General features: G+C 54.9%; 2 protein-coding genes across 11 annotated transcripts; both read right to left on the bottom strand.

The window, feature by feature from the left end:
• Window positions 1–4626: 4626 nt before the first annotated feature.
• AHDC1 (AT-hook DNA binding motif containing 1) lies at window positions 4627–69622 on the bottom strand. Of its 5 annotated transcripts, none has more exons than XM_027519162.1 (7): window positions 69585–69622; window positions 68792–68889; window positions 25877–26054; window positions 20507–20618; window positions 20338–20375; window positions 15027–19937; window positions 4627–5284 (listed from the first exon to the last, which is right to left on the bottom strand). In XM_027519162.1, exon 6 carries the CDS (start codon window positions 19861–19863, stop codon window positions 15070–15072), a length of 4794 nt encoding a protein of 1597 aa, XP_027374963.1. In that variant the 5' UTR covers window positions 19864–19937; window positions 20338–20375; window positions 20507–20618; window positions 25877–26054; window positions 68792–68889; window positions 69585–69622; the 3' UTR covers window positions 4627–5284; window positions 15027–15069. The 5 variants fall into 5 exon arrangements, with proteins under 5 accessions (XP_027374963.1, XP_027374981.1, XP_027374970.1 ...); XM_027519180.1 differs by lacking the exon at window positions 69585–69622 and adding an exon at window positions 69134–69516 and having other exon boundaries at window positions 20507–20737; XM_027519169.1 differs by lacking the exon at window positions 69585–69622 and adding an exon at window positions 69134–69516 and having other exon boundaries at window positions 20507–20723.
• A 7186-nt stretch (window positions 69623–76808) lies between these two features.
• Window positions 76809–96826, bottom strand: FGR (FGR proto-oncogene, Src family tyrosine kinase). Of its 6 annotated transcripts, XM_027519136.1 has the most exons (14): window positions 96616–96826; window positions 93345–93506; window positions 88915–88977; window positions 87715–87944; window positions 87139–87241; window positions 86272–86370; window positions 82627–82730; window positions 82020–82169; window positions 81184–81339; window positions 80889–81068; window positions 80040–80116; window positions 79651–79804; window positions 78682–78813; window positions 76809–78573 (listed from the first exon to the last, which is right to left on the bottom strand). In XM_027519136.1, exons 4-14 carry the CDS (start codon window positions 87932–87934, stop codon window positions 78365–78367), a joined length of 1584 nt encoding a protein of 527 aa, XP_027374937.1. In that variant the 5' UTR covers window positions 87935–87944; window positions 88915–88977; window positions 93345–93506; window positions 96616–96826; the 3' UTR covers window positions 76809–78364. The 6 variants fall into 6 exon arrangements, with proteins under 6 accessions (XP_027374937.1, XP_027374904.1, XP_027374930.1 ...); XM_027519103.1 differs by lacking the exon at window positions 93345–93506 and having other exon boundaries at window positions 87715–87947; XM_027519129.1 differs by lacking the exon at window positions 93345–93506.
• Window positions 96827–118249: the final 21423 nt, after the last annotated feature.

Genomic DNA, 118249 nt, shown 5'->3' with positions numbered 1-118249 from the left:
TATGCCTGTGACTCTATATCCGGGTGTGCCTAGATGAGTATTTGTCATTGTGTACGTGTGATTTCTTTGCACGTGGCCCTCGGTGTTTGGCATCCTTGTGTGTGGTGGGGCGCAGCTGTGTGTTGAATTGTGTACCTGTGTATATGTCCTCCAGAACCTACTTCTCCATGTATGTTGTCGTGTGTTCCTGTAAGCACCCTGAGTTTGTGTCCTGGAGTGTGGCTGTGTCCAGGAGCTCCTGGCTCTGTGCCCTCCTCAACTTCACTCCCTGCTGCCTGAGTGAGCCGACACCTGCTCCCTGAGCACTGGACCCCCTCCTCCCACCTGGCAAGGACAAGGAAGGACACGGAGACAGAGGCAGACATAGAGGCAGAGACAGAGAGACTTGGAAGAGGACGCAGAGAGCCAAGCAGGCTGCAGAGGTGGTGACCCAGAGTCATGTGATCAGCCTCAGAGCCCAAAACCCAGAAGAGAGAAACAGAGATCCAAGATTCAGACATTAGAGAGACCCAGAGTCACACAGAGACCCAGAGCACCAAGTCCGGAACTGCTGAAACAGACCAGAGATCAAGGATGTGGCTCCCCAGCCTCCCTCCCTCTCTCCCTCCCTTCCTCCCACTCTAGAGTTTCCAGCCCCAGCTGTGCCTCCTCCACACACCCAAAGCAGAATTCTCTTGGCCCTGGGAGTTTGTGCCCTAGGACTGGAACCCAGCCTCCTCCTCGCAGCAGCTGGCTGTGTGTGTGTGCGTACATGTGTGCGTGTGCACATGCACGCAAGTGCTCCAGTGTGCATGTGCTACCATCTGTGTGCTATTCTTGGCCAGTGCCTACAATGGCACTCAGCCCTCCCAGGGCCATGGGCATACCACTGACATAAACACACACACACACACACACACCTCTTAAGGAACATACAGGAGCACAGGCACAGAGAGGGCAGATACAACCACACGCTGAAACCCAGATACACAAAGGCACAGGCACACACACACCTCCCCCCTCATGCACACACACTGTTGTCCGCATTTTCACTGGCCCAGATCATGTACACCTTTATACACATGTCACACAGTCAGCCACACTCATTCACACCCGGAAACATGCCCTCAGTCTCCCTCTCTCTACACATCTATACACAGGGCCAGGTGATCCACCATGCATACAGCAAGTGTCACCTTCTTAAGTTCCCCCAGGCTGCCATTCACCCTTCAGCAACCCCTGAGGGGTTCCCAACCCCTGTCACCCACAGGGAAAGACATAAGAACAAATCTGTCAATTCCATCAGACCATACACACACAGACAGGAACCCCATCTGTCTTGTTCACTGTTGTATCCCCAGGTGCCTGGGACAGTGCCTGGAATCTTGTAGATGCTTAAGAAATATTGGTTGAATGAATGGGTTCACATAGTGTCTCTAACAGTCACTGAGAGAACCCATGGTAATTTACAACCAGTCATTCAGTGAAAAACACTGACGGGTACCCTAGTGTACACACAAAGCATTTTATGCACACCTAGGACAACACGTTAAATACAGGTGTGTGCACACAAGTGGCTGCTTGTGTGCAAACATTCAGCACAACAGCTAGATTTAAGGTTCTCAACTTTGGCTGCACATTAGAACCACCTGGGGAGCTTTTAAAAATCCCCATGCCCAGGCCCCACCCAGGCCAACAGATAAAATCTCTCTGGGGTGAGAACCACTGATCTAGATGAATGGACTCGAAAATGTTGACGTAAGGGTTATTACCAAGAATGGGGGTAGTGTGGGTTTTCACTTTGAACAGTATAGTCAAACAGACTCCTGAAGGAGATTGCTTGGGTTTCAACCCTGGTGTCCTCATTGAGATGTCTTTATAAATGACCTCTCTGTACCTGAGTTTCCTGTCTGTAAAATGGGGATGATCTACAATAAAGCCTCATGGGATTGTCATGGGGACAAAATGAGTTTATAGATCTAGTTTAGAACAGTAACTAGTACATAATGTTATGTAATTATTTCTTGATCTTACTTCTATCATTTAAAATTTTAATCATAGAATGGATGAATTTGGGGATTAATTTTATAAGCAAGACTTTTTTCCCTTTGTTATGAAAAAGCAATGGTTCAGAGTCAGACTCTGGGTCAACCTACTTCTGCCACCTCCTGTGGGATCTTGGGACAGGTTACTTTGTTTCTCTGAACCTGTCTTCCCATCTGTAAATGAGCTGAGTATTTTTTTCTACCTCAAAGATTGTCCTGAGGAGTAAAAAACCTCAGGGAGGGGCTTAATAAACAGTGGCAAAATCCAAATACCTAGGAGCCAAGTTGCCTTAATGTATTGTGGGATCAGGTGTGGGACGGTGGCTGTGAAGGGCCAAACTTCTGAGCAGGGTCTCTGCTCCCCTTCCTTCAGAAGCCCGAGGGCCCAAGGGCCAAGAGAACCTTCCATCCCAAGAGCTGTGCCCTTGGCCCTGGCAGCTCCCCGAGTCTGCTCTCCAAATACACCTCCGGCCCCGCCCTCCTCAGCCCGGACTAAGCCACAGACCCTAGACTGAGACCCCTCCCCTTCCTGGGCTCCAGGAGCCTCCTTTTCACCTTTCAAGGAGCCCCTGTCCTCCTCACCCAGCCTCCCGCCCATCCCGGAAACCACAAGGCCTTCTCTGGGTTCCATCCCTCTCTGGGCGCCCCTCTCTTTTCAGTGAAACCTCACCCTTCCTACAAAGCCCTCTTCGAGTTACAGAGCCCCCTTGCTGGGCTATAATTACCTCCCTCAACTCCCATTTCCTTCCTGGGTCACCCCTCCCCACCCCCACCCCAATTCCTGGGCACACCACGGTTCTGTGTCCTTCTTCCTCTATCCCTGAGCCCTAACAATGCCTTCCACAGAATAATTCTGTTACCCCCTTCCCCCATGGCACCCCCATCGACCCCCGTCACCGGGGCCCCACCCTCTACCCAGCCTGCCCCACCTGGACAGCCTCCCTAGGTCTCCTCTGCTTCCTCAGCAGCCGATGAACGTACTCATTTTCTCCCTGCAGGAGACTCTTGGGGCTGAAAACAAACATCTCAAGGCCTCCCCCGCTGGTCGCTTTGAGGCCACCCACCCCTTCCAACCAGCCTGCCCCCGCCCCCCGGCCCCCAGCCCTGGGGTGACTTCATGAAAGCCTTCTTTCCTCCCCAAACAGACAAGTGTCTACTCCACCTGGATCTAGCCACACGTGGCTTCCATCCCCTGGCTCTCTCTCCTTTGGGAACTCCCTGGGTTCTTCTGCCTCGCACCTGGTCTTGGCCTCCAGGAAACCCTCGCCAGGTCTCACCACCCCTGCCAGTCCCACCCCACTGCAGCCTGATGCCTGGGCCCTCACTGCAGGAGGGGGAGTCTTGGGACTGCAAAGGAGGGAGGCTTCGTGGGAGAAATGAACCTTCACATCCACCACAGAGACTGAGGTTTTAGGGGCTGTTACTTGCCCCTGTCTGAACCCTCCGGCGTCTTCTTTCAGATAGGGATGCCCAGAAGTTGGGGGGTTTATCTTCTCTCAGATCGAGGGTTCCTCTGACTCTCCCAGTGCCTGGGCCATGCTGCTTGGGTGAGGAGCGGGGGCAGGTAGTACGGAGCTGTTCCTTGGGGGTCACCTTGAGCCTCAGCAGGGAGGGCCACAGACATAAACTGGGCTATGGGAAAAGTTGCCTGCTCAGGACCAGGCAGCCCAATGTGGGCATTATTTGGTCAAGGGCAGCCAAGAGCTCGTCAAGGTCAGGGAGTGGGACCCAGCTCGCCCTGCCAGGTCCACCAGAAATAGGCTCAGGATTAGGAGTTTTCTTTTTCCAAAGTTTACAGAAGCTGGGAGGAAATTCAAACCTGGCATTTGGGGTTCAGGATGGAAAGACAGGGGAAGGCAGAAATATTGGGGTCACTGGCCTAGTCAAACCCTGCAGTTTGCATAGGCAGGTGAAGGTGTGTTGGGGCAAAAAAGTGGGGAAGAGGGGTGCTGGAGACAAAGAAGACCCAGGCCCTGGGTGAGCAGGAAACACATGAACAGATACTCCAGTCCTTGTGGGAAAAGGGGGTGAACCACAAGGGTGCTTGCCCTTAGGATGGACTGAGTATCTCAAAGACAAGTATCCTGAACCGGAATATAACTGGGGGGCCCAAAGGCTGGGGGGACACAGGACAAATGAAGGGGCTAGAGTCAGAGACCCAGGGCTGAGGATGGAGTGAGGGGGTCGAGAAGCACAGGGGGACCCAAGACCTGATTTATAATGGGGGTTCCTCAGGGAGAGGAAACCTAGGACTTGGGGGAGAAAAGGGGTCTCAAATCAGGGGAGACCCAGGACCTAAATCAAAATGAAGCTCTAAAAGGCAGACTCCCTGGCCCTGGGACAGAATGCATCAGGGCCTAGGAAACTTTGGGGCTAAGACTGAGGAGCCCAGAGGCAGGGGAGACCCAAGGCCTGGTGTGCAAAGAGAGGGGCCCAGAGGCAAGTGACACTCATCTCAGGCAGAAGGAAGAACTCTGAGGGAGGGAAAGTGGCGGAGATATTTTAAGTTCTCTGGGGACCCGGTGGATGGTGATGATCCCCAGCTGTCACCCCTTCCATTCTGTCCACCCTTATTCATCCCCTTTCACAAGACACGAGGTTGTTTTTTTGTGTTTTTTTTTTTTTTTTTTTGCTTTTTTTCATTTCTTTTTAATACAAACTTGGATCTTTGGGTGTGTCCTGCCAACAGAAAACAACAACAACAACAGAAGAGAAAACCCAAAAGAGTGAAAAATAAGAAAGAAAGAAAAAAAAAAAAGCTCCCGCAAGAGGTTCTTCTCCCTCCCCCCCACCATGCGAATTTGCACACCACGGGACCACAGCAGGTTTACAGAATGCAATATACAATCCACGATTTATAATAAAACAGTATATACAATAAATAGGATATTGTTCATTTTTGTCAAACAACCTGTAGATAAATTTCTCAGTGCATACTTGCAGGGGCTCTGGACACCGTGAGGCCCCGCTCGCAACCTCTTGCACACTCGCGCGCGCTCTCTCTCTCTCTTTTTTTTTGTCTTTTTCTAAAACTGTGTTTTGTTTTTTTAAGTTTTGTACATTTTTAAAAAGTATTTACAATTGCTGGTTTTGTGCAGAAAGGGCTCACCTTCGGCTTCTGCGTGGAGGAGATGGGCGGGGAGGGGCGGGAGCAGGGGGCAGGGCTGCAGGGGGTGTGGGGGGGCGGCGGGAGGCAGAGGGGCAGGCAGAGGAGGACGATGTGGACACTGGGAGGGGTCTTGGCGTTGGTTTTCTGAAAGCTGCAAAGAAACACAAGAGAAGAGGCAGAAGTCAGTGGCAGGGACAGGCCCTGAGCTCTAGGAACAGGGAGTCTAAGAGCAGGACCCCCCCCACCCAGTTCACCCAGAAGTGAACTGCCTTGTTCCTCCTCCCAGAAAATTCCAAACGGCTCCGCTCATGAAACTCTGGCCTGCTTCGAGCTCAATTTCCCCACTGGTAAAATAGGTGTGTCCCCAAGGCCCACGCCACTGAGGGATAAAGGATGGGCTGGATAAGAAGGTGGAGTTTCAGGCAGAGCAACCTGTTAAGAACTTGAGCTCCTGAGTCAGACACAGCTGAGCTCAAATGCTAGCACCTCCATTTCACAGCTCTATGACCTTGGGCAAGTCAGTGGATCTCTGCGGGCCTCAGTTTACTCATCTGTAAAAAGGGGATAACAGAACTATCCTGTGTATTTGCTGGGAAGATTCAGTGGTTTGAGGCAGATTACAGCTGGTCCATAAATGCATCATAAGTGATGCTAATTAGCACGAGTCATTATCCTCTTGGGGCTTGGGCCAGCTAGGCTCTCCACGTCTCAATTTCCTAATGTAACAGTAAGTTTAGTAATTCCTCCTACTGAAGCTGTTCTGAGGAATGACATAATGGGAAGACAAGGCCCTAGCACAGCACAGGTGTGAACTGCGGCTTTTTTTCCAAATCCAACCTTCTCCCCATTCCCTACCATTGCCATTCTGTTCCTTACAGAGGTGAGGTGATGAGGAAGTCTGTCAGAATAAAGGAAAAAAGAAGACAACACAATAGCATCTGTGCTGTCTGCAGCCCCTGCCTTCCGGAAGCTCAGAAACTCCCCCAGTCCCTACAATCATCAGACACTAGAGATATGAAGTCACCCACTCCCCTAGATGGTCCTAATTATGTTTGCAGGGCTCTGGGGACCTGATTTCCTATCCAGACCCCCAGCTTTGCTGGGGTGAGCAGGAAGATGTCCAGTGGGAAAGAGGTGATATTCTCAAGACCTCTAGTTACTATCCTGGCTCTTTTGGGGCTCCATCTTCTCAGAGCCCTAAAATTCACGTCTCCTATACTTGGTGAGTGACCATGCCACTGAAAATGGGCAGGCATGGGAGGTGCTAGTACCACCTTCTGAGACTCCTCAGGGAGCCATCCACCCTCCTCCCCCCAACCCCCCCGAAGAACCAGCGGCCACTGAAAGCCTTTCCTCTCTTGTCCTCTTTCTTGGCTTCCCTTTCCAATGGGCCCACATTTAAATTCTGCTCAGCCCCGACTGCTGTCTGCTGGGCAGTCAGCCCCAGGGAAGACTTTTGTCCTGAGGCTGGACTTGCCAGGACTCCCCTCAAGGGCCAGGGGAGCCAGGTGGACCCCTGAGAGGTGGAACAGAATCCCATCCTGGTGCAGCAGCCCAGGTGGCTTGCAGAGGCGTGAGTGGGAGGGCAGGAGCTGTATCTTTGTTAGGCTGTCAGGTCTCCTGCTGGTGGGAGGAGGATGGAAAATTAGCCGTAGGGGTAAGAGGTGTGCTTGTTAGGGTGACAGCTGTATCACAACTGGGGTGGTGGGGACCTGGGGTGCAGTTGGGGTGGGTGCCAGTTCTCCAGTTAGGGGAGTGATAAACGGGTGGGGGGGCACAGGTTCTGTTGGAGGGCTGGGGGCATCTATCTGTAAGACAGCTTTACTGCAGTTGAAGAACAGCTGCCAAGCTAAGGAATGGCCGTTGGGGTGATAGATATCGTGTATTGGGGTGACAAGTGAGGGGGAGATTCAGGACGAGCAGCTCCAAACCACTTAACAAGCAAATTGTACCGAACCCCAGCCTCCCCTGCTTCCCCTGCGGGCCCCAGGGCAGGCTGGGAGCCTCTGCACAAATCCCTGTCGCCCCCGCCCCCCTCCAGCCCTTAGCCACTGCCAGTGACCCTCTCCAAGCCAGGTCTCCATGGTGATCTCAGCCCAGCAGGCAGCTCCTGCCAGAACCATTCCCGTGGTGCCGGCGGCCAGGCAGCGGGGAGGCTTTCTCACCCTCTGCTAAGCCACCGCTGTCTCACCTTCCTCCTCCCGCCACCCTCCCCAGCTTTCATGACTTGGCCAGAATCTGGGGGATGGTGGGGGGTGGGGGATGGGGAGAGAATCAAAACCAGAGGCTCCTGAGCCAGGAAGACAGAGTGCTGTGGCCATGTAGAACCCTGACCTTACTAGGTGCAACTCGCCCCAGCCCAGAACCAATGCTGCTGGGCCAAGCGGCCCAGTGCTGGGCACTGGGGACAAAGCAGAGAGGAAGACAGATCTGGTTCCTGCTCAGGAGGGGCTCACAGAGCAGAGAAGGAAGCAAAGCAGACCCCCAAACCAGGGGATGACAAGGCAGGGAGATGGGGGTATGGCAAGAAAAGCCCTGGGGGGCTCAGGGAACACACTTTACCCAGCTTTGGTGGGAAAGACTGACTCTTCCAACTCACTGCTGAGCAGGGCGCCCGGCACATGCTGGGCCAGTGGTACACAGGGACTGAATGACATAGCTGTGACCAGTCTACGTCCGATGGGGGACTCAGGGTCCAGCTCAGGTCTTGCATACCTCCAGACGCCTCCTCAGACCACCCTGTTACCATAGCTACTGGGGCACTTGTCATTCCCTTCCGAGCTCCTCCTGGGCATCCCGGATGCCAGCACGTGGCTAGCGCCCCAGGACACGGGCCATTGTTCACGAGACTTAACCTTTTAGTACCTCCATAATGAAGGGCTGCAGAGCTATATTCCACAGAGCCTAGTGCTCCAGCAGCTTTACCCGGTCTGTGGGGCCAGGTCTCTCAGTGGCCTCTGCCTGTCAGTGGGGGCTGGCACTGGGGACACCAAGGGAGAGCTGAGTTGAGCAGGAATTTAAAATGCTGAAGACCACGGATAAACCAGGTTGTCCAAAGAGAGCTGCTCTCCCCAGCAAAAGGAGCACAAGTTTGTGCATTCACTTAAGCAAACCAGCGGAGGGATAGTCTAAAGTATAGCCCCACCTTCAAGTCTCTACCCTCCAGAAAGGGGGGTCTCAACATCCAATACGACAGTGGAACAGAAGGCGAAGACTGCATGAGAATTTGAGAGACCGATTTGCTGTGTGACCTAGGTCAAGTCCTTGCCCTCTCTGGGCTTCAGTTTCTATGCAAAATAAGGGGGTTGAACAGGGAATGGGGGAAGATCTTTAGACACTGAGATAATGTGCCAAAGACAAGGGGTCAGAAACAAACCACAGCTGCCCAAAGGTGATCCATCCCTTGAGGTTTTTCAGGCAGTCAGGCCTGCGAGTCCCTTAGATGTGGAGAGTAGACTGCTAACCTGAGACCCAGAACATACCTGGCAGATGGGGATACTCTCAGGTAGGCGGGACCCAGACAGACATCTATGAGGGATAAAGCTTCCAACTGGGGGTGGGTAGGCTGTGGCGTGGGTGGGTGTGGCTCTCCCTGCCCCAGAGTTTTTCAAAATCCACCCACCAGTGACCAGAGGCATTCCTTAAACTCCAGTTCTGCCAGTCATTCCCTCTTTAGGGACCCTCCCTTGCTTACCCCACTACTGGGCACACGGAGGGATGCCAGTGAGACCAAGCGGGGTTTACACCCATGGCCGCCCACCCAACTTGTGGGACCTTGTGTGTATCTCTCACCTCTTGGAGCCTCACACTCCTTACCTCCTTACTTCTGGGAGGAGGCTATACATGTCCCCCTAACACCCATCTCTCTCTTCCCAATGGGAGATGCCTGTGTCAGGACAGGTGTCACCCACAGGTAATGTGTTGGGCATGCAACTGAATGGAAGCTGAGAAGTGGCAAGAACACGGACCTGGGTGATCCCGGCTCTTTGTTTCTGTGATTTCCTGCCTGGGTGGCTGGGTGAGTCCCTCTTCCTCTCTATAAACTTGGAAGGGGCTGCACTGGGAGAACTCCAGGAGCCATGAGAGTTGGAACTGGTTTCATTTACACACCCCACCCTTGCTCCATCCTTGGGAGCACGATGCCTAACCCGTTCTCTCACAGTTCTCCCTGGTCTACATGCCCTTCTTTGACTCAAGGAGGGGGGGAACCCTGACCCCTGAAATGTCCCAGGCACGATGAGACACTGAGGGGACAGTGCACAGAAATGAGTAACCCGCCTAAAGGAGCTGATGGCGCAGTGAGGAAGTCATTCCCAGGAAGAGCTGTCACAGCTGCATAAAGGGCTGCAGATTAATTGCGCCTGGGAAGGATCCTGGAACGCTTCTTGGAGGCGGCAGTGTCTGAGTGAAAGATAGGACCTGACAGGTGGGAGATGGATGGTGGCTAGGAAAGGGCGGCCCAGGCCAGGGAACGGCCAACGCAAAGGCACAGGCACGCTGGGGAGGGGCCTGGAAAGCTCTCTCCAGACCCCACAGTCTAGGGCTGAGAAGGGAGGCTGTGCGAGCAGGAAGTCGGGGCTGAAGAAGCGGCCTCGAATGCCTAGAACACCAGGATAGGAGGCTGAAGGGCTGAGGATGCAATCAGAAGGTGTTACGCAATGAAGCCACAAGAGCAGATATGTGTGAATCAATTCATCCAGTAAATATTCGGGAGTGGGGAGCTATCCAGACACAGCATCCCACAAAGCTGAAGGATATTTGGCAGCCACAACAGGGGTATGGGCCCCGGGGGAGGGGAGTGGGAGGACAGATATTGGGGAAGAGACCTGCCAGGTGCTGGCTGGGCTGACCCAAGTGGCTGAGCCAAGGTTATAGCTTCCGAAGCCTTGAGTTTGTTCAAGACCCATTTTGCTGCCCTGCCCCCCACCGGAAGCTCTTCCTGCCAGTCCTGCCCCTGGTTCAAGAGGGTGGTCTCTGGTACATCTGGTGGGAGTGTCTCAGTCCCTTCCTTGGTGAGTGATGCCCACATGGATGCTTGTAATGAACACCCGCTTAAAGGCTGCAAACTCCATTAGGGCAGGACACTGCTCATCTTGTTCAGTGGCTCCTTTAATGGCTGGCTCAGGCTAGGTGGTTCATTTGTGTGGGCTGAACCCAGAATTAACCTACTTTCTCCTGCCCTCCGGCACCAACGGAGGGCACATGGTAGCCAAAGTTAGATGACAAAGTGACAAAGAAATCTTTTTTTTCAGATGATCTGGACTGAGACAGAGAACTGGTGTGGGTAACTATGTGCAGAGTTTCCAGCCGACCTGGATCACGCAGCAGTCTGGGGCCTGTTGCCCATCAGGCTTTAGGTCCACTGGGGTGGTCCACTGGGTTGGGACCTGTGACTCACCTTGACTCTGGACACCCCCCAGGGAGGACTCAGCCCCACTGTTAAGGCATGTAACCAGGTGGCATTTCACAGTTTCCCAAACCCAAAGGCCCCAAACCTACACTAGAATACAAGCTCCTTCCAAGAGGGAAGCGGGGAAAGCAGGTGAAAGAGGGCTGGCTACAAGAGTCCTGAGCTTGGAGAAAAGGGTCAGAGGTGTGTGACTCATGCAGACTGCGAGGAGGTATGTTATTCACTCATCTACCAACCACTGATTACGTGCTTCCTGCGTGCCAGGGACTGGGCTAAGTGCTTCACGGGTAATCTCATTTAATTCTCACAAGAGAAGCAGTGAGGTGACATGATTCACCAGGTCACATGGCTGGGAAGGGATGGAATCGGGCTCTGCACAGAGGCCTGTCTGCACCCACAGGCCTGTTCCCAGCCACCACCCTCCAGCCTCCCTGGGTTCTTCCGGGTCCACAGAGATGCGGGGAGATGGGAAAGGAGGGGCCTGAGAGGGGATGCTCACGGAGAGATTACACTTCCAGGAAATAAGGGCTCAGAACAAGAAGGCCTGGCCTGAAAATGGCTGCAGGAGAGGCGAGAGACAGGCCGGGAGAGAGGACAGCACCAGACAGTGGGGAGAGGAGCCCGGGCAAGCCTGCCTGACCCCTGAGGTGTGGGCCTCTTGCTCAGGGCCAGAGGCAACATCAGGTGACCTCTTGAGGTTTCAAGACAGGGAGAGACAAAGCCCAGAGCGGCCAGGGCCTGGCCCAGGTCCGGACATGCCTGCTGACCCTGGCTGGCTGGTGGCCTTGGAAGCTGCTTCCTGCCCCAGCTGGTATAACCTTGGAGGACCTGTGACATTTCTCTTGGCCTCAGGTCCAGACCCAAGAGGGAATGGGGAGGAGAGGGGGACTCGAGATCCCTGAACACCTTGGAGGGGCCCTTCCCACCCTTGCAGACTGTCCCCAGAGTCTAGAAGGGGGTGATCTTCAGCTGTGAGGGCCCAAGGCGGAGCCAGTCTGTCTGGCTCTGCGTTCCATCTAAGGGACTAGAGATGTTTGCCGGCCGGGGCGCCCCCCGCCCCCCTCCCTCTCTGTCAGCTCAGCTCCCAGACAGTCAGGGCCCACATTCCCTGCTCTGGTTCCTCCCAGCTTTCTTCTTCTAACTCACATCGAGATGTGACCTGCCCCTGCCCGCAGTTTCCTCTGCCTGGAACTGCCCTTCCCCCAGTCTCCTGCGTGTCTACATCTTGCCTATCCTTCAAGGTTGAGCTCAGATGCAGCTTCTTTCACAGAACCTCAAAATCCATTTAAAATGTCAGACCCAGACAGAGCTGTGGGGACCATCCAACCACTCCGTCATCTTGCGGGTGGGGGAACAGAGGCGCAGGGGACCAGCAAGGCACAGTATCCAGGATCCATGAGGGTGGGGTGCTGGGTTCAAATTCCGACTCTGATGTTTCCTACCCGTGGATTCCCTGGGCAACCTTCGGAGCTGCACCTGCATTCCAAGAGATTTGAATCGCTGATGGAAGAGGCAAGTACCCCGACCCCTCAGGCTGCTGTGAAGGGCCAGCGAGGCTGTGTTGTACAAACGGCCCAGCATGAATACATGTCCCTTTTCTTACCAAAGGGACAGAGAGGTGACTTCGGGGCCGTGGCCCACCTTCCTGGTGCACAAGGTTTGCTTTTCCCTACCATCTCATGCCCAGACGCTTGAGGCTCTTTGTGGGCTTGGGTTAGCTTCCATGGGCCCTCGAGGACAGGGGCCGTGCCTGGCATCGGGACAGGCATCAGAGGGTAGGTGGGGGTGATGCTCAAGATGCGAGGTTGAGCTCAGTGACTGCTCCTGCACCCGGCCCTGGGTCAAAAGGGCTCGCTGCCCTGCTGGTGAATGAGTGTGTCACTGTCCTTGTTTAAGCCCTCTGTTGACAATGACACTCCCTGTTAACGAGCGCCACTCCCTCTGTTAACTCTTCTTCCTCACCACTCTCCTTCCCTGCATCCCCAACACTTCCTTACTCCCCACAATGCTTTTAATCAGTCCTTGGCACTGGGAGCGGGGGCTGCCTGAGATGAGAGAGTATATGCCATCCTGGATGAAGAAGGGGGGACAGCCTTCCCGCCGTCACGGTCCAAGCCAGCACCACTGCTCGCCTGAGCTACTGCAGCTGGTCTCCCTCCTTGAAGACCTGCCTGCTCCGCCACCGCCCGCGGTACCCCAGCTCAGAACCCTTCAATGGTTTCCCATTTGTCTTGGAACAAACTTCAAACTCCTTCCAATGGCTGCATGATCTGGCCCTGCCTCCTCACCCCGTCATTAGTGTTACTGTCTTCCCATCAGGTCGTCAAAGCTGAGCTGCTTTTGGCCTCCAGGCTTTACCCACTGCTGTTCCCTCTGCCCCGCTCCCTATCTAGCTGACGCCCCCTCATCTTTCAGACATCAGCCTCAGCACCTGGCCAGCCGGCTGCAGACCTTTACGGCCTCCTACCTTTTCTTCTCTTGCATGGTCCTTCCTATGGCCACAATTACCAAATGCTTTGTGTTCTTGTTTCCCGTCTTTCCCTCTAAACTGGAAGCCCCCTGAGGACCAGGGGCTCACTGTGGTGTTCACTGCTGTGTCCCCAATGCCTGGCAGGCAGTGGGTGTTGGATGGATGTCTCTGGAACGACTGAGTGCCTCGGTCTGAGGACTAGTGCTGTCAACTCCCAGCTCTGAGTGGGGAGCGGGCCAGAATGTGGGGCTGGATGGTGTCCCAGTTCCTCCTGCGTTCAGGCCTCGCTGGGTGGTTCCATTATGTATCTCACTGAGCCATGACCTGCCCAAACACCCAGCCCCCACATTGGTTTATTTTCCCACCCAGAGCCCGCGAGGAAAGGTTTTCAGATTATTTCACATTTTCTGGATTATCCACGAGACATCTTCCCTCCAGTGAGAAGGATCAAGAGTTTGACATTTTAAACCCTAAGCAGCTTCTCCCTGGCCTGCTTCAGATCTGTGGCTCTGCTGCTTGCAATGAGGTGCATGGGGAATGGAAGGCCGTTTTAATCTTGGTTTGGCTTTATTACGAGGAAAAATATGCTGCCCCCAAGAAAGTCTGGTCCTTTCTCTATGCCATGCAGAGTTTCAAGAACCCAAGAGAACACCAAAGTCAATTTCCTTGAACAGATGGGGAAACAGAGGTTGGGGGGCATGGGGAGGAGGAGGGGCAAAAGCTTGGTCAAGGGCACATAGCAAGTCGGCCAATTGAGGAATGGTCTTTCCCCAGGCCTCCTGACTCCCACGTGCTGCCCTTTGCCATCTCCATGCACCAAGGGAGCTGAGGTCAGGCGGAGAGGGGGTAATAAGTTTCCACTGACATGACTTCAGGACCCTGAGTCACCTTGGCCTCGAATGGCCTTCCGCGAGCAGGGATGGGGCTTTCCAGAAGCCCTGTCATTCCTTCTCCAGGAAAAGACATTCCCAGGAGGCTGCAGCAGTCACAGAGGTGTGGGGTGGGGTGAGAGGCTCAGACAGACCCCCAGCCCACTCCATCACTATGCATACACCATGTCCAGGTCAATGAAGGGCCACTAATGGCTACATTTCTGGAGCAGGCTGTTCATCAAGAAAATGATTCCTTCAACTCTGTCCCCTTAGACCATTTTGGGGGCATTTTCCCCCCTCTTTTATTTTCCTTTTCTTGAACACAAAATCTTAAAGAATACTGAAGGAGGTGACAGCACCTGATAAAACAATATCAAAATACCTAATAATACTTAACTGAATTCTTAAGGAATGAATTTGGTTTCAGGAAAGGGCCTGGGATTTTTTAGGTAGGCGACATCCTACGTGGGGACAGACCCACTGGCTGGAGGTTCCCAGACAGTGAAATCCCAATACCCCTGTGGAATAATAGCCTTTGGGGTACCCTGTGAGGCCAGAAAAGGACATCCTAGCCACACCCTCAGCCTGGCTTTTGTCAGACTGCATCTTGAATTAAATGAAGTTCCCAGGGAGACAAGGAAGCTGGCAGGATCAGTATCCTGGATGGGCCTTTGTGGGTAATTATCCAACCTGCTTCTTCCTTCATCTGTCTCATGCAGAGTGATGCAAACACCCTCCCTTACAAGAGGTCAAGTGATGAGTGTGTGCTGGGACTCAGGTGGTCCCTGCTCAGGACCGAGCATGGCTAAGGGGAACAGACACCTGATGAACCAAACCAGATGGCCCCACCCAGTCTACAGTCCTCCAGCCATTTAAAAAATGGGTCCCCGGAATGTCTAAGCCCCGTACTGGGTTCCCCACCCAAGCACTCACCTCCTCCCCAAGACTGTTGCCAACAGCTAACGCCAGACTCCCTGAATCCCAACTCCCTGTTCGGTTGTTGGGTCCCCAGTCTTGCCCTCAAGTCCTTCTGGCTCGCGGCCATCCTTCTGCCCCCTGCCCAAGCTCTAATGTCTTCACGCCTCCCCAGTCCCAGCCCCCAGGCTTCTTCTGCCCACTGCACCCACATCCTCAGACTCACCCAGGAACAAAACCTCGAGGTCCAGTCGGCACTTCAGTTGGCACTACAGGGAGGTGACGGTGAATGTGTCCTCAGGGTGAGGTTCCGCCATAGGCCCCAGGAAGCCGCTCTTGGGGCCCCCACCCAGGCCGGGATGCGCCTGCGGCATAAAGCCTGGATACCTGTAGGCAGTATCCTGCAGGGGCAGCAGCGAGTCCCTCGGCACAGGGGACAGGGTCAAGTCACTAAGAAGTGGGCAGCCATAGCCAGCAGCGGCTGCAGCGGGGCCACGGGGTGGGCCGGGCGGCCGGGCCATCTCCAGCGGCTCCTTGTCGGCCTTGGGTGTGGCCGGTGGGCTAGCCAGGTGTGGGGCACTGAGGCACGCGGCCTCCGTCCTGCCCAGGAAGTCAGCCAGCAGCCCCGAACCCACCTTGCCTTCGTAGGGTGGGCTGCGGGCAGCTGAGCCTGGTGGGTACCAATACGCAGTACCCTTGCAGCTGGGGGAGTCGTAGTGAGGCTGGCCCAGTGGCAGGTCCCGGCAGCTCAGGTGGGCCTGAGCTGCAGCCGCATGGCCCAGGCTGGCCCCCTGGAGCCCATGCTTGAGGGGCTCACAGGCAGCCAGCTTTGTGGGTGGCGGCCGCAGCTCTTCCTTGAAGCCCAGGGTGGGTGAGCAGGTAGGCGAGTACGCCTTCTGCAGGCCTGCGTCAAACACCGTGGGCGGGTGGGCCAGCGGTGGGAAATGCTTGCCATCCAGCTCAGGGGCCCCCAGGCTAGGCGAGTCGCAGTGGAAGCCTTGGCCGAAGGTGCCGTCGGATGGCGTGGATGGGTTCATGGAGTAGGGTCCCATGAAGTCACAGGGGTCTCGCTCACCCACGCTGAAGGCCCTCGATTGGGAGGGCAGCGGGGACATGCTGCTGTCCCCGCTGTAGTAGTCCAGGCCAAGGTCTGGGCTGTCCTGGAACAGGGGGTTGACGGGCTGCGGCTTGGGGATGAACTTGGCTTTGGCCGCCGCCCCGCCCCGCTCCTTCTTGGCCGAGCAGGCTCCACCGCCCCGGCCACCCCGAGGTTGCCGGGGCCCGGTGCTCCGTTTGGACGGGTAGCCCGAGGCAGCGCCCGAGGCGGACGACGGGAAGCCCAGATGCGAGGCCTCGAACAGGTCCACTTTCTTCCGCCGTCCACGGCCCGGCTTGGAGCTGCTCTGGAAGAGGACGCTCTGGTTCCAGTTGTAACCGGGGGCGGACGAGGCCTCGTTCCAGTCCATCATCAGTTTCTCCAGGCTGGACAGGCTCGACTGGCCCTCGCTGCTCGAGGCCTCGCTGTTGGCACGCCGGAAACCGCCGCCGACCGGCTGATTGAACTGGGTGCTGTCGGAGGAGGATTCGGAGAAGGTCTCGGACACGGCTGTCTGTTGCTTCACCTTCTGCGGGGTGTAGTTGGAGATGTCCAGGATCACGTTGGGCTCGCTGACGTGGCAGTCGAAGCCGGGATTGTAGAGCTGACTGAAGGCCTCCGAGGCCCAGTCCAGGCCTCCATAGCCCTGCCGGAAAGGCCACTGAGAAGCCCCCGCAAACTGCCGACAGTTCTCAGGCGAGGGCTGGAAGGACGAGGACGACGAGGAGGCGGCGGAGGTGGCAGAGGCCGTGGTGCCCTTGGGCACCATGTAGCCACCGGGCGAGACTGTGCTGGCCCGGCTGTCACAGCGCAGAGGTGTGGGGGCTGAACCAGAGAAGGGGGCCCCCTCGGAGCTGTTGAAGAAGGAGGCCTTGCTTGGTGGCAGGCATGGGCCACCGGTGGGCGGTGGGGCGTAGCCGGCACTGTGGGCGCTGCTGGGTGAGGCAGGTAGGCTGTTGCCGCTGCCATAGGCAAAGCTGCAGTCTTTGCTGTTAGCACAGTCCTGGCCCGTGAAGGGCTTAGCCGGGGCAAATACGCTTTGTCCGGCCCCATAGCCACCGTACTGTGGAGGGTAGGTGTTGGTGGGCGGGTGGGTGGTAGGTGAGCGGGCCACAGCGGAAGGTGGGGGCGCCAGCTTGGGGAAGGTCTCTGCAGCCCGGCATTCTGAAGTAGCCGGGGTGAGCCCATAGCTCGCTGCCCGGCTGGGTGGGAAAGTCTGGCGAGCGGGCAGCACCGGCTGGAAGGAGGGCTCAGCCCCAGCCCCACTGCTGCCCACGGCCACTGGGCTGGCCTTGGCTCCCCGGCTGGGGAAGGTGGCCAGGCCCCGCTGGGCAGGCAGGGCGCTGGTGGGGGGCCCTGCGTAGGTGCCTGATGCCTTCCGGGACTCGGGCCGAGAGGCCGAGAGGGCAAAGTCCAAGAGGTCGGAGGAGTCGTCGGAATCAAGCAGGGAGCGGAAATAGCCGGTGAAGAGGTTTTGGCGCTCCTGGCTGAGCTCGGCCTGGCCCGCGGGCGCAGCCGCGCTGTAGTAGCTGCCACGGCCTGAAGCCCCGCTCTCTAGCCCAGTGGAGGCAAAGGCCCGGGCCTCGGTCCCCTGGAACCCACAGTTTCGGCCAGCCTGCCCGCCTGGGTGCCCGTGGTGAGGGGCCCAGCCGCCACCCTTGTCCCCGACCCACTCAGTGCCCGCCTCCCCAAAGCCAGGGCCGCTGGGCACCTGCTCCGGGAACAGAGTCCCATTCTTCCGGGACCGTCTCTTGCGTTTGGGCTTCCCAGTCACAGCGTCCACCTCCCCCCGGCCTCGCTTGCGCGGATGCCCCAGCTCAGTGAGGCCGGGGCCCCCGACCCCCGCGGCTGCCACAGCCACCACCTTCTTCTTCTTGCCGATGCCCTCAAAGAAGTCACTGAAGGAGCACCGAGCGGCCTTGGCTGCATGGCCCCCTCCCCGGCCACCGAAGCCGCCCGCTTTGCCACCTCGCCGGCGAAAGCCCTGCACGCGATGCAGGAAGTGGGAGATGCTCTGGGTGTCAGGCGCCTGGTGCACGGACTCAGGTTCACTGGGCGTCCAGCAGCGGGGTGGGGAGCATCGCCCAGCGCACTGGCTCTGGCGGTTCAGGAAGGCGAGCTTGGCGAGGACGTCTGAGTACTCGGCCTTGCTGTCGTTGGCGTCCGCCGCGTAGGACGGCTGGGGGGACGCCAGCTTCTGCTTCCGCCGCCGGCGCTTCTTCACCTCTGGCATGGCCATGCTGGCTGTTGCCACGGTGGCCGCCTCGGCCGCCACCACCACCGGCTCCTTGGGCTTGCCGGGGCCCAGCAGCAGGTTCTTGGGAGGGCGGCCGCGCTTCCGCTTGAGAATGATGGGCATCTCGCCTGGTGGGAAGACCACCACCACGTTGCGGCCGTTGTTCTTCATCTTCAGCAGCGGGGTGGGCTCTGCGGACACGCGCAGGCCCAGCTCCTTGCCCTCCACGCTCAGGCTGCTGCTCAGAGACGACACCTTGTATGTGGTCTTGTTCCGCCGTCCCAGGGACACGGGGATCTTGGCCATCTTCACCACCATGCGCCGGATACCCCGGCACTTGCCTTTGCGGGGAGGGACCACCGGGGTCTGGGAGGCTTCGGGCTCCAGCTCCGGGACGGGGACTGGCCCGGGCAGGGCAGGAGGTGGCGGCGGCGGCGGTGGGGGTGGCTCCACCAGGGCAGCAGCCAGCCCGGTGGGCATAGGCAGGGGCAGCAGGCGGCCCTCGGGGCCAGCGTCTGCCTTGCGTCCCCGTCCGGCTTTCCGTCGGCGACACAGGATCTTTGGCCTATCAGTGCGCCGCAAGGCGTATTTGGGGTGACCCTCAGGCCCCGGAGGGCCATGGGGTGAGCATAAGTCCAGGCGCAAGGGCTCAGCCAGTGGGCAGGGTCCCAGGGGCTGCTGGGGCTCCAGGCGGCGGCCGGGGACGTCAAGCAACTTGGGCAGGGGGTCAAGTGCCTGGGGGTCAAGCAGCTGCGACTCCAGGGAGTCGGGCAGGGTGTCCAGAGCCTGTAGCGCCAGGCTTGGCAACCCCAGAGGATCAGCCAGGGGCTGCAGGGGCGGCAGCTCCAAAGCTTCCCCGAGCGGCTCTAGAGCCTGCGGGTCCAAGAAGCGGGGTTGGGGGTCCAAGAGCTGAGGCTCGGGCTCAGGCGACGGTGGCTCGAGGGCCTGGGCCTCCAGCAGCTGGGCCTCAGGGCAAGTGAGGGAGGCCAGCTCACTAAGGATGTCGGCGTCAGCGAGTTCTGAGTAATCGGGCCCGTCGGGTTCAGGCTCCGGTGGCAGACCGGTGGCCGCGGCCGTGGCTCCAGGACTGTGGCCTTGGCCGGGCTGGGGGCTGTCCTGAGGCTCAGGCTCAGGCTCGTACAGAGGGTGGCTGGGCCTCTCGGACTTGGCGTGGGGGGTGGCCCGCTCCTCCGGGCTGCGGATGCTGTTGGCCAGGCTGGGCGAGGAGAAGAAGCTGTACTGCAGGTCCCCAGGGGGTGGGGCGGGGGGGCGGCTGAGCCGGAGACCACCACAGTCCAGGTGCACGCCGCTGTGCTGCAGGTCCTGGGAGAGCCGGGTCAGGTCCTTCATGATGTCGATCAGCTGGACCACTGGACGCAGGGTCGCCCTCCCGTTGTCCCAGTGCCTTCGGGAGCTGCTGCTGTTGTCTCCCGCGGGTGTGGGGCAGCGGGCCTGGGAGACAGGACGGGCCGCCCTCGGGGGCAGCGGGTCGTCCCCCTTGGCAAGGACTGGTGGGCGCCGGGTGCTGGGGTCCCGGCGTGGGGGTGGGCGCGGGTTCTCGGAGAAGGTGTGGGCGAAGGCCTTGTCGGGTGGGCTGGCAGGGGGCCGGGCGGGAAGCAAGGGCCGGGGGGTGGGGGGGCCGCCGGGGTAGTACTTGGGCTCCCGGAGGTAGTCAGGAGAGCTGCACACGGCACTGGAAGTCACCACCAGGCCCTGGGGCTTCACACGCATCCTGACCTTGTCCTCCGAGGGCCGCCGGGCGGGGCCGGGACTGACATGAGGGTGCGAGAAGCCGGGACCAGGACCTGCTGGGCGGAACAGGCAGCAGGTCCCTCCTTGAACACCCAAGCCCCCATCAGTTTCCCATATCCCCTGTGGCCCCCTGCACCCCTCTCCTGAGACCCCTCCCAAAGCCCAATACCTCTGGTGGCCTTTAGCATTTCCTAAGCCACCAGGAGCACCGTGAACCCCCATGGGCCCCAGTTCCACTTCCTAATAGTGCACCCACTTTTGTCTAGACCCAGGCTAAGGACTGGGGGAGAATAATTCACCTGCTTTTGAGAGGGACGCTCATGAATGGGGTGGAGCAACCACTCCAGATCAATTTAAGGAGGGGGCCAGGCCCGTCTGAGGGCCTGGAGGTCCTGTCAAGGACACGGCCTCTTCCTTCTTGCCCCACCCCTGAGGCGAACCCTGGTCACTCACCCTCGGCTCTGCCGCCTGGGCTGTCACACTGGAGATGTCTGTGGGTAACAAGACAGACAAGAAGCCATCTCAGTGGTCTGGGAGTCATAGCCCAACCGCTGCCCACCTGCCCACAGGGCCCCGTCTCCACCCCCACCCCAAGCCCAGCTCCCCAGGAACTCTGGCTGACCTGGAAGAGAGAGGGCCCCCGTGCCTGGGGGCTCTGCCAGTCGCTGGCTGTCAGCTGGGGGTGTTGTGAAGCAACTTTGGCCCGAGCCCAGGCCTCGGGGCGTGGACAGCGCCTGGAAAGGACCATCGCAGCTCAGGTTTAGTGAGCACCTACTGGGCGCCAGGCACTGGGCTGGAAGCTGTCCAGGCATCGTTTCATTTAATTCTTCATATCAATCCTGTGAGGTAGGGGCTATTAATAACCCCATTTTGCAGATGAGGAAACGGAGGCTCAGAGACGAAGTAACATATTCATTCATTCATATACTCAGTATTTGTGAAGTGTCTACTGTGCACAAACACTGGGTAGACAAACACTGATGAGACAATCATAAGTGACGTAATTAGTGGAATAACAGCAGCAGAGAAAAACTGAAGAGCGCCTGAGGTCCGAGGTCCAACAGTCATACCAAGAGTCAACAGCAATAAAAGTTCATGCCCTGGGTGCATTACACGGATCATCTTATCTAACCCCCCTGCAAAGCTGAAATCAATACGATCATCACCCCCACTTTTACAGTCAAGGAAGCCATCCATTGGAAGGTGGTAAGCACCATGAAGGCAAGGATTTCCGCCCTGCTGTCAAGTATATCCCCCACCACGGCCCATAAATGTGCTTCAGAAAATATCTACTGAACAAATAAATGAATGAGACACACAAAACAATCAGCCTTTCTCCACGAGGCTCTCTCTCATTCTTCTCCAGACCCCAAAGTGGGACCCAGGTAGGATGTGGAAGGAGGGAGGGAGATTAAGAATGTGAAAAGGGACATTCTCTGCTCCCCTGCCACCTCTGGCCTCAGCTTGGCCCTGCCACGTACTTTCAGAGCCCCCCTTTATTTCACCTTCACAGTAGTTATCAGGACTGCAGTCAATTACTTGTGTGACTGGCTGTTCAGTGTGTCTTCTCCCGGAGTGTGGGCTCTCAGGGGCAAGGACCAAGTCTGTCTTGTCTACCGTTGTATCCCCTGGCCCCAGGGCCTGGGCTATGGATGCTACGTAAACATTTACTGAGCAACTCCCTGAGCTGGTCAGGCTGAGTTGGGATTTAGATCCAGGCAGGTCTGACTCCCAAAGGAGCCAGGGGACTCAGGGCCCTGGTTGATCCCCAGGAGCTGGTTTGGGGGAGCAGGAAGCTGAATGAGCCCTGATCACTGGGAGGATCACTTCGTACTCCACAGGAAGACAGCAGAGCTGACCTGGGGACAGGGAGGTATGGGCAGGGCCACTTGTCCACTCCCCTCTGGTGGGCAGCAACATGCCACCTACAAAGCACCTCCACCTATATGACCCACTGCATCTTCAGTGAACCGGGAGACGTGGATTATTACCTCCATGTTACAGAGGAAGCAGGTTCAGAGCAGTTGTATAACTTGCCTGAAGTCACATAGCTGCTAAGTGGCAAGATTTCTAATTCTGCCAAGTCCAAAGCCTCCTTCCACTCCTAGCTCTTGCAATGCTCCTCTGGACACTCCTGAAAGTGCTTCTTCTAGAGCTGTGGTCTAAATTAAGGCTGGGAGGAACCTTAAAATCACCTAACCCTTGGGCTTCTAAACCCTGGGCCTGGGGAGCTGTGCAACCTTCCAGATATGCAGACCCTAGTCCAGGGAGTCTGACTCATAAATCTGAAGGGACATCTGGGAATCTGGTGGTTTTTTTTTTTTTTGGAGGCACTGTGCAGCCTGTGGGATCTTGGCTCCCCAACTAGGGATCGAACCTGTGCCCTGTGTGGTGGAAGCACGGAGTCTTAACCACTGGACCACCCTAGAGAAGGGGAAGGCTACCCACTCCAGTATTCTGGCCTGGAGAACTCCATGGACTACATCCATAGGGCTGCAAAGAGAGACACAACTGAGCAACTTTCACTTCACTTCACTTTACTAGGGAAGGCCCTGGGAATCTGCATTTTTAATCAGCTTCCCCCCAGTGGGTACACTGTTCCAGTGTCACCTCGTGCCCCTCCCATTTTTCAGACAAGGAAACTAAGACCGGAAGAGGGAAACAGACTGTGCCCAAGACCACAAGATAGCATGGGGAGGGGTGGCCCCCAGTGTGTTGTTCATCCAAGCAGAACACCCCCGTGTCTCTTCAGGTCCCAGGCCGCAGCTGCTCCTCACCGTCCCATTTACTAGATCGCTTCGGGTTCTGTTCTCTCTCATGCCCGCCTGCAGACTGTGGTCGGGCCCCTTCTAGGCCAGGCCCTCTCTGCTTGAAGAATCTCACAGCCGCTCTTGCGGGAAGAACTGTGAGTAAGACACTCACGAAGGAGGGAAGGGGCTCAGACTCTGGAATCTCCAGGTCCTATTTCCTGTTGCACGGCTGACCCGTGGATCCGCTGCCCTCTTCGAGATGCCTACCACAAGCCACCGCCCCTCTCTCGCTAAGGGTGGGGCTCACCAACCCTCCCTACTCTGGAGACCTCCCACTGGGGGCCTGAGGGTGTGACCTTGGCAGAAGAGACAAACCGCCTCTCCAGCGGCTGCTTCTGTTCCACCCACCCGTGAAGACCTCTGGGCGCGTCGTCCTGCCAGACCTCCTGACTGTCCGCGGCCTCCAGGATCTGAGGGAAGCAACTGGCTCCCCTCCCCACCACACCCAGGCAGACGTTTTCTTGGACCCCCTCCCAAGGGTACCACCTATCCCCACGTCTGTGAACAAAGTGGCAAAGGGTCCTCTGTCCGTCGTCTGTCTGCTTCTGGGTCAGTGTGTCTTGAGCCTGCCTGTGGGGACACCCGCCGGCTGGGAGGGGGGCTGGGGGCCCCAACCTGCTGCACACAGTGCCGGGAAGGGCCAGCCCACATCCTTGAGTCCCCAGCCCCACCCTCCCCCGCTGCGGCTCTGACCACCCCACCCCTTCCCCAGCCAGCCTCCCCCTCCCCCACCCGCAGCCTCCCCAGGGGAGCCAGGCTGCCAGCCCCAGCTCTCACTTCCGGCCTCATGACCCTCTCTCCAGCCTCCTCCCCACCCCCACCCCCCACCCCACACACACCATTTCCCTCCCAGCCCGGACTGAAGGCCCAGAGATGTCCTCAAATGGAAAACTCGGCCTCAAAGGGGGCTATCACTGCTGCGCTGAAACCTTCCCTCAATCACCTCCCTTGGGAGGGACCTTTATTTCCCAGGATCTGCACCCCCTCAGGAACTATGCATCACCCTCCCCTCTCAATTTCCTTCTCTTCAGCCCCCTCCCACCCACCCCTGAAGATCTCCTTCCAACCTGACTCTGGACCAGAATTGTTACCAAAAAAATAACGATGATGAAAATAATAACGGGCAGCTGTCACTTATTTGGCATGTAAATGGAGGCTCAGAGAGGTTAAGAAAAGCCCTTAAGGACAAACAGCCATGACAGGGAAGAGTGTCTGCACTTGGGTTTGCTGAGCTCCTCTGAACCAAACTTCTCCACTGTCCACAGAGAGTCAGCCCCCTCCCCTGCGGCTTCCTTGAACTGTCCTGGTCCCAACAACCAGGTCTAATTTTTGACTTCTAAATCTACCCCCTCCTCTCAGTTTCTTCACCCCTCCCACCTAGGTCATTCAATGCACTACCCTCCCTCGCCACTAGGTGTCCCCTTAGAGCCACTGATGCCCCCAAGGGGAGCAAGCCCCGCCCCGCCCCCTGGAATCATCAGGGCCAACCCCCCCAATAGCACAGCACACCCCACCCCACCCTACCCCCAGCCACACAGAGCTCCTTTGTGCAGCCCTTGTCCACCCCCTTCCTGCCCGGAGCAGGGCACCTGGCAAGCAGGTCTACCCTAGACCCGCCCCCTGCCAGCCCCCTGCCCTGGGTGCCAGGTGTGTGGGCACCACCCCCAGCTCTGGCTGAACCCGAGGGTCACCCTGCCGGGCGGCCCTCCCTTCCTCTCTCCGAGGTCACCCAGGGACTGTGCTTCCCGCCTGCTCCGCCCCCATCCCCTCCTGCCCTTGGCCCTTCCAGACTCCTGTCCTTGTCTTTCCTTCTGTCTCCCGGAGGACACCCCTCCTCCAGCCCCACCAGGCCCTCCCCACAGCCTCACCACCGCCCACCTCCTTCCCCTGAGAGCTCCTTGTTCCGCCCCCCCACCCCTCCCCACCCAGGTCTGAAAAACTCCTCCTCCTGGAAAGTTGCTGCTGGAAAGGAAGTGACTTCAGCAGTTTGGCCACAAGACTGGGCACTGCTGAGCCCAGCTCAGCTGAAGCCTTGCCCAGCCCACCTCCAAAGCACAAATGGAGCCACGTGCACACACATCCCCCAGTGTGTGCAGCCACTGAACACAAGCTTCCCTGGTGACACACAGAAGAACTTCTGTGTACATGATCCACCCCACCCAGTGTGTACTCGTGTATCACCCGGGTGTATTCAGAATCTTGTCTGCACACCTCTCCAGTGTACACTAGCACCCTGCCCAGGAATGCCACCCAGCATGGCACACACAACACTCTAGCCTCCCCACACCTGCACAGGACACACCCTGAGTCCTACACACTCACTCCCATGTACCATGTATGCAGCCAGTGAATGTCTCCCAGCCCAGTCCACCTAGACTTTTATGTACAGCACCCTGCACACCTCAGGACAGAGTCCTACACACGCCTGCTTGCACACAAGCTGGAGTACTTGCACACTAGATGCCCTGTACATTTACAACTGGGTACACCCAGCTCTGACATCCCCACCCTGACAATCCCGGGAGACTCCACCCCCCCAGACCTCAGGCCCCAGGAATGCTCTTTTGGAAGCTGGGTGGGGTCCCCATGCAGGCTGGGCTCTAGGGAGCTTCCTGGAGCCTGAGGCTTCATGTGTCAGTTCGGGGAGTTGCCTCTGCAGGGCAGGGCCGCTCCACCTGGCCTCTGCTGCTCTCTAGCCTGCCTGGGTGGGCTCATCTGGGCCTAGGCTAGGGAGATGGTTCCTGCCCCCGCCCCTGCCCCATCTCATCCCAGGAGGGCAGCCCAGCGTACCTCAACTCCCCAGGTCCTCTCAGCTTCCACAGACTCTAGGAGACAGGGGTCCTGGGGGGTCAGCATCACACAGCAGGCATTCTGGTTTCTACCTCTGCCCTGGGTTCTGATCACTGGGACAACCCCTTTCACTGCCCAGTTCTCTCAGGTCATCCAGGTGCAGGTCCCCCGACTAGGAGGCAGGACTTGGGGGAACTGGCTGTATATCCATGGACCTTGCCTTTCTGGATAACGGGGAGTCTGAGTAAGTGTAGTTACAGTATTTTGATACTAAAGGGCCTCTTTTGGCCTAAGCTGAGAGGGGAGGGATCCCTGATAGGATTGAGAAGAAGTACCCCTGATCCCCACTTCCTGGGGTGGCCGGCAGACCCAGCTTCTCTGTACACTGTTACCTGAGCAAGCTGTGCAGATAGGCCCAGCTCAGCAGCCAAGGCCTGTCTTCGCCAGTGATTCCAGGGTGGTCTCTTCGGCAGCCTGAGAATCGCCCCAAACCCGGGGCCCTCTGCACGCACTTAGCTGGGCAGGCTCTGGTGTCCAGGCCAATGGGTAGACAGGTAGGCAAGCTCCCATCTGTGAAAACAAAAACAGCACCCCAGACATAAGCATGGATACAGGATGAACCAGACAGAGGGACCAGGAGGCCATCCTAGGTGAGTCTAGACGTACACAGAAAGTGGCTCCAACCTCATTTCACTGGGGACTACGAACTGTGTCTTGAATCCCCAGGCAGTATCTCTGCATGGGCAGATATGTATGCATGAACAAGAACACATACGCTATGGCGAAAAGAACCTGGTCTTGGGTGTCAGAATGGTCCTTGGCTCAACTTTCATCACCTGTGGGATCTCAGGCGAGTCAGTTAACCTCTCTGGCTCTCAGTTTCCTAATGTATAAAATAGGGAGAGTTTATGAACGGGGAGAAGTGCTCTAGGGAAACTATAAATGCTAAGAGCACTTACAATGCAGGTGTGAGAGTTACTGTTCAAAGTGATGGTGACTGCAGATCTTCACAAGGGGTGTATACGCAGCTAGCATTTACCCTTCTCCATCCAAGACTGGTTCTCTCTCTTATTTTCTTTAATAACTAGGGCCCTCCTCACCCCCTCTGCTTCCTGCCCATTTGTCTACCACCCTGAGGTTTGTACTTGAGCCCCGAGGGGTCTGGGAACCAGGCCTCATGGACTGCTTATAGGTTTTGGTTGCCTGGGAATGTGTGTGTGTACATGCGTGTTAAAGAGATCCTGCACGTCTGTGAGCATTCAGCTGTCTGGGCAAACACACCTGTGTGTGGCTTCCTGGGTCTACTTAGCCTTCTGTATGTTTCTCTGTGTATTTTTGTATGTCTATGCAAGTATATGTGTGTTTAAGAGTGCCCATGTATAGGACTGTCTCTGTGTGTGTGAGAGAGCTGCTATTTACTAGAGTTGGTGTCTTCATGTGTGTATCTGGGTCTGTTCAGTTCTCTGTGTGTGTCCAGCTGAGCCTATGTTCGCACACCTATGGGGACACACAGGTATATGTGCCTAATGTGTGACCAGTGTACCCAGCTGTGATTGAGGCATGTGTGCCCGTGTGTACACACTCTGCATCTGGCCGTGTCAGGAGCCGAACTGACTTCTGCCCATCTCTGGATGTGTGTGCATTGGGGTGGGGAGGGGAGTGGACCCTCTACTGTCCTCACAGGTTTCCAGTCTCGAGGCCAGTGACTGGGGGCACTGGTGTCACTGGATCAGTGCCATCTCCCTCCTTCCCTCTGCCTTTCTCTGGGTTTTCAGGCTCATGGTGCGACTGGTCACAGTGTCCCTGTGGGTCTGTTTCACCGCGGGTCAGTGTGTGCTTGACTGTGACCCTGCACGTGCGTCTTGTAAGACCTCATCACTGTGCACCTGTGTATGTCAGTGGGCCCTTGTGCCATGTCATCGTATGTCTGTGTCAGTGCAACATGTGAGTGTGTGCCATGGTGTGCCTGTCAGCACAGTGGTGCTTCAGTGCTCATGTGATACCTTTGTGTAACTTGTCGTGCGTGCGCGCGTGTATGTGAGACTCTGTGATAGTGTGTGTCTGTGTCACTGTGTCTGTATGCCTGCTTCCCTCCTCCCTCCCTATCTCCTGCTCTCTCTCTCTCTCTCTCTCTGTAGGAGCCAGACAACTCCCCAAGCCTGGATTAGGGACAATTTATCCACAGGCAGAGAAGGAGAATTTCAACCTGCCAGAGCCTCCCTCCTCTGATCCATCCCCCCTCCCCCCATGGTTGGGTGGGCACAGAAATGCAGCCCGGCAGCTCCCAAGCCCTCGGGGAGCCCCCACCTCTGCGGTTCCCCAGAGGCCCAGAAGGGTGGAAAAGATGGAAATCTGGGTGGCCCCAGAGCCCTCCAGTGGGGGTGGCTTGGCGGCCCCCCATTCAGGCCCCTGGAGCTCAGCTCATCTTGGCCCTGTTCTCCTACATATGGTGCTGGTGGTTGGGGGGGAGTCTGCATGAGGTCTGCCTGGCCCTGGGGGCTGGGGCGACCTGAGGAGTGAAGCTGCTCCCAGCCCCTCCCCAACCTGATATTCCCCAACTGATAATGGCCAGCTCGCCCGCCCCTTTAGATGGTAATGACTGAGGAACTTGTGACTGTGCCCACACGGGCTGGAAGGCAGGGGACAGGGTGGTGGGGGGAATGCGGCAAGGAGGGGGGGTGGGAGCAGGGGCTGAGCTGGGACTAAGGCTCCCTTCACGGTGCTCCAGGCGCAAGGCAGCATCACATGTTTCCCATTAGCTGCTCTGGCCTCCTTGTTCAGGGGGTGTTGGCTGGGGGAGATTTGTTCTGGTTGCAGACACCAGCCGAGACCACACAAGAGAGAGAGAGGAAAAGACAGAGAGAGAGAGAGAGGGAGAGGAAAAGACACAGGGAGAGAAAGACTCAACAGAGTCGCACAGGGAGAGAGACAGGAGAAGCAGAGACAAGGACACACAAACCCCAAAGCAGAGACAGGACTGGGTGATGCTGGGGGAGGCTTAGAGTGGGGGACAGGGCCGGCAACTGCTAAGGAGACCAGGGTGGAGAGAGGCTGGTCAGGGGCTGAGGAGCGTGTCAGCGAGGAGGCACAGGGTGCTAGTCAGGCCTGGAAGGACTGAGAGGGAGAGGGCGGGGTGGGGGGCGCTGGGGCTGCAAGCCTGATGGAGGGGAGACTCAGGGGGAACCTGATGCAGGGTCAGGGAGGGCAGAGGCGATGGGTGGGCAGGGGGAGTGGCCGCCCTGGAGCAGCCGGGCGGGGGCGGCCAGCGAGCCCTGGAGCCTCCCGCCTCCTGACCCTGGAGCCTGGGAGAGATAACAGGCCCGAATAGTGCTGACTTGCGGTTCAGAAATCCAATATCCTCCGCGGCGCACTAATCGACTACCTGAGCTCCTGGCCCGCGCCAAGCTGCCCCGATTAATCCTGCGGCTCCACAGCCTTAATTAGTTTAACAGTTTCAGGGGCAGGAGAGGCGAGGCACAGGGCCCCCAGACTCGTGGGGACACAAGCCCCTCCATGCCACCCCTGCCTGGTGCCCTGCCTACTAGGTCGCACCTGCCCCAGCCCACATCATCTGAAAAACAGCAAATTCCTTCCTCCCAGGGAACAGTCCCAAGGGCTGGCACCTGGGTCACAAGTTAGGTCTTGGGGAGCCCAGACCCTCCTGCCCTGCACCCCTGCCCCGATCCCAGCTTGTCCCTGTGCCCATGGTCTGCGTCCTGGCTCTGGCCTGCTTTTTGAGGCCCTGCCAACTGACAGCCCCATGCCACTGGGCAACATGTCGTCTCCTTAGAGTCAAGAGACAAGCTCCCAAGTTCCTGAGAGCCCCCCACCAGCACGAGATAGTCACACGTCACTCCCTACACTGGCATGAGATGGGCACATGGTGACATCGCACACACACACCCAACAGTCAGAGAGATAGGCGGATGAGTGGGTGACTACCCTCCTAACAGGAGGGGCTAAGCATAGAACCTGTCACTTCCTCCAAAGCCTGAGATGGGCACACCTGATAACTCCAGACAGTCTGAGACAGAAACACAGTTGTCACCCTCCAGAGGGTGGGACCGACACACAAATAGGACCCCAACAGGGTGCAAAATGCAGAGAACCTCTCTCTCACACACACACACACCTCACTTTCCAGGTGTGACAAAGGTACAGCCCCCTCCCCACAACACATCGAGTATAAGCCGGGGACACAACCTTCCCCGTGAGTCCTCCCCCTCCAGATTGCCGGGTGGGTAAAGGACATGTCACCCCGGGCTGCTCGGGACAGGTGACAGCCCACCGGCCCCTCCCCCATCACTGCCAGCCTGGTGGTGCCGTCCTCTGCCTGCAGAGGCGTCACAGCTCACAGGGCATGAATGTCACCCCAGCACTGCCAGCGCCGGGCACAGCCACACGTTGCCCCAGTGACAAACACCGCTGGCCCCAGGAGGTGGAGGCGCACAGGGCTCTGGGCGTGACCTTGGTCCCTGGACACCAGGAGGGGCGGCGCCATGGCCTTTCTCCTGGGTAGTCCGGGGCCAGGAGGATGAGTACCGGGAAGAAGGCAGGCCGCCTGGGCATGGACAACCTGAAAATGCCACCTTCCCAAGCAGCGCTCCCCCCCATTTCTAATAGAACGTAGTTGCTTTGGGGGGAATAGAATGCAGAGGCCAACGAGGTTGTCCTGGCCCTAAGGCCTGAGGAGCAGGTCCTAACAGGACTTCTCGGAGGCTGTGGAGTCAGGTGGGGTAGGGGTGGCTGTCACCACACGCTCGGGGGCCCAGGATAGACAGGGTGGGATGATCGCTTCAGACACCCACTGCGGCCAGAGGAGCCCCTCTTTCTTACCAAGGCCCCCTCTCCAATTCAGGCCACAGAGCCTGACAAGGAGGCCAAAGTCCAGGGGCATGACTCACCCAGGGAACAGGCCCAGCCTGCTGGCCAGAAAGTGAGGAGGACAGGAGCCAAGAGGCCTGGGTTCAAGTCTGAGCTCCTCCCAGGGCAAGCGGAGTGACCTTGGAGCAGAGGCTCAGTCTCTTTGGCTCTGGGGAGGGGGAAGAGGCAGTAACCCGGGAGGTGCTGAGGAGGAAGGACATGGCGGCTCACACCCTGGCCCACTGCTTGCTTCCTCACCAGGAACCTCTGCTTTCTGGAGCTCAGTTGCCTCAACTGGAGAGCAGAGAGGCTTCCCTGACCAGGGGTCGAACGCACGCCCCCTGCGTTAGAAGTGCAGTCTTAGCCACTGGCTCTCCAGGGAAGTCCCGAAATGGGAGCTTCTTATTGAAGAGGGGAAGATAAGACTAGGAAAGGGCAGGAGGCTTGCCCAAACCACAGGGCAAGTTAGTATCAGCTGAATCCAGCCTCTGCCTCCAGGCTTCCCGCCTGAAGCTGTTTCTGTAGGACTGCTTGGAGGGAGAGAGAGAGTGAGTGAGTGAGTGAGTGTGTGTGTGTGTGTGTGTGTACTGTTGCTTACAGAGCTGCTCTCCTGTCCAATGAAGATCAAGAAAATGGACAGGAGTTTGTCATATAGCTTGACCTTTACCCACGTGGTCCACCTTCAGACTTCAGACCAGAAGGCTAGGGAGGCAGCCTGCACCCCAGCCCCCGTGAGTGGCGCCAGCACCTGGTGCTTGCAAGGACTGGGGGGGGTCTTGGGATGTCAGCATCCGGGGCCCTGTTGTTGTACAGGAGCCCAGAGAGGGACAGGCCTAGACTGAGGTCACACAGCACGACAGCAGCAGTGTCCAGCATCCTGGCCAGGGACAGCCTCAGAGCAGAGTTCTCTAGCCCCTGGGGTGGCTGGAGCTGGGGGGCCCTGAGGGACTGAGCAAAACGTGGCGACAGATGGCCTGCCGAGGCAGCGGCGATCTGGGCGGCTGGCAGGCATGCTCGCTCCCGCGCAGGGAAGCGGCTAATTTTAGCTGAGGCCTCGATGCCAGCTTTGTTCCCCCCACCCACCCGCCGAGGGGGCCCGGCATGCCTTGCGTGCAAACCCGCCTCCCCCAGGCACCCCTACTCCCCCGCCTGGCCCCTTGGTGAGTAGTGCCCAGACCCAGGAGTCCTAGAACTGTCTGCCTGCCCAGGTCTCATCACACCCAGAGGCAAGGGCTAGGCCCTGGAGGCCTGGCACCGCCATCCCAGGGTCTGTTTCCCATGACTCCAAGCTCATTCCAAAGAGGGGGTGTGAGGAGGAGGGCCTGACAGCAAGGGCTGCCAGTCGTGGGTCGGGGGGGAGAGGGGGCACTGTCCTCCACCAGACACTTAAGGAGACAGGACCCTTATTCCACCCCAGCCCTGAGCCAAACCAATTCTTCTGTGCTGAAGTCCCCCTCCAGCACAGAAGTATTGGTGAGCAAGGGCGGCGGAAGTCACTCCACCCTTTCCCTGTTCTTTATAACCCTGATTTTGCTCCAGGAACTCAAAGCACTCAAGAGGAGTCAGAGATAGAGCAAGGGGACTATACCCTCTGTACCAGAGGGGAAACTGAGGCACAGTCTGAGGCAGCCATCATTGTATGAGGGGGAGAAACAAATCCCAGGAATCAGGGAAGGAGGCCTAAACATGCTTTTCGTGGAGTTCCTAGAGCCAGGGGGCTTCTTGGGCCAGTTCAGCCCCTAACAACTACCGTCTGCCCTTACCTAGGCTGGGTGAAGGTAAACTAGATGATGGAGCCCGTCCTCTGAAGGGAAGAGAGGCCTGGTAATCTTGGTTCGTTGTGCCCCACGCCCTGCTGACTCTTTGCCCTTAGAACCTCCCCATCTCATCTCAGGTTCAACTACATGTGCCGAATGAACACCAGGATTATCTTGAAAGAGGACTCCTTTGGGGTGACTCCGGAGAGACCCCCACCATCCCAGGGGCCATGAGGGGAATGACCCCTCATGACTAGGAAACAGAGAAAGAAGACTGGAAAGAAATCTATGAATTTAGAAGGAGAGAGTCGGAAGAGAGACAAAGGAGAAACCAAGGCAGAGAATCGGATTCAGGGAGAGAGAGGCGGAAACAGGAAGCATGTCGGGGGGCAAGAGAAACAGGGCAGAATGAGGTTAAGAAGACAGAGATGGGGAGACAAAAAGACAGAGAAAAGCTCGAGGAAGGAAAAGAGCCAGAAAGAGACAGGAAGTCTTCCCTTCAGGGAGAGAAGGATAGAGGAGGAAGAAAAAGACAAAGAGACAGAGAGACAAGCAGAACGAGGCAGAGACAAAGACAGAGAGAGAGAGCAAGACACCTGCAGAGGGGAAGGAGATGGAGAAGGGGCTGCCACAGACGGGGCAAGGCACAGGGGACTGAAGACACCACAGGAAGCTGGAGACAGAGGGACTGACTGACACACCCAAAGACCACTGGAGACAGAGGGAGAGGGGGAGAGGCACTCAGAGACTGGGAAGGCAGGAAGGGGGAGACACTAAGTGATAAAGTGTGTGTGTGGGGTGGGATGGGGGCAGCAGGAGTAGACAGAGGCAAGGAGGGAGGGGGTGTGAAGAGGAGGAGGGGGAGATGTCGTCGCCAGAGCTGGGGGGGACAGCGGACAGAAATGGAATGTGAGTCTGGGCATGAGGCTCACAGATGCGTCGGCTCCGGTTTCAGCTGGGGCAGTTGGTTGCTGGGGTGGGGGGGATGGTGGGGGGGAGGAGGAGAGCTCACAAGGGGGGGGGCTGTTGCCATGGCTGCAGGCACTGCAGGGGCACAGTCTGCTGGCACTTGGAGGTCTGGGCATGGTAGGGGGCTGACTTGGGGGAAAAACAGGGGGAGGGTGATGAAGAAGGCTGGCCCCTGCCCTGGGGGCTCTACTAGGAAGAAAGTTTCCAGACAGAGGATGGGAGATGTTGGGAACGGAGAAAAGCTCTGGGCCCTGCTCCACTCCATGGGGGCACACCATGCTCTGGGTTGCCTGTGGGCATCCCTGGTTCCCCACCTGTGCCTCAGGCTGGCCCTTGGGGATCCTCTTTCTTGTCCCCTCCAGTCTAGCTGAAGATCCCACATGCTGCCGCTGCTGCTTCTGCTTGCAGGGGAGCAGCAAGATTGTGAATTCAGGATCTGTAATCCTAACGCAGAGCCCAGGCCTACCGGGCTCCAGTTGCCAAGGCGACGGAGGGTCAGAGGGCAGCGCGGGGCGCCCGCTCCTCCAAGTCAGAATCCCAATTGTTAAAGCCCAAGAATAAACAGCTGAAGCGGCCGTGGGGGGGCCGGGAGGGGGGCTGAGGTCTGCATCGGCTCAGTGTGGTGTTGTCAAGCGAGATGTCACTAATTGTCTGAAGGAACGGGCTGAGGCAGCTCTTAACTGCTTCTGTACCACCGGAGACACCTTGGCTGCCTGGCCCCATCCCCTGGGCCTCCCAGCATTCCACCAGGCCAGCCTGGTGGTGGTGGGGGGGTGGTGCTTGCCCAGCACAAACCCTGCCTCCCTTGCACTGAATCCCTACATACCTTGGCTCCCAACCCTCCTCGCGGCTCAACTTGGAACCTCCCACCTGCAAACTAAATGCCTTATGTCCCCAGAACCAGTACCCCCAATTACTGGAACCACACTACTCCTTACAGCCCAGAGGTAACACTTTGGCCTACAAAAGCCCTCCCAGCTCCTCCATCACTGTTTCTTCCTCATCCTCTCAAGAGCCAGAGATTCTGGTTCAAGGTGTGTGAATTGCAGAGGAAAACAGATTTCGGGTTCCTCTGATCTTTGGTGGGGGGGTGGGGGGAGAAGCCCTCCTACGGGGAGAGAGGAGGATTATGCCATCCTTCTTTGCAATTCCCTACTCTTAGTCACACACCAGAACTAAAGGCCTGAATGGAGCCTGGATACCTCATTTCTAGCTTTGATTCTTCTACCTATTTGCTGTGGGACTTCTGCCAGGATATTTTCCCTCCATGAGCCTGTCTCTTCATTTATTATCCATCCTAAACATTCAGTAGTGCCTATTCTGAGCCATGCCATGTCTGGAACCACTTCCCAGAGGAACTTCCAATCCAGTGGGTGCGAAAGGCTCATAATACAAGGTGGAAAGCAATCAGAGATCTATCAGGTAAGATATTCCATGAAAGACCCGTAAAGGCCTGGTACACAGTAAATGGTTCAGTGGACAGCTGCTGGTGTTAGTAGCAGTCAGTACTGGTATGACTGAGGATCGCTAAAAGGGTGTAGGTAATAAGAAAAAAGATTGGTGGGGGGTGGGGGAGAGGTCGGTTCTGGAAGGCTTCCTGCAGAAAGTGGTACCTGGTAGGATTTGGACAGGTGGGCAAGAAGGTTGAGTGCTCCAGGAAGAAAGGAGGTCTTGTGAGGTTCTTCAAAGAGAGCAGCTCGGTTCGCTCTCAGGGTCGTGTGCTCAGCCCCGCCCAAGGCAGGAAGGGCGAAGCCTTTCAATGGTCTCCCCGCCCCGTGGGCCGGCCCTGCCGCCTCCTCCACCCACGGCGCCTCCAGATCTCAGAGCGCGGAGCCTGGAAGGGGCGGGCCGCCCGTGGGCACGGCTCCCAGAGATTGGTAGCACCTGGGTGACGTCACGTGGGCGGGGCCAGGACTCCAAGCACGCCCCCTGCCCCAGACCACTCCCCGCCCCCCGCACCCCCAGCTCCAGGCCCGAAGCGTGGATCCCCCGGGAGGGGGCGCTCAGGCAGCCTCGCAGCCCCCTTAGGTGGCCGGCGCGGCTGGGGCGCTGTCCCGTGGGCTGAGAGCCGGGCGCAGAAACAGGGGATCCCCCAGAGAGGGCCCAACCCGCCCCGGGGTTGGGCTTGTACAAAAGGCAACTTGTTCTTTCTTGGGATGCCTGCGCCTTCTCAAACATACCTACAGCCACACTCCGGGGACAGGCTACACCCACACATGGCTGCACAAACCCGCCGGGGTAGGCAGCAGAGGGGGCTGTCGCCAGCCTCAGAGGTCGGCTGTTAAGAAGAACCTTGCCCCAACCACCCTTTGCTACAGACTAAACATCATTTACCTCACCCCATCCAACCCCAAGTGACCTGGATACTCCCACAGCCTCACGCAGAGCCCTGGGGACACTGACCCCGTCACAGTCTCGTAACTCTCCTCTTCCTGAGACCAGCTGTAGCTCACCAACTCCTCTGGAGCCTTGGGACACAATGAGGCCCATTAAGGGTTACTTTTTACTGAGTACTTGCTCTCTCCCAACCCTCACGATTGCCCTTTATGATGAAGACGATCAGTCCCATTTTGTAGTTGGGGAAACTGAGGCTTAGGTTAAAAAGTTTGTCTGAGACAGAGACAAGGATTTGAACCCAGGTCAGGCTTGACTTCAGAGTCCATGTTCTTCTGTGTATTATCTCTGTAACGACCCCATCACACACAGCAAAGCCATTTCAGAGTCAGGGTAATTCACCACCCCAAACGCATCGTAATGTCACTGTCTAGTAGCTGGCAGTTTCTCTCACTAATCAGTGTGTGTGTTGAGGGCGGGTAGTCTCCTAACTTTAAGCTTCCTCAATCCTCAGTGTTGGCCATCAGAGTCATAAATGGAACACAGAATGGGAGCAGGGCCACAACACGCTACCTCTAACCTTTCCAGCAAGCTCACCTCCACCTCCCCTGACCTTAGGATGACAAAGCACTGCCATACTGGCTGGGGCTCCAGGCCTGGAGCTCTCCCTGACCCCTTGGGCCAGGACCCTCCCCTACCCCTCATTGCCTGCTGAGAACAAGTCGAAACAAACTCTTCCTGGGGATGTCAAAGTACCTTTCCTGGGGGAGGCAGCTCTGTGATCCCCTGAGCAGGACTAGGGAGAAGGATCGGGTTACTCCTTCCCCAGCTGTGCCTGGACTCCTTGGGGCTGACCTTTCACCTCATCCAGGCCAGGACCCAAAGGGGACTGGAGTCCAGCCCTCACCTCCTGTTAACCCTCTGCATTCTTCATCTTAAAATTCCAGAGCCCCCATGGGGTGGGGGTGGGGGGGTCCTCAGGAAGTCCAGCCGGGCATGCCAACCTTTCCCCACCATCCCATCCTGGGGTCTGGTTTCCCAGAGAGCTTTACAGAATGCTCCTCCCTGCCCCCTGCCCAAGCTGCCCTGCCCTGGCGGGATCAGATACCTCCGCCCAAGCAGCTGAAAATGACCTGGGCTATTTTCGCTCTGGGATCACATTGCAAACTCCCCCTGGAGCTGGCAGCTTCCCACAGTCCCTCCAGACCACTGCCCCTCACTTCCTCATCCCTCACCCAGAACCACTGACCAACAGGACAGGAGGGCTGTTAGAGACCACTGGCCTAAGCCCCTCACATGGGGAGACTGAGCCCACGGGGAGTCAGGCACAAGGTTGGGCAGAGAACCAGGCTGTCTGTGTCCCCGCCCAGGTCTCTTTCTACTGTCAAGCACAGCCTGCTCTGTACCCTAGATCTTAGAGCCTCCGACCCAGCCAAAAATCCAGCCGACCTCCTCCAAGCACCAGAAAGTCACAGTGGAGACTACCCACAAATCTCTGCGCCATCCTGCATGTGGGAAACTGCTTCCGCAACACACTTTTCTTTGTTTAGAGTTGGGACTGCATCTGTACCTGTGTCACAGTGACAGGGACCACGGGAATGTTCTGGGGGTGCAAACTAGGAGGAAAGACAGGGAGACAGTTCCAGAGGGACAGGAGGCTGATACAGGCTTCCAGAGGTTTACATTGCACAATCCTTCGAAGTTCCCAGCAGCCCCGTGCCCCACCTTCTCGGTACCCCAACTCCCCAAATCCTACACACCCAGCCCCCTCCAGGTCCCTACCTCTCCACCTCAAGCCTCATCCTCCTGGGCAGGAATGTGACTGGTCAGGTCTGAGTTGACCACATGAGTGGCTATAAGGCGACAGACCCCCCCCTCTTCCTCCCATCTCCCCAGCCTGGAGGGGAGCTTACATACCAAGGTGGGGGGGAAGAACTGCTTTAACCCTTTGCAGCCAGGCTTTCAGGGTGAAAAAGAAGGGTCCTCCTCTATTTCCAGTGGCCCCTCCCCTACAAGTGCTGCCAGCCTGGGCGGTGCAGGCAGAACCTACTTCACCCAGGAGGTAGAATGGGGGTATTTGCCCTGCTAGTCCCTGTTAAGGAAACTTATCCTTTGCTACCCCAAGTGTTTAGTCTCATCTCCCATGACATTTAGAAAAACAGTCATGAACTGGAGCTGAGGGAAGAGAAGGAAAGGAGGTACCATGAACCCCAACCTCAGGAGCTCCTAGTCTGATGGGAGAAATACAACCTCGCCCTGGGGAGTCTGAGGGGGGAGACCAGGCACAGAGGCTGGGACAAAGAGCTGAGAGCAGAGAAGAGCACGGAGCTGCGCAGAAGTGGGAGGAAGCCAGGGCAGGAGCAGAACAAGCCAGGTGGGGTCAGATCGGGCAGGCTTCCCGGAGGCCCCTCGGCCCACACCCCTCCCCCTAGGCTCTGGAATCTCGGGGGTCAGGGCTGAGGGACAACCCCGCCCCCTGCTCCCCTCGGGCTCAGGAATTCCACCAGCCAAGGGTGGGGGGGGGCCTGCTTCGGCCTGAGTCCAAGTTGGCTCTCACTGGACCGGGAACTACAGCTCCTCCTTGGCCCCCCACCCCCACCCAAGCCCCTGGGCTGGCCCCCGGCCCCCTCCCTCCCCCTCCCTGGCTGGCACGGTGTGTGCCAGGCACTGGCAGAAAACAAACCCGCCGGGGTGGGTTTGCAGGGAGCGGGGTAACCTTGACACAGTTGCGGCAGTCGCTAATGGCAGACACACACTCCGCCTGTTCTGGGGGGACTGTTGCCGTTGCTAGGAAACCAGCAGCCGCGTGAATGGAAATGGGTCAGTAAACCTGGGGAGAGATAGTGTGACACTCGAACCACTGCAGCTGCTCCAGCCCACACTGAAATCCCTCTTCAATATTTATCACTCCCGCCTGGGCCCTCAGCTCCTGCCAGGCCCTGCACCAGCCTGGACCTCAGCATCCACCCCGTGCCCCCCCCACCCCTGCCAAGGCTCTACAGAGGAGGGGGAGAAAAGAGATGGTGGGGGCTGCTTATCCACTCCTTGGGGGTCCCCCCCAGGAGGGATGGAACTGGCTCTGGAGGAGATTGAACAGGAAACAGAGTCTAATCCCCTGGCGGGGAAGGGGTTAAAAGGTCAATTCACGCCTGGTCCTGATTTAGGCACCGTGGTAAAATTACTGCGAGTGTGAGCGGGTTGTGACTGCCTGCTAGCCTACCTGCGGAGGGACTGATGAAGACAGACCGCTCTCCCAGTGTGTAAGAGATGGAGGAGGAAGAGGCACCTAAAGCATGGCCAGGATGCTCCCACAGCCTAAGAACACCCTCCCTAGCAGCCTGGCAATGTCCCCAAGATGGCTCAAGGCTTCCTAGCAGCCAGAACCAACGCCCCTCGTACAATCTGATAGCACCCCAAATGGACAAAAGCTGCCTAACTGCCTTATAATGCCATCCTGTACAGATACTCTCCGAAAACAGCCAGACTCTTGCTGATGACTAAACCTTGACAACACCCTTACACAGATACCCCCACATGAGAATGTGACAACAGCAATTCCGAACAGTGCGGTTCAGCACAGGACCTATAAACAAGCTGACAATCCTGGGCACAGGCAAAACTGTGTCAGACTGTTGAATATTCCAACACTTCCCCGTGAGGCTGGTGCCTCCCCAACAGCCTGCCCTAACCTAAAGCCTGACTCTGTGGTTCATCTGGTTTTTTTTTTCCTCCCTCCCATTGTCAGCCTCCTTGTCTTGCATACACCAGTAAACTGGCCCTGTGACCACTCTTCTGGACCGTCCCACAAGCTAACTGCCTCATGCACCGCGCCCCCCATTCCCTGGAGGCTGACTGGTCACTGACACACACATTCCCTTCCCCTAGAAGCAAGGAGTCTCACAGCCCCGCCTGACACCAGCTCTTGTTCTTAGGCACAGGCCTCTCTATTGACAGGGAATCAGTAGCACCACTTGGGTGATATGCCCCCCTCCACCCACCACAATCTCAGCCAGTATCCTTGGAGGGTGTGTCTTAGGGAGGGAGGCACTCCAGCTTTCTGGGGTGGGGGGGCCGGGTGGAATATACCTCAACAAGAATCTCCCAGCTGACTCGGTTCTGTGTGCTCCTATCTCCTAGGATACATCAGTCAACACAGGCTCCGAGCCTGTCAGAGCTGGAAGGTGCCTTAGGGAGTCACTAATCCAGCCTCCTCCTCTATGCAGGAGGAAACCGAGGCCCAGAGAGGGGAAGCAGCCTGCCCAAAGCCACACAGCCCTTCTTTTCTAGTCTCTGAGAGTCCTCTGTGATAATGGGGGTTGGGGGTAGAGGACACTCAGCCCAGAGTGAGATGGAACTGGATTAGCTGGGAGAGGGAGGGTCTGTAGTCCTGGAGAGCTTATGAGAACTGCCCTGCGGTGTCTTCAGATACATGGGACCCCGGCAGCCTCAGAATCTGGGGTCCACATGGATTTGCTCAAATTTGTACTTTGCCAAAATGATCTGGTACACATTCACCTCCAACCCACTTTCTATTCCAGGGCTCCAGAGAGCTCCCTCCCCAAATCAAAGGTGAAAGGAGGCTGCTCTGTTCCCTATACCTCGCCTAGAACGTCTAGGGAATCCCTGCCTTTTTTATTATTATTACTACTTTTTGGCAGTGGCACATGAGAGCTTAGTTCCCAGACCAGGATCGAACTTTCTCCCCCTGCAGTGGAAGGGCACCATCCAGAGCACTGGACCACCAGGGAAGTCCCTGCTTTTTGTTATTTAAATAGATCTCTGCCACGGAGCCTTTGGGATGCTGCGAAAGAGATTTTCTGCAAGGTAATTTTTATTTCAACTCCACTTTGCAGAAAAGCAAAATGAGGTTCACAGAGGTGGTGTAGTTTGCTCAAGTTCACACAGACAACAAATGGAGCCTTGAGTTCCTTCCAGTACACAGGGAAGGCCCATCCAACAGGAAACAGGGAGAACTGGGGGGAGGAGGGGTAGGAGGAGAGGGAAGGGTGGGAGTTGACACAGGCCCAGGCCCAACATCCTGGGCTGAGGGGGAGCCAACAAGCATTTGAATTTGAATCTGGGTATCTGGGTTCCACCCCCACCCACTCTAGCTGAGGTGGAGTGAAAGGTCAGCAAGAAGATGAGAGGGAGAGGAAAGCAGAATTCCATCAGCTTCCCAGCCAGCCTGGACCATACTCCAGGGAGCTGGGCCAGGGGCTGCCCCAACTTCTCAGGCCCAGAGCTCTCTGCCAGCCCCTGCCCCCACCCCCATCCCAACAGTAGAAGGAGTGAGAAGACCCCACCCCTTCCCTGGACCTCAGTTTCTCCATCTGTACTAAGAGCTAGCCTCTGGTGGTTTTGTCGCTAAGCCGTGTCCGATTCTTGCAATACCATGGACTATAGCCCACCAGACTCCTCTTTCCATGGGATTTTCCAGGCAAGAATCCTGGAGTGGGTTGCCATTTCCTTCTCCAGGGGATCTTCCCCACCCAGGGATTGAACCCAAGTCTCCTGCATTGCAGGCAGATTCTTTACCAATTGAGCTACCAGGGAATTCCCAGGTTAAAAAAAAAGAAAGCCTAGCAGGAAGGATTTCTAAGGGCCCTTCCAGCTTTAACAATGTGGTGACCACCCTGATTCTCAGTCTCCAGAGCAAATGTGTAAGTCTCTCCCCCAGACTGGAGCTGAGAATAACGGTAAGTGTGTGTTCAGTAAATAAATGAACACTCAACAGAACCAAGCTCCTTCCATCTTTCCCAGCCCAATTGAGAGGCACTACTTACCTTGCAAGGCCAAATTTCTCAGGGCTTTTGGAGAAGAGATTCAAACACTTTTGAAGGCTCTGAGTGGGGCTGGCTGTCTCATACACAGGTGCCCTTTATTTCCTGTCCTGACTGTATGCAGACACTATGGGAATTGCTTTAAATATTGTGCAACTTTAAGCCCCACCACAAGGCCGCGGACTACCTTCTAATTCGTTTTTGTTTTGTTTATCTTTGTTGTGGCCTACCTTCTACCATCCATTTCAAATGAGCAAAGGGACTAAGGAGTGAGGGGGCTTGCTCAAGGTCACTCAGCCAGGGAGCGACAGAGAAGATATCACAACTGTACCTTCGATCCCCTCGGCTTCTTTCACGCAGTGAGGGTTTGCTGGGTTGGGGCAGGACATGAAGTGGAACAGGGACCACTGGCAAGTGCGGGGGGGCGGGGGTGGGGTCCAACCCAGGACGGGGAGGTGCCTGCTGAGTTGCCAAACGGTTCCACGGTTTGCAGAGCACCAAACGGTACTGGAACTAGCGAAGTGGTGGGAAAGCATCCCTTCCCCTCCCCCACAAAGGGTAAGGTAGACCTCTTTCCCTCCCGCAAGCCAGCGTGCCAAGAGTGAGCCCTAAGGGGTCACTTACCTACTCCCCTGGATCTCAGGGCTCCTTGTAAAAGGAAGCCCTCCCGGGAGCCCTTTTCTGGATTCCCAGACCTGCAAGGTGCAGAGCCGGCCCCCCAAAGAAAGCTGCCGCAGCCGTCGAGAAAACTATCCAGGATTTTTCTGGCCCATCCGACCCCCACCGGGTCCGCAATTGCGAGGAATGGGGGTGGGGGTTCTTGTGAGCTGGCTGCCTCACCTCCCTCCTAGAAGCCCTCGGGGGGCCATGAGCTTGAGCAGGAGGCTCTGGTCTGCAGCCCCAGCGGTTCTCGGGCCGAACGGTCCGCGGCTTTTCCCGCCGCCGCCTCTCCGGCTACCTGGCAGGCCTGAGCGGCCCTCAAGCCTTGCCACCCCCCGCCCCCCCATCCCTCCCAGATGAGGCCTGAGCTACTGACTCCTGGAGGAGGTGACGGGCCGAGAGGGAAACCAGGCGGCTGGGGGAGGGGCGCCGCCTGCACCTGGTCCCTCTAGGCCGCCCCGGCCGGGAGGGGGCGGGACTGGACCCCAGCCAGACCCCCCGAAAAAGCACGGCGGGACACGGAGGCGGTGTGTGCAGCTCGTCTCGCCTGGTGCGCCGTGCGGAGGCGGGGCGGGAGATCTCTTACCCTCCCCACCCCACCCGCTATTACCCTCGCCGCGGGGGCGCCCCCTAGGGTCGAGCTGCAAGGCGCCCCTTCCCGAGCCGCGCGCTCAGCCCGCTCCCCCGGCCGGCCGCGCTCTCCAGCTGCAGGAAATTCCAGAAGCTCTCCATCATCCCGGCGCAGCGCGCAGCCCGGGCTGCCAAGGCTCCCCGAAGGAGAGCCACATGCCGGCCGGCCGCGCGGCCCGCCCTCGGCTCCCCCCGCCACCCCCGCCCCACGCCGCCTCCAACCCGGCCGGGCAGCCACGTCGGGCCGGGCGGGGGGCCCGGCCGGCCGCCCCTTCCCGCGCCCCGGGCCCAGCGGAATGCGTGGCAGCCCCGGCCGGGGGCTATTTTCAGCGGGAAGGGGAGCGGCCCGGCCTCGGTGTTTTTTGGCTTTTTCCTGGCCCCCGGCCCGCCAGCCCGGGCCCTCGGCTGCCCGCGCAGTGGAGAGGGGGTCACGTGGCGGGGGGAGGCTGGTGGAAAGGGAGGGCCGCCGCGATCCGGCTTGGGGCTCGGGCCCCGGCCCAGGCCCGGGAGGCGCCCGGCGGCGGTGCGGACCTGCGCTTCTCGGCCGAGGCAGAGCGGCGGGATTATTAATAGAGCGCCTGGCTCCGGCTGCGGCTCCACGGCGCCCGCTACCTGCACGCCCCTCCTCCGGTGAACACGGGCGGCCAGGGCACTCCCTCCCCAGCGACGGACTCAGGCCTTACTGGATGGCGCGGCTATGCACCAGTGGCCAATCACCGGCCTCGATTTCCTTACCTGTAACTTGGGGATGAGCCTTACCTGGCTTTACAAGAGGGGTTACGGAAATAAAGGTTTTGCTCGCCGTATGCCTCTCCTTGGCCAAAACGCCTTCTCTTTTGGGAGCCTCAGTTTTCTCGTTCATAAAATGAGGGAGTCCGAAAGAACTCTTAACAGAGGAAGAATCCCTTATATTTGAATAACGCATTTTCACTACAACCTACTTGAGCTCATGGACTACCCAGGGACAAGAACCAATACTGGGCACTTGCCCTGTATAATTTGCATGCAGTAAACGCATTTAATTAAAAAGTTCCCATAAAGGAGGTAATGTTCCTTTTTTGCTGATGAGGAAACTGAGGCTCTAAGTTAAGTGACTCGCCAAAAGTCACACAGTGGCAGGGGCCAGAATCAGATAAGCTCTGGCTCCAGAGTCTGAGTAACCACTGAACTAGAATGCCCTGAGACAAGCAGGACAAACACTGTCCCCTTTTCATCGAAGGGTAAACTGAGGCTCAAAGCGATCTGTCCCAAGTTGCCTTTGCCCAGTTAGTGGCAGAGCTGAGCATCTAACACAGATTTCCAACTCCTAGTCTAATGCCCTGTGCAGCACTCTGAAGCTGTTCAACACTCTGAAGCTGTTCAGTTCCTGCCCTGGCCCTAAGATGGGATCTAGAAATGGGCACAGAACTGTGTCCAGGGCCCTGAGGGATCACACTCTGCTCCCAAGGGTCAGGCCCAGACTCCCAGGCCCCCAGGATTTACTAATCCACCAAATTCTAGACTTAGCCCAGCCTTCCCATGAGAATGAAGACACGTGAGGGTGAGGAGAGACGACATGCAGGGGTAACAGCCTGGGAGAGGGCCTGGAGTTGCTTCCTGTCCCCCTCCACTACCCCTTAGCAAGGAAGCACAAAGGTTGGCAGGCCCCCTACTCCGCCCCGGAAACCTGGCAGTTTATTTCTGTCTCTGGGCCCCCTGTTTCCACAGAGTCAGTCCAGGAAGGCTGGCAGCAGCTGGCTTGGAGGGGTGGAGCTCCTGCTCCCTCAAGGGTCCAGCTGCTACCCTGCCCCACCCCCACCTGCCAGACCAGACGGGACTCAGAGGTGACGCTGGGAGGAAGGAGGGAGAGCTGGAGGCCAGTTGGTCAGGACTCCAAGGGAGGGACACCACCAGCACCACCACCTCCTCCTCCCAATCCGGAGCCTAGATGCTCTCCCAGGATAAGCCAGTCTATACCCAGTTCAGGTCTGCTAAGAATATAACTTCCGGTGTGACCAGCTCTATTTACTCCAGGTCATTCTGGCTCATCACTCCTCTGGACCCTGGTCCCAAAGAAAAGCCTGCTTCCAAACTGCCCGACGTTGGAAGAATATGCACCCAATGTGGTATAAATTAACTACTGGGCACTGGGAGTGTGGCTAGTTGGAACTGGGATGTGCTGTAAGTATAAAATATACACTAGCTTTTGAAGTCTAAATATGAAAAAAAGAATATAAAATAGACAATGATTTTTTACAATGGTTTTATGTTGAAATGATTACATTTTTGATATATTGGGTTATATAAGATATATGATTAACATTAATTCACTTCTTTCTTTTTACCTTATTTAATGTGGCTACTAGAAAATGCAGATTCATATGTGTCCCCTATTACATTTCTATTGGACAGGTCCTGTCCTAGATCATATGGTGTTCTGGCTTTGGACCAAGACTTTGCTTGCTGTAGATCAATATCTGTGTGGCTTTAGCTCATCCACTTCCCCATGTTCAGACCACAGCCTTATGTGTGGGTCTAAATCTTACCACCCCACACCAGCCCTTCCCAGCTTTCTGTGAATCTGGCTCAGCCAGAGATTATGCCTTAGTCTGTTTGAAAGCACGGTCTAGTACATTTCTTGATCACCAGTTCTCAATATCTAGATCCAGCAAGAGAGTGGCTCTAGATCACCCAGTCTTGTTGCTTAGATTACTGTCTAGTCATGTTTGAGATCTAGCCATCTACAGGAAGAATAAGGTTCTAGACCAGGGGTTGGCAACTATGGCCCAAGGGCCAAATCTAGCTTGCTGTTTGTTTTTAGGATTCAAATTTGATTGGTTCAGAGCCATGCTCATTCCTTTTACGCACTATGAATGTTTTCAAAGTACCGTGGCAGAACTGAGTAGTAATGACAGAGACCCAGTGGTCTATAAAGCCCAAAACTTTTACTATCGAACTATTTACAGAAAGTTTCCAATCCCTATTCTAGATGACCAGCAAGTCCCACCCACCATAAATCTAGATTCCAGCCTGAGATGATGGCCTGGTCTAATCCAGAAAACCTCCCCCTAGATGGTACTGCTGATCCGGTTCTAAACCAGAACCTAACACGCACCCATGCTGATTGGGTTCCAGATTCCACTCTGATCTCAGGAGAGGGGCCTCAGTACTCTTTTCTGGGTTGGAAAGGGTATTCCCTCTTCCGAACTTTCCTAGAGAGATCAAGGCTCATTGGCCCTTGTCAATGGCCTTGGGAAGGGGGAGGGAGGGTAGATTCCAGAGACAGCACTGGAGGCTGAGTCAAGAGTCAGGGGTAAGCTCTTCCTGCCAAGGGGGCAGGACATAATCAAGCCAAGAAAACAGAACAACCCCTCCCCTTCCCAACAGGCTCCAGAGCAGGTCACTTAGCTGGGGGTTGTGTGGGACAGCTACCAACACCCTGGAAGCTAGACAAGGCACCTCCAAATGGAATCTTTCCCTACAGCCACCTGTGCCCATCATCTCAGGACTCCATGGTTTTACTCTTGCGCTGCTTCTCCACGGCTTTCTTTGAAAATCCCCCCGCATCTACTCTCCTCTTGCCATTTCTCCTTACTCCATCCAAAAATCCTAGCCCTTAACCTAAGGAGCTAAGATCTCAAGCTCTAGAGCTGACACAGCCAAGCTTCAATTCCAGCTCTGACTTTGGGCAAGTCACTGCACCTCTCTAGGCCTCCTCAGCTTCCTTATCGGTTAACAATAAAACAATGGTACCTGCCTCATTGGGTTGTTGAGCAGACTTAACAGGATTATGATGTATATAATAGCACTTTGCCCAGCACCTGGCCCATAATAAGCATGTAATGCTAGGGACTTCCCTGGCAGTCCAGTGGTTAGGATTTCATGCTTCCACTGCAGGGAGCCTGGGTTCAATTCCTGGTCAGGGAACTAAGATCTCACATGCCGTGGCATGCCCCGCCCCCCCGAAAAAAGCATGTAATGCTAGTTGCTATTTTTTCTATTATTGATGATCTAGCTTGTTTCCATGAATGGTCTTTGACAAGTTTGTAAACCTCAAGCAAATTTTAACCAAAATTTGCTTTAGTATTTTTTCTGAAGAGGTCCATCATCTTCTCAAAATGGATTCTTAGCCCACAGGGTTAAAAAAAAGGAGGGGGGTGGTGGGCGGCTTTAGTTCAATCCAAATAAGGAAACAGGTACAGAGGGAAAAGGACTAGCCCTGGGTCCCTCAGAAAATGAGAGGCAAGGAGTACTCCGGTGGACTCGGTGTTTTCACTGCTGAGGGTCTGGGTTTGATCCCTGGTAGGGAAACTAAGATTCCTCAAGCAGCACACGGCAAGTCCAAGAAAAAAAAGTAAATGTGAGGCAGACCCAAGGCTAGCACCTAGAAGCAGGGTCTCCCAGGCCCCACTCTGTCCATTAGTCCAAGCGGTCTTTCTGGTCTGACTTCCTCATCACTTCTTGCCCAGTCAGCTATGGCAGTCCCCCAGAGGGGTCCTCACTTCCAAACACCTCCCCTGAATCTGCTCCACCTAGTGCTAGATTCTTCTTCCCCAAATCTCATTCTCATGACACCCGTGTCCCTGCTCCAGAAACTTTTAAGAGCTCCCCACCGCTGAGGACGACATCAAGGCCGAGGTCTCCATCCTGCTATTCAAGAGCTGGATGGCTAGCTCCGGCCCTGCAACCTCCTCACTGTTCTCTCTGGTCTGGTCAGCCCTCCCCCCTCCCCCATACTCTCCATACCACCCCCACACTCACTCAGTTCTGGACAGCTTCTGCCCCTCTGTTCAATCATGCAGTGTCTCAGGGCCAGCCTGCTGCTGCCCCCGCTCTGCCCTCAGGGTTGCCCCTGGGTCCGGCCACTTCGAACTCACTCTGATCAGGCCATGCCGAGGTATGCTGACCACAGCTCTGGCCCTGGAAGGAGGCCCCTGCTCCTCCTCCCCAGCTCCGCCCCACCCCGAGATGCTAACCCACCTTGGCCCCTGTCTATATCCACCCCCTGTCCCCCTGCCACCCCAATTAACCTCTCCTCTAGACTTTTAGGAACACTCTTCTTGTCACAGGGAGTCATTAGGAGTCAGGCACTGCAGCCTGTCCTCAGAGTCATGATTCCAAGGTCAGATTCTTTTCTTTGAGCCTCAACGTTCTCATCTATAAAATGGGAACTGCAATACCTACACCTCGAGTGATTCTAATGAAGGATAAATGCCTCATAAACTGCAAGGCACTTTTTTCTGCTACAACCTGTTCTGCAAATAATGTTATAATATAGCCATACAATAATTCTACACAATAGCCTCTATTTATAAGTTTACTTCAAACTACAACCAACCCGTAACCCTGGCAGTCCCCAAGCCCTTTCCATGTTTTGTTTTTCTCCTTGGCACATATCGCCATCCAGCAAGCCATGTATTCCAGCAAGCCATGTATTTCACTGGTTTTCGCGTCGTTACCCTCTGAATATAAGCTCTTTGAGGCCAGCGATTTTTATCTACTTTGTTTTCTGCTGTGTGCCTAAGGGTGCACTTGGTAGCTGAGGAATAAATGAATGAATCAAGCACTTTCTATGTGCCCAGCACTGCACGAAGCCCCCCTCACAGATGGTCTTGTCTTAGGAGAGAGGTACCTCATTTTGAGAAGGAGATATCAAGCGACTTGCTCTGACCACACGGTAGGAAGTAGCCTGACTAGAATGTCCAGGACCTGCCCTCTTGATCACTGTGCTCTATTTCCTGTCCAGATGGGAGGTTATTTCTATTTCTACATTAGCTAGGCCTCTAGAATCTGTCACCCTCCCTATCTCCCTGGGGCTGTCACTCTCCCTGTGCCCCTGAGGCCTCCAGCCCTCCCAATCCTCTTTCTGACCTCCCTTAGCCATCTCCGGCAGCTTCTCAGCCCTATGCCATGCTGCGTGCTGACCTCAGGGCCTTTGCTGATGTTGTGCGCTTTGCCAGGAAGGCACTGGCTTGTCATCTCTTTCAACTCGGCCTGTTTCTTAAGACCCACCTCTTCTGAGAAGCCTGGCAGCTAATCTTCCCTCACTGTCTTCCCTCAGTTGTTTACTGCTGGGAAAACCCACCAGAGAGGCAGATGCTGACTTGGTCCATTCCTCACTATCTGCCCAACCTGGAGGCTCTGCCCATGTCTGTCCCTTTCCTGGCCAGGTCTCTCCCTCCTTCCTCTCCTGGATCACGGCCCCCACCCCATGCCATCTCTCAATCAAGTTTAAAGCTTTGTAAATCAAGAGCCTGGCCTTTGAGTCTCTCAAACCCCAGCTCCACCTCCACTAGCTGTGTTTCTTTGAGCAGGTCACTGCACGTCTCTGGACCTGTTTGCTACCTGCAAAAGGGGGATGACATGATCCCCTGTCTCATGAGCTGACCTGCCCAGCACATAGTAAGCACTCATCACCTATCAGCTTGTGATCAGGATGTCGTGCCTCCCCATTTAGGCAAAGATCCTGAAAACCCTCAGCCCCCTTTTTCTCCTCCCTGAACAGTCCCCTGCCTTCTTAAAATGACTGATGAAGATAATAAGATCACTAACGTGTATTGACTGTTTATTATTTGCGGTGAATAGAGATATGTCTGGCACCCAGCAGGTGCTCAATATTGCTTATTATTTGTTTATTTATTTATCTGGCCACGCCGGGTCTTAGTTGCAGCACACCGGATCTTCGATCTTTGTTGCGGCACGCGGGATCTCTAGCTGCAGCATGTGCGATCTAGTTCGCTGATAAGGTATCAAACCCAAGGCCCCCGCATTGGGAGTGAGGAGTCTTAGCCACTGGACCACCAGGGAAGTCCCCTCAATATTGCTTATTGAATAAATGAGTTAACTAGTTTAATCCTCAGAATACCCTTTGGGGGGGGGGGGCACTATTATTATACCCATTTTACAGACAAGGAAATCGAGGCCCAGAGAGGGTAAGTGACTCGTCATGGTTGGGATTTACACCTAAGCAGTCTGACTCCAGAGCCAAGACCCTCACTGGCCTCCTCATCTTCACTATTCCCATCCTGATCTGCTCCAAAGCCAGCCCCAGGGGCAGGTCCCTTTCTTTCTCTGGGTGTTGAGCCTTTCTCGGGTGCTCACTGGGCTCCAGATTCAGAGCTCAAACCCTTCATATTTTGTCTCATTTGAGCCTCACAAAACGCTATGGAGTCAGTGCCATCATTATTTCCCCATGACAGGTGAGGAGACTGAGAGTGGAGGTCAAATAACTAAGGCCACACAGGATTCCAAGCCCAAACTCTTTCAATTGCATCGGATTTTATGCTGTTTCTCTCCCACTTTCTTACACAACTGTTGCTAACTGGTCACACATGCCTGCCTTGTTTTTCTAGTCAGTCAGACGGCAAGCTCTCTGAGGGCTCAGTTTGAGGCCAACACTTTCGTCAATGTCTCCGTGTCCCCCACCCGCTACCGTGGCCAGCACTGTGGCTGCAGGCCCACGCTCTACAGAGGCTTCCTAACTACTGACCTGCGCCTCCCAGCCAGGCCCACTTGGACACTCTGCCAGCTTCCCCCACAAAGCAGCTGTTGATTTGTGGGCTCTTTCTGCCCTATGAGATTTGGGCTTGGCGAGTAAGGGGCTAGATCTCCCTTCAACTGAGACTAGAGGCTCCCCGAAGATGCCACATCTCCTGGGAATTCAGGGCTCCCATGTAGAGCATCAAGGGGAGTGGGATGGTTAGGGTGGCTCAAAACAAGGACTAATGGATCCCACTGTTGCAAGTTCCAAGGCTGCTCCACCAGGTACTGGCTGTGTGACCTTGGACAAGTTACTTAACCTTTCTGAGCCTTACTTTTCTGATACGTGAAATAAAGATAATAATAATGCAGCTACCATGATGACTACATGAATATCTATTTATAAAGTTAGAAGAGTATCTGGGACACAGTAAGTGCTATGTGTTTGTTAAATAAGTAAAAGTAGACTTCCACCTAGCCACGGAAGGGTCACCCTGGTGAAGTACAGTACAAGTGACAAAGCGAGCCCCAGCTCCAAACAGATAACCGAAGACACCGAGGGAAATGGAAACAGGTGGCAGAGACCTCACGCCTCGGGAAGCCCCTTGTGCCAGGGACCCACTCTCCTCCTCTCCCCACACCCTCAAGAGCCAGAGGACCCCATTTCCTGGCCTCTTCAGTCTTCGGGACCTAATCCCCCTACCCTAAGCCCCAAGCCACTTCCCCTCCCTTCCCTCTACCTATTAACTCTTTCTATATAGCCAGATTGATTATAGACAGAGTCCAGGCCCTGCTTTCCTTCGTTGCTGTGTGACCTTGGACAAGTCACCTAGCCTCTCTGAATCTCACTTCCTCCTCTCTATAGGGGATAATCCTCCCTTGGAATTCTGTCCTAGAGATTAACTAATAACTGACATCACACCCGTGGATGTGTTCACAGGTATCTGAACATGTGAGTGTCTCACAGGCCTGACCACATGGGATGGGCGAGCTGTTTGGCACCAAGGTGGTGAAGGGAGCTGCCATTTAAAACTGACCCACACTTTATACGAGTTTCCCCAACGGCCCGTAAGCACCACTTAGGTTGCAAGCCAAGTGCCCTGTCCTTTAGTCCACGACCTATGACATAAAAATACAATTCTTGGGGGACAGGCAGGGGCTTCATGTTGGCCTCTCTTCATGAAGTTACAGCATCTGAGGTCCTGAGGCAGGCCTTAGGGGAGAGGAGGAAGAAGTAGGAGAGGCTACCAGTGAGGGGGAAGACGAGAGCCCCGCTTTGGAGAACTGGGGAGAACAGAGAAGACCCCTGGAGTGAGGGACAGAGGGGCAGAGGGGCAGGCCCCCAAGGCTGTCCAGGGCCCCCACTGCCAACTCGGCAGCTGCCTGGCCCGGCCTTCCACCCTTCCGAAAAGGAAGAGGAGCCAGCGGCAGGCAGCAAGTTACGATAGACCATTACCCGCCGTTAATTAATTAAAATAAACAGCAAATTAAATACAGCAAAATTAAAATAGCACAGGAAATTAATTCTCTGCCAGCCCCACCTCACAGGTGAGATGCTTAAAGAGCCCCTTGCAGCCAGGATTCCGGGTGGCTGGGGGGTCACCAGGACTCGCCTTAGATCACAGTTCCAGGCAACACCAAGTACCCATGAACCCAGCCACCCGGGGGTGTTCACTGGCTCTGCCACCCTGAGATTGGCCTCCTGGCTCCTGAATCTCAGGGGACTCTAAGCCCTGGGCCACATTCCTGAACCCAAGCTCTGCTCCTCTGTCAGTGGGCAAGAAGGGTCCTGATGCCCTCTGGGCCAGGGACTGGGCACTGTGCCCTCCTGGGCACATGGCCCACATCTGCCGCCATACGGGTCAAGGCAGGAGGGAAGAGGGACCTTGGCCTTCTCTTCCGGGCTCCCTCTGGGGCTGGAGTTGGGTCCTGGTGCATACCTCTCCCTTCTGTGCGGGGCTCCTGGCCCCTCATTTGGAGTGCCCAGAACCTCCTCCGGGGAACCCCTCATTTTGCTCCTTTCTTTGGCAGAGAATGCTCAGGAAGGAAGCACTGCTGAGGCCCAGAATCCCATGTCTAGCAAAGCTGGCTGGACCAATCCCAGGACATGATACTGGAACTCCCTCCTAAACAAGACTAAACACTTCATCACACAGATGGGGAAACCGAGGTCAAAGAGGGCAAGGCATCTGTTCTCCGTCACCCATGGCTTCCTGGCAGAGCCTGGAGCTGAGTCTCTAATGGACATATTCCATGTCACCTCCAAAACATGGCATTTCTAGAGTGCAGCTCAGTCCTGTGCTGACCTCCCTCTTAGCCTGGCCACCACGGTCTTGCCTCCATAATCCCATCCCACGACCCCCCTTTCCTGTGTCCCACACAACAGCCGGATTAGACTCCTTGCCCTTGGGCTGTTGTTCACATGGCTCCTCCTTGCTGAAGCTCCTTCTTACACTTCTGCCTGCTTAAGTTCAACCCCGCCTCTTTAGGGTCCGGGTCAGTGCCAGCTCTTCTGGGAGCCCCCAGAGCCCTCCTTCTCTTTTAACCTTCCAAGGTGCTCCACCCCCACCCCACTCCCCACTCTCTGCTGTCCACGTGAGCTGTGGCTGTGGCATGTGAGCTTCTTGAAGCCGCAGACCACCTCGCCTCTGGGCCCCAGCACTTGGCACGGTACTCAGCACTCAGTAGGTGTGCAGTCTCCTCTTCATCTGATGCTCTGCCATGTCCTACTGCTAACTATCGTTTATTGAGCATCTACTACAAGTCCAGCCCCTGTCCTGTCCCATCCTCCCATGATGGACCCAGGGCACAGAGGTTGTGTGACTTCTCCGAGGTCACAGCTCTGAAGCTGGACCCCTACCACGGGCCTTGCTCCCAGATGAGTCTCCTTTCCTTCCCACTCACCTCTTCTAGGTCAGACCACCGTCATCTCCGCACCCTGTCCTGTCACTGAAGACTTCCCATGACTCCGTGGGGCCACTGGACAAAATCCAAACCCTTGAGCATGGCCTCTGAGCTCTGTGACATCTGGCTTCTGCCCTCTTGGCAGCGGTTCCTCCAGTCTCTGAACATCACCTTGGTTTCCAGCCTACCATACCCTGATTCACTGGTAGGTCTGGCATATGCTGTTCCCTCTGCCTAGAACACCTGCCGCCTGCTTCTCCTCCTGTGAATCCCTACTCATGTCTCAACATCGAAGATCAAGGGTTACCTTAACAATCGAGTCGGACGAGACAAGCAGCCAACAAACTGGCCACAAAACCGGGAGCTCAACGAGGGAAGGACCTCTGTCACCACAGTGTGTGCGTGTGTGTGCTCATGCTGCTAAGTCGTGTCTGACTCTTTGCGACCTTATGGACTGCAACCCGCCAGGCTCCTCAATCCATGGATTCTCCAGGCAAGAATACTGGAGTGGGTTGCCACGCCCTCCTCCAAGGGGATCTTCCCGACCCAGGGATCGAACCCGCATCTCCTGCACTGCCAGCAGATTCTTGATCGCTGAGCCACCAGGGAAGCCCATCTCCACAGTAGTCCCAAAGCTTAACCCATGATCAGCGCTCCATCAACATATGCTGAATGAAGTAAATGGACCCTCCGTGTATTATTGTTGACTAAACAGAGAAATGACGGAAGAGCACAAGGCCCCAGGATGCGGGTCTGGAGGTGGAAGGGAAGAGCCTGAGGCCAGGGAGGACGTGATGGAGAACAGTGACAAACACTTCGGGGGCTGCTCTGCAGCAGAGCCACCCTCTTGGCAGAGGGAGTGTTTGTGAGAGACAGAGGAAGGCAAGTGATGGTGTGAGGGAGGCTCTGAAAGTGTGTGTGTGTGTGCACGCATGCATGTGAGAAAGTGGTGGGGATGTATGCGGGGGAGTGTGTGTGTGTGAGTGCACTGCATTTGTGAATCAGCCTGTGAGCAGTGGCGAGGAAGGTTGTGCAGGGGCGCACGGACGTGGCTCGTGGGTCTGGGAAGGAGAGCCCGTGCGTTATCCTTGTGCACAGGGGTCTGTGTGAGGGGCGGGGGTGTGGGCCATGACGCCGTGGTGCTGGGGGTTGTGCATGCCTGTGGGGGCGGGGGCAGTGACTGGGGAAGACAACCAGGAGGGGGACACCTGAGGGGTGTGAGTGAAAAACTGTCAGCGTGTGGGCGTGGAGGGCGTCGTGAGCGTGTGCAGAGGAGACGGTGTGCCCGAGAGCGTGCACAATGAGGTAAGGGACGTCAGGCTCTGCTGAGGGTGTGGCTGCCACGGCCTCGGCCACGGGCCCAGCGCCAGAGGTGGGGGCTGGCCCTGGGCCCAGGGTGGGTGGGTGGGGGGGCTTTGACTGAGCAGAAGATTCCTCAGAGTTCTCCCCCGAGCCGCAGGCGCCAGCTGACCACGTCCCCAGGCAGGCAGGTCGAGCAGGAGGCCCAGCTGTGTGTGTGTGCCTCACATGTGTCCACAGCGAAACCTCTGGGCATGTATTTGTCTTTGTCTGTGTCCGGGTGTGCACGCCTGTGCTTGTGCGCGCGCTGCCGGCTGTGTGTCGCTGCCTGTCTTTGTCTCTGTCTGTATCTGGGCCTTTGTCTCGGTGTGTGTGGCTGTTGGTCTAGGCCTGCCCACAGGACTGTCTCTGGGGCGGTGTGTGCATCTAGGTGTATCTGTGTCCGTGGAGCGCTGTGTGTCCTTGAGCTGTGCATGTCTCAGGAGGGCTGCCAGCATGCCCTGGCCCGCCTGTTTGCGTCTCTGATGGGTGGCCTTGGTGTGAGTGAGAGAACTGTTGTGCTTTTGAGGCTGTGGGTCTAGACCGTGGGGTACCCCAGTTTGAGTGTGTGCTTGTGTTTCTGTTTGTGAGACTCTTGCCACGCGTGGTAGTGTGGAAATGCTCCTGTGTGCCTGTGGGATGTGTGTTTGTGAGACCAAGGATCTGTGTGTGTGCCTCTGTGTGTGGATGCGTGTGTTGGATGTGAGGGTGTGAGGGGTTTGTCACAGACTGGTGAGCAAGTTAATCTCAGACTCCGTGACACGTGGAATAAAATCACGCTCCCATAATGGGATCATTCGTCTTCCTGTCCAAGGAGAGAACCAACTCTTCACCCTCCGCCCTGGGGGAGCCCGTGGGGCCAGGGCCAGGCTTAGGCCTCCGTCCAGACCCCCTTGTGGCTTCAGCGCCCCACCCCCACCTCTCCTCTGCCACGCCAGGCCCATTCTGCCTCCAGAGTGCCCTGGTGCCCACTGCGGGCTGGGCTAGGCTCCAGGACATGTGATGGAGCCTTAGAGGCCTGTCCTGGGCCCCCCCAGCCCCACCCACTACTTAGGAGGGCCCTGCCCCAGATGGGAGGGGGGGTGCAGGAAGGAATCTCTGGGCCCCTCCTCCTCCCGGAGGGGAGGGATGAGCTGCAGGCCCGGCCGGGATTTTCCATCTCTCAGCAACAAGATTCCTGGTGAGCAGGCTGCGGGGCTTGGCAGGGCGCCTCCTGGAGACCCGCCCTCACCCGCCAGGACGCCTGGGTCCCTAGGGCCAGGCAGCACCGGGTTCCCTGGGGAGCTTGGAGGGCCCCAGAACTCGAGGCTACAGCTGTCCAGACCTATGGGAAAGCCAGACCCTTCCGGGCTCCAACCCCAACCATCAACAACGGCTCCCCGGCCCCCCAGGCACAGCACCACCCTTCTCCTGGCGTCTCCCCAGCTGCAGCCTTTGCTTCAGAGGGCCCTTGCGGACCAGCCACCCAGCACCATCCACTCCCTGCCTGAGCCTCTGCACACGCCCAGCCTCGGTTCAAGACCTCACCCCCGGGGTCTGAGGGCTCCAAAGGCCAGGGCTGTGCTGCTGACCTCATTGGGACTCCTGAGGACAGGGCTATGTGTCCCGCAGCTGTGACATCCCACTTAATCTTAGCATTCCTTCCTGACTGAGCAGTCAAGCACCAGGCAAGGATTTCAAACCCAAGGCTGGGGAAACTGAGGCAGTGGAGCCTTCTGCCCTGCCTGTCATCATGAAGAAGAGGCCACAGCCAGGAGTTTAAGACACACAAGTTCTTAATTCTGCCCAACAACATTGCTGGCAACACATTCTTCCCCATAGGGAGTGCATTTGCATGATGGGGGAGGCATCTGTTGGAGGGAGAAGGGAATGAATGAGCCAGGTGGACTCCCTCAACCCCCAGCCTTAGAGGACGAGCAGCCGGAGAGCAGGTTTGGTAAGAGATTAAGGTCGAGGAGAAGAGAACCGAGAAGCTCCAAGATTTATGAGCCTAATTCTTCTCCCTTAAATTCCCCTCCAAGCCCCCCAGCCCTAGCCTGGTCCCTCCAGGGTCATGCTGTGGCCCCAGGCCAATGTCAAGGCCCTAACCCATCCATCAGCTATTGCCAGGGAGTTTCCACCCCAACGGGTCCCAAAAGGAGGGGGCTCAACTGACACGCAGGGCCCAGATTGATGGGGATGGGACAAGGCCCTAAAGAAGCAGCCGAGAGCCCCCTGCACCCTCCCAGGAGGTAAGGGCTCACAATTTCCAGGAAAGAAGCTAGGCTAGAGGGTGGGGCCCAGGAGGAGGTGACCTCCCAGCCCTGGCACCACACCCAGCCCCGCCCTTCCAACAAGCCAAGAGACCTGGGATCCAGGGGGGGCCCTATAGTTCACAGGGTGTGTGGCCTTGGGCAGTTGCTGGTCCTCTCCAGACCTCAGCCTCCCCACCACATGACGCAGGAAGTGGTTCGGATCCCAGGTGTCTCCCCTTTAGCTCCGCTCCTCAGGGCTAAGACTTGACCTCTCTCCAGTCCAGGGCTGTCACCGACCATCTGGGCCAGATGGGGTGAGGCCTCGTGGTTACCTGGAGGAGTCCCTGAAGGCACCCAACTCAGAGCTGAAGAGCCTGGTGATTCCCCCCACTCAACGATGCATCTGTTTTCCAGAAGAGTGAAACTGAGGCCCTGAGAGAGGCTTGGGGTCTGTACCAAGACCTGAGCTTTACTGGTGGGATGGTTAAGAGCATGTGCTCCAGGGTCAGAAAGACCTAGATTAAAGTGCCAGCTGCAACAGACACTTGCTGTGTGAAGTCCCTTGCCTTCTCAGCCTCAGATTCCTCATCTGTAAAATGGGCAATAGTGCCTTGCTCCTATGGGCTGTTGCGTTGAAATGAGAAAAAACGCACGTAATGGGCTCGGCCAGTGTAGCAAACGCTTCGACAGTGGTAGCTATCCTGACTGTGGGTAGTATTAACACAAAGCCAAGTGGCCAGGGGGGGAAGACAAGGAGGGGTCCTGACCTGGCTCATCCTCCGGCCCAGGAGGGCCAGCCAAATTCCTGGAATCCCCCCAGCCGTCTCCCCTGTTCGTTAAAGGCCTCTCATTAGTGAGCCTGGGCACCTGCCCCTCTACACGTAATAAGCCTCATTAGTATCTTAGCCCCAAGCTCTGAGCCCAGAGTCTGTGCATGTGCACACGCATGCGGGTGGGGGGCTGCAACAGGCCACCAGCCAGGAGGCAGCATCCCCGCCAACCACACCCCCTGCCTGTCATCAGCAGGGCCCGTCACCACCCAGCTTGTCACCTGCCTGCCTCGCACCAGCACCACCTGTCACCCACCCAGCTCGTCACCCACCCAGCCCATCACCTGCACCACCTGTCACCCACCCCGCCTGTCACCGGAGCTGCCTGACAGGCATCTGGGTTGGGGGACAGGAGCTGGGGAGGAGAAGACCACAGGGGTGTGGAGCTGGGGGCCCCAGAGACCCTGTAGGACCCCCACTTCAGCTCGGCATCCTGCAGCATTGCCATGGCAACCTCTCAGCCGCAACCACTTTCCCAAACATCCCCCACCCCACACACCCCCCCCCCCAGGCCCTGCTCTTAGCTGAGCTGAGGCTGAGAAGAGTCTTGAGTGACAGCAGAACGGGGCAGGAAGGAGGCGCTCATCAGCTGGCTGGCCTTGGCCATCCTGCCCTCCCTGGACTCGGCTACTCCATCTGCAAAATGGAGGGGCTGGGGACGGGGGAGGTTCCTGTATGGCCAGTCACTCCTTCCCAGCCTGGATGTGCTGAGCCAGTGGCCAGTTAACCTGTGAAGCCTCAGGGGGAGGTGGGCGGCGTACAAGAGGACAGGGGATTCTAGGTTCTTCCACACACCTTTGCCCCTGGTCCAGTCCAGAGAGGCTGGACCTCTGGCCCAAGCTCACACAGCCAAAGAAGAGGAGCAAGCTGCAAGGGAGAGGACCGCCAGCTGGAGCCGATGCCCCCAGGGGGTGACTCAAGGTGACTGGGGGGTGCTGAGTTGGCCCCCACCTCCAAGCTGCTTTATTTATAAAACCCAGCGCTCCAGGCCCAGCAACAGCTGCAGTGCTGCCCCTCCAGGGGGCACAGGCCGCAGCGGAAGGGAAGGGTGGTGCCTCCCCCAGGAGAGGGGCGCCCTGGGGTCCCAGGCTCCCTCCACCACTGGCCGGGGCAGGGGCTGAGGTGGGAAGGGGGCATCCGCCCGTTCTTTCCTTCCCTGCCCCCCTCCTCTCCTCCAGGCAGGCGGCGATAGGATTACTTCTGCATGACTGCCTGCTCCACAGGGTTCCTGAGACCCTCCTGCCTGCAGCAATCTTTAAAATTCCTCCAGCCCGGCCTCGCTCCCTTTCTCCCCAAGGTAAATGCTCCAGCTCCTACCACCGTGTGCCCGCGGCCGCCACCGCTGAGCCTGCTGGAGGCCCAGGTCCCTGGACCCATCCTCGGGGTGTAGCCTGGTGTCCCCTAGGAGCCTCTGAAACCCAGGCCCTGGCCCATCTCCTCTGGCCCCTGGTGCCCCTCCAGCCCCGTAGGGCGAGGCTCAAGCTGGGGTCAGGCCTGCCAGTGGCGCCAAGGCAGCTGGGGCACATATGCACAAACACACCTGGGGGGTTTTGACGTGCCTGCTCTCGTCCTCTGCTGCCAAAAACCCCGATGTCCCCACCTCTGTTCTAACTGCCCCCTCCCTACCTCACCAATTCCTTGCTACCCCTGGGGTGGGCAGACAGCTGGGCCAGGCCAGTGCCTGTGTCTCCCCAGGGCTTAAGAAGGCAGGCAGGAGATCGATCCACTGAATTTTTTAAGGCTCTAATGGAGCCTGCATCCCAAGACTTGGGGCCTGGGACGCGGGCGATGTCTCAGGGACCCCTCCCGCGGCACTGCAGCTGCTTCCTCTTTCAGGTCTACTGGGTCAGAGCACCTTGCTAGGAGCCTTCCCCCAGCAAGAGAAGAGGCACAAGGGGCCCCTGGGGAAGAGGTGGGGTTGGGGGGCTGTGAGCAATACCCAGAACCCCCCCCACCCCAATCTCCTCAGCCCTAATGCAGGCAGAAGCAGCTCAGCCTCTAAATCACTTCCCTCACGCTGCCCTCTGAGGCGGATTCTGTGCATCTGTAATTAGGGGGTGGAACAGATGGTGGAGATTCCGTTTAAAATCATGCATCTAGTAAAGTAACCTTCACTGTCGGAACTGACTCCCAGGGAGACCAAGCCCCAAGCCCGGACCTGGTTGGGGGGGGGCGGTGTTTGGGGAGGGGGTATCAGGTCAAGCCAGCACTTCCCCATGTTTTTCCCTGAAGTCCCAGGCCTGATGTCCCCCTTCAGGTGAGCCAAGGAGGAGGGGGATTTGGCAAGCACCTGACAAAGTGCAGGCGGGGGGTAAATCCCCCTGCCCAGCACCATGCCCCCACCCCACCCCTACCACCATACTTGCCAGAGTCAGGGCAGGGCTGGGTACGAAGAGTTCTTGGCTGAGAAACCAGGATGACCAGGTGCCAAGAGCCCCCAAAGAGGCCTCAAACCCCCAAAGCCCAGGCCAGGGTGCCCAGAGCACAGGGTCTTGGGTGGGGCAGCTTTGAACCAGATGTACAGCCTCACTGTCCAGGAATGAAAGGCCTGGGGCAATGAGGCGGGGTGGAGATGCCTCCCCAGGCAGAGGAGGCACTGGGGAAGTGGGGGAGGACTGGGCAGCAGAGTAGACAGCACAGAAGAGCGGGCGTGTGTGTGTGTGTGTGTGTGTGTGTGTGTGTGTGTGTGCGCGCGCGCGCACGCGTGAGCAAGGCTGAGGCTATCCAGAGGGGGTTTGGTGGGGGGGGCGGGGGTTGGGAAGAACAAGGAAAGCTGTGCTGGAATGTGCGCCAGTGGGAGTAAGGGCTGCAGGCTGAGGTGGGGGTGCAGGGGGTACAGGGCAGAGCTGCTCTGAGGGGTGAATGGGTGCAGGGTTGTGATGGAGCTGGGGCTATGCGTGTGTGTGTATGAGTGCGGGACTGGTCTTTGGAGAAGGCTGGAGGCTGTCCCTGGGCCCTTGGATGGCAGAGCAAGGTGCTGGAGCTGGAGCTTGTTGGGATGTAGAGGACCGCTTGTTTGAGATGTTGTGGGATCTGGGGTGTGTGTATGTGTGTGTGTGTTGCACACGCATGCCTGGGAAGGTATGAGAAGCTGGGGGGACACTGCCTGTTTAAAGATACAGTAGAACTGAAGCCATATTTGTGTGTCTGGGGTGAATGGCGTGGCCACAGGAGGCGTTGCCATTTGAGTGGTTGTTGCGGCAGCCTGCGTGAGGCAGTGTGCATGTCTGTGTCTGTGTGAGGGGTGGGAGCTGTGAGTTTGGAAAGGTGTAGGGAGCCGTACTAGGGTGTCTACGGACATGCTGGGCTCCAGCTGGGGGAAACATCGGGGCTGTAGGGAGAGTCCATGGGTATCTTGTTAGGTGTTGGGGCTCTGAGAGTCTGGGTGTGTGGGAGGTATTAGAGCTGGAGTAGGGTCCTGGGTGTATCTGGGGAGATGCTGGGGTTAGAGAAGGGAGTTGATACATTTGAGGATGTGGTAGAAGCCATGTGTGTGTGTTGGGGTGTTTGGGGATATACTGGGGGTCATAAAAATCTGGGTTTTCAGTACTAGAGCTGTGACTATGTGTGTGGGGGGGTAGGCATGTGGTGGTGGTGTGTTGCGGCTGAGTGCACGGAGCAGCAGATATGAGGAAGGTGTTGGAATGTGGAGAGGTTGTGTGTTTGTGGAGAAGCTGGGGCTGTGTGTTTTGGGGTGTTGCCACCGTGAGTGGGGAAGTAGCTGTATACTCAGGAGGCATGAGGGGGCTGCAGTTGGGTCCCCCCGGCTGTCCCGACAGGTGGGGGGCTGCAGGGTGAGGTGGGGTACCCCTCTAAGGAGGTGAAGGGCAGAGTTCTGGCCTTTGCTCAGGGACCCACCTGGGGGCTGCCTGCTGCTGGAACCCCTCTGCTGGGGCAGGGGGGCGGTGCCTGCCCGCCCTCAGACCCCTGTGTGGGGGCGTCGAGACCGGCTGTCCATCTGTCTCAGCCTGTGCCCAGCCAGGCCGGAGAAGCAGAGTCGCCTCCTCGATCCCCAGGGTGGGGGGGTGGCAGCAGATCCCAGCCCACCCATCTGCCTTCAGACGGTCGAGGCAGGAGCCTCCACAAAGCTGCCTGGAGGGCATCACTGTGTTTGAAGAGACAGGCTGGGGGCTGGGGGCTCTGCAGAGAAAACAGCTCTCACGGAGGCTCCTCTGAAAACCACCGACGCAGGGAGGGAGGGCAGGGGAGGGTCTGTCTGTCCTTTGGGCGCCTGTGTGGGTCAGCGCCCGACTGTGCGCCTTGGAGCCCCTTCTTCGCATGTGTTCATGGCGGCGGCCTTGCCTTGGAAAACAGCCCTCCCTCCAAGCCAGGCTCCACACTCACAGGCTCACACAGGCAGCTACCCCTCACACATGCACCCTGCCTACACTCCCGCACACACGGCCCCCACACCTCCACATCTGCAGAACAGTGCACCCTGGCACACGTGTACCTGCGCCCCAGGGTCCCAGTCCTTACACACGCATGCCCATCACACCCCACCCCACGCTGCAAAGCCAGGTACGACCACACACACCTGTCACGTATACATGCCTACACACATATATACCTGACAAGTAGCGATCACACCCACACCCACACGCCACACACCTCAGATCTCCCTGTCACACCCATACCCCATCTCACATGCATTCAGTCTCTCACACACACCGTAACAGACACTCGCCATCCCTTACACCTGCATGTATGTGCCCTGGTTTATACATGTGCACACATGCATGCACACACACTCTCACCAACTCTCAGCTCTTTCACACCAGCCAGCTGATCAGTGTTCAGGACAGGCCTTGTCACTTCCCAGGAGGGCTCCCACCAGCTCAGAGGGCCTCCACTCCACCCAGCCAAGTCAGAGTGGGGGGTAAACCCCCTCCCCTGCCCCCACAACACCATGGCTCCCTGGGAACCCTGATCTTCCCCTCCAGAAAGGGTCCTCTCTCTGCTGTGGGGTGACTGCTGCTGTTGTTTGAGTGTGACTGTATATGGGGGTAGGAACAGGTCCTGAGAACCCATGATGAGTCCTGGTGTCACTGCCCACGTGGGTAAAAGGCCCAGGGACAAGTTCACTGGGTTCTGTCTGTGAGATTCAAGAGGAGTGCGAGAGCCACAAAACGTGTGTTTGTGAGTGTGTGTGATGCCAGGCCTGTGTGGACAGGTATGAGTATGGGGCGGGGGGTGCACTTGTATGAAAAGACACACACCCAGTGAGTGGGGAGGATTCTGGAATATTTCCTGAGACAAGAGGTATGTACATCTGTGAATAGGGGTCAGGGCCAGGAGAGGTGCCCTCTGAGACTCCCTGCCCCCACAAAGAGATCAACAGGGAGGGTCTCTGGGATCTGGCGAGTGTGTGTGTGTGTGTGTGTGCGTGCGCGTGTGTTTCTTTCTCTCTTCCTCTCTCTCCCTTCCTGACCTCTTTAGCAGCTGGAAACTGAGCTGGGGGTGGAAGGAATGGAGACTTGGCTGGCCTGGGGGTTTGGGGAGGGAAGCAGGAGAAAACACCTTCCAGATTCTCATCAAATCCTTGTTTGTGGTTTGCAGCCTCCAGCCTCTCTTTCTCTCCGTCTGGGTTTCCCCCTCTCTCTTTATCTCTTCCTGCCTCTCACTCTCTCCCCGTATCTCTCCTTCTCCCATCTCAGTCACCTTGTCTCCTTCCTTGGATCTCCCTGTCTCCAAGTCTCTTGTCTGTTTCTCTCTCCCCAGACCCTTCCATGTTTCTGACTCCTCTCTCTGCCAGCACCTCTGTCTGTCCGTCTCTCCCTGTCCTGGTCCATCTGTCCGTCTCTCTCCGCCTGCCTGTGCGTGGGTGTCTGTGTCCATCTGCTCCGCCACCCATCTGTCTGGTTGTCTGTGCGAGTCCTTCGGAGGGTACCCGCTCGCTCACCAAGCCACCCTCCCCCAGGTCAGCAAAGGCCTCTCCTGGCTCAGAAGGTGGGGAGCGGGGTGCAGAGCTGCAGCTTCTGGAAGCTTCAGTAGCAGCTGGGCTGAGCTGGGAGTTCGGGGCCAGCCAGCTGCAGAAGCGGTCCCTCCCCTGGGCTCCCAAGCCAAGGACCCCAGAGCAGAAAGGAGAGAAAGCAGGGCCTCTTGCAGCTGAGTCTGTGTGTGTGTGTGTGTGTGTGTGTGTGTGTGTGTGTAAAGAGGAGGCAGGGGGCCTCACTTTGCCCTCATTTCACCATTTCCCCCCCAAAGCCAGGCCCTGGAGGAGAGGAAGCTTCTATGTCCACCTTCCTCATCCCCTCACCCATGCAAGAGGCACTGGGGGATCCAGGAGGGAAGGGTTGGAGGATGCCAGGCCTTGGGTAAAGGAGGGGCTGGAGCTGCAGCTTCCTGTCAGCTTGGTGGAAGGGGGGCTCCTCCCCCCCTCGCCTCCCTTCCAGGCAGTCCCTGGGGACCCCTCCAGTTCTGGTCCCAGCTCCAGACACGACACGAGGGGCTGCACATGCAGTTCTCATCAGCTCCACAGGGGCCATTCCCACCTCCCTGCTGCCCTACAGCCTCTGACCCACAGGGATATGGCAGGCAGAGTTGGGGATGGGTGGGTGGAAATCACTCGAATGTCTCCCCCCTTCCCCAAATGGAGGTTGGTTCTGGACATGTAGAGATCATTGCCCTGTCGAGGCACTGGCCATCCTGAGAGACCCCAAGCAGTCCACCTACCACAGCCAGCCCAGCACCTCACACCCACATATACACACACGGCCCCCCCACCAGCACTCACAGCCCAACGCCTCCACTCTGTGGCCCAGCGACTCAAGAGGGCTTAATAGGAACCCGACCCCAGAGACCTGCCTCACCCTGACTGGCAGCGGCCTCCAACAGGGTCTCCCGGCGGGAAGCCAGCAGCTGCAGGAGGTAGCCCTCAGACCCCTCTCAGGAGGCTCTGTTCCCCCTACTCCTCTGAGAAGAGCTGCCGTCCTGATCTCACGCTAGATGGGGAAACCGAGGAAGGGAAGGGGACGACACAGTCAGGAGCTTCTGAGACCCTGGGGTGGGGTCACAGATGACGAGAGGGACCTGCAGGGGCAGGACCTGGCTCCTTCCTGACCTGCCGTGGGCAGAGTCCATGTTGGCTGCACCCTCCGCAGGGCGCACAGCCCTGTGCAGCCCTGCCGCTGGGCTGGGGCCAGAGGCTGGCTCCCTCCCTCCAGAGCTCTCCTTGCCCCTGGCTGGGCCCCCTCCCTCTCCGCGCTTCGGAGCAGCCCTCCCTGCCCTCTCCCTCCCAGCTCTGGCTCTCTCATCCTCAGCTCTTGGAAGCCTGACTCACTGTTTCCCTCCTCTCTCCCCTCCCTCCCTCTCTCTCTCTCTCTCTCTCTCTCTCTCTCTCTCCCCCCCCGGCAGGCAGCGGCGCCTCCCCCTCCCCTGGGGGGGCTCTGGCCACAAGGGTGCCCGCCTGCTCCTTTCCCCAGGCTCTGGCCCCCACCCCCGCGCACCCAGGAGGCCCCCCTGCAGCTGTTCCAACTCTAACTACAGAGAGGTGGAGGGAAAGAGCCTAGGTCCTAGATCTGGCTCTGCTGCCTGTGACCCCTGGCAAGCGGCGGCTGGGGGGTGCTCTCTAGACTGGGTTTCCTCCCGTCAAACAAGGAAGGGGGGATGCAGTTGCATGGCACCCTGGTGCCTCTAATGCTCCTGATGTTCCCTGTTTTTAAAATCCCAATGCCTCCTGGTGCAGAGCGCCCACAATCTGTGGGGCACTGTACCTGCCTCCGGCCCCGCCCCCAGGTCCAAAGAAGAGCCAGGCTCCATCCACAGACATCTGGGCAAAGCAGTGGGGAGACCCTGCCCTGTGGGGCAGCAGCCTCAGTCTAGTGACCCTTGGAATCCCCCAGTCTCCCCGTTCTCCCTCCTCCTGTGGGAGTCCTCCCTTCTCCCGCTCCCACCTGTCTGTCCTCCTCCCTCTTCCCTGAGACATTTGCTTGTCTCGCCTCCAAACACAATCCTAGCAGCATTTGATCTTGGGCGAGAGGCTCTCAAGTGCCCGCTCATTTCGGGCTTTGAGGTGGGGAGTGGCACACACCTAGGCCTTCTAGGTCCCCTGGACGCGTCTCCTGGGGTTTGATCCTGGCTCTTCCTGACTGTTTTCTCTGCTCCCCCTCTCCCTGCTCCCCCTGTCACCATCTTTCCCTCTCTCCACCTCGCGTGTGACTGTCTGGGTCTCTTTCCTCCCCACCTCCCCCTACCCCAGCTCTCTCCCTGGGGGGCCCATCTGCTGACATTAGCAACAATGTTGCCCTTGCTTCCCCCCCTCCTTCAGTTCCCAGCTCCACCCCCTCCCCGGCTCTGTCCCAAGAGACCCAGGGGACCCAGCGACTGAGCTGGGCTCCATCCCATAATAGTGAGTCGGCTTGACCTCACGAATCAGACCAGAAGCGCCTGGGCATCTGGTACGAAGGCGGCAGGGCACCCTGTGGTCTTGGGTGGCTGGCATGAGACACAGAGCTCTGTATTCCACAAACCAAAAAAAAAAAAAAGTTGACCTGGGGTGGGGCAGAGTGGAGAAGAGGGGAAGTGGAGGGGATCAGGTTTGCCTGGAGGAAGCCCCTGTCCAATGAGGAACAGAAGCGACAGGAGGCAGTGGCTCCAGCCAGTGCTCCAGGCTGACCTGAAAACCAGCAATGTCCCTTGGGGGCTCTGCCGGTCCACAGCAGCAACCCCCACCTTAAAAAAAGGGTCTTCTGCCAGAGACTGTCTGCCCCTCAAGTCTCCAGCACAGGCACACCAAGCAGGTAAAGATCCCATTTCTTAATCTCCTTTAGAGTCCAAATCCATCCTCGCTACAGCACACCTCCACTTAGCTCAGCAGGGGGTTCCAGAAGCCTCCCAGCCAAAGTCTAACCAGGTGGAATTATGTGTGTGGGGGGGTGGGGAACAAATCCCTCAGCTCCCAAGCCCCCTCACCAAAGGCCCCATCGAAGGCTGGGGAGCAAGGAAAAAGAGTCTTGGAAACCACACACCTCCAAACTGAGAAGCACTGCTGTCCATCACGGCACCTGGGGGTGCTGGGACTCCAGGCCCCCACGACCCTGTTTCAGACCCCCCAGCCCAGCAAACATAATAAACAGCAAGCTCTTTTTCTTTATGACACCAAATTCCTCCAAGCCCAACAGCTCCTTCCATCACTACCTCAGCCATAGATCACATTAAAAACTCACAGAGGGCAACTTAAACACATCACATTTGTTTCTCTCTATATTATTTCAAAAGTAACGGCATTAAAAATGGATTTTACTACAGAAAATAAATATCAGCACGTGGGCCAGGAGCCCAGAAAGGGGGAGAGAGCCCACCAGGAGAACGTCCCCTGAGGGCTTGGGCACAGCTTAGGTGCTGACCAAGGAGGTGGCTGAGAGGACAGACTAGGGGGAGTGGGGTGGGGGGGGATGCCTGGGGAGGGGGCAATGCCTCCCCACCTGGGTACCTGCCCCAATGCCAGACAGAGAGGGACAAGAATCACCAGTTTGAACTGGTGCCCACTGGCCCCCCAAAGCTCATGCGCTCACTGATCTCTGCAACCTCAGGAGGGTGGGAGCTTTGGGGCAAGAAGTTCACTCGTCTCTGGGGGTTATTCCAACTATTGACACAGCAGAAGAGAAAAAAAAAATGAATTCAACTTACTATCCAGTTTGATTTTCCATTACTATAAAAATAAATATACATCTGTTCAAAGGAAGGAGATGGCAAGCTGCAGGCACATGCCACCTGGGGGGGTCCCCCACAGCTCACCACCACAACCCAGCCTGCCCCCAACAGGCAGGGGGTGGGGTGGGGGTGGGGGTGTGGGTTGGGGGGGGTGGACTGACTGGTAATCTTTCACTTACAGCCCCAGCTCACACAGCTACACACACCGGGCCACACGGAACAGGAACAAGCCAACAATAGAAACACCCCAAATGCTCCTGGCAGGACTCTGCCCAGGCCCGGGTACATGCCCCCGCCCCGCTGGCGGCGGCGGCGGCGGCGGCGGCGGCGGCAGCAGCAGCAGCAGCAGCGGACAAAATGTGGCCACCCTGACCCAGAGGCAAAGCTTGTCCTCACACCCTGAGCTCTGCCCAGGGAGCTGGGGCCAAGTCCCGCCTGACACCAACTGGTCCGGCGGGAAACGCCTGCCCAGCCAGACAGGCATAGGCCCCCCAAGGGTCCCTCCTTGTGCTCAGGGACCAGGCTGGTGCAGGCTGGCCCTGCCTCCCAGGGTGACGCCTGGGCCCAAATTCAGCTGGCCCTGCCAGTCAGGCACTTGGTGCAGAACCCAGGGCACTAGGCTCAGCCCCTCCCAGCCCAGCCCCCGGGGCCCCCAAGCTAGCAGGGAGGGGGACTCCCCGCCCCTCCACATCTGGCCCCGGCCCCCAGGGTCTGCGGTGGAGAATTCCCGCCCCCGCTGCTCTCCGTCTCCCTCCTCCTGCTCGGTGCCCGCTGCCCGCCTCGGGGACTGCCCCAGCGCCCGCCTCGGGCCAGCAAGGCCCACATCCTCCCTCCCTCGGCCGGCCCCTGCGCCTGGCAGGAGGCTGGGGGGTCAGGCTGCCGGGGAACCCCTCCGGCTCCCATCAGTCTTCATCCCCAGCCCCCAAACTCTCTGGGTTGCCGTCCCTTTTCCTGTAGAACAGGAAACAAGGTTATTTCCTAGACTCGGAGCCATCCCCCTGCCCCTCTGGCTCTGCCCGGGGACCAAGACCCAGCAGGGGAATGCGCCCGGAGCCAGAAAGCGGAGGGATTCAGCGATTCACCCCCCAGCGACAGGCCCAGGGGGCTGACAGCTGTCACTCAGCACCCCAACCCCTGGGGAAGAGGGGGCCCCCCGATTCAATCAGAGCCTCAGAGGAAACGCATTGATGGGCGATTATTTATTTATTTATGCAAAAGTGAGCCGACTTTGTTCGCCAGGTAACCGGGCACGCGGCCCAACCCCTCTGGCCCCGGCCGCCCCCAAATCCCTCCTCCGCCCCACACCCCCTCCGGGTCATTAGGTCCCCGCCCCTCAACTCCCAGAGCACAAGCGGAACCTTGGGATTTGGGGGTTGGAGGGGAGGGGCTCCTCCCCTCCGCAGTCTCCCCCTTTCCCAGCGCCGTTCCTAAAATCCAGCCTTGTTCTCCGCTCCCACGGTCCCCCCCCCCCTTCACCCACCCCCCCACATTCTCAGCAAGCTGGAGAGCAAATTGCAGTTTTAAATCCAAAGACGGAGGGAGGGGGAAGGAGGAGGGGGCGCGCGGCAGCGCTGGGCGCGCACCTCGCCCCCGAGCCGGGGGAGCCGCGGGGAGGCCAGGAAACCCGAGAACCCCCCCTCCCCGCCCCCCCTTCTCGTCCACCTCCCCCTCCCCCTTCCCGGCGCTGCCTGCCAGGCTTCGAGCCGAGCCCAGCCGAGCCGCGGGCCCCGGTGGAAACAAAGACCGATCGCACCGCGGGCACCGCAGCCACGGGGTCCGGCGGACCGGACCGGGGCGCGCGGAAGGGGCGCGGGGCCCCCCCGGTGCGCTGCACAAAAGAGCCCGGCCGGCCGGTCCCCAGCGGGGGTCTAGGGCTGGGGAGGAGGCGCCACTCACCGGAGTGCTGGGCTGCCGGCTCCGTGGGTCCGAGCCAGGCGAGGGGCTTCGGGGGGCGTCTGTCTTCCGGCGGCGGCAGCGACGCGGGCGCCCGGCAGCTGGGGAGAGGAGTCGTGGAGGAGCCCTGAGCCGCCCGCCGTTGCTGACAGCATGGCTCGCGCCTCGGCTCACATTCTCCGCCGCTAACTCCGCTGGACCCGGCCCCCCAGCTCCCGCGGCGCCCCCCACCTCGATCACTCCTTCGCTCTCTCTCTGCGCCCCCCTTTCTCCCCCCACCACCACCACCGCGCACACACTCTCACAGCCCTGGACACCCCCGCCCCCACCCCCCCAATTGCAAACCTGGGAGGGAACGCGCCCCGCGTAGTCCTCCTCCTGCTCCTCCTCCTCCGCCCTCCTCCCTCCCGCTCTCTTCTGGCTGTCTGTCTGTCCCTCTGACTGTCTCAATCTCTCGCTCCCTCTGCCTTTCTCTGCTCTCAGAGCTGGGTGGGAAAAGGAAATGAGGACAGAAAGCAGACGCTGGCTTTGGGTGGTGGTAGCTGGATTCCCTCTCTCCCTCCCTCCCCCTCCTCCCCTCCCTCCTCCTGCCTTCTGCTCTCTCCGCGGCGAGCGGGGCTGAGCGCAGCCTGGCGGGTGGCTCGCGTTGCCCGCCCGCCCGCCTGTCTGTCTGTCTGGTCTGCCTCGCTCGCTCCCTCCCCTCGCCGTCTCTCGCCCTCGCCCTGCCTGCCTGCCTGCCTGCCTGCCTCTCTCCGTCTCCGCCGCCGCCGCCGCTGCCTCTGCGAGCTCGCCTTACCTTCGCCGCTCACCATCCGGAACCCCAGGGGGGAGCGCGCGCGCGGCTCGCCGGGACTTGTAGTCCCCGCCTCGGCCGCTCCGCGCGCGGGGCGGGCGGGGCGGCGCCGGGAGCTCCGACGGCGCGGCCGGGAGCCCGCGGGAGGCACCCAGCGCCCGAGCCCCGAGGGCGAGCGTCCTCTTTTACAAAGGGGGATTGCATTCTTCCCTAAGGATCACCAACGTTCCCCACGTTCCTTGTCCTCCCGCGGGGGTCTCTGGCCGGAGCGGAGGTTGCGGGTGGGAGTGAAGGGGCGGGGTCTGAGAATGCAAAGAGTAGAATGGGGGAATCGAGGGACTAGCTAAAAGGGCCTGAGACTTTCCGGGGGCGTCCCAATTAAATGTGAGAGGAAGCGAGAAGAGGAGACGGCCGGCTCCCTGAATCTGGAGGCGTTCTCCCTTCATGAGGTTTCCTATTGAGTAAAGCGCAAGGGTTGATGGAGAGAGGGCTGCTCCAGAAAACTCAAAGCCCGCTCGCACCTCCTCCTCCTCACTCAGGGACCCCAGTCTCAAATTCTGAGCTCTGGGTTTAGCCACCCCCACCAAAGACTAGTTTTTCTAGAAGTCCGAGGAAGACAAGAGCATGAAGTCCTGGATTCTCCACAGATCTCTCTCTGTCACACACACACACACACACACACACACAGCCTTGCCTTCCTGAATTCGACTGAGCTTCCTGGTGTCAGGAAGCAGCATTCAGATTCAACAGTTCAGAGCTCCTGCTGGGCCCAGGGGGCTGGACTCAGCACTTTCACCTACCTCCTCTGCAGGTCACATCTGTTATCCAGCCCCTAGCTCTGGCCCCCTGCCTGGCCTATCCCCACAGATGGGAATGTGCACTGCCAGGGCCTGGTTACCAAGGAGAGGTCTCTGGACAGTGCAAGAAGGAGAACTGCTGCTGCTGCCACTTACTGAACACCGCAGGGCTCTTGAGTCCTGCGCTGGACCAGGGTCTGTTCGATTCCAAAGCTCACTGCTTAACCTCTGGATCAAGCAGGGAGCTGCGACTTCCCAGCTCTCCATCTGACCTTCTCTCCCGGCGTCTGTGTGTCCTCCCTTGGCACTTAAATTCGACAAATGTTAACTGAGGTGTGCAGGGCTCACAGGGGACACGGAGATGAATAATGCATGGTGGCTGCCCTGTCCCCGGCATCTCCCAGCACCGGCCCCACTGATCCTGTGCTAGTCCCACTTCATCTGTGTGTCTGGCATTCCTTTGTCCAGTGTCCGCTGGCTTTTTCTGTCCTGCCCTCCCTGTGTCTGAAGCCCCTTCAGCAGTGCCTTTGTCCTTGGCCCACCTGTTTCGGACTCTTCCTTTGGCCCTGCGGGGTGATACGAGGTGATGGCCAGCGTGTGACAAAAGGCAGGTGTTTTGCCAACGGCAGCTCCCTGTCACCACCTGCAAGCCCCTCCTCTAAGACAAAAAAAGGAGGGGCTCTGGGGGACACTGTTGGCCCTTTGCAGGGACTGGGGGCACCACGCCCATGGCAGAGGTCTAGGGCTCTAAATAGTTCCATCTATTGATCTGGCATCATGGGGCTGCTGACCAGCCGCAGAAGCTCCCATTTGGGAGCAGCTTCTCCTTATAGGCAAGCCCTGGGTTCAAAGATTTATCAATTAAATGGAGACCATTGTAAGATCAGATATTAACGAAAGCAATGGTTAAAGTTGTTAGGGGCCCTTTGCAGCTCCCAAGCCTGACCTAAAGTTATCACAAATAGATGAGGCTTTGGCATCCTGCCCCAGCTGGTCCCCCACCGGTGAGACTTTAGCATTGGGGAGGCTAGGAGAGGCCCAGGTTCCCTTTTCTTTTACACCTTCACAACATCCTTACGTATTAGGCTCTGCCCCAGGGAATGAAGACCCCACCTAGGCTGAATCAAGTTTGAGGCAGGAACTGGGGGGCAATACAGGATGGCTTCTGGGAGATAGGGAGCCCCAGGTGGAGAGGGATGAAGAGGAGTTTGGGAAAGACACGGGAGGGGAGAGATTAGGTGATGAGGTACAGGGGCCAAGATTAGTAGGGCCCATGGCTCTGTAAGTGAGAGGGGAATAGAACTTAGGTAGGGTTGTCCATGCACACTCTCCCACCCCAGGCTGCTTGAGCAGCCTCCTTCCCAGGGAGGCTGGGTGTTCTTAGCCCCCAAGGTGTTGGGCATTGCTGGAAACCAAGCACTACAGGGTTTTCCAGTCATCTGGGAACTGGTCTTTCTCTTGGAGCCTCTTTAAATTGTATTGTGGAGAGGGTGGGCGGGGGTCCTCCCCAAACTCAAGCAAAGTCTTCCTGTGGGTGGCTGCTGCCACCTAGTGTCCAATTGCTATATCTGTTTACCAGCCTAGTCCGAAGGGGTCTCCGTTCAGCTCAGTGGTGTCCGACTCTATGCAACCCCAAGGACTGCAGCAGGCCAGGCTTCCCTGTCCATCACACCAGGCTTCCCTGTCCATCACCAACTCCTGGAGTTTACTCAAACTCATGTCTATTGAGTCGGTGACGCCATCCAACCATCTCATCCTCTGTCGTCCCCTTCTCCTGCCTTCAATCTTTCCCAACATCAGGGTCTTTTCAAATGAGTCAGTTCTTTGCATCAGGTGGCCAAAGTATTGGAGTTTCAGCTTCAGCATCAGTCCTTTCAATGAATATTCAGGACTATTTCCTTTAGGATGGACTGGGGGCTACCTGGTCTTTAAAAACAGCATCTGGAGTAGCCACAGGCTGGGCAGGGTACCTGTAAACTCCCAGAGAAAGCAGACTTGAAGGACAGGAAGAACCTAAATCATCCCTTTCTAGGTTCAGCTCACTGCAACCACTTTTGTCTCGATGTAAGCAGAAGGTGTTATGTAGCTAGACCTAGGAAATAGAAGTGAGAGTCCAGAGGGGCTAAAAGTTGTGGGGCCTAAGAGTTTGGAGGGCATGTGGAATAGGAAGCAGGCAGACCTGGTTCTTTTTATTTTTCAGCTGTGCTGAACAGTTTGCAGGATCTTGGTTCCCTTCCCCCAAAATTGAACCTGGACCCCCTGCCGTGGAAACGTGGAGTCCTAACCACTGGACAGCCAGGGAATTCTCCAGACCTGGTTCTGATTCGGCTTTTGCTTGCGTGTCCTTAACTCTCCGAGTCTCCATTTCCACATGTGTAAAACTGAGAGTAACCCCTTCTCTGTATTACAGGCAAGGCTGTTGAGAAGATTTACTGAACACATGGATATGAAAGCAGTTTGAAAAACTGGCACAGGCGTGCTGAGGGATTATTGAGCCATATAATAATAATAATAACAGTAACTGAGGTCACAGCAGCCTGGAGCCACATCCCTGGAGCTCCTGGAAAGGGCAGAGTGAAGTGAGCCTTGGGTAGGAATGGGCACCGCCCTCCCTGACTACAGAAGTTCTGGGGCTGGCCTCATTCTTGGAGCTATCCCCAGGAAAGGTCTGGATTGTTTCAGAGGAATTCAACCTAGTCCCTAGAAGGAGAAACTGAGGCCCAAAGAGGTGGTGGGCCTGTCCTGAACCACTGAGCTACAGATCCAGGAACAAGAGGCCCGTTGGACTGCAGCCATTGAGGCCTTGGTTTTCCCCTCCTCTGGATGGGAACAGCTCAGAGCTGAGGCCCCAGAGACAGTGGAAGCAGGAAGCTCTCCTTCACTGTGGTACAGTGGGAACCAAGGCCCCCAGGTCTCCATTATCCCTCCTCCTGTGCTGGCCTCCCTGCACTCACCCCTCCCTGAAAGTCCTCCCACATTCCTCCAGGCAACAGGAAACCCCAGCTGCAGCCCAGACTTCAAACAGCTCCTCCCTCTGGGCAGGGGGTGTGGGAGGAGAGGCCAGAGGCCAGGGGGCAAAGGTCAGCTTTGTTCCTGCCGGAGGTGGTGAGGGACCGGGGGTGGGGGTGGGGCGGGGCAGGGTAGAGCCCTTGACAGCCACACAGTACATGCGGGTGAATTCCTGCGTCCATCAGTGTGCTCGGTCTCACTGTCAGCCTGTGACTGGGAGTGAATGCGTGTCCTCGGCTTCCTTCTGGTTCGAGGTCCTGAGCTCTGGGTTTGCGTGTATGTCAGTATGTGTGTGTTTGTCTGGGTGCTCAGCCTGGGGTCCCACTGACAAGTCTGTAGGTGTCGTCATCTGTGCTCTACGTCTAGTTCACAGGCTTGCCCAGAGCTCTGTGTCCTCCTATGAGTGTGACCTGGTGTGATTCTTTGTGTCCAAGAAGGGTGTTCCTCTCCCACCTCTTCCCACCTGGCCTTCCTCCGTGTGGGCCACCAGTGGGTTCCTTTTGGAAAGTGAATCTGACTCTCTTACTCCCCAGCTCAGAACTCTTCAGTGACTTCCTGTGACGCAAGGTTTGGAATCCTAGCTTGAGGACACAGCAGACAACCCCTGCCGACCTCACCATCTTCATCTTTAGCCACAGATCCCCCTCAAAATTTTCACTCCAATCACAGCTACTTAATTTTAACTCTCTTCACAGTCCCATTTCCTGCCTCTGAGCTACTCAATTCTATCAAGTATGGATGCCCCTCTCTTGCTTTTATCAAGCAAACTTTTATTCCTTTTTCAAGTCTCCAGTAACACCTCCTGTGAGAAGATGTCCCCCTGCCCAACTGGGTTAGGACCCTCTCCTGATCTCCAACATCTGCTTTGCCTGTGCCCTTCACACTCACCACCAGTAACCTGTGAGCTTTCTGAGAGCATAAACTGTACCGAATGACTGTCTCTCCCATCCTGAGGATGGGAAGGTTCTGAAGGTTTCTTCTATCCCAGAAAGTTTCCTGCAGTGTTGGATGTAGTGCCCAGAATGGCCGCTAGAGAGAGTACAGACATCACTGCAAGACCATCCAGGGGTGGGTGGGTGGGTGGGTGTGTGTATCTCCCGGAGTGGGAGGGAGACTTTGATATGGTACCTGGGAGAGAACTCCTGGAGTGGATAGTGGGTCCACCCAGCTCAGTACCGGAGCAGTGGAATCCAGAATAGACTCATCCCAATATGTCCTAGGCCACCCAGACTTTTTCTCTCTGACTTTTCTCAACTCAGGGATCATAACCCTTGTTTTCCTGACCCCCCAGTATCTTTTGTCTCTGGCCTTCCAACCTCCTTCTTCCATGCCTCATCCTTTGCCTCAACCCTCCCATATATAATTATTTGTACTTGCCTGACTTGACCTTGCTCTACAATACCTCTGGACCTTTGCACAAGCTATTCCCTCAGTGGGAGATGATCTCACCCTCTGGCTGCTTCATCAGGCAGACTTTTCTTTCACTTCCTCCAAGAAGTCTCCCTTGGCCTCCAGACTGACCTTGCCCCTAAGTGTTGTAATTGTTTACTGTTCTGCCTCCTGGTCAGGACCAGCCTACAGGAGACATCAGTAGATGTGTGTAAAATTAATAAATGAGTCGGCTCTTTTATGAAAACAGTCCGGCACATGTGGGGCTACCCCCACCCCCAGTCTGCAGTATGTCCTCCCTGGGCTTGACTCTGGGTTAGTATCACACTTTCCCATGCTGTTCCATCAAATAAGGGAATGAGACACAGAGGGATGCCTGAGACTCTGAAGTCACACAAATCTGGGTTCAAATCCTGACTCTATCATCCGGCTGAGTGACCTTGAGCAAGCGTTGTGGCCTTTCAGAGTCTTTGTTTCCACTTTGGTAAAACGGGAATAATCCTACTTCTGCACTGCCTCATGGTGAGGCTCGAATTAGATGATGCATGTGAAACACCCAGCATTAGTCAATTAGGTGTCCTCCTCCCCCACCATGAACTTGGAAATAAAATTGCCCTCTGAGTCTTAAGCCAGTAAAATCATGCATCGCAGAGGAGAAGAGCCAGGTGGGGGAGTGAATGAGGCGAGAGATGGTTTTGTAAATGACTGAAGAGTTTTGTGAACGGTGGAAACCGCAATCAAGGTGACCCGCCTGTAATCTCAGGGAGGCAGGGCGAGGATGTGATTGAAATTGAGAAAACAGAGGCCTAATCAATTGCATTGTGCTCTATCTGACGGGAACAGAAGAATGCACAGAAAAGGGGGTGCAAGGGAGAATTCATTCGACTGCATCAGAGGGAGGGACGGGGAACCAGTAGACAGAGGGATTCCAGGCTCAGGCAGCTCTGGTCTCCGCTGTGGAGTCACAGGGACCTGGGGGACTCCAGGTGGCTCACTGCCCTGCTAGGCCATCATCTAAACTAAATGGATATCCAGGTACCAGGCAGAGCCCCTTGGGGGCAGACAGGAATAGTCTGGTCCCAAGAAAAGACTCTAGAGACTAAGAGCACTGATTTTGGAGTCAGAGGATTTGGTTCAAACCCCTGCTCTGCCATTTATGTCCTATAGTCTACTTCACTGTGCCTCGGTTTTCTTACTGGTAAAATCAAGATATAATAGCTATTTCCTCATAAGACTTTCCGAGGATTAAATGGCAACATGCATGTACAGGATGCCTTACATAGAGTGAATGATCTATAAACGGTAGTGACAAAGACAACTAACATGTATTGTGCATTTTATTGCCATTTCACAGAAGAAGAAACTGAAGCTTGGAGCGATTAATAGCTTGCACAACATGACACAATTAGCAAATGGTAGAGGCCAGATTCATAACATTACACGACAGTTCCAGAGCTGTGCTCTTATTATGTGCTTACTCCATGGCAAATGGAAACACTGGGCCTCTGATTTAAACATCAGGTTCTTGTGAATTCGGTTGGCCAGAAACCATGGCCTTCTGGAAGCCTTGGCCCCTGAGACTTGGAGTATGCAAAGCGAAGGCTCCCAGCGCTGTGACCACTTCTCTAAGCAGTCATTTGGCTTCTCTGCATCTTATTGCTCCGGTTCAGCCATCCCTAGCAGAGGGCTGAGCGCAGGGAAAGCTCCATCTACACTGGCCACCTTATTCTGTTTCCTTTAGGTCACTCAACTTGGGGAGTTTCCAGAGAATCCTTCTACCAATATTTAGAGACAGAAGCATCCCCTAAACATCCACTGGGGCAGACAGGATCCTTTCCCAAAACTCAGAGGTAGCAAGGTCTGATAGACAGATCATGGGCCTTGGTTCAGATCCCAGCTCTGTCATATATATGTGTGACCTTGGTACATCAGGTAATCCCTGGGCCTTAGTTTCCTCGCCTGTAAATGGGGGTGCTAATCATGGAACCAGATTCAGGACTCGATTAAATGAAAAGATAACCGTAAACACATCTGGCATTCAGTTGACATTTAATAAATGAGTTATTATTATTACTACTGTTTCTCCCCAGCCTGACTGTGAACTCCTTCAGGACAGGGACAGATCTTGTTCAGGTCTGTGTTCCCAGGCTCCTGCCTAGCAAAGGGCCCTTCACAGAGCCAATACTTAGTCATTGTTTGCCAAGCATGGGCGTAATTCCCAGCTCCCAGACTCTTTCCCCTGGCTATTCTTTTTGTAAGTTAAGGGTCAACACTTGTTGATGGGAGAGGGGGGAATCCTTATTCCCTGTTCTTGTTTCTACCCAGAGTCACATCAGCTGCAGGAGTTTCTCAAAGGGGAACCCAGTGGGTAGGACAAGTCTTCACTGCACAGGTACATGTCAGGATGTTAAGTACCCCACTCCCTGTCCATTACATGCCAGCAGGACCCCCCCACCCCCCCATCACTGTGACTAACAGAACTGCCTCCAAACCTCTCCAAAAGCCCCTTGGGGGCAGAGTTGTCCCAAGTGAAATCCAAGGAGCTAGACTCTCAGGCCTCTGCCCACCCAGCCCTACCCCTGTCCCTTCTGGGGAGTTGCAGAGGATCCACTGTGGTCCTCCCCCTGACCTCAGTGGAGGAGGCCTGAGGTTCTGCTGAGGTGCCTGTGATGAACAGTAAATCTGCTGAAATCAAGTAAAGACTTAGTGAAACCACTGCATGCAGACTGAAAGCCACATCAGTAATGAAGGGGATATTTTGATTTCCAGTTACTTGATTCTATATCCATCTCTCAGTTCATCCTGAGCTCATATGAGGATGAGATTCAGGACTTTGGGGTGTCCTAGAACACACCTTGGGTGCCCTGTGATTAGCAGGCATTACGGCTATCTCTAACCTCCTCCTCCTTCCAGCAGCCAAAGCAGGCCCACTCACCTCCCACTGACCACCATCCCTCCCACAGGAAAAGATTTTCATGGCTCAACGATTCATATGGTCACTCTTCTTATTTACAAAATCAGTAAACACACACATGATTCAGAGAGGTGATGAGCCCTCAGCAACCCTCTCCTTCACCCTGGGCTTGGACCCCAGTCGTGTATTACAGCATCCACCCAGTGGGAAAGGGATCCGACAGAGACTTTCCCTGTTTTTGTAAATTACAGATATGAGAGAACTGAGTAGGTGAATTCTGGGGGTCCGGACCAGGGTGGGTTGACAGGTAGGAAACCAGGGACAGGAGCTAAGTGAGGGAGAGGATATACAATTTTATAAATAACTAGAAAAAATCTCAGCATTTCCTTTTTGGGGGGAAGGGGCACAGGCAGGAAAGCTAGAGGCATGTAGGGGCTTAAGTGGGAAGAGGAGAGAGAGAGCTTGGGGCCAGAGTGGGTGAGGGATGATCTCTGAGCCTCGATTTGCCCCATCTTTAAAATGAACAGGTTGCCCTAGATGAACCCAAAGCAACTTGCTTGCTCTGACATGCTAGGACTCTATAGGGTTCTAGGCCTGGGAACCTAGAAATAGGAACCTGGGAATAGGAAGGGCTTGGCGGGCACCCCCAGAGAGGTGGTTGATGCCCAATCAGGCTATGTGTCATCCCCAGGCTGGTACTGGGGTTCTGTGGAGGTGAAATAGTCCTCAAGGAAGGACTGCAGGTACTCGAAGGTGGGTCTCTCCTCTGGGTCCAGACGCCAGGTTTGTTCCATGACCTCGTACAGGGATGCTGGGCAGCCTGGGGGGCACGGCATGTGGTAGCCATGCTCCACTTGTTCCAACACTTCGCGGTTATTCATGCCTGGAAGGTAGGGCTCTGTCAGTCAGAGGGCCTAGCCCCTCCTGAAGAAGCAACTAGGAGGAAGCTCTTCCCATGCCCACCTTTCCACCTCCCCATCCCCCAGCAAACCTGGGTAGGGGACTCGGCCCTTGGTGATGAGTTCAGTGATCAGGATCCCAAAGGACCACACATCTGACTTGATAGTGAATCTGCAAAAGAGGGCAGCCTCAGGGGCTGTCCACTTGATGGGGAACTTGGTCCCTAGAGAGATTGAGGGAGAAGAGAAAGTTAATGAGGAAATCCCTGGGAATAGCTGGATTAGAGAATGGCATCTTTGGGAACGGGAACCCTAAGCACAGAGGTCTCTGGGCATAACAGGAAAGACCTGGTATCTAGCCAGAACTTGCTAAGAGTCTAGTATAGTGCTGGGCACTTTGCAAACATTGTAATAATTCTCATCATGATTATAGCTCACACCTGTATAGCCTCTACCATGTGCCAGGCACTGTTTTAAGCAATTTATATGCATTAACTCATTTTAACCTTCAGGAAAACCCTGTGAGTTTTATTACTATTTTTTTTTTTTTTACTATTATTATCCTTATTGTACAGAAGAAGAAAAGGTGGCACTAAGTAGTTAATAACTTGCCCAAATCATACAACTTCCAAGTGGCTAAGATTCAGACCCAGGCATTCTGGCTACAGCGTTTTTGCTATTACACGCTATGGTCTTTCACTTGAGATTTATAGAGGTGCCTGGCACATAGGAGGTGCTTGATAAATATCTATTGTCTGAGTATTTTCATTGGGATTGTTCACTGAGAATTCCATTATGAGAAAAGACAGCTCCCAGAGAGGTTAAGTGACTTGCCCAAGGCCACATGGCTGGTAAGTGGAGGAGCTGGGTTTGAACCCAGAGTTGCCTTTTATGTTATATCGGAGTAGGAGCTACCGTCTATGGGGTCACACAGAGTCGGACACGACTGAAGTGACTTAGCGTAGCGCAGGAGTGTCCTGGATGGTCTGGGAGGAGGCGGGGCCCCATGGTAGCCCCTTGGTGCACTGGAGAGCTCTCAGAAGGAGGGGTGAGGCAGGCACCTTGCTGGGGGTTGTACTCGTCATCTTCGATGAGTCGGGCCAGCCCGAAGTCAGCGATCTTGCACACCAGCCGCTCCCCGACGAGGATGTTGGCTGCCCGGAGGTCACGGTGAATATAGTTCATGCGCTCCATGTAGGCCATGCCCTCAGCAACCTGGGGGCGAAGGTACAGAGAGATGAGGACACCGTATTTGTGTAAGCAATTATTTGAAAAATCCTGTTTCAGACTGGGGCCCAAAGAGAGGGGCAGGGTCCTGCCTCAGGTCGCACAGATGGTCCAGGCGTTGGGGCTGCAACTCCCAGGAGCAGGCTAGGTGCTGGAGGGCCCAGGGGTTTGTGGGAGATAATAGGAGGGGCTCTGAGAGATAAAGGTGGCTGTCTCAGTTTACCTGTGCCGCCATGTCCACCAGATGGGGCAGCTTCAAAACATGACCCTCCGGGCCCTTGAGGAACTCCAGCAGGCTACCTGGGGAGAAGAACTCGGAAAATCAGCAGCAAGAAGGAGAGGGTGGGATGATTTGAGAGAATAGTATCCAAATATATGTATTACCATATATGCAAAAGAGATAACCAGTGCCAGTTTGATATGGGAAGCAGGGCACCCAAAGCTGGTGCTCTGTGATGACCTGAAGGGATACAGGTGGGGAGGGAGGCGGGAAGGACCTTCAGGGTGGAGGGGACACATGTATCCCTATGGTCGATTCATACTGATGCATGGCAAAAACCATCACAGTATTGTAAAGTAATTATCCTCCAATTAAAATAAGTTGATTAAAAACAAAAAAAGAAGAAAAGCAGCCGTTAAGACCCTACTCCCAGCCTTGGGCCTGCCTTCTCTCGCTTGGCCCCGCCCCCTGCTCCCAGTCCTTCTCACCCTAGATCCGTGTCCCCCCAACCCCACACACACACCCACTCGGGATCCCGCCAAGTGCCTCAACTCCTCACGGATTTCGCCCAGACCCTATTCCCACCGACAACCCTACTCTGCCCACATGTCTTGGACCGCCCCACGAGGCTCCGCCCCCAGGCACAGACCCCGCCCCATCTAACTTGGCCCCACCCAAAGTTCCAGTGTTTTTTTTCTCATTCCGGGGCCCCTCACTCGAACTCTGCCCATCATTCCTCGTCCCTTCACAAATCGCCACCCCGGTTCCTCCCCGAGATACACCCACCTAAAACTGGGACTCCCCCTGAAAACCCCGCCTTCCCAGACCCCGCCTCCTGACCCCGCCCCTCACCGTGGCACATGAACTCGGTCACTATGTAGATGGGCTCCTCTGACACCACCGCGTACAGCTGCACCAGCTTGTCGTGCCGCAGCAGCTTCATGATCTGCGCCTCTGCCAGGAAGGCCTTCGGGGACATGGTGCCCGGCTTTAGCGTCTTCACCGCCACCTTGGTGCTGCCGTTCCACGTGCCTGTCGCGTGGAAAGGCTTGTCTGGATCAGCTTCCTGCCGCCCCCAGCCCTCGCCCTGGCCTCCACACACCCACCCCCACCCACACCCCTTCCTCCGCTCTCGGGACCTCCGTACCCAGCCACACATCCCCGAAGCAGCCGGTGCCCAGTCGGTGCTCCAGCGTGATGGAGCTGCGGCTGATTTCCCAGGCGTCCTTGGCCAGGCCCAGCGTCTGCGGCTTCATGGTGGTGCAGGCCGCCGTGAGCAGATGGCACAGCCCATCGTTCACCTCTGGGCAGTGGGGCATTGGGAAGTTGAAGGTCAAAGGCTGGCCAGGATGGTCCACATATTCCTCATCCCCACCCCAGCCTCCAAGACCAGTTATAAGGCGCTAGGGCAGCTGAGGGTCACAGGCCAGGGCAGAAGGCACCCCAGCCCACTGAGTAGGTGAACACGTTGGTGGCCAGGGAAGGAGGTGGCACTGGAGGGAGAGATGATTCCTGTAAGGATTGACGGCCTTCCCATAGGAGGTGGCCTCCAGCTGGGCCTCCAAGGATAAGATGGGATTCTGACAGGTGGAAATGGACTTGGGAATTCCAGACAAAGGTGTGGACATGAAGCCTTCACCCTTCCACACAGCTATGCTTGGCCTAACCAACCAAAGCAAAAACCAGGGTTGGATGCTAACCTGCTCCTCCACCCTAGAGCCCATCCTCCAAGTCAGGTCCATTCAGTCTCTTACTCAGCTCAGACATTAGGGGGGGCGCTCTCCAGCCATGCAGAGCTTCACGCCTCAGTTTCCTCTGGAAACTTACAGAGCAGGATCCTGGGCCAGGCGTCCAGACACCTGGGTTCTAGTTCCGGTCCAGGCACAATTGCTTTGGGAGCCCCTTCCCTTCCCTGGGCACCTCAGTCTCAGCCAATTGGTTCAGGAATCTCAAACGCACGCCAGCCTGAAGGGCTGCCCTCACCAAGGTAGTGCTGCACCAGCTCCTGCACAGTGTCAAACTGGGCCCTCGTGGTGATGTAGTAGCCACCGGTGTCCAGTTTGCGGATCTTGTAATGCTTCACATGATCGCCTCTGGTCTGGTCCCAATCCCGGATGGACAGGGAGTAGGCGCCTGTGGGCAAGGGTCACCTTTGGGTCTGCTTTCCTCCTCACCAGCCCCAGTCTGGGAGCCTGGGGAAGCCCAAAAGGCTGGGGACTCTGAAGTTGGATGGCCACACCTCTTGAACCCAATCCCTGTCTTAGCTCAGTCCCTCCAACCTTGTCCCAGTCTTGGCCCTGACCCAAGCCCCACCCCACTGCTCCTGAAAGTGAAGTGAAAGTGAAAGTTGCTCAGTCGTGTCCGACTCTTTGCAACCCCATGGACTATACAGGAATTCTCCAGGCCAGAATATAGGAGTGGGTAGCCTTTCCCTTCTCCAGGGGATCTTCCCAACCCAGGGATCGAACCCAGGTCTCCCGCATTGCGGGCAGATTCTTTACGAGTTGAACCACAAGGGAAGCCCACTGCTCTTAGCCCCACCCAAATGGCTAGGCTGTCCCCATTGGGTGGGCGGTGGCAGAGCCCTCACCTTTGGTGGTCTCGCTCTCTCTAATGAGAAAGGCCCCGCGGGAGTTCCCTGGGGAGAGCAGCTGCCTCTCAGCGTCCTTCCTCCCGATCTTTCCGAAGTACCACCTGTTGGGAAAGGCCAGCAAGAGTCAGATACACCTGACTCAACCCCCAACTCAGCCTCCCGGGAAAAGTCACCTCACTAGCCAAGATTCGCTTTCCTCACCCATGAAAAGGGGATCACACACCCGATTTGCAGCCTGACAAGGAGGATCACAGAGCAGGGACATACAGCATGCCTGGCACACAGGAGGTGCCCAGTGAAGCTTAGGCTTCTCTTCACTCTCCGGGTTTCTCTCTTACTTATTTATTTGGCTGCAAGGGATCTTCCTTTCGCTGTGAGGGCTTCTCCCTAGTTGGGGCTCACAGAATCTAGAGGGCAGGCTCAGGAGTTGTGTGCATGGGCTTAGTTGCCCCCGTGGCATGTGGGATCTCAGCTCCAGGACCAGGGGTCGAATCCCTGTCCCCTGCATTGGAAGGTGGATTCTTACTCACTGGGCCACTAGGGAAATCACCTCTCTGAGTTTCTCTTGAATTAAAATTGCTAGACTTCATCAGGGGGTCACTACAGCTCCTTCCATAGGCTCATTTACAGATGAGGAACTTGAGGTTCAGAGAGGGGAACTGACCTTCCCACAAGGCTAGCTGATGAGCTCTATCTAAAACCTTTGCCTCCCACCCTACTTCTTTACCCACCAACCCACACAGTCACTCAGATTCCTCTCTCCACATACTCCTCAAACACTTTCCTCATTTGGCATCTAGAACAACACTCTTTTCTGCTACTCTTCTTTTTTTTTTTTACCCCCTTGGCCATAGAGCATGACTTGCAGGATCTTAGTTCCCTGCCCCAGGGATTGAACCCAGGCCAAGGCAGTGAAAGCGCCGAGTCCTAAGTACTGGACCACCAGGGAAGTCCCCTTTTCCCTCTTTTGGACTGCTCCTGCCTAGTTCTGACTGCTGCTTTCCCTCCACTCTCTAAAGCCTGGATGTTGTTCTAAGTCTCAACTTCAACTCAGATCTCAAGCATTCCTGCTGTCTCTTGGTAATACTTCCTGGGACTGAGCTGTAGCCTTGAACCAATGGTGAGACTACAATGGGAGGAGAGCCAAAGTGACCACAGGTGCCACAGAAGACTCAGGTGTCATTTGATCACTAAATTGGCTTGTGATCACCTTGGGCTGAATTAAAAGGAGCACAGTTTTCAAATTAAAGGAGGTGGCGGTCTCAGTGAACTCTGGGACTGTCAAGCCACACCTGGTTACTAGGCACAGTCTGGGGAACAAGGAAAGGCATTGGCAAGTAGTGCCCAGAAGGGCAGGCAGGGTGGGGAAAGGAGAAGCTGTGTAGACAGATCACATTCTCAAGTGTTTCCAATGCTCTGCCCCTCCTCACACCTTGACATTAGCTACTTCTTTAATCATTGACATAACAAGAACAGCACCTGTTCTGTGTCAGGCTCTGCTGTCTTACATGTGTGTATTTATTTCATTCTTATAACAATATTGTGAAATAAGTACTGTTATTAACCCCCACTAGACAGATGAGGAAATTGAAATGCCTAGTGGTTAAGCAACTTACCCAGCTACGCGGCTCTTAAGCTGTGCTGCCAGAATAGGAACCCAAGCTGTCTGCTCTCGGGCCTGCACTCTTAACCACGACAGCGCTCTTAACCACGATGCTGCCCGGAGCGCCTCTCAGAGCTGCACGACACTGCCTCTAAGATGTGGACCCCCAGACCTCTCACCTGCCTCATCACCTCCTCTCCTCCAAGAAGCCTCCTATCACCCTCTCCAGATGAAGGCCTCCTGCCATTTGAGCTCTGGAGCCCGTCCACTGGCCTCTGCTCAGGGACACCTCTCCCCCACCGACCAGCCCCATCTGCCTCCTCTCCATCCCACCAGCCCCTACATGTGGCCACACTTCTTCTTTCCCCAAAGGAAACCATTCTAAGTTCTATCTTACCACCAACGTTCTGCTGTATCTCGCACCTTCCTTCACTTGAAAAAGCCCTTCGCACTTGGGTCTCTGCTTCCTCACCTCCCACTCCCTCCCAGGCTCTGCTGTCTGGCCTCCACCCTCACTTCATGCGGAGGGATGTCTCACCAAGGTCAACCCTGTTGCCAAATCCAGTGGCAGCTTCTGACATTCCCTCTCTTGTTTCCTGAAACCTCCCCGCTGCCTTCTTGGTTGTTCTGACTCGGCCTGGCCTGGTCTGCCAACAGCTCCTTCTCCCTCACGCCCGGCTTTTTCCAGAGTTGGGTCCTAGGACCAGTCTCTTTCATTTTCTTCCTTCACACCTCTGTGCAGCTCTGATGATTCTTTCTCCTCTGAAGAGTCCTGAATTTCCACCCCAGCCCAGGTATGACCTCTGCAAAAGCCACAGCCAACAAACTAAGGAATCTCAGTGCTAGTTAGAAAAGGATGCCCCTTTTCTGGGCTAATGCAGGCACATGCCTTAGCATGGGCTGGGCAGCTCTCATGCAAAGCACACCCAATCTAACTGCTGACCTAATTGTGGGTGTTCCTCTCCATGAATTCAACCTCACAAGCCCCTTCTCATGTATTTGTACCTGTTCCTGGGTTCCCCCACTTTAGCAAACAGCACCTACTTGGCTCCATAAGAAGCCTGTGGGTCACTTTGGATCCTTCTCACTTCCCACAGCCCAGCAGCAAATCAGTCACCAAGTCCTGGCGACTCCCACTCTGAGGTCTCTCCAATCTCTACTTTTCCTATATATGGATGTATATGTGAAGCTAGATTAAAAAGTGTTTGTGAACCTCAGTTTCCTCATCCTTAAAATGGGATAATAATAGTGTCCACAGAGAATTAAATGAATCAAGTATGTAAAGTACCCATCACAGTATCTCAATTTCATCAGGGTATTAAAAAATGATATTTCTCTGATTGCTTAACAGAATTAATTCTAAGTAATGTCTCCTTCTATGTGTTTAGCACTTCCCAGTGTTTTAAAAAGCTCATACATAGTTGTTATCGCTGAGAGAATATATATCTATATATAGCTTCCCTAGTGGTTCAGTTGGGAAAGAATCTGCCTGCAATGCAGGAGACCCGAGTTCAGTCCCTGGGTTGAAGGAAATGGCAACCCACTCCAGTACTCTTGCCTGGAGAATTCCATGGACAGAGGAGCCGGGCAGGCTATAGTCCAAGGGATCGCCAACAGCTGGACACGACTATGCGACTATGCGACTTTCACTTTCATAAATAAATAACGTTTAGCAAATGTAGCCAGACTAACTGGGTTCAAATACCAGCTCCACGTACTTACTAGCCATGTGAACTTGGGCAAGATATTTAATTTCTCTCTGCCTCAGTTTCCTCATTTGTAAACCAGTATAGTATTAGTTTCTGACTTTGTTAATACACAGAAAGCACTCTGAATAATGCTCAGAACATGGTACGTGCTGGATAATATTACCTACTATTAGTATCATCTCTCTTATCTTCTCGTATCCTCACAATGACCTTACTGGATTATAGATAAGGAGACAGGCTCAGAGTGTAGCTGCGACTTGCTCAAGAGTGGCCTTGAATCTGGACTCCAGAGCCCTGCCCTTAAGGCTGGCGTCCCCCCACCTTACTCACTCTTCAGCCTGGATGGAGTCCACGGGGGCCACGTAGTTGCTGGGAATGTAGCCAGTGTGTCCAGAGCTGAGGGACCGAGCCTCCCACCAGTCACCCTCGCTGGAGACACAGAACAGAGGGTTTCGTTGGCAACCTAGCCCCTGGGGCACCATGGGGCCAGGCAGGGTCACGTCAAAGATCAGGCGAACACTGGCCCTGCCAACCCCTCACCTGGAACACACCACCCCCAGGGCTTTTGCCTGTTTTGCCCCCAGCCACTGCAGCTGCCCTGGGAGCTTTTCCCCGCAGAAGGAGTATGTGTGGGGACATCTGGGCCTCCTGGCATTCTTTTCTGGCACCTCAGCTGGGCTGGGGTTTGGGCAGGCAGTGAACAGCTAACTAGGTCACTTCCCCATTAAAAACCCCTCCAATGGCTACATTTCCTTCTTGATAAAATCCAGACTCCTCAAGATGGCTTAAAAAGCCCTGCGGACTCTGTTCCCACCCAGTCCTCCAGGATCTGTTCCGCACTTCAGACTTTATGACCCTCCTAATCTGAACCACTTGGTGGTTTCCAGAAGTCATCATTTAGTTTCATTCTAACTCTCTTCCTTTTTTGTCACCTCTTCTTTCAATGTCTCTTTGTTTTTCTAGTCTCAGCTTAGAAATCTTCTCCTCCAGAAAGGCTGCCCTGATCACTGCTACCCTAGAGGCCGTGGTTGGTGTTCTTTCCGTGCCCATAGTTCCTCAGGCTTCCCCTACATAGTAGCAGTTACCCAGACATTGTTATTGTCATGTCTCCTTCTCCAGTTAGACTGGCGTTTCCTGAGAACAAGGACCAGTAAGATTCCTCTCTGGGTCCTGAGCTGGGGAGGCCCGATCACTTACGTGTTGTTCAGGATGTGGAACTTCTCGCCCTTGGTGAAGGTGAGATCGTCCTCCGTTCGGGCCTCATAGTCATAAAGGGCGATGAACATGGTCACCCCAATCCCTGCAGAGTCAGGGTTACTCATCAGGGGGCCCCCGGAAGCTGCACCCCCGGAGTCCTGTTCCTCAGACAGGCACTCTGCCTCCCCACTGCGGCAGTGCCCTGGAGATCAAAGGTCTTTGGAATCCAGTGGATTTCTGATTTGGACCCCATGGATTCAGGACACACACCATCGAGCTCATCCCTCCTCCCTTGGGGGCTCCCTGCGAGTCCCTTCTGCTCTTCCCGACCAAGCAGACATCCCACTGGTAACTGTCTTCGGAGTCCTTTTGTCAGACGGGGAACAGAGCTCTGTCTGCCCCTCAGATGGAAGTTTCTGAGGGTAGGGCTGGACGGGCTCCCTCAGACTGTGCGCTAAAAGCAGGGCTGTGTCTCCCAAGTCATCCTGGAGGCTCCGAAGGACAAGGCCAAGCCTCTTCTCCCCTGAGGTCCTGTGAGGGTCCAGTCAGGGCTTGCCTCCAGCCCTCTGGACTCACCTGAGATGCCCCGGATGGTGCCCGCATCGAGGAAGGCGGGGCTGGCGGGCTGAGGGGAGAAGCTGTTGTAGTTGGGGATGTGGGAAAAGGAAGATGCAGGCCGGCTCTGAGTAGGGTCGGGGCCATAGCGGTCTGCAGCCCCATAGTTCCTGAAGTCCCCTTCTAGGCCACCATCCTCCTTGGCCCCTGGCTCCAACTTCTTGCAGAACACACAGCCCATGCCAGGTGCCCTGCTATAGAAGGGGTGCATGCTTCACTCAGGGGTCCATGTGAGACATGCCACCCTAGGCACACCTGCACGCCACTGACATACAGCGTGCAGAGGCGTGCAGCTGCCTCACTCAGGCTTGGGGGGAGGAAGTCCTCCCTAAGTGAGGGACAAAGCGGGGCAGGGTCACCATTCTGTCCACCCCCGCAGCTGCTTTAGTGTTTCTGGAGAGTATATATCTCCTCCACAGGACTGGTTTTCTGTTTCGAGATGTTTCTGTGTTTATTTATATGTTTTTGCCTCCTATTGCTTCAGTGTGTTGGGTTTCTATGACCCCCCTCAGAGTGCTTGCATGTGTGTGTGTGTGTGTGTCTTTCATGTGTCTCTTAGTATTGGTGAGTTTGCTTGTGGGTGCATGTCTTTGTGTGTGTCTAGGCAGCTCTTTGTGAATGTCTGTGTCTGTGTGTGTGTGAGTGTGTGGACGTTCTTGTATGAAATGACTCTGTGTGCTCATGTCTGTTGGAATGTGTCCATATGCATGCGTTTCTGTATCAGCATGTATGTGTGTGTCTCTGTGTTTGCAGGTGTGTGTGAGTGAGTGCATCTGTGTGTCATGACCATGCATGTAGCCCTGTGTGGGAGTATTTGTGCCTGCCTGCGTGTGTGTATCTGTGTGTGCAGGTCTGCGTCAGTCCGTGTGGGTATGTGCATGTCTGTGCAAGTGCGCATGTCTGTGTGTCGATGCATGTTTATGTGTGAGTGTGTGTGAGGGCTGTGTGCCTGCACCTGGAGAGTCCCTGCAGAGGGGGATCAAGGCCATTTCCTGTCGTGGGTCCAGCCTCTGGCCTTTCAAGCTGCCTCACTCTCGCTCCCCCATCTGTTACCTAGCAACAGGGCCCTTGTAGGAAGAAGGGGCTGTGAGGAATTGTGGGGCCCAGAAAGGCCACCGCCACCCCATTTCCTGACCCGGGGAGCCCTCAGCCCCCACTCACCCCTCAGGCCTCTACTCCTGCGTCAGTGGGGCTGTGGCATGGTCCTTGGGAGGGGCCGGAGACCTGAGGGCAGGACAGAGGACACGGAAGATGAAGTCCCTGCCAGGCTTCTGGCGGCCAGATGCCCACACCCGTCCTCTCCAGGGAAGCCAGGGGCCTGGGCTCTGCCCCGACAGGACTCCTCCTTCCTTTTCCTCCTGGCCTCCATGGCTCACTTAAAGACCTCACACAAGACCCACCACCCACACCAGCCCTCTCACACTCATCTCCATCTGACACATCAACACATGAGCAGCACACACGGCAGCACAGTCACCCGCGACACTCACAGCGCACCCCTGCGTGAGTGGGCTCAGCAGCACCAGCACACAGCAACACAACTAACGCACACCAGCCCAAGCTCCGGTACACGGCAGCGCGCACACGCGCACGTGCACACAGGTTGCCTGCTCAGGCTAACAGACTCGTACACTCACGTATGCACATCTCTGGGTTAGACCCAGGTCTCTAACAGGACTTCTGTCAGCCCTGTTCAGTTCCCCCTAGGCCTCTGGTCACTGTCTCCTAAAACCAAGCCCTCCCTCTGAGCTCTGCCTTGGCACCCCTCCTGGTCTGGGTAAACCCCAGCAACCCCAGGACTACATTGAATAGCCGGGGAAGGTGGACACATACCTCCAGAGCTTGTTCCACACCATGGAAAGGCCCAGGTCAGAAGTCAGGACCACCAGGTCCCTTGGGAAGCCCCCAAGGGAGCCAAGGCTTTCCCGGTAGCTGTGTCTTCTGAGTGACAGGGCAGGCAGGTCATTGAGCAAGGGCTCTCCACGCCCTGCCAGAAACTCTGCCATTGCAACACTCAGAGAGGAACTGCCGGGGAAAGGGCTCGACTTCCTCAGATGTGAGCTCTGCTGCTGCTGCTGCTAAGTCACTTCAGTCGTGTCTGACTCTGTGCGACCCCATAGACGGCAGCCCAGCAGGTTCCCCCGTCCCTGGGATTTTCCAGGCAGGAACACTGGAGTGGATTGCCATTTCCTTCTCCAATGCATGAAAGTGAAAAGTGAAAGTGAAGTCGCTCAGTCTTTGTCCGAATCTTAGTGACCCCATGGACTGCAGCCTACCAGGCTCCTCCGTCCATGGGATTTTCCAGGCAAGAGTACTGGAGTGGGATGCCATTGCCTTCTCCGGATGTGAGCGATAGGGTGGGGCTAACCCTGTGTGCCTTCATTTCTCCCAGAGGACCCTCAGGACAGGTGTCCCGCCTTGCCTTTCTCGACTCCCGAGTTCCGTTCCCTTTACAGATACCCTCCTTCTTCTCTCTGTGGGTCCTGCCCCACCTGTCCAGCCAGCACCACTCACCTCTTCCAGGAAGCCTTCCTGGATCCACTGGATCTAGCTGCTTGGCTGATGGCTCTGTCACATCAGTGCCTTGTGATCCCCACTTTAGACCCACCAGCCTGTCTCATGCTCCGCTGCAACCATTCTCCCGTGTATGTGTAGGGGGTGACACCCATGTGGTGAACTATGAGGCGGGCTGTGGTTTGAGCTCCAAAATAGCCCCTGTTCACCAAGCCATTGAGGAGGTCTTCACCTCAGGACCTCAGGACCCCTCCCCTGGGGTGAAGCCACTGTCTGAAGGGCTCCAAGGTGCTACAGGGCTGGTTAGGCTCAGGGAGAGAATAGACGCAGAGGTGGAGGAGGGGCATCTCGAGCCAAGGGAGGGGATTTCAGGCACTCAGGGGACAGATGGGGGTAAGAGGAAAACACAACCTACAGGGTGAGAATGGAGGTCTTCTCACAGGAAGACACACGCACATCTCAGATGGCACAGAGCCCTCCCAACACATTCTCAGACACCCCCGCCACCTCAGCTACACAACAGTGCCTCACATGGACTCTCTGAGCTCCTCTGTACAGATTCACAGACACAGACATCTATGAACAGACACACACCTTCAGCCTTCACCCATCTACACACACACACACACACACACACACACAGAGCCTCTCCCATTATAGCCTTCCTCTGTGTCAGCCACTGCATTAAACACCTTATTCATATTACCTCATTTTATCCTCACGACAACTCTACGAGGTTAAGAATTATTATTAATGCAAAGGCATCCGAGGCACAGAGTGGTTTAGAAACTTGCCCAAGGCCGCACAGATGAGGTATCCTGGCCCTTGGTTCCAGGATCTGAACCACTTCTCTCCACTGCCTGGTCACAGACACAGAGGATTCCAGCCATTCCTTCAAGCACACACAGGTGTACTGAGCCTCCACTGGGAAACCCAGAGATATATGTAGTCCTCCCCTCCCCCAGTCACAGACCCACACAGAGCTCCTCTCGATAAGAGTTTCAAACTTATACAATCTCTTGAGTTCCCATTAGACATGATGCCGCCACTTCCAACAATACACAGGTACATGTTACCCCCATCTTTAAAAGTCAGCCTAAGGGGATCCCGGAATTCTGCAAGCCTGGAATGGGGAGGGGGTCCAGAGACCCTCCAAGAAAGAGGCAGAGGGAGAGCTCTGGCAAGGCTGACCGTGTGGGCAGAGGGGGCAGGGGTGATGCTGTGCTGGTATACTGACTCTTAAACAGGGGAATAAAAAGGCCCAGATTTGTAGCATTTGCTGATTTCCATGGTGTAAATATTCCCACCATGGCCGATTTCAAGTTACTGAAGTGACTTGCTGAACGCTGGGCTGGAAAGAGATTTGCAGAATCAGCTCCCCAGGGCCGGTACTAGGTAGCTGGCTCCAGCACAGCACTGCCGGAAAGAAACAAAGAGACAAATAGAGACTGAAATGAGAGACAGAGAGACGGACGGACAGAGACTGAGAAAGAGAGGGTGGAGACAGAGAGAACTAAAGAGACAAAGACAGAAAAAAGAGAAAGGGAACGCAGAGGGTCCTCTCTGCTCAGCATCTGCATGAAAACAGCCCCCAGGAATCTTTGTCCTCGGCTAGCTGTCATCTCAGCTACAAGCCACCAATGCCTAGGAGCATAATTTGACTTCCTAGAAGTCTGGGGAAGCGGGTGGGAAGGCAAATAGCTATTAGTTTTAAAACGTTAAAGTATTAAACACCTACTCTGTGCCTGGGGCTTCCCTGGTGGCTCAGACAGTAAAGAATCCACCTGCAATTCGGGAGACCTGGGTTCCATCCCTGGGTTGGGAAGATTCCCCTGGAGAAGGGAATGGCCACCCACTACAGTATTCTGGCCTGGACAATTCCATGGACAGAGGAGCCTGGCAGGCTACAGTCCATGGGACTGTAAAGAGTTGGACATGACTGAGTGACTTTCACTTCACTTCACTTCACTCTGTGCCTGGCACAGTGTCAAACAAGTCCCATGACTGATTTCATTTAGTGACCCTGTGAGGTAGGTTTTATTATTACCCCTATTTTACAGATAATGAAACCGAGTCACAAAAGTGTTAAATAACTTCCCAAAGACTACCTACACAGCGAATAAGGGGAAGCTAAAACACAACCCCAATCAATATGGCTCCAAAGTCCATCATAAGCACTGCTGTATTTTGAAGTCCCCGTGAAAGCAATACAGTTATGTACCCTCACGAGCCCCCACAGAGTGCCAAGCCCTGTGCTACACACCCTGAATCCTCATTATAGCCCAGTGAAGGGGAAGTGACCTGCCCAGGGTCTCTCAGCAACCACTGATTTTCAATAGCCCTTAGAATCTGAATCCAAGTCTCTTTTCTCCCTTTGCCTGCTTACAAAGGGAGTGGCTCAGAGACCCACCACAAGCATTCTGGTCACTGCAGGGACTTGAATCTGTTAATAAACAGGTCTCTTGAACATCTGGTTGACAGGAGTTGGCTTCTAAAGTCTGATCTGGGTCAAGATCAGGTTGTAGATGTCAGAACTGAGGTCCAATCCTGGACCATGGTGTTCCCACCTTCAGCATCTCTCCCTCTGTGTGGCCCTCCCAAGTTTTGGGGCCTTAATTGGATGACATCAGCCTTCTGAGCATCTGTTTTTGCATCTGTATCTTCTGTGCAGTTATTGGGAAGGCTCTTGGCCAGTGTGGTTAAGGGAGGCTGAGAACCACAAACAGCAAAGCTAGAAGGGCCCTCAGGGAAGATTTATCAGTCTACCTCTCTCGTGTGGAGAGGGGAAGTGAGTTGCTGGAGGTCAAACAGCCAGACCTGGGATTCAAAGCCAGGACTATTAATTCAAGTACAGAGTTCTGTTCCCAGCTGTGCTCTCCAAAGCCTGAGCAGGGGGGTCACGCTCTCCTTGATTGGTGAATGTCATATTTCCTACCCAGTCCCCAGACAACTGATCATACCACCCCTGCCATATATATGGCAGCTGGCCATAAAGCGGAGAACCTGCCCCCCTCCCACCCCTCCTCCTGGACATAGGAGCCCCAGATGCACCCATCCTTTCTTTGGTCTATACTTGCCAACACTACATCAGGGCTTTGATGTAGACACAGGATGTCCTGTTCCCCCCTGACTTCTGCCAAGTATCTGTAGGATCTGGAGACTGGTTTGAGCTCAAATTCTACCCGACTTGAGACATTGGGCAGGTTGCTTCACTTCTCGCTGAGCTGCAGTTTCTTCGCCTAGAAAATAGGAATCAGATCTCTGCCTCCTGGGGTTGCTCCTGAGCCTCAATTGCGGTCAAGCCCCTGAAAGCACCGGGAGCACTGTAGTTGCTCGTCGAACTTTCACTTCTGGTCCCTCCCCTTGAGGAAGCCCCCTCCAGGGCCAAGGGAGGAGAAGTGACAAGGCAGAGAAGAAAGAGAAGTGCTCAGGGTGAGGTGGGAGGGCTGAGCCGGCCCAGCCGCCTGGGGGATTTCACCAAAAGGGAACTGGGACTGAACAGGGGCAGGAAACCACCATCCAGCAAGAGTTCCGGCTTCTCCTCAGGGCTTCAGGCTGGCCCAGTGGGCAGGCCCAAGTCTCAGGCTCACCGCACCCCATCCTCACCAAGGCCTGGCCCTCTGATGAAGGCTTCCATTCCTCACTGAGACCTTCCACCCCTCCCTGGCTCCAGTGCCCTTCCTGAGCCTCCATCTCCCTCACTGAGGCCTTCATCTCTCATAGAACCTCCAACCACCTCACATCACTCAGGCCCTTATCACCCCTACCCCTAACACCCAGGGGCTAAGAAGACACAGCCGGCTCCGATTCTATCACTTTGGTAAGGCCAGTGTGTGGGGGTGAGGGAAGGGCCCTCACTGGCTTTCCCCTCCACAGGGTCCTCACCGTGTCAGCTGAATTTTCTCCACTTCTTGTGGGTAAAAGTGTTTTCTCATCGGTTGCTGAAAACCTACCCACTAGCCTCTAAAATAGAGATCTTGAGGGACTTGAGATTCTCGGGGGATGGAAAGCCATGAGTTGGTCCAGGGGGAACTGAGGGAGTAGGAGTCTGAATTTCATAGCACGCTCAGACAGGCAGTCCCCTTCCCCAGGTCTGGTCAGAGGCCAGCCTGGTTGACTCTGTGCAGGAAGGGCTCTGGGTCCTCTTTCCCCAGCCCTGAGGTCCCCCTACCCATCCTGCCAAGGTCTGGCCACTTCCTTTGCCACAGCCCCAGGTGGCTGCAGAGAACACCCAAACACCCACACACATGCTCACACGCTCAAGCTCATTCACTCAAAGCCCAAACCATACTCAAAAACACTCTCCACCCTCACTCACAGCTTCACACCCACTGGAAAGCAAGAACCAGCCACACAGCCCAGGAAACCCATATGTTCTTTCACCACTGCCCCCCTGGCTCCCCTCTCCTCTCCAGAGGGCAACGGAATTTGATAGGGATAAGGAGGGAATGTAGGCTTCAGTTCTGTCTACATCCTTCACCACATCAGGGACAGGATGCCCAGCTTCTGGGTCCCTACTGCTGACCTGTCAGTTATTCACTCCCGAACCTCCATCTTCCCATCTGAGAAGTGGGAACAGAGCCTCACTCTCCCACCACCACACTCAAAAACGGAAGGATATTAAAAGACTCAGGGATCACTGGTTTCAATAAAATGAAGTTTCAGGACTTCCCTGGCAGTCCAGAGGTTTAGACTCCACGCTTCCAATGCAGGAGGCATGGGTTCGATCCTTGGTTGGGGAACTAAGATCCCACGTGCCGCGCAGCATGACCAAACATTTTTTTTTTTAATAAAACAATTTAAAAAAAGAAAATGAAGTTTCAATAAAATGCATATTCTTGAACTTTGCATTATTTGGAATTGAGAAGAGCAAAACTTGCTGACAAACCAGTGTTTATACCATAAACACACACAAAATCACCAAAAAAATAAAAATAAATAAGGGGGAGGGTCAAGGACAGTCTCAAATCGGCTGACTTTCCCAGTATGGGGCCTCAACAGACCCACAAATATTTATTTTATAAGAAGTCACCTGTGTTTTGGTCCCTGGAGGCCCTGTCAGGCTTTGTGGTCCAACTCTATACTTATGAGAAACTGAAGAGGCTAGCCCCCAGGACACCGGGTCGGGTGGGGAGTGGGGGTGGGGGAAACTGCTTAGTGCACCCGAGTCCCACGACTGGGGATAAGCTGGGGGATGGAAGCTGGGTAGGGGCAGGGATAATTTCCTACATAATGCAAATGAGGAAGTTAAGGCCCAGAGAGGCCCCATAATTTGCCTAAAGTCACACAGCAATCAAGGTTCCAGTCTGGCTAAGACCTGGAGATTGCAGATCCCCCACCTTCCCAATCCCTGAACACTTGCACATCCTCGCCTTACTCCTCTGCCCCGCAGCTCGCCCCGAACTAAGGACTCAAAATGGGGGCGGGGGAGGAGACCACAGAGGGTAGCGCGGGCGTTGAGCCCCGAGGCAGCCCAGCGCTGGGCTCGGTCCCTCCGCCCTCTTGTTACCATGGAGACAGCCCCTCCCGGCAATCGCGGTCAAAGGCAGGATTTCCGTCGGGGCGGCCAGCAATTCCCGGATCCCGAGGAACGTGGACCGAGATCGCCGCTGCGGGCGGGGAGGGGGCACCCAGAGAGGCCCATCCCTGCCGAGGGCGGGGACTTCCCCAGGAAACCAGGACCCACGCCTCCTGAGCGTTGCAGGACTCCCCTCGCCAGCCGGAACCCGCCCACCTGTGCGAGGCTGGAGCGTCTAGGGGGGCGCTTGTGACAGCCTCCCCTCCCCTCCCGGCCGCTGGCCTCACCCCACCTCCGACTTCTGCCGATTCCGGATAGAGGGACTTCCTGGACCCTCGGGATTGCGACCCACATTCCGCGTCCTCCAGAAACGGTTTTCCTTGACTCCTTTCTGGCAGACCCCCTCCCCACCCACCTAAAAGTCGTTCCTCTCTTCCAGAGCCTTCAGCTTCTCCCCAGATTCTCACTTTCAAGGTCCCTTTTAGTTTCTCAACCCAGACCCTTTTGGGGATCCCCTCAGTTTCCCTCTTCCGACTCAGCCCCTTCCCAGCTTCGTCTTTGCAGGTTCCCACCAGATCCTTTTAGTCTACTTTCCCCGCCTTCCCTCAGCCCTCTCCCCAAATTGTATCAGTTTTTCACTTTCCAGGGTTCCTCCGTTTTCCTTCTTATGTCCTTTTCGGGGTGAGGACCCTTTGGCCTTCAACTCCCTCAGCTCTCCTCCCCAAGTTTAGGGGTTCCTCTCCGCACCCCACGTCCCCCTTTCTTCCCAGCCACGAAGGGACTGGGGGCGGGGCACCGCCGGCCCTTCCAGCTCCCCCGACGGCTCCTACCTGGTCCCAGGCGAGACCGCTTCTGACTGACCCCGGGGCTAGCCGGCCGGGGCTCCCAGCAGCCACGAGTGCCGACAGGGGTGGGGGCGAGCAAACGGGGGTGCTGCTCGCCTCTGACCGCGGCCCCCTCTGGTTAGGGAGGAGGAAGCCGCCTCGGACTTCTCGGACTTCTCTTATTGCAGCCGCGGCAGCGCGCGCGGTGGCGGTGGCGACGGGGAGAATTTGCAGTCACGCCCCAGCCCCAAGCCAGCTGCCCGGCGGCAGCGGGGAGGGGCCCTCACATCCCAGGCCCTCCCGCCCCCGCTTCCCACCTCCCCTGAGTTACCGCTGCTCAGCTTTCCCAGGCCTCCCCCGGACCCCCGACCCCACCCCGGCTCCTCTCCCCAGACCTGAACCCTTAGCACAGACTTCCCGGAGACCCCCTTCAAAGGGGCAGGTTCCTCACACCCAGAAGCACCTGCTCATTTAGAATTATTGCATTTGAGGTTAAGAGGGGGCATTTCTCCACCACTGCTCTGCTCTCTGGCCTTTGCAACTGAGAAAACTCGAGGACCACACCAGGACAGGCCTTAACCCAAGTTCTCACAGCCAGTTGACCCAAGGCTGCTGTTATTAGAGCCACTTGGTCTTCAGTCACCATGCTCTGCCATCCTTGGAGACTGGGCACTGGAGAGGTTCTAGGACAGCAAGGAGCAGCAGAAGACCCTTCTTTGCTTTTCAAAGGAATCAGTCATCCCGCTACACTGAGCAAACAAGAAGGTGTCAGCCTCCCTCGACCCCCCAACTTTTAGAAAAACTAAGTATAGCAATTTCTATCACAATAGTTCTAGCCTTTCCAACTAGTAGGGTTCGATGCCCCTCCCCTCAACCTGGGGTTCAGCCTTCAACCAGGACCACAACAATCTCTCTTGTCAGAAGAGGATGAGATGTGTGTGGGAGGGCTGTTTGGTGCAGTATGTGTGTTGGGATATGGTGGGGAGGCCGGGAGGGGGCGTAAGCACAGATGTGTGAGTGTGTGGTTGTAGGCAATGAACACGATGACTGCAATTTTGGAATCAACAACAGGGACGCATTATGTAGGCATGTGTGTTTCTGTGTGTGAGCAGGGATGGCTGTGAATGCCTGTGCACATGCCTGTGTTCAGGTGTGTCTCAATATGATTGCGGGGCAGCAGAGAACAGAAGGGTACAGGTAAGAATGCCTTTCTTATTGGAGGAAGAGTGGGGAAGAAGGCACAGGGGAGGAACTAGAGTTGCAGGGACTTGTGGAGGGTGGCTTCACCTTGGCTGGACACTATCACCTCCTGGACACCATCAAGTACTTCCTGCCTGACCATTGTCCCACCTGTTCAGTTAACAAACAGATATTTATCATTGCTGGTCAGGTGTCAGGCTTAGGGACCATAGACATGAAGGCACTGGTCCCTTCCCCTGGGGACCCCCCCCCCCCGCCCCGCCAATCTATCAGGCTCTGTCATCCTTCAAGGTCTGGCTTCTCATCTCCAGCAGAACACTCAGCATCATTTGCTTGGTGACCACTGGTTCCTGGGGTGTGGGGTGTGGGGTGTGGGATATGTTTTTCTCAAGGGCAAGGACTGTGTCTGGCTCTTGGCAAGGCCCCTGGAGTCCGGGCAAGGTTTGGCACAGAGAGGCAGGTTCTCTGAGTACAGGAGTGCATGAGTCAATCAAGAAGCAAAGGAACTAGCAGGCAAACAAATGAAAGTCCAGTGAAAAAATAAATGAATGTAAGAATTAAAGAACAAATGAAAATATCGAAGAATCAATGACTGACTATCCAAATGAATGGAAGAACAGAACTGTTGCTTTTAAAATACAGATCAGACCACATAAGTTCCTTGCTTAAAACACTAATGGCAAAAAATCAAACAAACTAAAAAACCCAACTCAAATGGCTTACTTCCCATTCTGCTTAGAATAAAGAAAATACAATTCAATAATAGCGAAAAATAACTAAATCCAAACCCTTTTCGTGGCTTCGGAAGAGTTGTGGCCCCTACCCACCTCTTAAGTTCCTTTTGGGCCCTCTTCCTCTTCAGTCACACTGCAATCTTTTTCAGTTCCTAGAATACATTGACTTTTTGCCTCAAGATCTTCTTATATGCAGTTTCCTCTTCCTAGAACACTCTTTCCCTTGTTTGCACAGCACTGGCTCCTTTCTATCCTTTACCTGAAGTGCTGCCTCTTCAGAGAAGCCTTCCCTGACCACGTCATCTAAGGAGGTCCCTTTATTCTTGCCCTTAGCACCGAGTTTGTCTCCTTCATGGCAGTTGTCAGAATCTAGAACAGAGTAGTTCTCAGTTCATTGTTGGTTGACTTGGCTCTCTCTTGACCAGATCTGGGCTCTGGCCTCAAGAGATACCTGGCTTCACCCAGGACAGAGATAAGCCGATTCTATGACTCTCATTCATCCATTCAGAATATCCTGGTCATGAGGAATACGGACTCTCTGGGCCCAGACTGCCTGGTCTGTAGATCAGCTCTGCCTCTTTCTAGCTCCATGACTTTGGACAAGTTATTTTAGCTTTCTGTGCTTCTGTTTCTTCATCTGTAAAATGGGGGGGTCTACCTTCCAGGAGTCTTGGGAGAAATCAGCGTGCTCGTACCTAGCAAGTGACTTGTGCATATGTACTAGTGACCTGTACATAGTAAGCGCTGTATAAAGTGTTTGCTGTCCTTCTTTCATTCAGCCAATCAAACTCAACTTTCCCCGTCACTAGCCCGTGCCAGGCTGGGTGGTAGGTAGAGGCTCGAACAGGAGTCAGGTCCAGTCCTTGCCCTCCGTGTGGCACTTGCTCCCCACGATGGGCGCAGGACACAGAGGCCATAGGAGGGGCCTGTTGAACACCCTCTCTCACTGTCATTAGTGGTTGTAGTTCCCATGCTTGCACGTTCCTTTAAATAAATTCTGAAAACTGATATCAAAACTAAAAACCAAGGGCCAGCAAGTAGCTGAGCACTCCTATCCATTTCCCATCCAGCCATCACTCTTGCTCTTGCTTCTGTTTTCAACCATATTGGATTCTGTGGTCAGTTGTGGTGGTGCCCCTTTGCCACGCCCCTCACCCCCCAGGGTGCTTGCCTGGAAAGCCCCAGACCTGCAGCAATCAAACTATCTACCTTTTCTGGGTGTGGAGGAGAAAAAACACCTGCCAGACAGACAGGGTGACAGCTCCCAGATTCCAAGAACACTAACGAGGCCCAGCGGGCTTCCCGGGTGGTGCTCATGGTAAAGAACCTGCGGGCCCATGCCAGTGACATAAGAGATGTGGGTTCAGTCCTTGAGTCAGGAAGATCTCCTGGAGGAGGGCATAGCAACCCACTCCAGTATTCTTGCCTGGAGAATTCAGAGGAATTCTGAATTCTGGACAGAAGAGCCTGGCGGGCTACAGTCCGCAGGGTTGCATAGAGTCAGACATGACTGAAGTGACTTAGCATGCATGCAACCAAGCCCAGCAATCCTCTGGCACATTTCTTAGTAAGCTGGCCTTGTACATCCACCCAGAGGGCCAGTTCACACCGTTTCTTCTGTCCTCCCCTTCCTTCCTCCACTTGTACTCCACATCCTCACACCTTTTTAGGACTTCACACCTTCTGTGACCTCCTCTCTTGCACCCTGTCTCTCCCTCTCCAAAGAATTAACCTCTCAGCATACAAACAGAAGTTCCCACCCAAAAAAACACACAAAAACCTCCAAACTTTCCCTTGGAAAATGTAGCATTTATCCTGCCTTTCTTTGGAGAGGCTGCTGTTCATTGCTACTTGAAGGAAAGCTTTTCTTTGTAGAAAAATGTCACCTAATATACTGTGAAGAAAGCTGAGCACCGAAGAATTGATGCTTTTGAACTGTGGTGTTGGAGAAGACTCTTGAGAGTCCCTTGGACTGCAAGGAGATCCAACCAGTCCATTCTAAAGGAGATCAGCCCTGGGTGTTCTTTGGAAGGAATGATGCTAAAGCTGAAACTCCAGTAGTACTTTGGCCACCTCATGAGAAGAGTTGCCTCATTGGAAAAGACTCTGATGCTGGGAGGGATTGGGGGCAGGAGGAGAAGGGGACGACAGAGGATGAGATGGCTGGATGGCATCACCGACTCGATGGACGTGAGTCTGAGTGAACTCCAGGAGTTGGTGATGGACAGCGAGGCCCGGCGTGCTGCGATTCATGGGGTCTCAAAGAGTCGGACACGACTGAGCGACTGAACTGAACTGAAGTGAATATACTAGAAGGAATGTGAGAACTAGAAAAACTCCATCTTGTAGCCTCAACTGATAATCGATTTAGGCAAAAACTCTCAGTGATGTTGCATTAGTCACCTTGGTCTGCCATACCAAAGCCATAGATTGTGTGGCTCCAACAACAAGCATTTATTTATCACGGTTCTGGAAGCTAGCAGTTCCAGATCAACGTGGGTTTCTGGTAAGAACCCTCTTCCTGGCTTGCAGATGGCCAGCGTCTCTACATGTCCTCACCTGGCAGAGAGAGAAGGCACTCTCCACTGTCTCTTCTTATAAGGATATGCTTTGGATTAGAGCCCCACCCTTATGGCTTTGGTTATATGAATGCATGCTCAGTGTCTGACTCTTTGCGACCCACCAGGCTCCTCTGTCCATGGGATTCTCCAGGTAAGAATACTAGAGTGGGTTGCCATTTCCTCCTCCAAGGGATCTTCCCAACCCAGGGGTCGAACCCAGGTCTCCTGTGTCTCTTACATTGGCAAGTGGATTCTTTACCACTGTGCCACCTGGGAAGCCCCTTATGGCTTATTTAAGCTTAATTATTTCCATAAGGGCCCTATCTTCAAAGATAGTTACATTGGGGTTCTGGCTTTGACTTATGAATTTAAACGGAGGCCACAGTTCAGTGCATCGAAGGTACCAAAAACACCAGGTAAAGGGATTTCTTTTGAATTTTTAAAAAATTATTATTTTTTTTGGCTGTGCTGGGTCTTCATAGGTGCATGTGGGCTTTCTCCAGTTGGAGAGAGTAAGGTCTACTCTGGTTGGAGGTGTTCGGCCATCTGGTTGTGGTGGCTTCTCTTGTCTTGGAGCATGGGCTCTAAGGTATGTGGGCTTCAGTAGTTGTGGTGCACGGGGCTTAGTTGCTCTGCAGCGTGTGGGACAGGGATTGAACCCGTGTCCCCTGCATTACCAGGCAGATTCCTAACCACTTGACCACCGTGGAAGTCCCTAAGTGAAAGGTTGTAAAGAACGCAGTGTTCACATGGTGCAGAAGGAGTCCTGCACAGCTGACCGGGCTTTTGCAAAGAGGCTCTCTCTTTTCAATGGAGAGATCTAGTGGACATCCCGTAACTCACCCATAACTCATGTAAGTTGGCCCTTGTGCCTCCTCCTTCAATAACTGTTAGACAATCACCATCATTATGAAGAATTCTTGTTACAGATGCTTAACCTAAATCCAATCAGGGCTTAGCAAACCATGGGTCAAAGATGGTCTCTGCCTGTTTTTGTGCAGCCCATGAACTGTGAATGGTTTTTACATTAAAAAAAATTATTTTTTTGGTTGTGCTGGGTCTTCATTGCTACATCCAGCTTTTTTCTAGTTGTAGCGAGCAGGGGCTCCTCTTTATTGCTGTGCTCTGGCTTCTCACTGCAGCGATGTCCCTTGTTGAGGAGCACAGGCTCTTAGGCATGGGGGCTTCAGTAGTTGTGGTACGTGGGCTTAGTTGCCCTGCAGCTTGTGGGATCTTCCCAGACCAGGGATCGAACTGGTGTCCCCTGCATTGCAAGCAGATTCTTAACCACTGGACTACCAGGGAAGTCCCGATTTTTACATTTTTAAATGGTTCCCCCCAAATCAAAGAATAATATTGCGTGACATACGAAAACTACATTAAATCTCAGTTTCAACATCCTTAAATAAAGTTGCACTGAAACGTAGCCATGCTCCATTTGTGTGCTGTGTACATGCTACAATGGCGGTGCTGAATGCTTGCAACAGAGACTGTATGCGCTGCTACTGCTGCTGCTGCTAAGTTGCTTCAGTCGTATCCGACTCTGTGCGACCCCAGAGATGGCAGCCCACCAGGCTCCGCCATCCCTGGGATTCTCCAGGCAAGAACACTGGAGAGGGTTGCCATTTCCTTTTCCAATGCATGAAAGTGAAAAGTGAAAGTGAAGTCGCTCAGTCGTGTCTGACTCTTAGTGACCCCATGGACTGCAGCCTACCAGGCTCCTCCGTCCATGGGATTTTCCAGGCAAGAGTACTGGAGTGGGGTGCCATTGCCTTCTCTGGTATGCGCTGCAAAGCCCCAAATATTTACTTTCTGCTCCTTTCCAGAAAATGTTTGCCAATCTGTGCTCTCCACCTAACTTCCACTTACAAGTGATACCGGATTTAGAGGAAGAGGATAAACAACACTAGAGGGAACCTTCACACTCAGCTATAATGTGGAATATTCTGGAAGACCACTGACCTGGTCATTTTAAAAACTTGTCTTTTTTTTTTTTAAAGGCAAGATGGGGGTCACTGTGTTATATGAAAAGAGACCAAAGAGACAACATCATTGCCAAATGTAGCATATAAAACTTGGCTAGAGAGTTCTTGGGAAAAACACAGCTATCATGGTGTGTATTGGTCAATGTGTTTTCCTCTCTCCTTCCTAGGCTTTTGGCTCCACTAGGGCAGGGGTTTTGTCCCTAGATCTTCGCAGCATATCAATAGTTCCCAGCACATCAATAGATAGACACTGGTTGAAAATAAGAATGAAAGGAATGTCCCTGGTGGTGCAATGGATAGGAATCTGCCTGCTAATGCAGGAGACACAGCTTTGATCCCTGGTCTGGGAAGATCCCACATGCCTCGGAGTACTACGCCCCTGTGCCATAACTATTGAACTCTCGGTCTAGAGCCCATGGACCATAACTACTGCTGAGCTAGTGGCTGCAACTGTTGAAGCCCACGTGCCCTAAAGCCCATACTCTGCAACAAGAGAAGCCACTGCAGTGGGAAAGCCTGCACACTGCGACGAAGAGTAGACCCCACTTACTGCGTCTAGGCAAAGCAACAAAGACCCAGCGCAGCCACAAATAAAAATAAGTTGAATAAAGGAAGGAATGAACCTTGCTTGAGGGAGAAGGATGACTCCTTAGAGGAGGGAGTGTCTGGTGGGTCCTCAAGCAGAAGTAGGAGATGGCTCACTGCCGAGAACTTTGATAGAGCCGCTCCCTTACCCCAGTGGCTCTGGGCCGATGCTCCTGGAGACCCGGACAACAGAATTCTGACCAGCGGTGCAGCCTCGGGCGGCCGAGTTTCAGTTCAGGAGCAGGAAGAACCACGTTCTCAGAATAGCTCAGCAGCAGAATGGTTGGTCTCAGGAGGCACCTGGGTGAGCCACAGAGGGCATCCTCGTGGACTGTCCTCATGTATGGGTAGGGGATGGACCCCCTGGTGATGCACACGAGACCGATTGCCAACCGTTGGCCCAGAGGTCCCCCTGACCGGCAGCCTGTCTCTCCTCTTTTCTTGCCCAGGCTCAGTCTTATAGGCAGGCAGTATTTTTTTCCCCTTCTCTGGCCATTGAGCACTTCTGGTCTGTACTGTGCTAAGTCGCTTCAGTCCTATCCAACTCTTTGCAACCCTATGGACTGTAGCCAGGTTCCTCTGTCCATGGGATTTCCCAGGCAAGAATCCTCGAGTGGGTTGCCAAGCCTGCCAGGCTCTTCTCTTCATGGGATTCTCCAGGCAAGAATACTGGAGTGGGTTGCCATCCCTCCTCCAGGGGATCTTCCCGACCCAGGGATCAAACCCATATCTCTTATGTCTCCTGCATTGGCAGGCAGCTTCTTTACCACTAGCACCACCTGGGAAGGAGGGCTATTGGCATGCTCTGTCTTTTACAGTGGAGAAGGAAATGGCAACCCACTCCAGTACGCAGCAAGTTTTCACCTGGGTAAGAGGCAGGGCGCCTCATGGGCTGTGTGACCTCGAACAAGTGTCTACCCACCTCTGGGCCTCTGTTTCCTGATCTGTACAAGGACAGGGTGGGACAACATGCCCTATGAGGGCTATTCAACCTCCAGATGTCTGGCTTGGAGTCTAGTCTTCTTGTCTTGTATGGACCAGGGACTCTCAGAGGACAGAAGTGGTCCTGGCTCCAGGAATAGACCTGGTTCGTGGAGGGCAGCGGGGTGTGGTGCTGCTCTGACCTCTTCTTTGTCAAAGGCAGGATGGACCAAAGTTTAGGCCCCATAAATTACTATATTATCTTAGACCATGACTTAACAACTCTAAGCTTTAGTTCTACATCAGTAAAACCAGAACTCCTCATCTTCCAGGATGACGAGTAAAGGATATGATGCCTTTGAAAGTACCTTGTACATAGCAGGTGTACAACAGGCTGTTAGGAGCCGGAGAGGGATGTCTGAATTGGAGTTTTGGAATCTCTCCTCTATCACTCTATACTTTACCTTCTTCATGCTCATAGACTGGTTGGTGCAGGGAGAAATAATAAATATATTATGTCTATGTCTGATGCAGATCTGGTACATAGTAGGCACTCAATAAATATTTATTAAATGCAAGATTCATTCTCTAACTACTAGTTCACTTGAGCCTTGAAGCAAACTGGTACAGGGCAAGATAAGGGTTATTATCTGGAGACTCTCCTGGTGGTCCAGTGGCTAAGACTGTGCTTGCAATGCAGGGGGCCCGAGTTCGATCCCTGGCCATGGGACTAGATCCCACATGCTCTAAGACCCATCACAACCAAATAAATAAATAAATATTAAAAAAAAAAAAAAAAAAAGAATCTACCTTTCAGTGCAGAGGACGCGGTTTAATTCCTGGCCAGGGAACTAGGATCCCATATGCCATGGAGCTACTGAGCCCTAGTGCCACAAGTAAGACCCAATGCAGCCAAATAACTAAATATTTTTTTTAAAAGGGATTATTACCTGTTCCAAAGGCTAAGCCACTGAAGCTCAAAGAAGGTAAGTGATTTACCTAAAGTAACACAACAGAGCTGGGCTTGGAACCTAGTTCCTTCCATTTGCTAACCCATAATTAATAGCGCCTTCCATGGGGCCACCTTGTGGTCAGGGACTTGCTAGATTCTGGCTACATTCACATAAGGGTGACCCAGTGGGTGACACTTACATAAGCACAGAAAAGGGCCAGTGGCCCCCCAAACCTTCCTCATGGGCCCCGTTCTGCTCCCTGGTGGGGGGCCACAGTGGGTCACTGTGTTTTTTGAACAGAGGCAACTTGGTCTTGGCCTATCTGCCTTATTATCTTAGACCTATGGAGCCACAGGACAGGTGTCTCAGAGCAGCACGAGGGGGAAACCGGCCAGGTGCTAGGGCTGAACCTGTAGGATTACCCTGGGTGGCTGATCCAGGCAGGGAGCTCCTGACCAGTCAACCAGGCAGGTCAGCAGTGTGCTGTCCCCCAGACCCTGGGTGCCCCTAACCCTTGGGGACTACAATCATGTTTGGTCAGTGGGGCTCTTAACTTGGGCAGAACCGGGGGAAGATTTCTAGAAGGAGAGTCTGTTTGGCTGGAGGACTGTGAGGAAGCTGGTGGGAGCCTCCTCCCAGAAGGGATACTGACACTGTGCACTACGCGGACGTCCAGGAGCCATATGAGGCCCTGGAGGGCATCGGAACCAGCAGACTGAGTGCCAGAGCAAGAACTACCTTGCAGTGTGTCCTAGGCAGGCCTGGGAGTCCATCTCTGGGGCCAGGCAGAACATTCCAGAGGTTTTGGGCTATAGAGTGGGCTTGGAGTGTTACTGAAGGGGCTGGAAGATCTTCACGGGGGATGGAGATTATAATGAGAGTTAGGACTAAAGTACTCTAGTGGGGTGAGGAGTATTAAGGACGTTGGCATATTGCAGATAGAAAACAAGAGTGCTGAACTTGGAGCACACATTTAAAGTTGAGCTGCAGTTTAAAAGTGGAGTGCAGTTTCAAAGCAAGGGCCGGAGTACTCCAGAGACGACTGGAATATTGTCTGATGCGGAGCGGGTGAGCTACAGGACTTCACCAAGGGCTGGGTTATTTCAGAAGATGCTAGATCAGGGGTCCCCAACCTCTAGGATCTAATGCCTGATGATCTGAGGGTCGAGCTGATGTCATAGAGATAATATGAAATAATTACAGAAATAATCATAGAAATAAAGTGCATAGTAAGTGTAATGTGCTTGAATCACTCTGAAACCATCCTCCCACCCCTGGTCTGTGGAAAAATCGTCTTCCGTGAAACCAGTTCCTGGTGCCAAAAAGGTCGGGGACCTCTGTGCTAGAGTATTATGGGGAGTGAGGAGGATCTACAGTATTTCAGAGAGAAGCTGGAAGGTTAGAGAGAAGGTTGAAGTCTTCTGGGGGAGGCTGGATTATTTCAGAGGGATCAGGAGTTCTTCAGAGGCAGCTGAAGTCTTTTCATGGGGTGGACTGGGATATTTCAGAGGTGAGTGAGAATAGTTGTGGAGATGGTGTATGGCCTTGGAGGTTGCCAGAGAACTCCTTCAGCCCTGAGTCTGCAGTCCAACGATTCTGGAGTCCCTGGAAGTCCAGTCTCATGCTCTCTCCTGCCCCTCAGGGCTGGTTATCGAACTCCAGTTCAGCCACACGCAGTCCCTCAGTATGGCCTCCAAGGTGATGCTGGTGACCAGGGCCTTGGGGTCCAATATCCAATTTGCCTCCATGTCGGTGGCACCAAGAAGAAGCCCGTCCTTATGTAGCATCCCACTGGCACCCTAGAGCTTCCAGATAAGGGTCAGGTTAACTTGGCCATCCCTCTGCCTCTGGGCAGGACTCCTTTCCTTTCCTCAGCAACCCTTTCTCAAGTATGGGACTCCTGGTTGAAGTGGGGAGCGTTGCTGAGTACAGACCCTTGCTTCCAAGGGTGTGTCTGCAGTCTACCTGCAGCCCCTCCTGTTTTATGGGGGGCTTGTTTATTTCCTGAGTATAGGAGCCCTCCTGGGGTGGGGGAGGTTACTCTGCCCCAGTGCTCCCTGGTATTTCCTGCAGCCTGTGAGACCTGAGGCCCTTGGGGGCCAGGGTGCTAAGTGAGGCGGTGACAATGGGCGGTGGGCGGAAGAGAGTGGGCCAGTATGGGTGGCTCAGGCCCTCAGGGTACAATTCCTGTTTGCTCCACCATGCGTAGCTTTAGCAACCTACTGGGCTGTCACTTGACAAGTACCAGCTGGACCTTGCCAACAGACGTCCACACAACACACTCACCTCCCAACAGGTTGTGGCCCCAGCAGGTCACTCAACATAGAGCAGAGGGTCAGACACTTCCCCCGCACCCACCCCCTGCTAGAGTGCCAATGCTTCTATCTCCTGTGTGCACACCGCAGCCACACACACGCTGTGCAACAAGGTGGCACAATGCTCTGGTTTCCGTGTCAGGCCTGGAGCTGGGCTCTCCCCTTTTGGCTTGGGCTGTGTGTACATCAGACTGGAGACCATCCCCAGATGGCCGCAGGCTGAGGCTCCCTGGGAATGGAGAGACCCTGGGAGTGGGTATGCCCCCAGAAGTCCTCCGATCTTCATCAGTATGGGAGGAGGGAACACCAACAATGTCTCAATTCAGCCAGGTTAGCCCACAGGCCTGAAATCCCTACCAGACAAGGGGAAGAAGGGAGGGAGAGGGCAAAGAAGGAAGGGGGCGGGGATCCTCTTTTATTGAGCACCTACTGTGTGCCAGGCCCTGTTCTAAACATTCTACCTGCATTATCTCCCTACAAAGTAGAGTCATTCTTCCAGTTAATAAGGTTAGAGGCCAGAGAGCTCCAGAGACTTATCCACGGTCACACAACTAGTGAATGAATGGACAAGCTGGAGTCTGACCCAGGGTCTGCTTGAACTGATTCACACTGCCTTCTCTCCATAACCCTGACACTGGCCTCTAGACAAATCCTGACTTCTCGATTTACCGACCAAGTGACCTTGAACAAGCTGCTTAAACTCCTTAAACCTCCTCATCTGTAAAATGGGTATATTAATAAAATCTGCTTTGTGATGAAGTGAAACGATGCATGTGAGGTGCCTGTTGGGTTACTGTGCACAGTAAATGTACAGAAAGGTCAATCTCATTGTTCCTATTTTACAGATGGGGAAACTGAGGCCCAGGGAGGCTGAATTATTTGTCCAAGAATATAGAGACTTGGTGACTATTGTCCCTCGGTATCTGCTGGGGATTGGTTCCAGAACCAATGAGAAAACTGGAGCACAGAGAGGCTGGCTAAATAACTTGCCCAAGATGACACAGCTTCTAAGTAGCTATATTACCACTACAGCTTCAAGGGTTGCTAGAAGAAATTATCAAAAATGGGGTAGCTTAAAACAATAGAAATCTATTCTCTCACAATTCTGGAGGCTAAAAGTCTAAAACTGAGGGGTCAGCAAGGTTCAGTCCTTCTTGGAGGCTCTGGGGAGAATTTGTTCCAAGCCTCTCATCTCCTTGTTTCAGGTGGTTGCCAGCAATTCTCGGAATTCTTTGGCTTGTAGATGCATCACTCCAGTCTCTGCCTCTGTCTTCATATGTGTGTTGCCTGTCTCTGTGTCCAAATTTTCTTCTTCTTATAAGAATACCATTCATACTGAATGTAGGAATGACCTTGTTTTACCTTGATTACATCTGCAAACAAGACCTTATTTCCAAATAAGGTCACATTCATTCCCAGGTTCCAGATGGACATCAATTTTGGTGGGACACTACTGAACCCAACCTGGCACCCAAAAGTACATTTGCACTCAGGCAGTCTGGCTTCTGAGCCTGTGCTGTTAATCACTGGTTATACTGCCTCTCAGTAAGATTATGACTATACAGTCGGCATTTGAACAACATGGGTTTGAGATGTGTAAGTCCACTTATACATAGATTTTTTTCCCCAATAAATATGGTACCTGGACAAACTCCAGCTGTAGAATGGGTATATTAAGATCTGTAGGAGACTTCAAGGGATTTCATTTTATAGATCTTTAAATTAATTGTGTGGGGGAAAGTTTGTGTTTGATTAGAGATCCCAGTATCTGGAATCAAAAGAACTGAAGTTTGAATCCTGATTCTATCTGAACTGTTCCCACTTCCTGCCTTTTTTTTTTTCTTTCAAATATTTATTTTTTATTTATTTGGCTGTATAGAGTCTTAGTTGTGGCACGTGGGATCTAGTTCCCTGACCAGGGATCGAACCTAGCACCCCTGTATTGGGAGCACAGAGTCTTCGCCACTGGACCACTAGGGAGTTCCCCACTTCCTGCTTTTGTGTGAGTCATTATCAATTCCTTCGTTTTTGAGGCAGACATAGCAGTACACAGATTTTTGACCGTGCAGGGCTTCAGAGCTCGTAACCCTGAATTGTTAGAGGGTCAGCTGTATATATAATTCTCCCTCTTTTTCCTACAAAAGGTGGAATATCATATATGCTGCTCTGCACCTTGCTTTTTTAAATTAACATATATTTTAAAAAATTTATTTGTTTATTTTTAAAATTTATTTGTTATTTGACTATGTTGGGTCTTAGTTGTGACATGCGGGATCTAGTTCCCTGACCAGCCTTGGGAGCATGGAGTCTTAGCCATTGACCACCAGGGAAGTATCTGTACCTTGCTTTTAAAACTTACTATCCCTTACAGATATCCTTTCCCTGTCAGGATGCATGGATCTCCCTTATTCTCTTTCATAGTTAAAGAGTATCTCATTTTATGAATGGATTGTACTCTGCCTAACCCAGCACTTACTAACAGACAGTTGAGTTGTTTCCAGTCTATTGCTATTGCAAACAGCGCTGCCGAGAATAATCGTGTCCATACATCATTTCTCACTTCTGCAAGTATATCCGAAGGATAAATTCCCAGAAGTAGAATATCTGGATGCATTTGTAATTTTGATAGATTTTGCCAAAATGCCCTTTTGGGGACTTGTACCAATTTATATTTGCAGGTGTGAGAGTATGGTTTCCTTACAGAAAGGCCCACAGAGTATATTATTAAACTTTTGGATTTTTCACCAGACGGATAAGACATGGTATCCCACCATGTTTTTCCTGATTTTCGTTTTTTTCAACTGTGTTTGATCTTCTTTCCATGTGTTTAAAAGCCATTTGTATTTACTTTTCTGCAAACTGTCAATTCATATCTTTGCCTATTTCTACTAGATTGTTGATCCTTTTAGTGGCCTTCCAGGAATTCTTTATAAATTAGAGAGATGATCCTTTGTCTGTGATCTGAGATGTGAATCTTTTCCTCTATTTTGTCATTCATCTTATGACTTGATTTATGCGATTTTTTTATTTATATGATTTTTTTCCATGCAAAAGTTTTTTATTTCTATATAGTTGACTTTGTCAATCTTTTCTAATGACATTTTGGTTTTTGAGTCGTCAGTTAGACTTTTCCCACTATGAGATTACAGATTCTCTCCTGTTTTCCTTTAGTGCTTTTATTTTAATTTTTTAACATTTCAAACTTTGACCCCTTTGGAGCTTATCCTAATGCTGTAATGTGAGGTAGAGATCTCATTTTCCCTCCATTGGTTACCTAGCTGTCCCAACGCTATTTATTAGAGAGTCCATTCTTCACTTTGAGATGCCGCTTTCATCAAGTACTAAATTCTTCTCTACAGTTGGGTCTACTTCTAGACATTCTAGTCCAGCCCATTCCTTTGTCTCTTCCTGCACCAAAAGCAAGTTGTTTTAATTACTGAGGATTTAAACATTATTATCTATAGTAGTATAGTGAGTGTTGCCTTTCTTTTTTTATAGTTTCCTGATACTCTTTCCTCTCCCTCCCCCATTTTTTTTTTTTTTTTTCCTGAGGGGTGAGAAACTGTAGGAGATTTCATGGGACTTACACTCTTGTAAGTAGGGGAACACACAATAAGCAAATAATTATCTGTCGCTTGATAATGCCAAGAAAACATCAATAAAGCAGATAAAAGGACAGAAGGCAAGTAGGAAGTAGTATTCAGTATTTCAAGGAAGCCCTTGAATGAGTTGGAGACACCTGAGTGAAGGGAGGAGGTCACCTGGATGTCTGGGGAAGACATTCCAGCGGCACCAAGGGCGAATGCAAAGGCTTGAGGCAGGAGCATGCCTGGCATGTTGAAAACCAGCAAGGCAGCCCGTGCAGCTGGAATGGAGCTCTCAGAGGGGAGAGTGGGAGGCGATGAGGTAGCTCAGGCAGGCCGTCCAGGTCACAGCAAGGACGCTGGCTTTTCTTCTGGGCTGGGGAGCCTTGGGAGGGGGTTGAGCGGAAGAGTGACATGTTCTGACCTCCCTTTTATCAGGATGGCTCAAGCTGCCGAGTAGAGAGCAGACTGCACCGCTGAGGGCAGAACCGGGGAGGGCAATAGCTATGGGGATGGGTGAATGAATTATAACTCGGTTTCCTTGTCAGTCTCCTCCTTTGCAAGCATTGGCAATGAGCTTATTCAGTGACGGATGTACAGAGTAGGCACAGATAAACAATTGGGGGGGTGGGGAGAAGGGAGAGAGGATAACAGGAGGCGGCAGGAGAGGCAGGGTTCCCCTGGGGAACGGCTCTGCAAAGGCCACAGAACCGAGAGTGAGTCGAAGTTATGAGAGAGCCGGTTCCTCAGCAGAGATGGAGGCCAAGAGGGGCTGAAGCTGGGGAAGCTATGCACCCCCCCCCCCTCACCTGCTGCCTGCCCCACCCAGGGTCTGTGACTTCCATCAAGGACCAGGTTATATGCAGTTTATGCTGGCGTTTTGCCATCACAGGGACCCTGAAGAGGAGGCCATGCTCTCTGAGAGGGTACAAGGGTGTTTTAATTATTGAGGATTTAAACATTATTATCTATAGTAGTAGTAGTAGTAGAGAGAAGAGCAGTTTTCCTGAAGACCGGCACACAGAGACCCCGGGGGGGGATAATATTCCCCCTTTACAAATGATAAACAGAGGCTCCAAGAAAGGAAACCACTGAAGGTCATGCAGGAAATAACTGGCCCAGTCTAGTTTCAGGGACTTGATGGTTACCAGAATGCTCCTTGGCCACTGCCTAATTTTAGCCTAGGTCCCTCCGTGGTTTTGGGGAGTGACCAAGTACAGAAGGAAGGGGCGACTCCTGGCATACAGTCAGCTCTTAGCTGGCTGCCGAGGCCCCAGTGTGGGTGGGATCCAGCTGGATCCTGGAGCCGCGGACCCTCAGGACCTCATGATGCTTCTGGTAGCAGGGTCAGTAGACAAGAGGCACCAAGCTGAGAGGTAGAAGAAAGAGGCTGGGCTTTCAAGTCTACCCTGGCTTGGCCACTATCTCATTTGTGCGACCTTAGATAAAGAGCATCCAACCAGAAACCCCAACCCATTTGTCTGTAAAATGGGAACAGCATCTCCCGCCTTACAGGGCGGGCATGGAGTCTGACGGAGGCAATAGGAATCAGTGCTACTCCTCGTTCAGGTCTTTGGGGTCTGAGTTTGGGGTGGGGGTTTGGGGAAGAGATGAAGCGTGTCCAGAAGAGTTGGGAGGTGGTGGTGGTGTGTAGGGCTGTGTTTCTGGGACTTTCCTCGCTGAAGTCAGAGGCCCGAAATAGTGGCGCTTCGGCGAGCGCGTAGGGGTCTGGTCACCAGCTCTCTGCCCCGCCCTCTGCGGGGAGCGGTCCAGCCGCAACGCGGGCCCCCTGCGCTGTCCCATCTCCCGGCAGAAGGGCGAGAGACTGGCCAAAGGCTCAGCGCTACGTGAACATGCCCCATGGGACCCCGATGAGCCGAGGCCGCCGCAGCTGCAGACGGCGTCGCCGAGGTCCAAGGGGACACCTCGCCGAGGTCCCTCGGCTCAGCTCCCACGGCTTCCACGCCGACGGCAGTGGCGGAGAGAGCCTCGGCCCTGGGCGCCCGCCAATCAGGAGGCAGAGGCCGACTCCGGGCACGCCCCGTGACGTCACTCATCCGGCCCTGGAAGTCCCGCCCAGTGGCCGGGCCTGGGAAAAGCCTCGAAGGGCCAGTGGGTGGGGCTTGTCAAAGGGTGAAAATAACTCCCTTGTAAATCGCGCATGTAGCTATAGCTAACCTGAGAAATATACAAGCAGGTGAATCGTTTTCTAAGTTTTAAAGTGTATTTATTCACTCAGTCACTCATCCACCCATTCATCGGTTTGTGCATCCAGCTGTCCATCTTAACTGTCCGCTCAGCCAAAGCTTTGGGGCGTCTCTTGTGTGCCAGGCGCTGAGCTGGGTGCTGGTGAACGCTCAAGTCTAGTGAGCAAGTCTGACAGTAACAAATGTTTACACCCATCATGCTTTTATTACAACCGTGATCAATTCTAGGAACATACGGAACCGGCTGCCGGAATAAAGAAGTGTTGAATTTAGATTGGGGGCTCGGGTCTCTGGAGAAGTTACCTTCCAGCTGACTCCTGAAGCAATAAAAGTGTTCCAAGCAGAGGAAAGAGCTTGTGGAAAGGCATTGAACTTGGCAGGCTCTTGCAGGGTTCTGGGAAGGGAAAAGAGGCCAGTGTGGCTGGAAAAGAGTTGGGGGAGGGGAAGCGCAGTGAGGTAAGACTCTGGAGATTTGGGGGAGCAGATTATTAAAGACCTCAAGGGCCAAAATAAAGTAGAACTTTATTCTAAGTGTGATGGGCAGCTATTGGTTGGGTTTTTGGGGGGAGTGTCGCTTGATCTCCTTTGTTTTCAGATCTTCTTGGCCCTGTGTGGAAAATAAATAAGAGTGAACAGAAGGATCAAGAGTGGACACAGGGTAACCTCTTAGAAGGACTTTGTGGGTTCCCTCTAGGCCTGAGGGTAGTGACCTGGATGCTGAGAGGAGGGCCATGTGGATGGAGACTGGTGAACAGACTCAAGAAATAATTAGAAAATAGATCTACAGGTTGCCTGGTTGCTCAGTTGAATGGGGTTAGATGGGTGAGGCAGAAGGAGATGAAAATTAAATCCCTTGGTTGGGCAGTTACTTATAGAGTCCCCTCTGGAGGCCAGGCACTGTCCTAGTGCCGCTGACTGGGTTCAAGTCCTGGCCTGTCGCTTGCCAGCTGTTTTCCTTGGGGAAGTGACTTGGCATCTCTCTACCTTCATTTCTTTTCTGTGAAATGAGGATCCTAATAACATCTAAGGAGATTGTGGTAAGGATTAAATGAGGTGATATAAGTAAAACCTTGGATCTGGGTGTTTGGGACTAGGTTCTGAGGTTCCTTAGACTTGAATTTGGGGCTGAGTGTTTGGGTCTGCTTCTTGAAGCAACCAAGGCTCCATTCTTTAATTTTTTTTAAAAAGGATGTTCTCTTTTTAAAACTTTATTTTTAAAAAATTTATTTATTTTTGGCAGCGTAGAGTCTTTGTTGCGGCATGCAGGGTTTCTCTAATTGCGGTGAGCTGAGGCTGCTCTCTAGCTGCGGTATGTAGGTCTCTCTTTGCGGTGGCTTCTTTTGTTTCGGAACACGGGCTGTAAAATGCAGGCTCAGTGGTTGTGGCGCCGGTGCCCCAAGGGATGTGCAATCTTCCCAGACCAGGAATCAAACCAATGTCTCCTGCACTGGCAGATAGATTCTTAACCACTGAACCACCAAGGACATCCAAGTCTCCATTTCTTTACTGGCCTTTTACAGAAAATTAAAACAGGATGACACGCTAGCCCAGTGGTTCCCACACTTGTCTGTCTGCACATAAAAATCACCCAGAGATTTTTTCTTAACTTCCAAAGCCCAGGCTACACCCCAGACTAGTTAAATAACAATTTTTGTGAGTAAGACACATATCAGTATGTTTTGATCCCTCCAGGTAATTCCAGCTGTAGATAAGTTTGGGAACTGCTGTGGTAGCGAGAAAAAAGGAGGCTCCTTTAAAGTGTGGTCAAGGAGGGCTTCTCAGAGTAGGTGATGTTGGAGTGGACACCCCAGAGTAAAGAAGGCTATCATTGGAAGGTCAGTGAGGGTAGGGGGGCCCCTTTGGTCAAATGTCTAGCCTAGGTTCCTACATACCTGGAGGTGACTTTGGGCCTATTTCTTTGAGCCATCAAGACCCCATTTCTTTACTGATGTGCTGCAAATGAACCTCCCCTAATCTGACCTCCGTGTGGCTTCACAGAACCTGGAAAAGGTGTGAGCTTGCCTGTCAGTCCTGTCCGTTTCATGGAAACCACAGAGGGAAAGGAAATAGAAGGTTGCTCTGGGCCTCTTCATAGGGTCTTCCTAGGGCCTTCCTCTCCCCCTGAGCCAGGAAGTCCACGCTCCCTAACCTTCTGCCCCTCCCCCAGAACCGGCTAGCTTAAAGGAAGTGGCTCTTCAGTTCTTCACAGGAAGCCACAGGCCTCCTCTGCCTCTACTCCCTCCAGCTACTGCTGACCCAAGCCCTCTCCTGGCCCAGGTCCCCTTCAAGGCTGGGTCCAGAGATGCCCTGTTCCAGGAATCATCATCTCCTGCCCAGACAAGAAGGGTCTGTGTGGAGTGCTCCTCTCATTGCCTTTAAATCCCGCATGACTCAGGTCTGGGAGCACAGGCTGTGAGCCTGGAAGTGAAACCTGGTCACAGGGTGTCCTGATTGCTGTGGTCAGGAGTTTGGAAATCCCAGCATTGCAGGATCGAGGGCCTAGAAGGAGAGGAGAGGGCAGCCCTGCAGGCATCCTCAGAGTTGACCACTCCTGTGAGCTTCAGGAGCTCCTGCCGCAGAGCCGGCGCAGAGCCTGAATCATTTTAGTCTCTAGCATCCTTGGTGGGGCTGGCCCCAGGGAGAGCTGTTGATCACAGTGGAGCTGCGGGAGGATGAGTCAGGCTGAGGCGGCTTTCAGGCTGAGACGGCACTGCCACCTGGTGGTCATACTCGTGCATAGCACAATGGGATTGTGGGAAGCCTGCCCTGAGAGGGAGTGAGTGGACTTTCAAGGGTCTTGGGGGCCAGAGGGCTCCTTAAAGAATAAAATAAATCTCTAGATAAAGGGATTTTTATCAAAGAGCAAGACACCTCTGACTTGAGCACTTTGGAAAGACATTCTAGGTCTAGATGAGAGTCCAGCTCTCCCCATCCTCTGTTTTATAGACTAGGATCTTGAGGTCCAGAGAGAAATGATGATGTCAGGGGACCTCAACGTTGTTTTCCATCAAGTCAGCCACGCAGATGGGATCTATTTTTGGATTTGTCTTAGGGTGCGGTCCCAGAGTGAGGAACAGCCCTGCTAGTTTCTAGCCACCCTTCTTTGTGACCAAATAGGCATCTCTCAGCACCATAGTCACCGAAGTTGGCACTACAAGGTGGCTTTTGGCCGCTTCCAAAAATGAAACCTCAGAGGGCTGGGACATGACAGGCATAGGGGATTCAGAAGTCTGTGCTTCAGGCTCAGCAGTTTTAGAGCAGGAAGTGCCCAGAGACACTGATGTCCAACCTCCCCTTGTTTTAAAAATGAGGAAGCTGGGACTCAAGGAAGGCAAGTAACCTTCCTTGAGTGGGCAGGGTGAGTGCCCCATTCTGGAGCTGAACCAGGATTTGGTGCTGTGTCTTTCTGAAGATCATTGCCAAGGAGGAGTCCAAAGGTGATTAGCATCTCCTGACTTGTTGCACTAGCGAATTCTGGGTTTACATTCATCATTCTGTCTCATACTTTATAGACAAGGTGATTGTGGTCCATGAAAGTTGACAAGGGCCAGGATGGGTGAAAAGAGATGGGGGCAAGGAGGTGGTGACAGGGAAGGAGAAAGGGGGGGTCATGAATATTCTGAGGGGCTTCTAATTTGTATGCAGGGGGCTCCAAGTAGGTAGGAACTGGATCTCTTCCACTGCAGTGTCCTTAATATTTGGCACAGTGCCAGACACAGAGTGAGTGCCCAGTAAATGCTGTGGAATGAAAGTCAAGAGTTATCCTGCACTGGCCCAGAGGGATCCTGTGATAGGCAGAGGATCACCTTAAAGACGGGTCATTGCCAGTGTCACTCAGCTTGAGAACTGCTGAGGCCTCAGATCTAAAATCTGGGGCCAGAGTCGTCCACCTCTCTCTGGCCTTAAATGCTGTTCAGGACAATATGATATCTAAGGACGGTGTATGCCCCTGGGGGCAGGATGCCTACACTTAGGAAAAAAGAAGATCCAGGGCTGTGAGCGCTAGAACGTAAACCCAGGCTCCAAAGTTAGATGATATAATTCTTGGTTTTATTTGGCTGTCTCCTCTTTGCTTTATGCAAGTCCCTAGTCATAATAATGGACATTTACTGAGTGTTTAGCATTTGTCAGGCATCATGCTAAACTCTGTTCATGGTTTCATCTAATCTCATAGGAAATGGCAATCCACTCCAGTATTCTTGCCTGGAGAATCCCATGGACAGAGGAGCCTGGTGGGCTACTGTTCATGGGGTCACAAAGAGTAGACACGACTGAGCAACTAACACAGAGAGGCTATTATTGTTCTCGGTTTACAGGGAAGGGAAGTGCAGCACAGGGCAGTGAAGGAACTTGTGCAGGGCACGAAGCATGGTAAGAGAGGGCAGGCAGCTTTGAACCCAGGTCTGTGGGACTCCAGAGGGACACCCCGAACCACTCTGCTCCACTGCTTCATGGAAAACTCAGCCTCACCCATGCTAGAGAATACTGAGCAAAAGTTAGGGGCCTGTGTTTGCCTGACCACAGCATTAAAGGGGGTTGAGGCCTGCATGGCAGTGACAGCGGGTATTATCAAGGGCTCCCCAGGAAAAGAACAA

The sequence above is a fragment of the Bos indicus x Bos taurus genome, chromosome 2 (assembly GCF_003369695.1).
Source record: "Bos indicus x Bos taurus breed Angus x Brahman F1 hybrid chromosome 2, Bos_hybrid_MaternalHap_v2.0, whole genome shotgun sequence".
Lineage (NCBI taxonomy): Eukaryota > Metazoa > Chordata > Mammalia > Artiodactyla > Bovidae > Bos > Bos indicus x Bos taurus.
This window is presented reverse-complemented; position numbering and strand designations above follow the sequence as displayed.

Excerpts from the sequence above, each read along its gene's own strand:
- FGR (XM_027519136.1), bottom strand. The coding sequence starts at position 87,934 with ATGGGCTGTGTGTTCTGCAAGAAGTTGGAGCCAGGGGCCAAGGAGGAT. Across the intron at positions 82,731-86,271 it reads GACTCCATCCAGGCTGAAGA|GTGGTACTTCGGAAAGATCG; the intron begins GTGAGTAAGGTG and ends CTTTCCCAACAG. Across the intron at positions 79,805-80,039 it reads TGGTGGACATGGCGGCACAG|GTTGCTGAGGGCATGGCCTA; the intron begins GTAAACTGAGAC and ends CTTCGCCCCCAG.
- AHDC1 (XM_027519162.1), bottom strand. The coding sequence starts at position 19,863 with ATGCGTGTGAAGCCCCAGGGCCTGGTGGTGACTTCCAGTGCCGTGTGC.